This window comes from Oncorhynchus nerka, linkage group LG26 (assembly GCF_034236695.1).
Source record: "Oncorhynchus nerka isolate Pitt River linkage group LG26, Oner_Uvic_2.0, whole genome shotgun sequence".
NCBI classification, from domain to species: domain Eukaryota; kingdom Metazoa; phylum Chordata; class Actinopteri; order Salmoniformes; family Salmonidae; genus Oncorhynchus; species Oncorhynchus nerka.
Genome location: NC_088421.1, coordinates 50,741,068 through 50,870,233, shown reverse-complemented (window position 1 = coordinate 50,870,233; position 129,166 = coordinate 50,741,068). Strand labels below are relative to the sequence as shown.

Sequence of the window (129,166 nt, the reverse complement as noted above, 5' to 3'; positions counted from 1 at the left end):
TTTGATCTAAGAGGAAGCGAGCCGAGTGGATACCACATCTCGAACTGAGTTTTTTAAAGAAAAAGGTGAGCGAACCACACACAGATTTGAAGTCGAGTTTTTAATTATGCCTGTTACGTATACACTGAGCGTGAATTCCTTTGTAAGGAAGGCACCTTGGTGGCGTAAGCAGGGCCGAGTCAGAGGAGAGTAATCTGGGGTTTTGTGGACTCAAAGATACTCTGCACTGTCCGGTTGCCAGTGACCAAGAGCCCTCCTGACACTGAATTGATCACAGTGGGGATTTGGTGAGGTCGTCTGTTGGGGTGAGGAGCCAAAGGGGACTATGTGTTCTTGGTGAAACACGAAATTTGGTGAAGCCCTATTGGAAGAAGGACCTCATTCTGTGCGTCTGTGTGATTTGTCTAAGTGACCCTCAGATGTGGTGAATTCCAATTATTTTAAATGTGCTAGCCAGGTATGCCCTGGGTTACTCTGTGTGAGTATTTTGTTATGGGATCACTAGGTAATAGTTGTCGGACCGTTCTGTGTGAGCGGGGTAGGGTTGACTCAATGCACAAAACCTACTTTTGATCTGAAATCACAGATAAACCAAGTGAAAAGAGGTTGTTTATTTTTGCCTCCACATAAAACTGTTGTGTGCATGAATAAACATTTCTAGCACATTTTCTAGCACTTTTCAGTACTTTGAAGCACCTTTGGCAGTGATTACAAACCTTTTTCTGATGTTCTGTGTGGACGTCTGACCAGTTCTATGTGATCATCTGACCAATCCTGTGTGGGTGATCCTGAAAGTTCTGTGTGAACATCTGACCAATCCTGTGTGGATGATCCTTAAAGTTCTGTGTGAACATCTGACCAATCCTGTGTGGATGATCCTTAAAGTTCTGTGCGAACATCTGACCAATCCTGTGTGGATGATCCTTAAAGTTCTGTGTTCGAACATCTGACCAATCCTGTGTGGATGATCCTTAAAGTTCTGTGTGAGTACCTAAGATTTCTTAAGATTTATATGGATTCTGTGAATTATTAAAAATGATGATAAATTGTATGTGTGTATAATCAATTTACTAGAGAGTTGAGAAAGTAATGCTGAGAACGATTAGATACAATTTAAACCACCCATTCGTAGACGTACGTAGGTTTTGAGTTGATATCTTAAATGGATAATTGATGAAGTTTTTAAGCACTATTAAAATAATCTACAAAATCTGGGAAATTGAGCTCTAGAAACTGATTAGAGTGTGTCCACTTTTGGTTATCTTACCCTAACGATGTAACTATAAAACGCATATTGGATTATCTCCGTCTGGGTGAAACATGTTAAATTAAACTGCCCATAAGGTCTGAACATGTTATAATTTTTCTTCCCAGTATGAGAGAAATTGCGGGATTTATTGAATAACCTGTTTTCCATAAAGTTAAAGAGAATTCGAGGATGCTCGATGTAATTTATAATGTTGTACAAAGCCTAAAGTTTTCCATCAAACTAATTATCATTGAGTGATTAATGTGATGTAGTAAAGTAATTGAAATACGTTGCATAAGTAAACATAATCTACTTTTATTAAAAGGCGCAATATCTGCTTCCTAGTCATTAGTGTCGATTTTATTCTTTGATTGCTAATCTATTCATTTGGCATTTGAGAATCATAGCTGGAGTAACGTTTGTACTATTCAATTTGGGCTATTATTTTTCTGGGAATTGCTGATAGTGACGTGTCTTGATTTTACTTGTAAAGTGTGTTTATTTCTGGAGAATGTTAGTCATTTACATGCTTTGGTGGTTCAGTGGTAGGATTCTCGCCTGCCACGCGGGATGCCCGAGTTCCATTCCCAGTCATGGCGCTGGCTGAATTCAGAGTTTTTGATTGTAAATAATCTATTTGTATGTTTTGCCTGGAAAGTTATGGTCGCTAGTGTTTGTATAAGAGATAAATTTAATGTTTTCAATAGATTGTTTAGGTTAAATTGATAGACTAATTCAACTTAAAATAATAACGAAGTGAATTCTGATGCGAGACGATGTCTGTTCACTAAATGATCTGCTGGAATAATGTATTGAGAATTGGGTCGTATTTAAATTACTGTATCAATAGAGAAGACAGTTACCTAAGTTAAAGAAATTCTGAATAATAGCGGGGAGAGAATGGCAATGGAAAGTGGTTACCGAAGTGTTTTTCATTCTTATAGATTGACTGACGCATGTTATAATTTTGGCGCTGCGTGTTATTTTTAAAGAAATAGGATACATTCTCATAAGTGTGAAGAGCAAAGAGAAAGGAAGTTATAAAGTTGGGGTTTTTAATCTTACGATAGAGGTAAGGAAAAACGTTGAAATGAGAGGGTTATATTTTTACCCAACTGGGGGAAAAAGAGGAAGAGTTAGTTGCTATGTTGGCTACTAATTGTCAGGGAAAGTTGCTGGAGGCAGGTAGATTGTTGTAGAATAACGTAAATGTGCGTTATTAGTTTGAATATACAATAACCTTACTCTAATTGTTTTGACCGTTGTTCAGGTAATTTTTTTTCTGTATTTCTAGCAGCTGATTCGCTAGGTGGGCATCAGAGATTTGTGGCGTTTATATTTACTGTATTGTTCTGAGAATTGGGAGACTGGATGTCTGAATCATAAAACATCGTAAGGATAGATTCTGATGGTTATTGATTCTTGGTTTGATTGTTTAAGTAACACCAGTTAATTTGAGCAGGAAAGTTCATGTAGTCTAACGTTATAGCATGTTTCCATTATGTGGAACAATGTCAGGTCATTAAAGATGATTGCTGGATTGAATAGTACGCCAACCTGTTGACAGAAGACTAAATGGGTATGAATGTTGAAAAGCAAACTTGGGCCAAACTAGTAAACTAGTATGTTAACGTGGGGAGTATCATATATTTGAATTATAGTGTTGTTACCGCAATAGTCAAAACAATTTCATATGGTTTGGGTAATTAGCTAGGTTGAATTTTGTATTTGAGTCCCTTTATAATTTGCTTTTTAAAAAGAGGTTGGAATCAAGTATGATGCCTTGGCACTTAAAAATCAGATACCACCAGGAGCTTTTTAGTAGTAGTTGGTTTTTGAGGAACATGCAGACTGTGTTTTATTTTATTGAGATGTAAACATGAGTCTCTGAGCAATTTTGTCATCTGAACCATTATAGTAGTGAGTTCTTGTGTAGTCTGTTATTTGCATGAATTTATCACTGTATCATCTGCATACATTGGAACTTCAGACCCTGTACAGACTAAAGGAAGATCATTAATGGATGTGCTGAACAGTATTGACCTTTGGGGAATGAAAGCTTTGTGGATATGAATGGAAAAAAGTTTGTTTTGATTTTTACGCTGAGACAGCACCAACTTTTGAAAGATTTGTTAAAATCAGGATAGTTTTTACAAAATGTATATCAACAGGTTGAAATGATTATATTTCTGATTAAAGGGGTTTATTTGTTTATGGTTTGTTTTAGGAGTTGATTTAACTTAATTAAACATTGTATTCTGATGTGTTTGAGTAGGATTCTTTCTTCCGGGATGGATGGAAATTGAAGGAGACATGGGATTTACATTACTCTCATACGGAGAGATGTGTGTAAAACATGGGGGAGGATTCAGTTTTTTGAGGGTTTGAATTGAAGTTATACACCTTAAGTGATATGTGAATGAGTTTATTGTATTGTTGAGTGTATTGTATTGTTGTGTTTGTTTTGTTCTATTCCCGAGGGGTATAGGTCTAACTTTTTGATCCTTGGCTCTACGATGGAGTTGACAGTGAGATGGGGAGTATAAACCAATTTGAAAGAATAGTTTCAATAGAATGTTTTGATATTCTCTGTGAAATATGTTTAGATATGTGTGTTAAGAATAATTGGTAAAAGTAATAATTGATCATGTAGTTAATGAACTGAACTAAACTATTGTTCTGATCTGTTCTTTCGAGGTTATCATGAAAAGTGACATCAGACGGTATCTTAATGCATGGAAGAGATCATTGGACCGAATGGTGTGTGTTCCTCAAAACCCCCTCTAACTGGCTGAAGAAGAGTGACAAAGGCGTTGAAGGAGGCTTTCCAAACCACTTCTACCAAGAGAAAAGAACCAAGCCAGAAATTGGTGTACAGTTTCAGATCTAAGCTATCAACTGCTTTTCTTTCATGGTTCTCTCATACTGTGATGAGTCCACTTAGATTGATCATGGAGAAAGATCTGTTCTAACATTTTCTTATGATGCTGGTATATTGGTTGACGAATGGACAAGACATGAGTGGTAAAGATGAGACATTGAAATTGGGACATTATCATGGGCCGTCCACTTTGAACTGTAAAGCTATCTGAAGAAAAACGAAAGAGACGCCAGAAGATGCAGTGCCTGAGAGTGGGGGGTTGGTCAACTGTGCCATTAAATTGTTTATACTTTTGTGGTATCAGGTTGATTGAAGAGGTTGTCGTGGAAGAATCAGAATTTGTTGGTAACATATGTAAGATGTTTTATATTCAACAAATGTCTGTAAATGACTTCTCATCACATCAGAATGTTATTTTTGTATAATACTGTGGCGAGGTTGCAGTATCTGTTCTATGTCAAGACTAAGTTGCTTGGACCGCAGAGAGGGGAGAGGTCAAAGTATCATCATGTGTAAACATATCTCTTGGCTCCACGATGTCTGTGTGCCAGTCAGAGTGTCTCTGATCTTGTCAAGATAGGATTGGTTGTATTTAGAGTTGGTTGTATCTAAATGATAATTTGATATATGCCTGTTGATATGGAGGGTTGGTTTATGGTTCTGGGGTTTGAGTAAGGAGACAAAGCTGAACGATTTATTATGTCTATGCTGTCTGACTATGTGTGTTCTTTGCTATTAAAGGATCTCAGTTGCAATGTGAGGGGAGATTATTGAGAGACACTGAATTGATCTGAGAGTCACAGGGTGGTGATAGAGATCATATAATTAAAGATGGACTTTGATAACTAACTCTGACTTGTGTGTGGTTTGCTCTCATGATTTGGTAAATAGAGGAAATTTCCACGACAAAACACTCCTAACAACCAGACCACTAGGAGGTGTCCACATGGTCTGATAAACACTCCTAACAACCAGACCACTAGGAGATGTCCACATGGTCTGATAAACACTCCTAACAACCAGACCACTAGGAGATGTCCACATGGTCTGATTAACACTCCTAACAACCCCACCACTAGGAGGTGTCCACATGGTCTGATAAACACTCCTAACAACCAGACCACTAGGAGGTGTCCACATGGTCTGATAAACACTCCTAACAACCAGACCACTAGGAGATGTCCACATGGTCTGATAAACACTCCTAACAACCCCACCACTAGGAGGTATCCACATGGTCTGATAAACACTCCTAACAACCAGACCACTAGGAGGTGTCCACATGGTCTGATAAACACTCTAACAACCCCACCACTAGGAGGTGTCCACATGGTCTGATAAACACTCCTAACAACCAGACCACTAGGAGGTGTCCACATGGTCTGATAAACACTAACAACCAGACCACTAGGAGATGTCCACATGGTCTGATAAACACTCCTAACAACCCCACCACTAGGAGGTATCCACATGGTCTGGATAAACACTCCTAACAACCAGACCACTAGGAGGTGTCCACATGGTCTGATTAACACTCCTAACAACCCCACCACTAGGAGGTGTCCACATGGTCTGATAAACACTCCTAACAACCCCACCACTAGGAGGTGTCCACATGGTCCTAAAACACACCATTTGCTTCCTTTTTTATCACATTCTAATAATCAAACTGTTGGGGACAAATATGAACTGGTATAGTATGGTCAGATTGCTTGCGATTAGAGGGTTGGGCCAGTAACCGAAAGGTCACTGGTTCGAATACCCTAGCCGTCAAGGTGAAAATCTGTCTATGTGCCGTTAAGCAAGGCACTTAACCCTATTTTGCTCTAGTGGAACCGTACTACTATGGTTGACCCTGTAAAACAACACTTTTCACTGCATGTGACAATAAAACTTTACAATTCTTTCTCAATTACAACATTTAGTTTAACAATGTTGGTTATAAACCTTGTTGACATTCATCCAATGACACCTTGACTTGCATTACATTCTCACTGCAGAAAAACATCCTCATGTTATGGACCAACCAGAAATGTCACATATCTGTTTGACAGTAACCCTGGAGGAGGAATGTGTGAACTATCTTGTCATCTCTTTGGGTAACCACATTGGAACATTCTAGTCTTGAAGGACATGAACTGGAAGAACAGGTTTCAGCAAAGTATGGAGTCATTGTTTTCAGGAAGGTGTAACCATGATGATGGGAGGGACAGGAGGCAGACTAAGTGCAAGGGCAGCCACCTGAACTACTGTCCTACAGAGACAAACAGCATCTACACAAACAGCCACCTGAACTACTGTCCTACAGAGACAAACAGCCACCTGAACTACTGTCCTACAAAGACAAACAGCATCTACACAAACAGCCACCTGAACTACTGTCCTACAGAGACAAACAGCATCTACACAAACAGCCACCTGAACTACTGTCCTACAGAGACAAACAGCATCTACACAAACAGCCACCTGAACTACTGTCCTACAAAGACAAACAGCCACCTGAACTACTGTCCTACAAAGACAAACAGCCACCTGAACTACTGTCCTACAAAGACAAACAGCCACCTGAGCTACTGTCCTACAAAGACAAACAGCCACCCGAACTACTGTCCTACAAAGACAAACAGCCACCTGAACTACTGTCCTACAGAGACAAACAGCATCTACACAAACAGACACCTGAACTACTGTCCTACAAAGACAAACAGCATCTACACAAACAGCCACCTGAACTACTGTGCTACAAAGACAAAACAGCATCTACAAACAGCCACCTGAACTACTGTCCTACAGAGACAAACAGCCACCTGAACTACTGTCCTACAGAGACAAACAGCTACCTGAACTACTGTCCTACAAAGACAAACAGCATCTCCACAAACAGCCACCTAAACTACTGTCCTACAGAGGCAAACAGCATCTACACAAACAGCTACCTGAACTACTGTCCTACAAAGACAAAAGCCACCTGAACTACTGTCCTACAAAGACAAACAGCATCTCCACAAACAGCCACCTGAACTACTGTCCTACAGAGGCAAACAGCATCTACACAAACAGCCACCGGAACTACTGTCCTACAAAGACAAACAGCATCTACACAAACAGCCACCTGAACTACTGTCCTACAAAGACAAACAGCATCTACACAAACAGCCACCTACAGAGACAAACAGCCACCTGAACTACTGTCCTACAAAGACAAACAGCATCTCCACAAAAGCCACCTGCACTGTCCTACAGAGACAAACAGCCACCTGAACTACTGTCCTACAGAGACAAACAGCATCTACACAAACAGCCACCTAAACTACTGTCCTACAGAGACAAACAGCATCTACACAAACAGCCACCTGAACTACTGTCCTACAGAGACAAACAGCCACCTGAACTACTGTCCTACAGAGACAAACAGCCACCTGAACTACTGTCCTACAAAGACAAACAGCATCTACACAAACAGCCACCTGAACTAATGTCCTACAAAGACAAACAGCATCTACACAAACAGCCACCTGATCTACTGTCCTACAAAGACAAACAGCCACCTGAACTACTGTCCTACAAAGACAAACAGCATCTACACAAACAGCCACCTGAACTACTGTCCTACAAAGACAAACAGCCAACTGAACTACTGTCCTACAAAGACAAACAGCATCTACACAAACAGCCACCTGAACTACTGTCCTACAGAGACAAACAGCATCTACACAAACAGACACCTGAACTACTGTCCTACAGAGACAAACAGCATCTACACAAACAGCCACCTGAACTACTGTCCTACAAAGACAAACAGAATCTACACAAACAGCCACCTGAACTACTGTCCTACAAAGACAAACAGCCACCTGAACTACTGTCCTACAAAGACAAACAGCCACCTGAACTACTGTCCTACAAAGACAAACAGCCACCTGAGCTACTGTCCTACAAAGACAAACAGCCACCCGAACTACTGTCCTACAAAGACAAACAGCCACCTGAACTACTGTCCTACAGAGACAAACAGCATCTACACAAACAGACACCTGAACTACTGTCCTACAAAGACAAACAGCATCTACACAAACAGCCACCTGAACTACTGTGCTACAAAGACAAACAGCATCTACTCAAACAGCCACCTGAACTACTGTCCTACAGAGACAAACAGCCACCTGAACTACTGTCCTACAGAGACAAACAGCTACCTGAACTACTGTCCTACAAAGACAAACAGCATCTCCACAAACAGCCACCTAAACTACTGTCCTACAGAGGCAAACAGCATCTACACAAACAGCTACCTGAACTACTGTCCTACAAAGACAAACAGCCACCTGAACTACTGTCCTACAAAGACAAACAGCATCTCCACAAACAGCCACCTGAACTACTGTCCTACAGAGGCAAACAGCATCTACACAAACAGCCACGGAACTACTGTCCTACAAAGACAAACAGCATCTACACAAACAGCCACCTGAACTACTGTCCTACAAAGACAAACAGCATCTACACAAACAGCCACCTGAACTACTGTCCTACAGAGACAAACAGCCACCTGAACTACTGTCCTACAAAGACAAACAGCATCTCCACAAACAGCCACCTGAACTACTGTCCTACAGAGACAAACAGCCACCTGAACTACTGTCCTGCAGAGACAAACAGCATCTACACAAACAGCCACCTGAACTACTGTCCTACAGAGACAAACAGCATCTACAAACAGCCACCTGAACTACTGTCCTACAGAGACAAACAGCCACCTGAACTACTGTCCTACAGAGACAAACAGCCACCTGAACTACTGTCCTACAAAGACAACAGCCAGCATCTACACAAACAGCCACCTGAACTAATGTCCTACAAAGACAAACAGCATCTACACAAACAGCCACCTGAACTACTGTCCTACAGAGACAAACAGCATCTACACAAACAGGCACCTGAACTACTGTCCTACAGAGACAAACAGCATCTACACAAACAGCCACCTGAACTACTGTCCTAAAAAGACAAACAGCATCTACACAAACAGCCACCTGAACTACTGTCCTAAAAAGACAAACAGCATCTACACAAACAGCCACTTGAACTACTGTCCTACAAAGACAAACAGCATCTACACAAACAGGGAATCTGAGAAAAAATGGCTTTAAAGTTTGTTTTCTAGTCCATGCATATTAACCATGACCACTGATCTGAACTATGACCCCTAAGTACTGATACTACACTCTGCCTTGGTCTGACCTTAAACAGCTGTCTGGGTAACAAAGACAATCAGCATCTAGAAATCTAAATGTGTTGATCAAAGACATTTTATTGTTGTTTTTCTGTTTGATGGAAACACTTTGAGTTCTAACTACATTCCAACTGTATTTAATGGTGTTATGTAGTTGTGTTGTCATGTTGTATTGTAGTAACCCTCAACTGTATTTAATGGTGTTATGTAGTTGTGTTGTCATGTTGTATTGTAGTAACCCTCAACTCTATTTAATGGTGTTATGTAGTTGTGTTGTCATGTTGTATTGTAGTAACCCTCAACTGTATTTAATGGTGTTATGTAGTTGTGTTGTCATGTTGTATTGTAGTAACCCTCAACTGTATTTAATGGTGTTATGTAGTTGTGTTGTCATGTGGTATTGTAGTAACCGTCAACTGTATTTAATGGTGTTATGTAGTTGTGTTGTCATGTTGTATTGTAGTAACCCTCAACTGTATTTAATGGTGTTATGTAGTTGTGTTGTCATGTGGTATTGTAGTAACCCTCAACTGTATTTAATGGTGTTATGTAGTTGTGTTGTCATGTTGTATTGTAGTAACCCTCAACTGTATTTAATGGTGTTATGTAGTTGTGTTGTCATGTTGTGAATGTTGATTGGCCTAACCCTCAACATTTTCTGGTGATGGAGAGAGACACAGACAAGACACAGACACAGCAACAGTATAGGATATGATGGAGAGAGACACCAGCCAAGACACAGAGACAGCAACAGAATAGGATATGATGGAGAGAGACAACAGACAGGACACAGAGACAGCAACAGAATAGGATATGATGGAGAGAGACACCAGACAGGACACGGAGACAGCAACAGAATAGGATATGATGGAGAGAGACACCAGACAAGACACGGAGACAGCAACAGAGGAATAGGATGTGATGGAGAGAGACACCAGACAAGACACAGAGACAGCAACAGAGGAATAGGATGTGATGGAGAGAGACACCAGACAAGACACAGACACAGCAACAGAGGAATAGGATATGATGGAGAGAGACACCAGACAAGACACAGAGACAGCAACAGAGGAATAGGATATGATGGAGAGAGACACCAGACAAGACACAGACACAGCAACAGACGACACAGAGAAAGTGATGGAGAGAGACAGAAGAATAGATTTCCAGACAGTTGTAGAATGTTATATGCCAAGACACATTGTTAGAGCTATAAAGAGATAGGGGAGAGAACAGGCAGAACCTGATATGTAAATGAGCAGAGCAAATGAAGAACTCACTGTTGACGACCTGATGATCATTCAGACTCTGTTTCTATTGAGAGATATAGTAAGATGATATTGTCATGTGTATTAATATAGTTGATGATATTGTTATGTGTATTCATATAGTTGATGATATTGTTATGTGTATTCATATAGTTGATGATATTGTTGTGTGTATTCATATAGTTGATGATATTGTTATGTGTATTCATATAGTTGATGATATTGTTATGTGTATTCATATAGTTGATGATATTTATGGTGGACAATGTTATAATAGTCCTACTCTCCTTAAAATGTTTTTGATATAAATGAGATGCGTGGGGTGAATTTGTTCTGTGCCCATCTGTGTGCCCCAGGGTGATCACTCCTACACTATCTAGAATCTAAAAGGGTTCTTTGGCTGTCCTCATAGGAGAACACTTTGTAGAACCATTTTGGGTTCCATGAAGAACCCTTTCCACAGAGGGTTCTACATAGAAGCCAGGAGAATTCTACCTGGAACCCAAAGCGTCTCCTATGGGGACAGACGGAGGACCTGTTTGGAACCCTTTAGTCTAGAGTGTACTGTATCATAGGTCTATAGACCAGGGTGATCTCCTACTGTATCATAGGCCTATAGACCAGGGTGATCTCCTACTGTATCATAGGTCTATAGACCAGGGTGATCTCCTACTGGATCATAGGTCTATAGACCAGGGTGATCTCCTACTGTATCATAGGTCTATAGACCAGGGTGATCTCCTACTGTATCATAGGTCTATAGACTTGTCTTCTCAAAACAGGCTTAAAAAACAACAAGCAACAAACAAACATTTTCTCTTTCTAATCTACTGTTAACACTTTTTACTCAGGGAGGTATTTTGTGTGAAAGAGACAAATAAATATTGTGGAAAGACTAACAACAACTTACACTTCCTCAAAACAGGTTGTGTGTGTTCATTAGTGCCATTTAAAACTGTTGGCATACCAAGCACACCAACATAGAAATAGGACAACTAGAACACCCCCTAGTCATGCCTTGATCTACAACATCATAGAGAACCAAGGGCTCTCTGTGGTCAGGCGTGACAGCAACATTTAAAACTGTTGGCTGTGGAGTAAACTAATGAATACAACCCAGGTTGTAGCCTACGACTCGGCATGTTGATACCTGCCTGATGCTGAAACCTGAACGTAGCCTGAGGGGTAAACTATGATACTAGCTAGATATACTGGTTTTCTAAAGTTAGCCAGCTTCAGTTAACTTCACATTCCAGCTCAGGCCTCACCCATAAGAATATACACAACAGAAAATATATCAATGTCTTGACATGTTCTGGTTGTGAATTCAGGCTACAAGGTGAGAATCCTCAGGGATTATTGTAAAGTGGTGAGAATTAAATGTCAGGGTAATTATTGTAAAGTGTGTAGAGACATTAAATGTCTGGTGTAATGTTAGTATAGTGAAGTAAAACACTCCTAACAGTCTACTTCTACTGAGACAGGTTGGTGTCAGTTTAATCATACAACATGGAGCTGACTGGACGTGGTCAAGTCAAATTCAATATATCAACATTCAATATTTTATAGTTCTACATTTAACATTTCATATGATAATGTAATTGTATCATAGTTCCTCTACATTTCATATGATAATGTAATTATATCATAGTTCCTCTACATTTCATATGATAATGTAATTATATCATAGTTCCTCTACATTTCATATGATAATGTAATTGTATCATAGTTCCTCTATAGTGTAGTATTCCTCTACATTTCATATGATAATGTAATTATATCATAGTTCCTCTATAGTGTAGTGACCCTCTACATTTCATATGATAATGTAATTATATCATAGTTCCTCTATAGTGTAGTGACCCTCTACATTTCATATGATAATGTAATTGTATCATAGTTCCTCTATAGTGTAGTGACCCTCTACATTTCATATGATAATGTAATTATATCATAGTTCCTCTAGTCACTACATTTCATATGATAATGTAATTGTATCATAGTTCCTCTACATTTCATATGATAATGTAATTATATCATAGTTCCTCTACATTTCATATGATAATGTAATTGTATCATAGTTCCTCTATAGTGTAGTGACCCTCTACATTTCATATGATAATGTAATTGTACCATAGTTCCTCTATAGTGTAGTGATGGTGCTGAATTAGGTAGTCTGAGCATAGAGGTAAAGGCTATAACCACGGGGAAGAAACTGTTCAGATTGGGGTCTATAACATCCAATCACAGAGGTTTACAGCAGCTGACAGTTGCAACTTCATTGCTAATAACTCAAACTTCCTTTTTCAGATAAAGACCTCATCTCTGTACAGATGTAGGATCTGAATTTGATCACCCTGTTGCAGGAAAACTAAAACTTGTAGTGTATTTGATGTTTTAAAAGGCTTCTGAAGTTTGTCATTTCCACTTTCCACTTTAAAATGTTAATTATAATCCACATAATTGTTCTGCTGTAGTAAACTGTCTCAAATTAAGATCCTACATCTGTAGCAAAACACCTGTCTTTCATGTGTTCTCCTTTGACCATTTGACATCTTTTATTTACTATTGTTTAGGCTGGTTGAATGAGTTGTCTATGAAAGCTACTTCATCTGTAAGAAAACAGACGGCTGCACCAGTGACTGTAAGTTATGTGATTTCCTCATGTGAAATTAAAAGTATGTTTGTAGCCTACGCAGTTATAAAATGGCTGTTGAAACTGTGGCACATATTTTTCAGTACATTAGAAGTCAGATAAATGTGTTGAGACGTAGGAAAGATGGGCAAACTCTTGTTGGTCTTGGCTTTCTACACACTATTATAAGGTTAGTCGATGTCAGACATTCAATAGTCAGAGTAGGTTTGAGCTATGATCACTTATCATGCTGACAAACCTGATGGTCTCTGTGAACTGATCTGAACAGGTTTAGACTGGTCATCTATGAAATGTAGGTTATATACAGTACATTCTCTGTCCTGCTACTGGTAGGACTATAACATTATGTGAACTGACCTGAACAGATTTAGGCTGGTCATCTATGATATGTAGGCTATAGCCGTGTTATAGACCTTGATCTGCATATCACTAACAAACTGCTATTATACATTATAACCTAGTCTATTTTACATAATATAACATCTACATATCACTAACAAACCACTACAATACATTATAACCTAGTCTACTTTACATAATATAACATCTACATATCACTAACAAACCACTACTATACATTATAACCTAGTCTACTTTACATAATATAACATCTACATATCACTAACAACCCACTACTATACATTATAACCTAGTCTACTTTACATAATATAACATATCACTAACAACCCACTACTATACATTATAACCTCGTCTACTTTACATAATATAACATCTACACATCACTAATAACCCACTACTATACATTATAACCTAGTCTACTTTACATAATATAACATCTACATATCACTAACAACCCACTACTATACATTATAACCTAGTCTACTTTACATAATATAACATATCACTAACAACCCACTACTATACATTATAACCTAGTCTACTTTACATAATATAACATCTACACATCACTAATAACCCACTACTATACATTATAATCTAGTCTACTCTACATAATATAACATCTACATATCACTAACAACCCACTACTATACATTATAACCTAGTCTACTATACATAATATAACATCTACATATCACTAATAACCCACTACTATACATTATAACCTAGTCTACTCTACATAATATAAAATATCTTACTTGATGCATAAAACCTTTCTGAAAGGATCAATGATTTCCCCCTCAGATCAATCATGTCTGTTTTAGCCCTTCTGTCTACATTCTCAGATACATTTATAAAATAACAGATTGAAAGACAATAAATAGCCACTTTTAATGAATAAAAATAAGTGTGAGACATGGCCTTGTGTTGCTGTACTGTCTATAACTACCTTAACAGACAGTGACTTATTATTATTATTATTATTATTGTTGCTGTACTGTCTATAACTACCTTAACAAACAGTGACTTATTATTATTATTATTATTGTTGCTTTACTGTCTATAACTACCTTAACAAACAGTGACTTATTATTATTATTATTATTATTGTTGTTGTACTGTCTATAACTACCTTAACAAACAGTGACTTATTATTATTATTATTATTGTTGCTTTACTGTCTATAACTACCTTAACAAACAGTGACTTATTATTATTATTATTATTATTATTATTGTTGCTGTACTGTCTATAACTACCTTAACAAACAGTGACTTATTATTATTATTATTATTATTATTATTGTTGCTGTACTGTCTATAACTACCTTAACAAACAGTGACTTATTATTATTATTATTGTTGCTGTACTGTCTATAACTACCTTAACAAACAGTGACTTATTATTATTATTATTATTGTTGCTGTACTGTCTATAACTACCTTAACAAACAGTGACTTATTATTATTATTATTATTATTATTATTGTTGCTGTACTGTCTATAACTACCTTAACAAACAGTGACTTATTATTATTATTATTATTATTATTATTGTTGCTGTACTGTCTATAACTACCTTAACAAACAGTGACTTATTATTATTATTATTGTTGCTGTACTGTCTATAACTACCTTAACAAACAGTGACTTATTATTATTATTATTATTATTGTTGCTGTACTGTCTATAACTACCTTAACAAACAGTGACTTATTATTATTGTTGCTGTACTGTCTATAACTACCTTAACAAACAGTGACTTATTATTATTACAGACAGTTACCATGGAGATGAAATGTCACAACTACGTTTTCATGTGATGCATTAAATCATCTGATTGTTTCTATGTCTGTTAGTAAATGTTTTATAAGAGATAATTAATAAATGATAACAATTGACATTAAATAATTACTGTGTTAACCACAACCAACATGTTGGATCTCTGTTTAGTTGTCACTGTGTTAACCACAAATAACATGTTGGATCTCTGTTTAGGGGTCAGTGCTCTAAAATGAGTCTCTCTGGGGAGAGAAAGGAGGGGGGCCCTGCCTCTAAAATGAGTCTCTCTGGGGAGAGAGAGGAGGGGGGCCCTGCCTCTAAAATGAGTCTCTCTGGGGAGAGAGAGGAGGGGGACCCTGCCTCTAAAATGAGTCTCTCTGGGGAGAGAGAGGAGGGGGACCCTGTCTCTAAAATGAGTCTCTCTGGGGAGAGAGAGGAGGGGGGCCCTGCCTCTAAAATGAGTCTCTCTGGGGAGAGAGAGGAGGGGGGCCCTGCCTCTAAAATGAGTCTCTCTGGGGAGAGAGAGGAGGGGGGCCCTGCCTCTAAAATGAGTCTCTCTGGGGAAAATGACACCAAAGCTAAGAGGTGAGATGACAATTTTTGATATCATTATTGTGAGGTTATTTCCAAAATGTTCACATTTGTTTTTTAAAATCAGAAATGGTTGCTTCAATATTACTGTTCTCAGATTTTTATTAATAGATTATAGATTTTATATGTATATATATATATTTATTTTTTGCAAATGCTATAAATCCATTGTTTAGCTGGAACTCCTATCTTGTATATTTGACTGTATTATGAGCTTGGATAAGAGCATCTGCTAAATCAGGAGTTCTCAATCCGGGGTCTGTGGAGGTACTGCAGGGGTTCTCAATCCGGGGTCTGTGGAGGTACTGCAGGGGTTCTCAATCCGGGGTCTGTGGAGCTACTGCAGGGGTTCTCAATCCGGGGTCTGTGGAGGTACTGCAGGGGTTCTCAATCCGGGGTCTGTGGAGGTACTGCAGGGGTTCTCAATCCGGGGTCTGTGGAGGTACTGCAGGGGTTCTCAATCCGGGGTCTGGGGAGGTACTGCAGGGGTTCCGCGCCACCCTGACTGTACTCGATGCAATGTAAGACATTTGATAGAATTTTAACATGACAAAACCACTTTGCCTATTCTTAATTATTGCCTAATATAATGGAATGCATATTTTTTTAACCAATTGTGATCGTTGATACAAACATAATTTGCACATTATTACCGTTATATCAACACCCTCTTCACACCCGTTTAACAACTCTAAATAGCTTTGGCATAGTAGGCATCAAGTCCCTTGCCAATAATGTTATAAGCAGCATACTAGTTATCCTATCCTCTCTCGTTGATTGATGCTGGCAACATCTGCCCGGTTCTCCTCCCTTCACTAGATGGACTGTAACTTCCTTCACTAGATGGACTGTAACTTCCGTGTTCAACCCCTCCTCCCTTCACTAGATGGACTGTAACTTCCGTGTTTAACCCCTCCTCCCTTCACTAGATGGACTGTAACTTCCTTCACTAGATGGACTGTAACTTCCGTGTTCATCCCATCCTCCCTTCACTAGATGGACTGTAAACTTCCGTGTTCAACCCCTCCTCCCTTCACTAGATGGACTGTAACTTCCTTCACTAGATGGACTGTAACTTCCGTGTTCAACCCCTCCTCCCTTCACTAGATGGACTGTAAACTTCCGTGTTCAACCCCTTTGTGTCCATGGACCAAACTTTTTAATATTATTTTCGGGAGGGCCTCAAGTAGGCTGGACAAATCCCATTTTTAACATTTATTTCTGATAAAAAGTAGTTAATTGAATCTACAAAACAGGCCTTATTTTAGGTCATTCTTCTCCCTGCCAGCTCCTATTAGTTCTATTGAGCTCCGTGGAACCAACTCACCTTCTGAACGTTCTATTCCCAGCTTCGCTTATTGTGTCAATCACACCTGCCTACGTTTGGTGGGTTTATTACTAAGCTGATTACTGCTATTTCATGAGCGCCAACCCTGTATGCTGAAGTATACGTTGTGGTGACCCACAGTACTAAACGTTAAACATTTTCTGGTCATGGTTAACCATATTTATTTTCAAAAAAGGTGTACAACTAAACAAGACACATATCCCTGTCCTCTTTTTCAAGACGTGGCCGATTTAAAAAGCCAGAAGACATTTTTTATTACGAAATAACATAATACTTTTTTTGACCTCTTGTCGTTTCTTAATGGCTGCTGGGTAATTTGATATGCATCGAAATCTTAATTGAAGGCATCAAATTGAGTGAATGCTGCGCAGGTTCACTGAGTTGCAAACCAAATGGAAAGGTCTAGCTAGTTGATTTGTAGATCTGATGCAGTTGCTACCTCAGATTATGAGCCTAGCAGGTGTCGTGAATGAGTTATGTAGTACCTACAGAGGCCACAGGTAGGAGGAAAAGAGTTATAAACCAATACTGTTTCTTGCCTTAAAATCCCTGAACCTAACAATCAATCAAATGTATTTATAAAGCCCTTTTTACATCAGCATCTAACCTTACATATTACCTATTTTAGCATTAACCTTAACCCTAATTATTTTAGAAACTGTTTTAGTAATAATATTATGTTAGTACATACCATTATAGTACTAAATAGCATTTCAATTATTTTGTTAATCTGTCGTTTAATTTTTCAAATGTGGTTTGAACTGAGTGACCTAGTAACTTCTATGTGAAAGTCCAGCAATTGGCGTGTGATATGTGGGGCAGGTTTGGGACTGAACTAAGGAATTAACAAGACAAATACTCTTTATTTCTCAGCTGCTCACCAATGTCTGTACTTGAATTGTGAATGAAGTACTTTTAATTGCTAAATATTTCCTGTAGATGGCAACATAAGACCACGAAGCATCAGTTATAGGCTACAAGCAGCAATAGACCATGAAGCATCAGTTATAGGCTACAAGCAGCAATATGATGGACCATGAAGCATCAGTTATAGGCTAAAAGCAGCAATAGACCATGAAGCATCAGTTATAGGCTACAAGCAGCAATATGATGGACCATGAAGCATCAGTTATAGGCTACAAGCAGCAATAGACCACGAAGCATCAGTTATAGGCTACAAGCAGCAATATGATGGACCATGAAGCATCAGTTATAGTCTACAAGCAGCAATATGATGGACCATGAAGTATCAGTTATAGGCTACAAGCAGCAATATGATGGACCATGAAGCATCAGTTATAGTCTACAAGCAGCAATATGATGGACCATGAAGCATCAGTTATAGGCTACAAGCAGCAATATGATGGACCATGAAGCATCAGTTATAGGCTACAAGCAGCAATATGATTGACATAAAATAGCATCCAACCACAAACAGATATGTCCCATGATTTTCTAAAATGGTCACTCATTACTATAGTTAGCTATTTATCTCATAATAGGGCTGTGTTGCATCAACCTTAGTATACAACCTCAACCTCAACCTCAACCTTATAGTATATATATATAGTATATCAACCTCAACCTTATAGTATATATATATAGTATATCAACCTCAACCTTAGTATATAGTATATATATATATATATAGTATATCAACCTCAACCTTATAGTATATATATATAGTATATCAACCTCAACCTTATAGTATATATATATAGTATATCAACCTCAACCTTAGTATATAGTATATATATATATATATAGTATATCAACCTCAACCTTAGTATACAGTATATATATATATAGTATATCAACCTCAACCTCAACCTTAGTGTACTAATCACTAGTCAAAACCTCAACCTTAGTACTTAGTTACATGCAGTGTAAAATATTTTCTTACTTAATATCTCATATTGGGACTAAACAGCCTCGAAATAGAGAAGACAAAAGCCTCGGAATAGAGAAAAAGGAAAAAAGGTGCGTTTTCCACCAATAAAATAAAAATATCAGCCACAGTGAAAACCTTGTGAAGACTTACATAAAATCTTTGATCTCTGTCATTGCCAACAAAAGGTATATAACAAAGTATTGAGATAAACTTTTGTTATTGACTAAATACTTATTTTCCACCATAATTTGTAAATAAATTCATAAAAAATCCTACAATGTGATTTTCTGGATTTTTTTTCTCATTTTGTCTGTCATAGTTGAAGTGTACCTATCGTGAAAATTACAGGGCTCTCTCATCTTTTTAAGTGGGAGAACTTGCACAATTGGTGGCTGACTAAATACTTTTTGCCCCACTGTATAGTATAACAAACAATGCAACTGACATAAACCAAAATCACCATACATTTAGTTAATTATATATATATAATTGTTTATTTAGATGGGTGACATTATCTGCCAAAGTAACAGCCCTGTAGAAAAAGAAGAGCTCTCCAGCAGGTACCAAAACATTCAAAGGACATTTTGTCAAAAGTGAGGTTAAAAGTTTATCAATGTTCAAAGCAGAATTACTTTCCCATTGTTCCTCAACTGTAGTGTCTGATATACCATTGTTCCTCGACTGTAGTGTCTGACATACCATTTTCTAGCTCTGAGTCTCTACTTTTATCTTATGTGACATTTTCAAATTTTGCGACATGAGCCTCTACTTTTATTCAACCTGGGAAAAAAACAATTTCAAATGTTGCTAAATGAGACCGAATCGAGCCGGCTGAATTGATACCATCAAGTGATACATTGTAAACAAATACATGTCTGTCATTGAACAATCCAATGTAATGATTAGATAGTGAACAACAAAAGACAACAATTTCTTTCATAACTTCTTTAAACAATAAAAGCTCATTTACAAACATTTCTGAAAAGTGACATATAGCGTTTTGGAATGGAACTGTTGTTATGTTTCCCCATCTGAGCTCAGAGTAGATGAGAGATGTAATGTTTGTCTCTGTTGTGTTGAAGACCAATCAAGCAGGAGAGACCAGCCTCCCCTGTTCCCAGCTGTGTGTCCATGAAGAGTGACGGGTCTATGGTTCAACCTTTACAGTTTAGAGAGGGAGACTTTTCTACTGAACAAAGGTAAGAATAACTCATGGGTCAGTGAGTTAAACAACACTGTACTCCCTGGATGAGGAGATATAATCTCATGTTTTGTCCACAGAAACCAACAGAAGAGATCAGAGTCAGAGATTCTCAGTGGTCAGTCTTCCCAGAGTCATCAAACAGACCTGGCCTCCATATTCAGTGTATGTGGTCCTGTAATTTACATTTGTTTTTGTTTACCTCAAGTAAAGTTAATCTGTCAATCATTCATTAATGTGTTAATGAGAAAGCATTTATTCTCTTGCTTAACTTATTTACTTGATTTATTTCAGTTGCTTGAAGAGAAAATTATGACATTTGTGAAGAACGAGCTGAAGATGTTCAAGAGGATTCTTAGTCCAGAACTCCCAGAAGGCTTTGAGAGTCAGAAGCAGGATAAGGAAGTGGTGGATGCTGAAGATGAGCAGCAGGAGAGCAGTGCCAGAGAGGGGGCTCTGAAGATCACACTGCACATCCTGAGGAAAATGAACCAGAAGGAGCTTGCTGACACACTGGAGAAATGTAAGATCTGTCTGCCTCATGTTGAATGCTGTTTTATAACATTTAAAAGCTGTAGCTAAAGTACAGCTAAAGTAGCTGTGTAACTCAATGATATTGTAGCAGCCTTAACACAACACCTAGTGACCTCATCAAGTAGCAGCAGGGATGTGTTGTGGTAATTAATTTAGAGAGAGAGAACATTAATAATACCATCAATAATACCAATAATAATATAATCAGTCACACCAGTCTGTAATGATTATGAAAACATTTACACATTTTACAGTCAGTTAAGATAATAAATTATTATAATGTACAACTTTATAACAGTCCTACAATACTGTAGACATTAAAACAGACGTAATATTAATATCCTCTGTGTTATTTCTTCATTCAGATGAGCTTGCTGTGATTTGCCAACGTGAACTCAAATCTAATCTAAAGAAGAAGTTTCAATGTGTATTTGAGGGGATCGCTAAACAAGGAAACCCAACACTTCTCAATAAGATCTACACAGAGCTCTACATCACAGAGGGTGGAACAGGAGAGGTCAATAATGAACATGAGCTGAGACAGATTGAGACAACAACCAGGAAACAAGCAAGACCAGAGACTGCAATCAAATGTAACGACATCTTCAAACCCTTAACTGGACAAGACAAACGTATCAGAACTGTGCTGACAAAGGGAGTCGCTGGCATTGGAAAAACAGTCTCTGTGCAGAAGTTCATTCTGGACTGGGCTGAAGGAAAAGCAAATCAGGATGTCCAATTTGTATTTTCATTCCCTTTTAGGGAGCTGAATTTGATGAAAGAGGAGAAACACACTTTCATTGAACTTCTCAATCACTTCTCAATTGAAACCAAAACATCTAGAATCTCCATCTACAACAAGTACAAAGTTTTGTTCATCTTTGATGGTCTGGATGAGTGCCGACTGCCCCTAGACTTCCAGAAGAACAAGATCTGTTGTGACGTCACAGAGTCAACCTCAGTGGATGTTCTGCTGACAAATGTCATGAAGGGAAATCTGCTTCCCTCTGCTCTCATCTGGATAACTACCCGACCTGCAGCAGCCAATAAGATCCCTTCAGGATGTGTTGACCAGGTGACAGAGGTACGAGGGTTCAATGACCCACAGAAAGAAGAGTACTTCAGGAAGAGATTTAGTGATGAGGACCTGGCCAGCAGAATCATCTCACACATAAAGACATCAAGGAGCCTCCACATCATGTGCCACATTCCAGTCTTCTGTTGGATTTCTGCAACAGTCCTTGAACACATGCTGAAAAATAAGAGAGAAGAGATGCCCAAGACTCTGACTGAGATGTACACACACCTTGTGGTATTTCATACCAAACAGAAGAATGAAAAGTATCTTGGGAATGAAGAGACAGGTCCACACTGGAATAAAAAGAGCATTCTGTCACTGGGAAAACTGGCTTTTCAACAGCTTTTGAATGGCAATCTGATTTTCTATGAAGAAGACCTGAAAGATGCTGGCATTGATGTCAATGAAGCCTCAGTGTACTCAGGATTGTGCACACAGCTCTTTAAAGAGGAATGTGGGCTGTACCAGGACAAGGTGTACTGCTTTGTTCATCTGAGCATTCAGGAGTTTCTGGCTGCTGTATATGTGTTCCTCTCATTCATCAACAACAATGAGAATGTAATGGACAAACTGCAATCAACGTCCAGGAACTTTTCTGTGAGGATCAAACAAAGGCGTAAAGTTACTTTCTACAAGAGTGCTGTGGATAAAGCCTTACAAAGTGAGACGGGAAACCTGGACCTGTTCCTCCGCTTCCTTCTGGGCCTCTCACTGGAGTCCAATCAGAAGCACTTACGAGGTCTACTGACAAAGACAAGAAGCAGCTCACAGAGCCATGAAGAAACAGTCAAATACATCAAGGGGAAGATCAGGGAGAATCCCTCTCCAGAGAGGAGCATCAATCTGTTCCACTGTCTGAATGAACTGAATGACCATTCTCTAGTGGAGGAGATCCAAAGCTACCTGAGATCAGAAAGTCTCTCAAAACCCAACCTGTCACCTGCACAGTGGTCAGCTCTGGTCTTTGTGTTGCTGACTTCAGAAAAGGAGCTGGATGTGTTTGACCTGAAGAAATACTCCAGATCAGAGGAAGGTCTTCTGAGGCTGATGCCAGTGGTCAAAGCCTCCAGAGCTGTTCTGTGAGTACATAGAAGGACATTTAAGGAAGAAATATTCAGTAAGAGAAAAATATGTATTATAATATGTATATAATATTGTATTGAAAAACATACTGAATAAATGCATTGATTTTCACATTAGTATAACATTATGACCATACAATTCTAGGAAACGGAAGATGAATCTATATGTTGTTTGGGAAAATAAACAAATGCATCTGCCATTGTCCTTCTACACTACTGGTGTTAAATAAACAGTGTGTTTGTGAAGTCATGATGATCTCTTTGTCAGGCTGTCAGGCTGTAGAGTCACAGAGGAAGGCTGTGCTTCTCTGGTCTCAGCTCTGAGGTCAAACCCCTCACACCTGAGAGAGCTGGACCTGAGTAACAATGACCTGAAGGATTCAGGAGTGAAGCTGCTCTCTGATGGACTGGGGAATCCCCACTGTAAACTGGAGACTCTGAGGTCAGTATTATCAGATACAGATACTTTATGTATGTAGTTCTCCCATTTGAAAAAGTCGTAATTACTATTACACATTCACTTATAATGTATTAAAGTAGTCATACGTTTAGTATTTGGTCCCATATTCCATGCCTCCAGTGATTACATCAAGCTTGTGATTCTACTAACTTGTTGAATTAATTTGCAGTTTGTCTTGGTTGTATTTTGGATGTTTTTCCTGATAGAAACTAAATGCAGCGTGCTAATGGTGAGAGGTTAGCATGTTTTGTTGTAGCCTCTGTTATTGGTAATGTTGAGAGGTTAGCATGTTTTTTTGTAGCCTCTGTTATTGGTAATGGTGAGAGGTTAGCATGTTTTGTTGTAGCCTCTGTTATTGGTAATGGTGAGAGGTTAGCATGTTTTGTTGTAGCCTCTGTTATTGGTAATGGTGAGAGGTTAGCATGTTTTGTTGTAGCTTCTGGCGGGGGTAGGTGTGGAGCCGGAGACAGCAGGGGTCCGGCTAGATGGTCCAGCTCCTTTCAGTGGGGGCTCCCAATCAGAATCAGAGGGACTGGGACTGTGAAATAAAGACACAGAAACACAGATGAGGTTCAGACACACACAAGGCAAAGCCATGTGACCAACAAACATTTCATGCTTAGATAAACTACATTATTTATATATAGGAACACAAAGGCTAAGCCATGTCACCAACAATACACACATTTCATTACTGAATATATAAATATATATGTCAAATATTTCAAACAACTGCATGAGAAATACTTACCAATCGAGAATGGCATCTTCACCACGCAGAAACATGTACTCAAAGTTGCTATCCACACTTGACACACAATCTGATAGATCATCTGGAATTTCTGTATCACTGTCTCATTCAATCTCACAAATAATCTCTTGGAGATCCGTATACTTGGACTTTGCTTTTACAGAAAGAAGAAGATCTTCAAAGGTAATGGATTATTTTAGTGCTATTTCTGGCTTTTTGTGACGCTAATGTTTGGATGGAAAATGCTTGTAATACTTGTGTGTCGTCAGATTATCGTAAGATTGCTTTCGCTGAAAAGCATTTTAAAAATCTGACATGGTGATTGGATTAAGAGGAAGTTAAGCTTTTAAATGATGTTAGATACATGTATTTACAAGAAAGTTTAACATTACGATTTGTGCATTTAGTATCTTTGTGCTATGCTATTTCACCGGATGTTAGCCTAGGTGGGACGCTAGCGACCTGGCACGGGTATCCTGGAAGGACATTGACCTCATCCCGTCAGTTGAGGATGCCTGGTCATTCTTTAAAAGTAACTTCCTCACCATTTTAGATAAGCATGCTCCGTTCAAAAAATGCAGAACTAAGAACAGATACAGCCCTTGGTTCACTCCAGACCTGACTGCCCTCGACCAGCACAAAAACATCCGTGGCGGACTGCAATAGCATCGAATAGTCCCGTGATATGCAACTGTTCAGGAAGTCAGGAACCAATACACGCAGTCAGTCAGGAAAGCTAAGGCCAGCTTCTTCAGGCAGAAGTTTGCATCCTGTAGCTCCAACTCCAAAAAGTTCTGGGACACTGTGAAGTCCATGGAGAACAAAAGCACCTCCTCCCAGCTGCCCACTGCACTGAGGCTAGGTAACACGGTCTCCACCGATAAATCCATGATTATCAAAAACTTCAATAAGCATTTCTCAACGGCTGGCCATGCCTTCCGCCTGGCTACTCCAACCTCGGCCAACAGCTCCGCCCCCCCGCAGCTCCTCGCCCAAGCCTCTCCAGGTTCTCCTTTACCCAAATCCAGATAGCAGATGTTCTGAAAGAGCTGCAAAACCTGGACCCGTACAAATCAACTGGGCTTGACAATCTGGACCCTCTATTTCTGAAACTATCCGCCGCCATTGTCGCAACCCCTATTACCAGCCTGTTCAACCTCTCTTTCATATCGTCTGAGATCCCCAAGGATTGGAAAGCTGCCGCAGTCATACACCTCTTCAAGGGAGACACCCTGGAACCAAACTGTTACAGACCTATATCCATCCTGCCCTGCCTATCTAAGGTCTTGAAAGCCAAGTCAACAAACAGGTCACTGACCATCTCGAATCCACGTACCTTCTCCAGCTGTGCAATCTGGTTTCCGAGCCTGTCATGGGTGCACCTCAGCCACACTCAAGGTACTAAACGATATCATAACCGCCATCGATAAAAGACAGTACTGCCGTCTTCATCGACCTTGCCAAGGCTTTCAACTCTGTCAATCACCATATTCTTATCGGCAGACTCAGTAGCCTCGGTTTTTCGGATGACTGCCTTGCCTGGTTCACCAGTTACTTTGCAGACAGAGTTCAGTGTGTCAAATCGGAGGGCATGCTGTCCGGTCCTCTGGCAGTCTCTATGGGGTGCCACACGGTTCAATTCTCGGGCCGACTCTTTTCTCTGTATATATCAATTATGTTGCGCTTGCTGGGCGATTCCCTGATCCACCTCACGCAGACGACACCATTCTATATACTTTCGGCCCGTTATTGGACACTGTGCTATCTAACCTCCAAATGAGCTTCAATGCCATACAACACTCCTTCCGTGGCCTCCAACTGCTCTTAAACGCTAGTAAAACCAAATGCATGCTTTTCAACCGATCGCTGCCTGCACCCGCATGCCCGACTAGCATCACCACCTGGATGGTTCCGACCTTGAATATGTGGACATCTATAAGTACCTAGATGTCTGGCTAGACTGCAAACTCTCCTTCCAGACTCATATCAAACATCTCCAATCGAAAATCAAATCAAAGTCGGCTTTCTATTCCGCAGCAAAAGCCTCCCTTCACTCACGCCGCCAAGCTTACCCTAGTAAAACTGACTATCCTACCGATCCTCGACTTCGGCGATGTCATCTACAAAATGGCTTCCAACACTCTACTCAGCAAACTGGATGCAGTCTATCACAGTGCCATCCGTTTTGTCACTAAAGCACCTTATACCACCCACCACTGCGACTTGTATGCTCTAGTGGCTGGCCCTCGCTACATATTCGTCGCCAGACCCACTGGCTCAGGTCATCTACAAGTCCATGCTAGGTAAAGCTCCGCCTTATCTCAGTTCACTGGTCACGATGGCAACACCCATCCATAGCACGCGCTCCAGCAGGTGTATCTCACTGATCATCCCTAAAGCCAACACCTCATTTGGCGCCTTTCGTTACAGTACTCTGCTGCCTGTGACTGGAGCAATTGCAAAAAAATCGCTGAAGTTGGAGACTTTTTATCTCCTCACCAACTTCAAACATCAGCTATCTGAGCAGCTAACCAATCGCTGCAGCTGTACATAGTCTATTGGTAAAAGCCCACCCATTTTCACCTACCTCATCCCCATACTGTTTTTATTTATTTACTTTTCTGGTGTTTTGCACACCAATATCTCTACCTGTACATGACCATCTGATCATTTATCACTCCAGTGTTAATCTGCAAAATTTTAATTATTCGCCTACCTCCTCACGCCTTTCGCACACATTGTATATAGACTCTTTTTTTTCTACTGTGTTATTTACTTGTTAATTGTTTACTCCATGTGTAACTCTGTGTTGTCTGTTCACACTGCTATGCTTTATCTTGGCCAGATCGCAGTTGCAAATGAGAACTTGTTCTCAACTAGCCTACCTGGTTAAATAAAGGTGAAATAAAAAATTAAAAAATAAAAAGGTGGCAGTATCATGGGGGTGCTTTGGTGCAGGAGGGAATGGTGCACTTCACAAAATAGAAGGCATCATGAGGGAAGGAAAATTATATGGATATATTGAAGCAACATCTCAAGACATAAGTCAGGATGTTAAAGATTGGTCACAAATGGTTCTTCCAAATGGACAACATCCAAAGTTGTGGCAAAATGGCTTAAGGACAACAAAGTCAAGGTATTGGAGTGGCCATCACAAAGCCCTGACCTCAATCCTACAGAAAATTTGAGGGCAGAACTGAAAAAGCATGTGTGAGCAAGGAGACCTACAAACCTGACTCAGTTACACCAGCTCTGTCAGGAGGAATGGGCCAAAATTCACCCAACTTATTGTGAGTAGTTTGTGGAAGGCAACTTGAAACATTTGACTCAAGTTAAACAATTTAAAGGAAATGCTACCAAATACTAATTGAGTTTATGTAAACTTCTGACGCACTGGGAATGTGATGAAAGAAATAAAAGCTGAAAAAAATAATTCTCTCTACTATTATTCTGACATTTCACATTCTTAAAATAAGGTAGTGATTCTAACTGACCTAAGACAGGGAATTTGAACTAGGATTTAATGTCAGGAATTGTAAAAATTGAGTTTAAATGTATTTGGTTAAGGTGTATGTAAACTACCGACTTCAACTGTATGTATTAAAATACCCTCAAATAAAAGGTGACATTATAAACTGTCACCTCACATGAAACATTTGATCTGAAATCCAAAATTTTGCAGTATAGAGACACATTTAAAATGTTTGCTTCACTGTCTAAATAGATATGGTGTGGACTGTATACTCAATACAATCTAAATCTGATACCTCACTGTCAAAATAGATATGGTGTGGACTGTATACTCAATACAATCTAAATCTGATTCCTCACTGTCTAAATAGATATGGTGTGGACTGTTTACTCAATACAATCTAAATCTGATTCCTCACTGTCTAAATAGATATGGTGTGGACTGTATACTCAATACAATCTAAATCTGATACCTCACTGTCTAAATAGATATGGTGTGGACTGTATACTCAATACAATCTAAATCTGATACCTCACTGTCTAAATAGATATGGTGTGGACTGTATACTCAATACAATCTAAATCTGATACCTCACTGTCTGTCTTTTGACTGATATTGATTTTTAAACTGGTCTGGTCAGTCTACTATAATATTTGTACTATATATGTTTCTATCTGCAGGCAATATTTTGATCATGTGTAATTTTTAATGATGATACATTAATTTATAAATATATATGTAAGGTTTCAGGACACTGATGTATCTGAATATGTTGAAAAAATATACTGACAGTATTTTCACCTCCAAAGAATAGCATTGTGATTTTAATATGATTTGACTTTTTGTCAGGCTGTCAGGCTGTCTAGTCACAGAGGAAGGCTGTGATTCTCTGGTCTCAGCTCTGAGGTCAAACCCCTCACACCTGATAGAGCTGGATCTGAGTAACAATGACCTGAAGGATTCAGGAGTGAAGCTGCTCTCTGCTGGACTGGGGAATCCCCACTGTAAACTGGAGACTCTGAGGTCAGTATTCCTGTAGTTGGTCAACAAGTGATAACTGTTCACCAGATCCACATGTGTTTACCAGACACACATAGTCCACAGCATATGTGTTTGGACAGTGAAGCTTACAGTTTTACATGAGGTGCTTTCCTCCAGCATTTTGGATTTGAGATAGAATGTTTCATGTTAGGTGACAGTACAGAATGTCACATTTTATTTGAGGGTATTTTCATACATATCTGTGTTACTGTTAAGAAAGGAAAGCACTTTCTGTAGGTAGTTCACCAATTTGAAAAAGTTGTAAATATTCGGACAAGTTCACTTATAGTGTATTAATGTAGTGATGAGTTTAGTATTTGGTCCCATATTCCAAGCCTGCAGTGATTGTCAAGCTTGTGATTCTACTAACTTGTTGAATGTATTTCCAGTTTGTCTTGGTTGTGTTTTGGATGTTTTTCCTAATAGAAACTAAATGGTGAATAATGTCCTGTCATTTTGGAGTCACTTCACTTGTATTGTCAGTAAGAATAGAAGATGTTTCTGAACACTTCTACATTCATGTGGATACTACTATGATTATGATTAATAATTAATGAATCTTGAATGATGATGAATGAGAAAGTTACAGAGGCACAAAGATCAGACCCCTCTGTTATTGGTAATGGTGAGAGGTTAGCATGTTTTGTTGTAGCCTATGTTATTGGTAATGGTGAGAGGTTAGCATGTTTTGTTGTTGTCTCTGTTATTGATAATGGTGAGAGGATAGCATGTTTTGTTGTTGTCTCTGTTATTGGTAATGGTAAGAGGTTAGCATATTCTGTTGTAGCCTCTGTTATTGGTAATGGTGAGAGGTTAGCATGTTTTGTTGTAGCCTCTGTTTGGTAATGGTTAGAGGTTATTATGTTTTGTTGTAGCCTCTGTTATTGGTAATGGTGAGAGGTTAGCATGTTTTGTTGTATCCTCTGTTATTGGTAATTATGAGAGGTTAGCATGTTTTGTTGTAGCCTCTGTTATTGGTAATGGTGAGAAGTTGGCATGTTTTGTTGTAGCCTCTGTTATTGGTAATGGTGAGAGGTTAGCATGTTTTGTTGTAGCCTGTTATTGGTAATGGTGAGAGGTTAGCATGTTTTGTTGTAGTCTCTGTTATTGGTAATGGTGAGAGGTTAGCATGTTTTGTTGTAACCTCTGTTATTGGTAATGGTGAGAGGTTAGCATGTTTTGTTGTAGCTTCTGGAACTTTCTCACTCATTGTTTTTCATGATTCATTCATGATTTTTCTTAATCATGGCATCATCAGAATTTCATATTTAATCGTGAAACACATACAGTTGAAGTGGGAAGTGTACATACACTTAGGTTGGAGCCATCAAAACTAGTTTTTGAACCTCTCGACAAATTTCTTGTTAACATACTATGGTTTTGGCAAGTCGGTTAGGACATCTACTTCGTGCATGACACAAGTCATTTTTCAAACACTTTTTTACAGACAGATGATTTCATTTATAATTCACTGTATCACAATTCCAGTGGGTCAGAGGTTTACATACAGTAAATTGACTGTGCCTTTAGACAGCTTGGAAAATTCCAGAAAATCATGTCATAGCTTTAGAAGCATCTGATAGACTAATTGACATAATTTGGAAGTATTTCAAGGCCTACCTTCAAACTCAGTGCCTCTTTGCCTGACATCATGGGAAAATGAAAAGAAATCAGCCAAGACCTCGGAAAAAATATTGTAGACCTCCACAAGTCTGGTTCATCCTTGGGAGCAATTTCCAAATGCATGAAGGTACCACGTTCATCTGTTCAAACAATAGTACGCAAATATAAACACCATGGGACCACACAGCTGTCATACCACTCAGGAAGGAGACATGTTCTGTCTCTTAGAGATTATCTTACTTTGTGGCAAATAAATCCCAGAACAACAGCAAAGGACCTTGTGAAGATGCTCGAGGAAAAAGGTACAAAAGTATCTATTTCCACAGTAAAATGAGTCCTATATCAACATAAGCTGAAAGATTGTTCATCAAGCAATAAGCCACTGCTCCCAAACCGCCATAAAAAAAGCCAAACTACGGTTTGCAGCTGCGCATGGGGACAAAGATCATACTTTTGGAGAAATGTCCTCTGGTCAGATGAAAAAAATAACTGATTGGCCATAATGACCATCGTTATGTTTGGAGGAAAAAGGGGGAGGCTTGCAAGCCGAAGAACACCATCCCAACCGTGAACCCAGAGGTGGCAGTATCATGTTATGGGGGTGCTTTGCTGCAGGAGGGAATGGTGCACATCACAAAATAGAAGGCATCATGAGGGAAGGAAAATTATGTGGATATATTGAAGCAACATCTCAAGACATAAGTCAGGAAGTTAAAGATTGGTCACAAATGGTTCTTCCAAATGGACAACATCCAAAGTTGTGGCAAAATGGCTTAAGGACAACAAAGTCAATGTATTGGAGTGGCCATCACAAAGCCCTGACCTCAATCCTACAGAAAATTTGAGGGCAGAACTGAAAAAGCATGTGTGAGCAAGGAGACCTACAAACCTGACTCTGTTACACCAGCTCTGTCAGGAGGAATGGACCAAAATTCACCCAACTTATTGTGAGTAGTTTGTGGAAGGCTACTTGAAACATTTGACCCAAGTTAAACAATTTAAAGGCAATGCTACCAAATAATAATTGAGTATATGTAAACTTCTGACACACTGGGAATGTGATGAAAGAAATAAAAGCTGAAAAAAAGAATTCTCTCTACTATTATTCTGACATTTCACATTCTTAAAATAAGGTAGTGATCCTAACTGACCTAAGACAGGGAATTGTAACTTGGATTAAATGTCAGGATTTGTAAAAATTGAGTTTAAATGTATTTGGTTAAGGTGTATGTAAACTACCGACTTCAACTGTATGTACTAAATTACCCTCAAATAAAAGGTGACATTATAAACTGTCACCTCACATGAAACATTTGATCTGAAATCCAAAATGTTGGAGTATAGAGACACATTTAAAATGTTTGCTTCACTGTCAAAATAGATATGGTGTGGACAGTATACTCAACATGTAACGGTTTTCTGTATGTGAAGGAGAGTCAGACCAAAATGCGGCGTGGCTATTGCGATCCATGTTTAATGAAACAAAGTAAACACGAATCAAATACAAAACAATAAACGTGCCACGAAAACAGACCCAGCCTAATACTGGTGCAAAGTAACACAGAGACAGTAACAAGGACAATCACCTACAAAACCCAACACCAAACAGGCTACCTAAATATGGTTCCCAATCAGAGACAATGACGAACACCTGCCTCTGATTGAGGACCATATCAGGCCAAACATAGAACTAGACAAACTAGACATGTAACAGAATGCACACTCAGCTCACACCCTGACCAACCAAAACATAGAAACATACAAAGCAAACTATGGTCAGGGTGTGACACAATACAATCTAAATCTGATACCTCACTGTCTGTCTTTTGAGTGATACTGATTTTTAAACTGGTCTGGTCAGTCTACTCAAATATTTGTACTATACATGTTTCTATCTGCAGTCAATGCTTTGATCATGTGTCATTTTTAATGATGATACATTAATTTACAAATATATATGGCAGGTTTCAGGACACTGATGTATCTGAATATGTTGAAAAAATATACTGCCACTATTTTCACCACCAAAGAATAGCAGTGTGATTTTAATATGATTTGACTCTTTGCAGGCTGTCAGGCTGTCTAGTCACAGAGGAAGGCTGTGCTTCTCTGGTCTCAGCTCTGAGGTCAAACCCCTCACACCTGAGAGAGCTGGATCTGAGTAACAATGACCTGAAGGATTCAGGAGTGAAGCTGGTCTCTGCTGGACTGGGGAATCCCCACTGTAAACTGGAGACTCTGAGGTCAGGATTCCTGTAGTTGGTCAACAAGTGATAACTGTTCACCAGATCCACATGTGTTTACCAGACACACATAGTCCACACCATATGTGTTTGGACAGTGAAGCTTACAGTTTTACATGAGGTGCTTTGCTCCAGCATTTTGGATTTGAGATATAATGTTTCATGTTAGGTGACAGTACAGAATGTCACATTTTATTTGAGGGTATTTTCATACATATCTGTGTTACTGTTAAGAAAGGAAAGCACTTTCTGTAGGTAGTTCACCAATTTGAAAAAGTTGTAAATATTCAGACAAGTTCACTTATAGTGTATTAATGTAGTGATGAGTTTAGTATTTGGTCCCATATTCCATGCCTGCAGTGATTACATCAAGCTTGTGATTCTACTAACTTGTTGAATGTATTTCCAGTTTGTCTTGGTTGTGTTTTGGATGTTTTTCCTGATAGAAACTGAATGGTGAATAATGTCCTGTCATTTTGGAGTCACTTCACTTGTATTGTCAGTAAGAACAGAAGATGTTTCTGAACACTTCTACATTCATGTGGATACTACTATGATTATGATTAATAAGGAATGAATATTGAATATAAATTAATGAGAAAGTTACAGAGGCACAAAGATCAGACCCCCTCTGTTATTGGTAATGGTGAGAGGTTAGCATGTTTTGTTGTAGCCTCTGTTATTGGTAATGGTGAGAGGTTAGCATGTTTTGTTGTAGCCTCTGTTATTGGTAATGGTGAGAGGTTAGCATGTTTTGTTGTATCCTCTGTTATTGGTAATGGTGAGAGGTTAGCATGTTTTGTTGTAGCCTCTGTTATTGGTAATGGTGAGAGGTTAGTATGTTTTGTTGTATCCTCTTATTGGTAATCGTGAGAGGTTAGCATGTTTTGTTGTAGCCTCTGTTATTGGTAATGGTGAGAGGTTAGCATGTTTTGTTGTAGCCTCTGTTATTGGTAATGGTGAGAGGTTAGCATGTTTTGTTGTATCCTCTGTTATTGGTAATGGTGAGAGGTTAGCATGTTTTGTTGTAGCCTCTGTTATTGGTAATGGTGAGAGGTTAGCATGTTTTGTTGTAGCCTCTGTTATTGGTAATGGTGAGAGGTTAGCATGTTTTGTTGTAGCCTCTGTTATTGGTAATGGTGAGAGGTTAGCATGTTTTGTTGTAGCCTCTGTTATTGGTAATGGTGAGAGGTTAGTATGTTTTGTTGTATCCTCTTATTGGTAATCGTGAGAGGTTAGCATGTTTTGTTGTAGCCTCTGTTATTGGTAATGGTGAGAGGTTAGCATGTTTTGTTGTAGCCTCTGTTATTGGTAATGGTGAGAGGTTAGCATGTTTTGTTGTATCCTCTGTTATTGGTAATGGTGAGAGGTTAGCATGTTTTGTTGTAGCCTCTGTTATTGGTAATGGTGAGAGGTTAGCATGTTTTGTTGTATCCTCTGTTATTGGTAATGGTGAGAGGTTAGCATGTTTTGTTGTAGCCTCTGTTATTGGTAGTCGTAAGAGGTTAGCATGTTTTGTTGTAGCCTCTGTTATTGGTAATGGTGAGAGGTTAGCATGTTTTGCTGTAGCCTCTGTTATTGGTAATGGTGAGAGGTTAGCATGTTTTGTTGTAGCCTCTGTTATTGGTAATGGTGAGAGGTTAGCATGTTTTGTTGTAGCTTCTGTTATTGGTAATGGTGAGAGGTTAGCATGTTTTGTTGTATCCTCTGTTATTGGTAATGGTGAGAGGTTATCATGTTTTGTTGTAGCCTCTGTAATGATGCCAGAACTAATACAAAACATAAATGAAAAATGATGAGTCCAGGATTCATTTAGTTGCGTGTAGAAACATGTTATCTAGTCTCTTAGACATACGATTAATCCAGTCATGATCCACCATTCAGTAACTTTCGGACAAAACATAACCCATAACACAACCAAAACAGACTGCAAATGCAACCAAGGAGTTTGGGAACAAGTACAAAATGTTTGACAACTTTAATACAATTGGTCGGACTACTTTGACTTCTTCAAATGGGGGACTGGAAACACACAGTGCTTTCATTTACAATATTAGCTTCACTGTCAAAATAGATGTTGTTTGGACTGTGTGTTAAATTCATGTTTTAAGTATCCCTATATTTCTGTTACAACGATGATATCACTCTGTTATTAGTGCGCCTGGGAGTCACAGTGTTGATGGACCTGGCCTGAGTGTCATGGTAACCATGTGTTACGAATAACTATGAGTGGTGGGTGGAATCAGGCGCAGAGAGCAGGGTTCTGTCATTTATCAAATTTATTTCACCGGTGCAACCAAAATGATCACGCCAACACACAGGGCGTATATAAGTTGCCAGTCCAAAACAACAGGACAAAATAGACCAGAGAATAAAGATATGAAAACAAATCACACCATCAAACACAGAGTAACAATAAACAATTCCGCACAAATACCCAGCGGGCCTAGTGCCCTTAAATACCCTACAAACAAACCCTAATACAAAACAGGTGTACCCAATTACCCAATAACCCAAAACAAACGGAAAGGGAATCGATGGCAGCTAATAGGCCGGTGACGACGACCGCCGAGCCCCGCCCGAACAGGAAGAGGCACCCTCTTCAGCGAGGTTCGTGACACCATGTATTGGGTAAATACGGTTTAGTAAACGTTGTTCAACAGGATCATAGTCGTTGTGTCATTTTAATTTAACATTGGTAGCAGAGGATGGCTAATAACTACAATGTGCCACCTCGCTTCCACGAGAAGAGGTTGTATGAAAGTTGGAAAAATGAACTAATCTGGACACTGGTTACTAATCTGGACACTGGTTACTAATCTGGACACAGGTTACTAATCTGGACAAGAAAAAGTACTTGGGTGGTATTATCACTGGAAGGAAGAGCGAGAGATACAGCACTGGAAATATCCCTGGAGGATTTGAACAAGGATGACGGCATGGGAACTTTGATCAGAGATCACTGGATTCTGTGTTTCTTAAAGAAGAGAAAGGCCTACGAGGCATATACACACTTTGACAGTGTTACTACGAGGCATATACACACTTTGACAGTGTTACTACGAGGCATATTCACACTTTGACAGTGTTACTACGAGGCAAATTCACACTTTGACAGTGTTACTAGAGACATATTCACACATTGACAGTGTTACTAGAGGCATTTCGGTTGCAGTGAAGGACAACATAATTGATTTCAAACAGAGTTACAATAGGATGTGCAAGTACGACATGGTTCTCCTGGATGCAGTATTAGCTTTCAAGTTGCTAGATACTGTCTGTCTGGATGGTAGAGACATGGTTCTCCTGGATGCAGTGTTAGCTTTCTAGTTGCTAGATACTGTCTGTCTGTCTGGATGGTAGAGACATGGTTCTCCTGGATGGAGTGTTACCTTTCAAGTTGTTAGATACTGTCTGTCTGGATGGTAGAGACATGGTTCTCCTGGATGCAGTGTTACCTTTCAAGTTGCTAGATACGGTCTGTCTGGATGGTAGAGACATGGTTCTCCTGGATGCAGTGTTACCTTTCTAGTTGCTAGATACTGTCTGTCTGGATGGTAGAGACATGGTTCTCCTGGATGCAGTGTTACCTTTCAAGTTGTTAGATACTGTCTGTCTGGATGGTAGAGACATGGTTCTCCTGGATGGAGTGTTACCTTTCAAGTTGTTAGATACTGTCTGTCTGGATGGTAGAGACATGGTTCTCCTGGATGGAGTGTTACCTTTCAAGTTAATAGATACTGTCTGTCTGGATGGTAGAGACATGGTTCTCCTGGATGTAGTGTTAGCTTTCAAGTTGTTAGATACTGTCTGTCTGGATGGTAGAGACATGGTTCTCCTGGATGGAGTGTTACCTTTCAAGTTGTTAGATACTGTCTGTCTGGATGGTAGAGACATGGTTCTCCTGGATGGAGTGTTACCTTTCAAGTTAATAGATACTGTCTGTCTGGATGGTAGAGACATGGTTCTCCTGGATGTAATGTTAGCTTTCAAGTTGTTAGATACTGTCTGTCTGGATGGTAGAGACATGGTTCTCCTGGATGCAGTGTTAGCTTTCTAGTTGCTAGATACTGTCTGTCTGGATGGTAGAGACATGGTTCTCCTGGATGCAGTGTTAGTTTTCTAGTTGCTAGATACTGTCTGTCTGGATGGTAGAGACATGGTTCTCCTGGATGCAGTGTTAGCTTTCTAGTTGCTAGATACTGTCTGTCTGGATGGTAGAGACATGGTTCTCCTGGATGCAGTGTTAGTTTTCTAGTTGCTAGATACTGTCTGTCTGGATGGTAGAGACATGGTTCTCCTGGATGCAGTGTTAGCTTTCTAGTTGTTAGATACTGTCTGTCTGGATGGTAGAGACATGGTTCTCCTGGATGCAGTGTTAGCTTTCAAGTTGCTAGATACTGTCTGCCTGGATGGTAAGGGAGCAACAGTTGGCTTTGACTGTGCTGACTTTTGCGCCAATGAAGTTGACACTAAAAATATATTTTGGTGAAAAGACATCTGTCGCTCCAATGCAAGTGAGTGACGCAGCATATTACACTGATCAGCAGAGAAAAGGCACCAACACGTCACATTCTCAAGACAACCAGAAGAGGGCGCCAAAGACTGTAAACAAAATGTGTTATTTGTCAAAGCACCACTGGGTTAAAGACTCCTCATAAAAACAAACAGGTTAAACAAACAGAGGAAAATATAAACACAGAGATTGAGCAACATTACATCAAACAAATCTGCTTCTGATACTGAGATCTGTATAGTTGAATCCTTAGGGTCTGCTGTGGTTGATACTGAGATCTGTATAGTTGAATCCTTAGGGTCTGCTGTGGTTGATACTGAGATCTGTATAGTTGAATCCTTAGGGTCTGCTGTGGTCGATACTGAGATCTGTATAGTTGAATCCTTAGGGTCTGCTGTGGTTGATACTGAGATCTTTATAGTTGAATCCTTAGGGTCTGCTGTGGTTGATACTGAGATCTGTATAGTTGAATCCTTAGGGTCTGCTGTGGTTGATACTGAGATCTGTATAGTTGAATCCTTAGGGTCTGCTGTGGTTGATACTGAGATCTGTATAGTTGAATCCTTAGGGTCTGCTGTGGTTGATACTGAGATCTGTATAGTTGAATCCTTAGGGTCTGCTGTGGTTGATACTGAGATCTTTATAGTTGAATCCCTAGGAAATGTCTTGATAGCTGTGAACTAAATATGAAAGAAGTACAACATCTGATTGACACACCAAACAACAGAGCTTTCAAATGTGGAGATGGGAGAACCGTCCATTCTACCAAGAGAGTCAAGATACCAGCAAAAATTGGTCAGACTAAGTGTCACATTGGAACAGAGGTGGTCCCTACAGATATCCCCTTACTATTAAGCAAAGCTTCCCTCAAGAAGACAGGGGCTGTACTAGACATCAACATGACAAGGCAGTGATGTTTAAACAACCAGTGAACCTTGAACTTACTACCTCAGGCCACTATTGTGTTAACATTTTAGACAAAGACATTACATAGAGTCCATGTAAGAATTGTATTCTGATGGACACAGAGAACATGGAGATTCTGACATCACAGAGAACTGCTCCAAGTAGCAGGGTTACAGTTTTGAGGCTGGTAACATACACAGGGTGAACGAGCGATACGTCCTTGAAGTGTAGTTTCAGCACGACTCTCAATGTGAGAGGCGAGGTAGTCTGAGTGACCCCTCGAAGTGTAGTGTCTCATCGTTCCACTTTTAACCAACGTTTAGTTGGCTTCAAAGCCCTTTTGAGATCATCAAACAATGTTTGAGAGATGAGTGATATCGTCGCACCCGAATCAATTAGCGCATGACAAGTGATGCAGTCCTCCAGGACTGTTTCCAGCTATGGTTGTTTCGATTCGTGTTTAGTGAACATGTTCCCCACAAAGTGGAGTGGTTCTTCGCAACAACGTGATGTGTCAATTCTGTTCAAGGTGGAAGCAGATCGACTTTTCAGATTTTGAGTGGGCTTGGCTTTAACGAAGCGTTTGACCCTTTTTTTCGCAACCTTTGTATCAGAGTCTATAGACAAAGCCCTGGGGCTTGTTTCTTGATCAAGAGGGCCCTGGATAGGGTCTCGGATGAGAGCGGGAGAGATTTGAATTTTAACGTCCTTGCTATGGGTGTTAATTCCTGCGGACCTGGTGTCCGGTAATTCCCCGTCTAGTCCTTGTGACGATCTTTTACCCTTTTCTCAAATGTTTCTCGCTTTAGTTCTTCATGTAGTGGAACTTCTGGAGAACATTGGTCTCCAGATTTGATCATCCTTCAACCATTTCTTACCCTTGAGCTCTGACACTTTGTGTGGGTTGGGTGCAGGAACGTAGTGAACAGGTCGATTGTAGCGGTAGGCATGTTGATGGCGACGTACTTTACAGTTATTTCGACCGCAGAGGTTATTGGAATCATGGTTTCGTGGTAGAAACTGTTTTTGTGTGTCATCTCTCAACGCTCCAATACCTGATAACGCACCCTCTAACTGGAGTGAGTGCTCCTGGTCAAACTTCAAAACCGAGTGGTCAGGGCTCTTAGCGTTGCAAACTTTTGATTCCTCAAAAGCTGTGCTTGCAAGCTCTCTGAGTTGTAAGATAGGCAAGCCAACGTGGGCTGCATGGCCCAAGTAGGTAATGAAGGTGGGATACATGTTCGACAGGAACATTTGTTTAAATGGTAGCAGGTCTTCCATGCCTATTTCAGTGAGTAGGCCAAAGTAAACTGAATGAAGCCTATGATAGTAAGCTTGTGGGTGTTCGTTCCGAGCTTGTTTGACCGTGTTAGCCAGTGAGCTATCTTGTTTGCTAGTTGCAGAACCACTGAACTCTAATTTCAAAGCTGTGGCAAGTTTAGCGTAGTCATTTAGCCCGTGTTAATGTTGTAGGCAAATGAACCTGGTCACGAGTCTATTTGACGTTTGCTTCAACAGGTAAACCCTGTCAGAACCCGTAGCGTTCGGGTAGCCATCCAACGCGTCCTCTATGTCAGCTAGGAACGTCTCAGTATCGTTTGGCTGACCTGGAACGGGGTCAAAGGTGGGGAAATTCTTGACGAGTTTGTCAAGGTATTCCGCGTCAAGCGGGCGGAGAGGGTTGGCTTCATCCTGTGGAGAGATTGGGGCTGAAAGGCCAAGCTTTGGCTTTGCTGGCCAAGAGGCGCAATATTACTCAGTGCCGAGTCTGAAACCTATCGTCTTCACTCCTTTGAGTACCGGGCTCCGGTTGCTTGGATGGATAGTCACGCTGTGGAGCGTGACCATTCTGGACTTCCTCCAGATGGTACCTAAAGGTGGTATTTTGCTGCACTGCAGAGTCCTGAGTTTGGACACGTGAGTGTCGCACTTGCTCCTTTCGGTCTCAAACTTATCTGTCATGGTTTGATAGAGCTCTTCTGTACGGAGCGAGAGATTCAGTGAGGAGATTTCTTCCTCTTGCTTAGAAATCAATATTTCCATCTACATCACCTGAGTTCTCTCATCATTCATTTGGTCAGTGACTTCACTGAGTTCTGCTGATTTGAAATCCAACTCAGTCATTGTGTTCATCAATTGATTGTCTTTGGCCTGCAGAATATTGAGTAGAGTTCAACAAAACTTCCTGCATGTTATCAAATTGAGCTCTCCTGTTTGTAGATAACTCAACAGATTTATCTAGTTTGGAGTGGACTACCTCGTATTTAGTTTTTTCTAAATCGAGTTGTTCCTGGAAACAACGATTTTGTTGAAGAGTTTGTGCTCATTCATCATCATAAGTATTTGCACTGACTTTTAACTGTTCAGATTTCAATAGCAGTTCCTCGACTAGCAGAATGTTTTCATTTCCTGCTTTTGTCAATAGTTGCTCAGTTCTCTCCACCTGTCCCCTCATGTTAGCCATGTCTCTCCACCTGCCTCCTCATGTTAGCCATGTCTCTCCACCTGTCCCCTCATGTTAGCCATGTCTGGCACGTGCTTCAGCTGTGCACTGTGGTATTGGACCGATGCCACATTTTTATGGTGATACATCAGTGCAAAAGTGTGGAGACCCGTCACAAAGCCTGTGTTTGATGGTTGATTTTGGAGAGCGTTCGCAATTTCGGCTGTTTTTTCGCTAATGGCATAATTAGGGTTGGTATCGCTGCTGAGGTCAGAGATCAATCCTTTTATGGGTGGAGGTTCACTAATTAGCGGAGGAGTGGCGACCACCTCCTTTGATAGCTTGCACATTATTAGAAAAATGTAGAGGAAAAATGTTCCTAACTTTTTTCAAAGTTTGGGTTTGGAATTCATTGGAAGCTGCAAAGACAAGTTTAATCTATTTATAGATGTTGACAAACCATCAGTACTGTACCAGTAATGTGAAATTTGGACGTGAATGAATTTGCAGAAGCAAATTTAAATAATTAATCAATGCCAATGATTAATCCTACCTGGGTAGGCTATCGGGGTATTAAACTTTAATTAACCTGAGATGTTGCTTCATCTAGGTTAATATGAGAAGATTAAAAGTGTCTCATTTGATTGGAAGAACATTAAGTTATGTTCAAGAATTGAACTTATTAAATTGAATGAGACGATAATCCAATCAATGGAGATTGTATGGATTATCGTCTCATTCAATTTAATAAATTCAATTCTTGAACATAACTTAATGTTCTTCCAATCAAATGAGACACTTTTAATCTTCTCATATTAACCTAAGTGTAAACAGTAAATCAAATGTTGGGAATATTCAACACTGTGGCACTTCTCCCTAAGGCCGAAACCACATGGGATTCCCGCTGAGGCAGGGCTTCGGTCAGTACTGGATTACTGAATGGTTTTGCAAAAGCCAAATTTTACTGATTGATCAATTTAATGATAAATCAGACCTGTATAGGCTATTTGGGAATGAAGCTTTAATTAACCTGAGAAGTTGCTTCATCTAGGATAGTTTAGGTTAGTTTGGAAAAAGTTTACAATGTCTTCTTTAGAAACCCGGGCCGGGACTTCCATTCCGCAAGGAGGAGCAATTTCAACGTAGCACAAGAAAACAAAATGGTTATTTTCCTTTGTTAGCTTTAGAATGCAAGCTAAACCCTCCAAACAACGAAATGCACCTTGTCCTTGTGAGAGAGACAGAGATATATATCGCTGGACAAGCGTATATCTCCTGAATTTCAATCGGCTGGCTCTTTGTCCTTACTCAAGAAATTACTAATGACCGAACCTACCTGCGTCTGAAACACACCAGGCAGAAATAGCCCTGTGTTTGGCCAAACGCTCTATTTCTCAGATTTCTATTTCTCAGATTTCTATAATTAGCTTAATCAGAAATGTATTCGCTTACGTTACCCACTGACTACGTCAGAGAACAACACGGAGGTGGGGAATCTTCAGCACACACACAATAATGTTTGTCTTTAACACTCCAAAAATGTGTACAATAACTTGGTATATTATGTCATCTGTTTTTCAATCTTATACAGGCTGAATCAAAATGAAAGCCTGATTCTATTTTAGATTCCACGCACAGGAGCACCAATTATGTTGTGTCTTTAGCTATGCCGGATTAAGTGATATGACATGCTATTCTATAAAATAATTTCTCCATAATTAATGTCACCTGATTGAGCTAATCATGTAAATGTAATTAACTAGAGAGTCCGGCACCACAAAATAATATTTATAGAGCTTTTATCTTTCGAATAAACTCTTAAAGCCCTAGTAATATTTTATATCAATAGCAGTCAATATCAATCGTCATCTTAATTCAGCCTCATCTGAAAGTTGTAAATTCTTGGTTATCTGCACGAACCCTGGCTAACAATTTGAATCAGCAATACAAAATTGGGTTTAATTATTTATTTACTAAATATCGAACTAATCACACAGAATTACACATACACATAATTAAATCATAACTTGATTACAAATTACGTCATAAAGGAAAACGTCCCTAGCGGGCGGAACAGATATGACAGCTTGAAAAGGGGCTGGGTTTGAGTGAAGGAGCGGGAAGACTGAGGAACAAAGGCCGAAGCTGTGCTATCGTAAATACAGTATCTTATGCATTCTAAATTACCGCCCATTTGGAAAAGGAAAATGCAATAAATATTTACTCTGAGCTGTGCTTCGGTAGGTGATAGATGGAAGGCCGTGTTGCCCAACCGAGTCCTTTGAAGAATGTCTCTGGTGGTCAATTGAATACGTTGTAGTGACGTTGTTGTGTGATAGACGGGATACTCTGTCTGTATCCTTCCTAAACCTCATTTGCATCTGCTGTTGCTAACTCAACGGCTAGAAGGTATCACTTCTGTAGTGAATAAGAGTTCATACCATTCGAAACCAAAGCTCACGCTGATGTTGGCTTCGTTCTGTAGTTATTATCTGAACCATTCTGACATAGGACCGTCGTCCTCACATCTTCAGAACAGGAGGTTATATTGTCGTCAAGGGCTTATATAGGAAGGGAGAGGAGGGCGTGTTTGAAACGTTTTATAGCCCATGTCCTTTCACAGGGGCGGGCCACTGATTGAGCAGCCCTATTTTATGAAAACCCAAATCTCACATTTTAGAAGCTAAAATCACATTTAATCCCATCACGAATAATTTCATATTCAAACATGTAAATTGAACAACAATTCCATGTAAATCCGATAACTCTGATGTGTAGACTTTCCACTGTAGAGTTTATGTCATCTTATCATAGATGGGAATGTCTCAGATGACAACCGAACTGACATCATATTCATTAAGTACCACCACACATGTTCAATTGTTCGGATTACCAGAATATAGTTCATTTCCCCACACCTTCTGATGTTCCCAGAATCTATATGTTAACCAAGGTGTTTGTAAATATAACCTCAGTAGGGTAGAGAGAGGAAAAAGGGGGGAAGAGGTATTTATGACTGTCATTAACCAATCCCCCGGGCCAACGTCATGACAACAGACAACAACCACCCGAGCCACTGCCTGTTCACCCCGCTATCATCCAGAAGGCGAGGTCAGTACAGGTGCATCAAAGCTGGGACCGAGAGACTGAAAAACAGCTTCTATCTCAAGGCCATCAGACTGTTAAACAGCCACCACTAACATTGAGTGGCTGCTGCCAACACACTGACATTGACGCTGACCCAACTCCAGCCACTTTATTAATGGGAATTGATGGGAAATGATGTAAATATATCACTAGCCACTTTAAACATTGCTACCTTATATAATGTTACTTACCCTACATTATTCATCTCATATGCATACGTATATACTGTACTCTATATCATCGACTGCATCCTTATGTAATACATGTATCACTAGCCACTTTAACTATGCCACTTTGTTTACTTTGTCTACATACTCATCTCATATGTATATACTGTACTCGATACCATCTACTGTATGCTGCCCTGTACCATCACTCATTCATATATCCTTATGTACATATTCTTTATCCCCTTACACTGTGTATAAGACAGTAGTTTAGGAATTGTTAGTTAGATTACTTGTTGGTTATTACTGCATTGTCGGAACTAGAAGCACAAGCATTTCGCTACACTCGCACTAACATCTGCTAACCATGTGTATGTGACAAATAAAATGTGATTTGATTTGATGTGTTAAGACAGCATGGTTGTTCCAGTCTGAAAACTGGACAAACTGATAAATACATGGACAGAGAAAGTGGTATTCCACACACAGCAACCGTCATTGGAGGAGCAGGAAAAGCTCAAGGAAAACACCAGAACTGATCCAACTTGCAGTACTCTGAACCAGCTACACTTTCTGGTACAACAGGTTCAGCTGACCAGTCACTTATCAGATTTCAACCAATGAAAAATCACAGAACACAGAATGACATTCAAAATGATGATGTACTTGAAACAAAGGATGTGTCATTTGACTCTAAACTAGATGAGCTCAGTAATTGGAGGAAATATTGAGTGTTTGAGGAAGTCAAAGACATTGGCCAAAAATGTGTCTCAACAAAGTGGAACTGGAATAGTGCCAAAAGAATGTCTAGTGGCTAGAGGTTTAGAGGATCTGGCTGCTAAACAACTCCCAAACGACTCATCTAGTGGCTAGAGGTTTAGAGGAGCTGGCTGCTAAACAACTCCCAAACGACTCATCTAGTGGCTAGAGGTTTAGAGGAGCTGGCTGCTAAACAACTACCAAACGACTCATCTAGTGGCTAGAGGTTTTGAGGAGCTGTCTGCTAAACAACTCCCAAAAGACTCATCTAGTGGCTAGAGGTTTAGAGGAGCTGGCTGCTAAACAACTCCTGAAAGACTAATCTAGTGGCTAGAGGTTTAGAGGAGCTGGCTGCTAAACAACTCCCAAAAGACTCATCTAGTGGCTAGAGGTTTTGAGGAGCTGTCTGCTAAACAACTCCCAAACGACTCATCTAGTGGCTAGAGATTTAGATGAGCTGTCTGCTAAACAACTCCCAAACGACTCATCTAGTGGCTAGAGGTTTAGATGAGCTGTCTGCTAAACAACTCCCAAACGACTCATCTAGTGGCTAGAGGTTTAGATGAGCTGTCTGCTAAACAACTCCCAAACGACTCATCTAGTGGCTAGAGGTTTAGATGAGCTGTCTGCTAAACAACTCCCAAACGACTCATCTAGTGGCTAGAGGTTTAGATGAGCTGTCTGCTAAACAACTCCCAAACGACTCATCTAGTGGCTAGAGGTTTAGAGGAGCTGGCTGCTAAACAACTCCCAAAAGACTCATCTAGTGGCTAGAGGTTTAGATGAGCTGGCTGCTAAACAACTCCCAAATGACTCATCTAGTGGCTAGAGGTTTAGAGGAGCTGGCTGCTAAACAACTCATCTAGTGGCTAGAGGTTTAGAGGAGCTGGCTGCTAAACAACTCCCAAAAGAGTTGGCGCCTCAGAGTCTCTCAGATTGCTGCTGACAGTGATCTGCCAGAAACAATGGAAACTTAATTCCATATTCATCAAATCTGCATTTTTGCAGGGAACAGAGCATCAAGGGACATTCACATCTGACCTCCGCCTGAAGCTAAGGGTGAAGGAACACTGTGGAAACTAAAAAGGTGTGTGTCAGGCCTGGCAGGTGCATCACTCTACTGGTACAGCAAAGTCAAGGCAACAGTGCTGAGTACAGGTGGAGAAACGTCACAAGTGGATCCTGCAGTTTTCTATTGGCTTGACTGGAGTACTTACCTGTCATGTTGATGACTTCATCTGGGGTGGCTCACAGACCTTCGCTACAACTGTGATTCCACACTTCAAAGCTGTTTTCCTGGTTGGCCGTGAGGAGCATGATAATGTTTATGTTGGCATAGAGTTTATTACAGTTGATGGAACAATACTGATGCAACAGGAGAGATATATCAAGACTCTTCAACACATCCACATGGATTCTTCAAGAGCCGTACAAAGGAATTCCCCTCGGTGGAATTTAAACAGATCAGTTGAGGTCAAAGATAGGTCAAATTCTATGGGTTGCTAGACAGAGTAGACCTGATGTAATGTTTGATGTTTGCAACTTGGCATCTAACACAAAACACGCCAGTGTACAAACCATTCATGGAACAACAAAGTTGTTTGTAATCTGAAATCACAACAAGTGACTTTAAAGTTTCAGCATGTTGCAAAAGATGACTCTTTGAAACTAGTTGTCTTCAGTGCTTCGCTAGGGAACCTTACAGATGGAGGCACACAAGGTGGACGTCTAATCGTGTTAATGGGTGAAGGAGGAAGATTCTCACCTATCTGTTGGCGGTCAAAAAGGATCAGAAGGATTGTCCAAAGCACACTTGCTGGAGAAACACTTGCTCTTGCGGATGGAATTGACAATGCGATCTTTCTTGCAACTCTGTTCTCAGAGCTTTCCACTGGTGAGAAAAAACAGCACATTCTACCTGTAGTGTGTCACTGACAACTACTCATTAGTTGATGCTGTGAAGTCAACCAAGTCACAGAGAAAATACTTTGTCTTGAGATTAGCAGCATCAAGGAACTTATTCAAGTACAGAGAATCTAGTGGATTTTGTGGTCGACCACAAAGGAGCAGCTGGCTGACTGTCTGACTACAAAGGGAGCATCATGTCTTGTATTCCTAAAGACTCTCAGTAATGGAAAGTGGCAGACAAACACAAATATAAACTGAGTCACACAACCCATTTGTAATGAGGAACTTAAATAATACTTAGGAGATTGTTGAAGAAATTTAATTCCTAATCAAAATTAAACACTCTGTCAATTCATAAGGATTTGTATGACCCTTATTTTATAGGAATGGACAGAGCCCTGGTCTTAAAGTAAAGGACCAGTCTTTATTCAAGAGAGTACTGAGTTCATACACATTTTACCACAGGTTATAAACTGAAAATGACGTCAGCGTTTTCTAAATGTTCTGTCTCTTCTTGACACTGGTAGAAAGGCCCTATAGTTCTCAAGCCTTCCCTCCTCGCTTAGAGCCAGTGTAGTGTAGATAAGCATTCTAGACAGTGTGGAGATAGTCCGTCCCTGCCATCTGGAGATAGTTCATTCATTTGTACCAAGGAACAGACCGTCATTGTTCTAAACTCTTGACTACATTATATTCAATACTGGGAGCAAGAGAGAAAATTCATACATGTACAGTAACATAATAGTATTCGGATTAGTCAGCCCTGATTGAAATGTATACATAATGTATACATAATTAGTCATCATTGATAAAAATTCCCTTAACAGAGATTTCATTATTTAGTTGTTTTACTTGTCTTTAAAGAAACGTGGGAGATTGTTAAGTTCATGTTTTAAGTCTCCCTATATTTCTGTTACTACTGTGCTATTACTCTGTTATTAGTACGCCTGGGAGTATCACTGTTGATGAACCTGGCCTGAGGGGAATGGCTACCTTGCAGTGAGTTCATACGGTCACTGTTGATGGACCTGAGGGGAATGGCTACCTTGTAGTGAGTTCATACGGTCACTGTTGATGGACCTGAGGGGAATGGCTACCTTGTAGTGAGTTCATACGGTCACTGTTGATGGACCTGAGGGGAATGGCTACCTTGTAGTGAGTTCATACGGTCACTGTTGATGGACCTGAGGGGAATGGCTACCTTGCAGTGAGTTCATACGGTCACTGTTGATGGACCTGAGGGGAATGGCTACCTTGCAGTGAGTTCATACGGTCACTGTTGATGGACCTGAGGGGAATGGCTACCTTGCAGTGAGTTCATACGGTCACTGTTGATGGACCTGAGGGGAATGGCTACCTTGTAGTGAGTTCATACGGTCACTGTTGATGGACCTGGACTGAGGGGAATGGCTACCTTGTAGTGAGTTCATACGGTCACTGTTGATGGACCTGAGGGGAATGGCTACCTTGTAGTGAGTTCATAGGGTCACTGTTGTTGGACCTGGCCTGAGGGGAATGGCTACCTTGTAGTGAGTTCATACGGTCACTGTTGATGGACCTGAGAGGAATGGCTACCTTGTAGTGAGTTCATACGGTCACTGTTGATGGACCTGAGGGGAATGGCTACCTTGTAGTGAGTTCATACGGTCACTGTTGATGGACCTGGACTGAGGGGAAATGCTACCTTGTAGTGAGTTCATACGGTCACTGTTGATGGACCTGAGGGGAATGGCTACCTTGTAGTGAGTTCATACGGTCACTGTTGATGGACCTGGCCTGAGGGGAATGGCTACATTGTAGTGAGTTCATACGGTCACTGTTGATGGACCTGGCCTGAGGGGAATGGCTACCTTGTCGTGAGTTCATACGGTTTAGTAAACTTTGTTAAACTGGAACCTTGTCATTGTGTCATTTCCAGTTAACACTTGGTTCAGGGGATCTCCGTGTTTGAGAGTGTGAGCTGGAAGCAGACATTACACCATCCACCATTTTAATATTGGGCAAAACATAACCCAAAACACAACCTAAACATAACACAAAACAAACTGCAAATGCAATCAACAAGTTTATCTCCAAATACTAAACACTTTAATACACTGTAAGTGAATTAGTCAGAATACATTTCTTCTAATGGGGAGACTAGATACACAAAGGGCTTTTATTTTTCTAAACGTTGAAACAGATATGTATTAAAATACCCTCAAATAAAAGGTGACATTATATACTGTCACCTCATATGAAACATTTGATCTGAAATCTAAAATGTTGGAGTGCAGAGCCACATTTTAAAATGTTAGCTTCTCTGTCTAAATAGATATGGTGTGGACTGTATACTCAATACAATCTAAATCTGATACCTCACTGTCTGTCTTTTGACTGATACTGCTTTTTAAACTGGTCTGGTCAGTCTACTCACATATGTGTTAATTTGCATCTTTCTATCTTCAAGCAATACTTGGATAATTTGTAATTTCTAATAATTTCTAATTTGTAATTTCTAATAATTTCTCATTTCATTTCTAAGAATGACATATTCGTTCATTTATGAATAGATATGGCAGGTTTCAGGACACTGATGTATCTGAATATGTTAAAAAAAATAAACTGCCACTATTTTCACCACCAAATAATATCAGTGTGATTTAAATATGATTTGACTCTTTGCAGGCTGTCAGGCTGTCTAGTCACAGAGGAAGGCTGTGCTTCTCTGGTCTCTGCTCTGAGGTCAAACCCCTCACACCTGAGAGAGCTGGACCTGAGTAACAATGATTTGAAGGTTTCAGGAGTGAAGCTGCTCTCTGCTGGACTGGGGAATCCCCACTGTAAACTGGAGACTCTGAGGTCAGTATTCCTGTAGTTGGTCAACAAGTGATAACTGTTCACCAGATCCACATGTGTTTACCAGACACACATAGTCCACACCATATATAAATATGTGTGTTACTGTTTAAATATGAATAGTGAATAACGACGAATAACAAAATTATAGAGGCACAAAGATCAGAATAAATGCTAAACTCCTCTGTTATTGGTAATGGTGAGAGGTTAGCATGTTTTGTTGTAGGCTCTGTCATTGGTAATGGTGAGAGGTTAGCATGTTTTGTTGTAGCCTCTGTTATTGGTAATGGTGAGAGGTTAGCATGTTTTGTTGTATCCTCTCTTATTGGTAATGGTGAGAGTTTAGCATGTTTTGTTGTAGTCTCTGTTATTGGTAATGGTGAGAGGTTAGCATGTTTTGTTGTAGCATTTGTTATTGGTAATGGTGACAGGTTAGCATGTTTAGTTGTAGCCTCTGTTATTGGTAATGGTGACAGTTTAGCATGTTTAGTTGTAGTCTCTGTTATTGGTAATGGTGAGAGGTTAACATGTTTTGTTGTAGTCTCTGTTATTGGTAATTTTGAGAAGTTAGCACGTTTTGTTGTAGTCTCTGTTATTGGTAATGGTGAGAGGTTAGCATGTTTTGTTGTAGCCTCTGTTATTGGTAATGGTGAGAGGTTAGTATGTTTTGTTGTAGCCTCTGTTATTGGTAATGGTGAGAGGTTAGTATGTTGTGTTGTAGCCTCTGTTATTGGTAATGATAAGAGGTTAGCATGTTTTGTTGTATCCTCTGTTATTGGTAATGGTTAGAGGTTAGCATGTTTTGTTATAGCATTTGTTATTGGTAATGGTGACAGGTTAGCATGTTTAGTTGTAGTCTCTGTTATTGGTAATGTTGAGAAGTTAGCATGTTTTGTTGTAGTCTCTGTTATTGGTAATGGTGAGAGGTTAGCATGTTTTGTTGTAGCCTCTGTTATTGGTAATGGTGAGAGGTTAGTATGTTTTGTTGTAGCCTCTGTATTTGGTAATGATAAGGGGTTAGCATGTTTTCTTGTATCCTCTGTTGTTGGTAATGGTGAGAGGTTAGCATGTTTTGTTGTAGCCTCTGTAATTGGTAATGGTGAGAGGTTAGCATGTTTTGTTGTAGCCTCTGTTATTGGTAATGGTGTGAGGTTAGTATGTTTTGTTGTAGCCTCTGTTATTGGTAATGGTGAGAGGTTAGCATGTTTTGTTGTAGCCTCTGTAATTGGTAATGGTGTGAGGTTAGTATGTTTTGTTGTAGCCTATGTAATTGGTAATGGTGTGAGGTTAGTATGTTTTGTTGTAGCCTCTGTAATTGGTAATGGTGTGAGGTTAGTATGTTTTGTTGTAGCCTCTGTAATTGGTAATGGTGTGAGGTTAGTATGTTTTGTTGTAGCCTCTGTAATTGGTAATGGTGTGAGGTTAGTATGTTTTGTTGTAGCCTCTGTTATTGGTAATGGTGAGAGGTTAGCATGTTTTGTTGTAGTCTCTGTTATTGGTAATGATAAGAGGTTAGCATGTTTTGTTGTATCCTCTGTTATTGGTAATGGTGAGAGGTTAGCATGTTTTGTTATAGCATTTGTTATTGGTAATGGTGACAGGTTAGCATGTTTAGTTGTAGTCTCTGTTATTGGTAATGTTGAGAGGTTAGCATGTTTTGTTGTAGCCTCTGTTATTGGTAATGGTGTGAGGTTAGTATGTTTTGTTGTAGCCTCTGTTTTTGGTAATGGTGAGAGGTTAGTATGTTTTGTTGTAGCCTCTGTTATTGGTAATGGTGAGAGGTTAGCATTTTTTGTTGTAGCCTCTGTTACTGGTAATGGTGAGAGGTTAGCATGTTTTGTTGTAGCCTCTGTTATTGGTAATGGTGAGAGGTTAACATGTTTTGTTGTAGTCTCTGTTATTGGTAATGGTGAGAGGTTAGCATATTTTGTTGTAGACTCTGCTATTGGTAATGGTGAGAGGTTAGCATGTTTTGTTGTAGCCTCTGTTATTGGTAATGGTGAGAGGTTAGCATGTTTTGTTGTAGTCTCTCTCATTGGTAATGGTGAGAGGTTAGCATGTTTTGTTGTATCCTCTGTTATTGGTAATGGTGAGAGGTTAACATGTTTTGTTGTAGCCTCTGTTATTGGTAATGGTGAGAGGTTAGCATGTTTTGTTGTAGTCTCTGTTATTGGTAATGATAAGAGGTTAGCATGTTTTGTTGTATCCTCTGTTATTGGTAATGGTGAGAGGTTAGCATGTTTTGTTATAGCATTTGTTATTGGTAATGGTGACAGGTTAGCATGTTTAGTTGTAGTCTCTGTTATTGGTAATGTTGAGAGGTTAGCATGTTTTGTTGTAGCCTCTGTTATTGGTAATGGTGTGAGGTTAGTATGTTTTGTTGTAGCCTCTGTTTTTGGTAATGGTGAGAGGTTAGTATGTTTTGTTGTAGCCTCTGTTATTGGTAATGGTGAGAGGTTAGCATTTTTTGTTGTAGCCTCTGTTACTGGTAATGGTGAGAGGTTAGCATGTTTTGTTGTAGCCTCTGTTATTGGTAATGGTGAGAGGTTAACATGTTTTGTTGTAGTCTCTCTCATTGGTAATGGTGAGAGGTTAGCATGTTTTGTTGTATCCTCTGTTATTGGTAATGGTGAGAGGTTAACATGTTTTGTTGTAGCCTCTGTTATTGGTAATGGTGAGAGGCTGACTATTTTAATACACTATAAGTAAATTGGTCAGATTACTTATGTCTTCTTCTAATGGGGAGACTGGAAACATAAAGTGTTTTCATTTCTAAATGGTGAAACAGATATGTATTAAAATATCTTCAAATAAAAGGTGACATTATATACTGTCACCTCATATGAAACATTTGATCTGAAATCCAAAATGTTGGAGTATAGAGACACATTTTAAATGTTAGCTTCACTGTCAAAATAGATATGGTGTGGACTGTATACTCAATACAATCTAAATCTGATTCCTCACTGTCTAAATATATATGGTGTGGACTGTTTACTCAATACAATCTAAATCTGATTCCTCACTGTCTAAATAGATATGGTGTGGACTGTACACTCAATACAATCTAAATCTGATACCTCACTGTCTAAATAGATATGGTGTGGACTGTATACTCAATACAATCTAAATCTGACACCTCACTGTCTGTCTTTTGACTGATACTGATTTTTAAACTGGTCTGGTCAGTCTCCTCAAATATTTGTTAATATGCATTTTTCTATCTACAAGCAATATTTGGAAAATGTGTAATTTCTAGGATGTGCTTCTCTGGTCTCAGCTCTGAGGCTAAACCCAACACATTATTTGTGCACAGGTTACAGTGTAAGCAGGGAAAGCTGAGAGTAACATTTTAATACAACCTGTCTGTAATTGTATTTCTCTGTGTTTCAGACTCACTGGCTGTAAACTCACAGACACATCCTGTAAAGTGTTGGCCTCAGTTCTCAGTTCAAACCCCTCACACCTGAGAGAGCTGGATCTCAGTAACAATGACCTGAAGGATTCAGGAGTGAAGCTGCTCTCTGCTGGACTGGGGAATCCCCACTGTAAACTGGAGACTCTGAGGTCAGTATTCCTGTATTTGGTCAACAAGTGATAACTGTTCACCAGATCCACATGTGTTTACCAGGCATACCTGTGTTAGTGTTTAAATATGAATAGTGAATAACGACGAATAACAAAGTTATAGAGGCACAAAGATCAGAATAAATGCTACATCGGAGACTGTAACGTTCTGTGCTTCACGGAAACATGGCTCACTGGAGAGATGCTATCCGAGGCGGTGCACCCAACGGGTTTCTCCACGCATCGCGCCGACAGAAACAAACACCTTTCTGGTAAGAAGAGGGGCGGGGGCGTATGCCTTATGGCTAACGAGACATGGTGTGATGAAAGAAACATACAGGAACTCAAATCCTTCTGTTCACCTGATTTAGAATTCCTCACAATCAAATGTAGACCGCATTATCTACCAAGAGAATTCTCTTCGATTATAATCACAGCCGTATATATCCCCCCCCAAGCAGACACATCAATGGCTCTGAACGAACTTTATTTAACTCTTTGCAAACTGGAAACCATTTATCCGGAGGCTGCATTCATTGTAGCTGGGGATTTTAACAAGGTTAATCTGAAAACAAGACTCCCTAAATTTTATCAGCATATCGATTGCGCAACCAGGGGTGGAAAAACCTTGGATCATTGTTACTCTAACTTCCGCGATGCATATAAGGCCCTGCACCGTCCCCCTTTCGGAAAAGCTGACCACGACTCCATTTTGTTGATCCCTGCCTACAGACAGAAACTAAAACAAGAGGCTCCCACGCTGAGGTCTGTCCAACGCTGGTCCGACCAAGCTGACTCCACACTCCAAGACTGCTTCCATCACGTGGACTGGGATATGTTTCGTATTGCGTCAGATAACAACATTGATGAATACGCTGATTCGGTGTGCGAGTTCATTAGAACGTGTGTTGAAGATGTCGTTCCCATAGCAACGATTAAAACATTCCCTAACCAGAAACCGTGGATTGATGGCTGCATTTGCGTGAAACTGAAAGCGCGAACCACTGCTTTTAATCAGGGCAAGGTGTCTGGTAACATGACCGAATACAAACAGTGCAGCTATTCCCTCCGCAAGGCTATCAAACAAGCTAAGCGTCAGTACAGAGACAAAGTAGAATCTCAATTCAACGGCTCAGACACAAGAGGCATGAGGCACAAGAGGCATGTGTCAGGGTCTACAGTCAATCACGGACTACAGGAAGAAATCCAGCCCAGTCACGGACCAGGATGTCTTGCTCCCAGGCAGACTAAATCACTTTTTTGCCCGCTTTGAGGACAATACAGTGCCACTGACACGGCCTGCAACGAAAACATGCGGTCTCTCCTTCACTGCAGCCGAGGTGAGTAAGACATTTAAACGTGTTAACCCTCGCAAGGCTGCAGGCCCAGACGGGATCCCCAGCCGCGCCCTCAGAGCATGCGCAGACCAGCTGGCCGGTGTGTTTACGGACATATTCAATCAATCCCTATACCAGTCTGCTGTTCCCACATGCTTCAAGAGGGCAACCATTGTTCCTGTTCCCAAGAAAGCTAAGGTAACTGAGGTAAACGACTACCGCCCCGTAGCACTCACTTCCGTCATCATGAAGTGCTTTGAGAGACTAGTCAAGGACCATATCACCTCCACCCTACCTGACACCCTAGACCCACTCCAATTTGCTTACCGCCCAAATAGGTCCACAGACGATGCAATCTCAACCACACTGCACACTGCCCTAACCCATCTGGACAAGAGGAATACCTATGTGAGAATGCTGTTCATCGACTACAGCTCGGCATTCAACACCATAGTACCCTCCAAGCTCGTCATCAAGCTCGAGACCCTGGGTCTCGACCCCGCCCTGTGCAACTGGGTACTGGACTTCCTGACGGGCCGCCCCCAGGTGGTGAGGGTAGGCAACAACATCTCCTCCCCGCTGATCCTCAACACTGGGGCCCCACAAGGGTGCGTTCTGAGCCCTCTCCTGTACTCCCTGTTCACCCACGACTGCGTGGCCACGCACGCCTCCAACTCAATCATCAAGTTTGCAGACGACACAACAGTGGTAGGCTTGATTACCAACAATGACGAAACGGCCTACAGGGAGGAGGTGAAGGCCCTCGGAGTGTGGTGTCAGGAAAATAACCTCACACTCAACGTCAACAAAACTAAGGAGATGATTGTGGACTTCAGGAAACAGCAGAGGGAACACCCCCCTATCCACATCGATGGAACAGTAGTGGAGAGGGTAGCAAGTTTTAAGTTCCTCGGCATACACATCACAGACAAACTGAATTGGTCCACTCACACAGACAGCATCGTGAAGAAGGCGCAGCAGCGCCTCTTCAACCTCAGGAGGCTGAAGAAATTCGGCTTGTCACCAAAAGCACTCACAAACTTCTACAGATGCACAATCGAGAGCATCCTGGCGGGCTGTATCACGCCTGGTACGGCAACTGCTCCGCCCCCAACCGTAAGGCTCTCCAGAGGGTAGTGAGGTCTGCACAACGCATCACCGGGGGCAAACTACCTGCCCTCCAGGACACCTACACCACCCGATGTTACAGGAAGGCCATAAAGATCATCAAGGACATCAACCACCCGAGCCACTGCCTGTTCACCCCGCTATCATCCAGAAGGCGAGGTCAGTACAGGTGCATCAAAGCTGGGACCGAGTCAACTCCAGCCACTTTAATAATGGGAATTGAGGGGAAATTATGTAAATATATCACTAGCCACTTTAAACATTGCTACCTTATATAATGTTACTTACCCTACATTATTCATCTCATATGCATACGTATATACTGTACTCTATATCATCGACTGCATCCTTATGTAATACATGTATCACTAGCCACTTTAACTATGCCACTTTGTTTACATACTCATCTCATATGTATATACTGTACTCAATACCATCTACTGTATCTTGCCTATGCTGCTCTGTACCATCACTCATTCATATATCCTTATGTACATATTCTTTATCCCCTTACACTGTGTATAAGACAGTAGTTTAGGAATTGTTAGTTAGATTACTTGTTGGTTATTACTGCATTGTCGGAACTAGAAGCACAAGCATTTCGCTACACTCGCATTAACATCTGCTAACCATGTGTATGTGACAAATAAAATTTGATTGGATTTGATTTTGAAAACATATACTGCCACTATTTTCACCACCGAGGAATATCAGTGTGGTTTTAATATGATTTGACTCTTTGCAGGCTGTCACGCTGTCTAGTCACAGAGGAAGGCTGTGCTTCTCTGGTCTCAGCTCTGAGGTCAAACCCCTCACACCTGAGAGAGCTGGACCTGAGCTACAATCACCCAGGAGACTCAGGAGTCAGACTGCTCTCTGCTGGACTGGAGGATCCACACTGCAGACTGGAGAAACTCAAGTATGTAGAGGGTTTATATCAATGTTCATATCAGACATGTTGGACTCATCAGGCTGGTTAAGACAAATATTCTTGCCACCACTTGGACAAAGTTATATGCAGACTGTGTGAGAGTGACAACACACACTGGACACAAACACACGCACACAGGACACACACACACACACACACAATGGACACACACATACACACAGGACACACACAAACACACAGGACACACACACCCAGGACACACACATACACACATACAAAACATTCTGTCCAATGATTGACCCTGTGGGTGTGTCCAGTGTGTGTGTGTATGTGTGTGTCCAGTATTTGTGTGTGTTTGTGTGTTCAGGTGTATCCCTCAATGACTGTCTGTTCTTCTGCTTACCGCTACAGTGTGGAACATGATGGAGAGAACAGAATGAAACCTGGACTTAGAAAATGTGAGTTTTGACTACTGTGAAGAATATGACTAAGAATAAGTCTTAATTCAAGTTAAGTCAAAGACCACCATCATTACTGACTTGGTCATATTAAATATCAGCTGTAGAAGCAGAAATCAGGGACACCAACGTTTACACTGTTGCTTTGACAGTGTGTGTGTGTGTGTGTGTGTGTGTGTGTGTGTGTGTGTGTGTGTGTGTGTGTGTGTGTGTGTGTGTGTGTGTGTGTGTGTGTGTGTGTGTGTGTGTGTGTGTGTGTGTGTGTGTGTAATAAATGGGAATAAGTGTGTTTTATATTACCATACAGTATAACATATGATCATTCAACAAGTCTCAAGTTACCTTAACTTCTCCTTTTGATACCTAGAAACATCTACATTAAATGAATTAGTGAAAAGTGAGTTAACATTCTAATGTGAATGATGATGATTTCTAATATTGTGTCTGGCTTCATCCATCAGATGTCTGTGATCTCACACTGAACCCAAACACAGTAAACAGACACCTCTCTCTGTCTGAGGAGAACAGAAAGGTGACATGGAGGACAGAGGAGCAGCCGTATCCTGATCACCCAGATAGATTTGAGTACTGTAGACAGGTGCTGTGTAGAGAGGGTCTGACTGGGCTCTGTTACTGGGAGGTAGAGTGGAGTGGGGGGGCTGTTATAGGAGTGGCATATAAAGGAATCAACAGGAGAGGAGAGGTTAATGACTGTTGTCTTGGATACAATGACAAGTCCTGGAGTCTGTTCTGCTCTGACATCAGTTACTCTGCCTGGCACAATAATAATCACACTACCATAGACGTCCCCTCCTCCAGCTCCCACAGAGTAGGAGTGTATCTGGACTGGCCAGCCGGCACTCTGTCCTTCTATAGAGCCTCCTCTGACACACTGACCCACCTGATCACATTCACCTCCACGTTCACTGAGCCCCTCTATCCAGGGTTTAGGCTTTGGTGGGATGACTCCTCAGTGTCCCTGAAAATAATAACCTGACACACACACACTGGCCACACACCTGACTCACACACACACACACACACACACACACTGACGCAAACAAACACACACTGACACACACACACACTGACGCAAACAAACACACACTGACACACACACATGACATAAACACACACACACACAGGATACACACACACGCTGGACACACACACAGAACACACACACACACTGGTCACACACAGACACACACACTGGACACACACACACACACACACACACAAACTGGACACACAGACACACACACTGGACACACACACAGACACACACACTGGACACACACACACACACAAACTGGACACACAGACACACACACTGGACACACACACTCACACACTGGACACACACACTCACACACTGGACACACACACTCACACACTGGACACACACACAGTGGACACACACACACACACACCCTGGACACACACACACCTACTGGACACACACACCCAAAACAGCATGCAGTCTTTCCACTAGACTCCCATGACGTTATGAGTTGACGTTAATGTAACATTATACTGTTTTAGATGGATCCTCTGTTTAAACATTTAAACTCTTACAATAACACCGTTAAAATACCAATGTGATCATTTGTTCTATGTTTTTTAACAAATAACAAATTATACAATTATATATGGACATACGCTCCATAGTTGTGCATGTATACAAGGATATATTGTGCTTTTCATAATAAAACATAATTGAAAACAAGAAAAAGCATGTTAATTCAGAAAACAGTTTAAAGTTAAACCGGTCTTGGCCACGTGAGGACCATTTTGTGATAAACTGTATGTTGATGCTGATATGATGTAGAATAATCAGTTATGTTTCCATAAGATAACAACAATTCATATGTTTAATATAGGATGGAACAACAAACTGTAAAAGGGTGGTATAACCTTTGACCTCTATCATGGCTTCCCCTTGTGAAATGATCAGCCTCAGGGGAGGGCCATTTGGATAATGAATTTGTGGTCATTAGTGATACTGGTAAATTAATTATAATGGAGTTTATAGCTCTTGGACATAATTATAGTTTGAACCACAGAGGAGAAAGTGGAATTGAGGCAGGACAAATTATGAGGAGCGGGGGAATAAACTCTAGTGAGAAAGAGGAAGAGGTTCAGGATTCTGTTTTAAACATTGGCTGTGAAGGTTTCGAATTGGCTACTATTGATTTAGTAGATACAACAGGAACAGAAATCCTATTTATCATCGATAATAAATAGGGGAAGATATGGTACATTGAGGTTTGGACAGGACACAGTTTAAGCCAATAGGGCAGGATAATAATTAAAATTATTAATGAAAATAAATATGTTTCAGTTCTTATATTTATCATTGAGAATAAATAGAGGTGATAAATTACTGTAGATAAGATATCCCACACTATGCAACATATATTACATTATTGATGAGACTGATTTTAAGGTTAATTCATGTTATTGTTAGATTAAATACAGTGGATTCCCAACGGAGAGATTTCATTTGCACAGAAAAGAGATATGACATGGTTAGCATTCGTTTTGGCTTTATTTGACCATTAGAAGACTTTATTTAAATAAGTATTAAAGTTGACAGGGATATATGACATCTGTGGTGATTTAAGATTATTTATAGGTTGATTATGGTTATGTAAGGACTTTTGAGTTTGCCACCATAGATATGTTTTTTCTCAAATCCATGATTTTAGATAAAGCCAAACAGTGAGACGCTTAAAGAAGTTACAGGTCTGTGAGAGCCAGAAATCTTGCTTGTTTGTATGTGACCAAATACTTATTTTCCACCATAATTTGAAAATAAATTCATTAAAAATCCTACAATGTGATTTTCTGGATTTTTTTCCTAATTTTGTCTGTCATAGTTGAAGTGTACCTATGGTTAAAATTACAGGCCTCTCATCTTTTTAAGTGGGAGAACTTGCACAATTGGTGGCTGACTAAATACTTTTTTGCCCCACTGTAAATATTTAAGAACATATATAAGCAGCACAGATACCTCTTAAAATAGATAAGACACTTGACAGAGAATTGATACAGGATAGGATAGACATGAATGGACGCCCAAGGGAGCATTGGACATGTGGAGAATGAAAGGGGCGCTCCTATATGATAATGTCAGAACAGAAGGATCATTTACTAATCTTACCTAAATCATTGTTTAGAGCAGGCAAGGTTGTTACCTGGGCAGAGCCAGGTATCAAAGGGGGGATGGGTAAATTGTGAGTAAGTTGTGGTCTAGGATAGGAGGTGGCCTATTGGATAATAAACTAATAGGTGGCCTATTGGATAATAAACTAATAGGTGGCCTATTGGATAATAAACTAATAAAAAATAAAACAATTCTAGCTAACAAGTAGGCATAGAAGTTAAAGATATAATCAGATAGAACAAATGAGAAACTGTGTGTTAACCAAACCTGTATGTCCAAGATTTTATGCACTACAGGTGAATTACAGGAGAAGGTGATTCACTCAATCCAGTCCCCGAGGAGAATAGACAGGATGCAGCCCTGTTGGGAGGGGCCATACCAAGTACTCCTGGTGACAGCCTTCGCAGTGAGGATAGCTGAAAGAGCTAAATGGGTGCATATCACACATTGTAAGAGGGTAAGACATTGACACTGTCGAACAATCACAGGGGTAGGAGCAGAACCGTAACCAACAGGGTTCGGGGGTTAAACTCTCTACTGAAGATGCCCTTATACCTGACCTTTCCCCACTGTGAGCATTCATAGAAGTGTCATAGAAGTGAAAGTATGGCTTGGCCTCTGACTGATGATATGTTCTCTGGGAGAGGGTGGCCGTCCTGAGCTGTCTGATCGTGGGAGCCATATACCTGATAGACCATGAAACCGAGAAGGTCAAAGAGGGTAACTTGACTCATGTGCTAGACGAGGGGAATTTGATATTACCATAGCATCTCAAAAGGACACTAGAACTGAATAGTAAGGAAGGGAGGGTGAGATTGGGAAGGATGTCTCAGTGGAGTTCTATGTAGACCAAATGGGTTCCTTGGCAGTCTAGGACTATGAGCCATTATGGAAGATATCTGTGCAAGTCCCTGCGTAGCTCATGGAAACAGGTTATAGCTCACACCGAGAGAGACGGTTACATACATCTACATACCCAGTGTGGAAGAAGATGGAGTGTAGTGAAAGTAAGGGTTTCAGTTGATAACCTAGTGCCATTCCGGATAGAAGAAGGTAGAGCAGATGATTGCTCTATAGTCAGCCAGAATAAAGCAGAGTCTCCCTGACAAAGCAGATACTGAGTGTGGAGTTTTCCAGACTCAACTGAAACCCTTACTGGGTAGTTCAGACGAAAAAATCTCAAGGAGGTGATTGAGGTGGAAACTGGGTTATGGGGATTCTAACCTAATTTTAGAATGGATTTAGAATGGATTGACTATAAAGCCAGATCAGTAACGAAAGAAGAATGTTAGGCCTGCGCCACAGCAAACCTCAGTTGATAACCATTCCCTCTCCATTTGATGGAATTGATTCACCCAAGGGAATGGCCTGTATGGTAAAGCTGTTCATAAAGTGAGGGAAACCAGACAATGACAGTTGCATTATCTGTATCCCCATGTGCTCATCACATTCAGATTTCCCTCTTTCACAGCTACAGAAGGACATTATTATTGCATGGCTCGCTACATCACACAAGGATGGGACGTAGGGGAAGTAAGGACAATAGGACAGAGAATGTTACAACCGACAAGACAATGAGGGGGGGGGGGGGGTATGCCAGATGAGTTCAAAGCAAGACATCAGGATAAGAGTCATGTATTTTCTGCTGGTCCACTCTCAATAAGAATGGGGACTGGATTAATTATATTTATTATAATCAACAGCGCTTCATCAATTATACCAGAGATGCAATAAAAGGGTTAGCAGAACAGATCGAAGCGATCAGCCTAATGTCTTGGCAGAATAGAATCGCCTTGGACATATTAATGGCTGAAAAGGGTGGGGGGTGTATGAGGTTCGGAGCAGATTGTTGTAATTTCAACCCCGATGACACAGCTCCAGACAGATCAGTGACCAAGGCCTTGGCAGAGAACTCTGGGATAGATAATGCTCTAATAAATTGGTTTGGTAGTGTGTTTGGGAAATGAATAAACGTAATGATCACTGTGTTTTGGGTAACCTTCACCTATGTGACTGTGTTAGTTTTGTGTGAATGCTGTGGGAAAGGTTCTCATTTACAGGACTCTGGAGAAATCGATGACACAATGGTGAAGTACGAACCAATTCCAAGCTCTGACCAGTGGAATGATGAATACATGGCCCCAGATATAGTAGAATAATCTGGATCCTTTACATACGAGGAGCCTATGTTGGATGAGACCATTTTTGATGTTTAGGGAATTTAGATGTTTTTTTGTTTTAATGTTTAGACTGATGAGAAGAGTTATAATTCTGATGAAGGCCTAGAACAGTCATTGATGAGTAATTGAATGTGAATACATGTATTGTTTTGGTTTATTCTTGTATAACATTAATGTTTCCAGTGTTTGATATGTCAGTATGAATTGTTTGGTCATTAAGGTTGTTAGGAATTTTATGAATAATGACTAAACAATATTTACATTTAAAAATGACTATAATTAATTAAACTCTACCCTGTTTTACAATATCTGATTAATAATGTTAGTTCATAAGAAAGAGGTTATGTAGCAGGGACTCACCCACAAACAGGACCAAGCCTGACCTGCTGAGGAGTGACGGACTCCATCCTAGCTGGAGGGGTGCTCTCATCTTATCTACCAACATAGACAGTGCTCTAACTCCTCTAGCTCCACAATGAAATAGGGTGCAGGCCAGGCAGCAGGCTGTTAGCCAGCCTGCCAGCATAGTGGAGTCTGCCACTAGCACAGTCAGTGTAGTCAGCTCAGCTATCACCATTGAGACCGTGTCTGTGCCTCGACCTAGGTTGGGCAAAACTAAACATGGCGGTGTTCGCCTTAGCAATCTCACTAGGATAAAGACCACCTCCATTCCTGTCATTACTGAAAGAGATCATGATACCTCACATCTCAAAATAGGGCTACTTAATGTTAGATCCCTTACTTCAAAGGCAATTATAGTCAATGAACTAATCACTGATCATAATCTTGATGTGATTGGCCTGACTGAAATATGGCTTAAGCCTGATGAATTTACTGTTTTAAATGAGGCCTCACCTCCTGGCTACATTAGTGACCATATCCCCCGTGCATCCTGCAAAGGCGGAGGTGTTGCTAACATTTACGATAGCAAATTTCAATTTACAAAAAAAAAAATGACGTTTTCGTCTTTTGAGCTTCTAGTCATGAAATCTATGCAGCCTACTCAATCACTTTTTATAGCTACTGTTTACAGGCCTCCTGGGCCATATACAGCGTTTCTCACTGAGTTCCCTGAATTCCTATCGGACCTTGTAGTCATAGCAGATAATATTCTAATCTTTGGTGACTTTAATATTCACATGGAAAAGTCCACAGACCCACTCCAAAAGGCTTTCGGAGCCATCATCAACTCAGTGGGTTTTGTCCAACATGTCTCTGGACCCACTCACTGTCACAGTCATACGCTGGACCTAGTTTTGTCCCATGGAATAAATGTTGTGGATCTTAATGTTTTCCTCATAATCCTGGACTATCGGACCACCATTTTATTACGTTTGCAATTGCAACAAATAATCTGCTCAGACCCCAACCAAGGAACATCAAAAGTCGCTATAAATTCACAGACAACACAAAGATTCCTTGATGCCCTTCCAGACTCCCTCTGCCTACCCAAGGACGCCAGAGGACGAAAATCAGTTAACCACCTAACTGAGGATCTCAATTTAACCTTGCGCAATACCCTAGATGCAGTTGCACCCCTAAAAACTAAAAAAATTCTCATAAAAACTAGCTCCCTGGTACACAGAAAATACCCGAGCTCTGAAGCAAGCTTCCAGAAAATTGGAACGGAAATGGCGCCACACCAAACTGGAAGTCTTCCGACTAGCTTGGAAGGACGGTACCGTGCAGTACCGAAGAGCCCTTACTGCTGCTCGATCATCCTATTTTCTAACTTAATTGAGGAAAATAAGAACAATCCGAAATTCCTTTTGATACTATCGCAAAGCTAACTAAAAGCAGCATTCCCAAGAGAGGATGACTTTCACTTTAGCAGTGATAAATTCATGAACTTCTTTGAGGAAAAGATTATGATTATTAGAAAGCAAATTACGGACTCCTCTTTAAACCTGCGTATTCCTCCAAACCTCAGTTGTCCTGAGTCTGCACAACTCTGCCAGGACCTAGGATCAAGAGAGACGCTCAAGTGTTTTAGTACTATATCTCTTGACACAATGATGAAAATAATCATGGCCTCTAAACCTTCAAGCTGCATACTGGACCCTATTCCAACTAAACTACTGAAAGAGCTGCTTCCTGTGCTTGGCCTCCTATGTTGAACATAATAAACGGCTCTCTATCCACTGGATGTGTACCAAGCTCACTAAAAGTGGCAGTAATAAAGCTCTCTTGAAAAAGCCAAACCTTGACCCAGAAAATATAAAAAACTATCGGCCTATATCGAATCTTCCATTCCTCTCAAAAATTTTAGAGAAGGCTGTTGCGCAGCAACTCACTGCCTTCCTGAAGACAAACAATGTATACGAAATGCTTCAGTCTGGTTTTAGACCCCATCATAGCACTGAGACGGCACTTGTGAAGGTGGTAAATGACATTTTAATGGCATCGGACCGAGGCTCTGCATCTGTCCTCGTGCTCCTAGACCTTAGTGCTGCTTTTGATACCATCGATCACCACATTCTTTTGGAGAGATTGGAAACCCAAATTGGTCTACACGGACATGTTCTGGCCTGGTTTAGATATTATCTGTCGGAAAGATATCAGTTTGTCTCTGTGAATGGTTTGTCCTCTGACAAATCAACTGTAAATTTCGGTGTTCCTCAAGGCTCCGTTTTAGGACCACTATTGTTTTCACTATATATTTTACCTCTTGGGGATGTTATTCGAAAACATAATGTTAACTTTCACTGCTATGCGGATGACACACAGCTGTACATTTCAATGAAACATGGTGAAGCCCCAAAATTGCCCTCGCTAGAAGCATGTGTTTCAGACATAAGGAAGTGGATGGCTGCAAACTTTCTACTATTAAACTCGGACAAAACAGAGATGCTTGTTCTAGGTCCCAAGAAACAAAGAGATCTTCTGTTGAATCTGACAATTAATCTTAATGGTTGTACAGTCGTCTCAAATAAAACTGTGAAGGACCTCGGCGTTACTCTGGACCCTGAGCTCTCTTTTGAAGAACATATCAAGACCATTTGGAGGACAGCTTTTTTCCATCTACGTAACATTGCAAAAATCATAAACTTTCTGTCCAAAAATGATGCAGAAAAATTCATCCATGCTTTTGTCACTTATAGGTTAGACTACTGCAATGCTCTATTTTCCGGCTACCCGGATAAAGCACTAAATAAACTTCAGTTAGTGCTAAATACGGCTGCTAGAATCCTGACTAGAACCAAAAAATTTGATCATATTACTCCAGTGCTAGCCTCTCTACACTGGCTTCCTGTCAAAGCAAGGGCTGATTTCAAGGTTTTACTGCTAACCTACAAAGCATTACATGGGCTTGCTCCTACCTATCTCTCTGATTTGGTCCTGCCGTACATACCTACACGTACGCTACGGTCACATTACATACATTTACATTTAAGTCATTTAGCAGACGCTCTTATCCAGAGCGACTTACAAATTGGTGCATTCACCTTATGACCTCCAGTGGAACAGTAGTGCATCTAAATCTTTTCAGGGGGAGGGGGGGTGAGAGGGATTACTTTATCCTATCCTAGGTATTCCTTAAAGAGGTGGGGTTTCAGGTGTCTCCGGAAGGTGGTGATTGACTCCGCTGTCCTGGCGTCGTGAGGGAGTTTGTTCCACCATTGGGGGGCCAGAGCAGCGAACAGTTTTGACTGGGCTGAGCGGGAACTGTACTTCCTCAGTGGTAGGGAGGCGAGCAGGCCAGAGGTGGATGAACGCAGTGCCCTTGTTTGGGTGTAGGGCCTGATCAGAGCCTGGAGGTACTGAGGTGCCGTTCCCCTCACAGCTCCGTAGGCAAGCACCATGGTCTTGTAGCGGATGCGAGCTTCAACTGGAAGCCAGTGGAGGGAGCGGAGGAGCGGGGTGACGTGAGAGAACTTGGGAAGGTTGAACACCAGACGGGCTGCGGCGTTCTGGATGAGTTGTAGGGGTTTAATGGCACAGGCAGGGAGCCCAGCCAACAGCGAGTTGCAGTAATCCAGACGGGAGATGACAAGTGCCTGGATTAGGACCTGCGCCGCTTCCTGTGTGAGGCAGGGTCGTACTCTGCGGATGTTGTAGAGCATGAACCTACAGGAACGGGCCACCGCCTTGATGTTAGTTGAGAAAAATGACGCAGGCCTCCTAATTGTCCCTAGAATTTCTAAGCAAACAGCTGGAGGCAGGGCTTTCTCCTATAGAGCTCCATTTTTATGGAACGGTCTGCCTACCCATGTCAGAGACGCAAACTCGGTCTCAACCTTTAAGTCTTTACTGAAGACTCATCTCTTCAGTGGGTCATATGATTGAGTGTAGTCTGGCCCAGAAGTGGGAAGGTGAACGGAAAGGCTCTGGAGCAAAGAACCGCCCTTGCTGTCTCTGCCTGGCCGGTTCCCCTCTTTCCACTGGGATTCTCTGCCTCTAACCCTATTACAGGGGCTGAGTCACTGGCTTACTGGGGCTCTCTCATGCCGTCCCTGGAGGGGTGCATCACCTGAGTGGGTTGATTCACTGTTGTGGTCATCCTGTCTGGGTTGGCGCCCCTTAGGTAGTGCCGTGGCGGAGATCTTTGTGGGCTATACTCAGCCTTGTCTCAGGATGGTAAGTTGGTGGTTGAAGATATCCCTCTAGTGGTGTGGGGGCTATGCTTTGGCAAAGTGGGTGGGGTTATATCCTTCCTGTTTGGCCCTGTCCGGGGGTGTCCTCGGATGGGGCCACAGTGTCTCCTGAACCCTCCTGTCTCAGCCTCCAGTATTTATGCTGCAGTAGTTTATGTGTCGGGGGGCTGGGGCCAGTTTGTTATATCTGGAGTACTTCTCCTGTCCTATTCGGTGTCCTGTGTGAATCTAAGTGTGCGTTCTCTAATTCTCTCCTTCTCTCTTTCTTTCTTTCTCTCTCTCGGAGGACCTGAGCCCTAGGACCATGTCCCAGGACTACCTGACATGATGACTCCTTGCTGTCCCCAGTCCACCTGGCCATGCTGCTGTTCCAGTTTCAACTGACCTGAGCCCTAGGACCATGCCCCAGGACTACCTGACGTGATGACTCCTTGCTGTCCCCAGTCGACCTGGCCATGCTGCTGCTCCAGTTTCAACTGTTCTGCCTTATTATTATTCGACCATGCTGGTCATTTATGAACATTTGAACATCTTGGCCATGTTCTGTTATAATCTCCACCCGGCACAGCCAGAAGAGGACTGGCCACCCCACATAGCCTGGTTCCTCTCTAGGTTTCTTCCTAGGTTTTGGCCTTTCTAGGGAGTTTTTCCTAGCCACCGTGCTTCTACACCTGCATTGCTTGCTGTTTGGGGTTTTAGGCTGGGTTTCTGTACAGCACTTTGAGATATCAGCTGATGTACGAAGGGCTATATAAATACATTTGATTTGATTTGATTTTGATAAGGGGTAATTGGAAATGATAACCTTTGTGGAAGGAGGAATGTGTGTGGGTCTAAAGTAAGCAAAGAGGGTCATTAACCTATGTTTGAACCGACTCAGCTATAACTCTGTGGTGATTACATAAGACAGCGAGAGCCTCTCCAGGTTTTCCGTATCTGGAACTGTCTGCTAAGTGGAAATAAACTATGGTGAGACTTCAGGAGTTAATCCAGGTATAGTGTCTTCTCCTTTCCCCCTTCTGACGACCAGGTGGCGAATCGCATCTCTGCATGTCTGGCAGACATATCAGTGTGGATGACGGATCATCACCTCAAGCTGAACCTCGGCAAGACGGAGCTGCTCTTCCTCCCGGGGAAGGACTGCCCGTTCCATGATCTCGCCATCACGGTTGACAACTCCATTGTGTCCTCGTCCCAGAGCGCTAAGAACCTTGGCGTGATCCTGGACAACACCCTGTCGTTCTCAAATAACATCAAGGCGGTGGCCCGTTCCTGTAGGTTCATGCTCTACAACATCCGCAGAGTACGACCCTGCCTCACACAGGAAGCGGCGCAGGTCCTAATCCAGGCACTTGTCATCTCCCGTCTGGATTACTGCAACTCGCTGTTGGCTGGGCTCCCTGCCTGTGCCATTAAACCCCTACAACTCATCCAGAACGCCGCAGCCCGTCTGGTGTTCAACCTTCCCAAGTTCTCTCACGTCACCCTAGTTTAGTTTTATTTATGGTAGCTCACCTTACCTCAGGTCAACGCGGACCTGCTACAACTGTATATATTGGTCATAAAAAACCCTGTTGTCAAGCTCGTCGTGGGTGGAAGAAGAGGAGGACCAAAATGCAGCATGGTATATGTTCATGATGTAAATATTTAATGAATCAAACTGAACAGAAAATAATCACCCACAACTCAAGGGTGAAAACAGGCTACCTAAGTATGGTTCTCAATCAGGGACAACGATTGACAGCTGCCTCTGATTGAGAACCATTCCAGGCCAAACACAGAAATCCCAAATCATAGAAAAAAGAACATAGACTGCCCACCCCAACGCACGCCCTGACCATACTAAAACAAAGACAAAACAAAGGAACTGAGGTCAGAACGTGACACCTGTTTATCTGTTAGGAATAATGAAGCTCCTATTATTGATGAATTCTAAACATTTTTAGATCAAATCAAAGATATTTTAAATCCCCACAAATTCGAGAATAAAGACCATTTACCGTCATCTTGAAGACTGGGAAAAGCAATGTTCATTAGTTCATTCATTCCGTCACTGTCTCTGTCGGCCTTAGATATTATACCGGCCTGTTCTTTGAACCCCATTCAGGGGCCAGGTCTTTAATTTACAGGTCAACGACCCGCCCGTGCACGGTTTTCGGCATGCTACCTTCGGACGACAGGGACAGATTTTTGGAAATCCGCTCGAAGGACCAAATTGTAAAAGGAATTTAACATTTCCTATATGTGTTCATTAACCAATTCAATTAAAATCATTCTGTCTGTTTCTAAGAATTTGTAAGATCCTTATTTGCATAAAATAGACAGAGACCAGTCTACCAAAATTAGCCAAAAGTATTTATTCTCGAGAGCGCTGCTCATAGAACCCTGTACAACAGTTTATACATCAAATATGACGTCATAGGTTATAAAATGTATCTCCTACTCTCGACCAGGACAAAGCAGGTTCAAAAGTTAATTCCAACTTGCTAGCGCACATATATGACACACTACATTTACATTTTACATTTAAGTCATTTAGCAGACGCTCTTATCCAGAGCGACTTACAAATTGGTGCTTTCACCTTATGACATCCAGTGGAACAGCCACTTTACAATAGTGCATCTAGGTCTTTTAAGGGGGGGTGAGAAGGATTACTTTATCCTATCCTAGGTATTCCTTAAAGAGGTGGGGTTTCAGGTGTCTCCGGAAGGTGGTGATTGACTCCGCTGTCCTGGCGTCGTGAGGGAGTTTGTTCCACCATTGGGGGGCCAGAGCAGTGGTAGGGAGGCGAGCAGGCCAGAGGTGGATGAACGCAGTGCCCTTGTTTGGGTGTAGGGCCTGATCAGAGCCTGGAGGTACTGAGGTGCCGTTCCCCTCACAGCTCCGTAGGCAAGCACCATGGTCTTGTAGCGGATGCGAGCTTCAACTGGAAGCCAGTGGAGAGAGCGGAGGAGCGGGGTGACGTGAGAGAACTTGGGAAGGTTAAACACCAGACGGGCTGAGGCGTTCTGGATGAGTTGTAGGGGTTTAATGGCACAGGCAGGGAGCCCAGCCAACAGCGAGTTGCAGTAATCCAGACGGGAGATGACGAGTGCCTGGATTAGGACCTGCGCCGCTTCCTGTGTGAGGCAGGGTCGTACTCTGCGGATGTTGTAGAGCATGAACCTACAGGAACGGGCCACCGCCTTGATGTTAGTTGAGAACGACAGGGTGTTGTCCAGGATCACGCCAAGGTTCTTAGCGCTCTGGGAGGAGGACACAATGGAGTTGTCAACCGTGATGGCAAGATCATGGAACGGGCAGTCCTTCCCCGGGAGGAAGAGCAGCTCCGTCTTGCCGAGGTTCAGCTTGAGGTGGTGATCCGTCATCCACACTGATATGTCTGCCAGACATGCAGAGATGCGATTCACCACCTGGTCATCAGAAGGGGGAAAGGAGAAGATTAATTGTGTGTCGTCTGCATAGCAATGATAGGAGAGACCATGTGAGGTTATGACAGAGCCAAGTGACTTGGTGTATAGCGAGAATAGGAGAGGGCCTAGAACAGAGCCCTGGGGGACACCAGTGGTGAGAGCACGTGGTGTGGAGATGGATTCTCGCCACGCCACCTGGTAGGAGCGACCTGTCAGGTAGGACGCAATCCAAGCGTGGGCCGCGCCGGAGATGCCCAACTCGGAGAGGGTGGAGAGGAGGATCTGAAGGTTCACAGTATCGAAGGCAGCCGATAGGTCTAGAAGGATGAGAGCAGAGGAGAGAGAGTTAGCTTTAGCAGTGCGGAGCGCCTCCGTGATACAGAGAAGAGCAGTCTCAGTTGAATGACTAGTCTTGAAACCTGACTGATTTGGATCAAGAAGGTCATTCTGAGAGAGATAGCGGGAGAGCTGGCCAAGGACGGCTCGTTCAAGAGTTTTGGAGAGAAAAGAACGAAGGGATACTGGTCTGTAGTTGTTGACATCGGAGGGATCGAGTGTAGGTTTTTTCAGAAGGGGTGCAACTCTCGCTCTCTTGAAGACGGAAGGGACGTAGCCAGCGGTCAGGGATGAGTTGATAAGCGAGGTGAGGTAGGGAGAAGGTCTCCGGAATTGGTCTGGAGAAGAGAGGAGGGATAGGGTCAAGCGGGCAGGTTGTTGGGCGGCCGGCCGTCACAAGACGCGAGATTTCATCTGGAGAGAGAGGGAGAAAGAGGTCAGAGCACAGGGTAGGGCAGTGTGAGCAGAACCAGCGGTGTCGTTTGACTTAGCAAACGAGGATCGGATGTCGTCGACCTTCTTTTCAAAATGGTTGAAGTCATCTGCAGAGAGGGAGGAGGGGGGGGGGGAGGAGGATTCAGGAGGGAGGAGAAGGTTGCAAAGAGCTTCCTAGGGTTAGAGGCAGATGCTTGGAATTTAGAGTGGTAGAAAGTGGCTTTAGCAGCAGAGAGAGAAGAGGAAAATGTAGAGAGGAGGGAGGAAAGGATGTCAGGTCCGCAGGGAGGCGAGTTTTCCTACATTTCCGCTCGGCTGCCCGGAGCCCTGTTCTGTGAGCTCGCAATGAGTCGTCGAGCCACGGAGCGGGAGGGAGGACCGAGCCGGCCTGGAGGATAGGGGACATAGAGAGTCAAAGGATGCAGAAAGGGAGGAGAGGAGGGTTGAGGAGGCAGAATCAGGAGATAGGTTGGAGAAGGTTTGAGCAGAGGGAAGAGATGATAGGATGGAAGAGGAGAGAGTAGCGGGGGAGAGAGAGCGAAGTTTGGGACGGCGCGATACCATCCGAGTAGGGGCAGTGTGGGAGGTGTTGGATGAGAGCGAGAGGGAAAAGGATACAAGGTAGTGGTCGGAGACTTGGAGGGGAGTTGCAATGAGGTTAGTGGAAGAACAGCATCTAGTAAAGATGAGGTCGAGCGTATTTCCTGCCTTGTGAGTAGTGGGGGAAGGTGAGAGGGTGAGGTCAAAAGAGGAGAGGAGTGGAAAGAAGGAGGCAGAGAGGAATGAGTCAAAGGTAGACGTGGGGAGGTTAAAGTCGCCCAGAACTGTGAGAGGTGAGCCGTCCTCAGGAAAGGAGCTTATCAAGGCATCAAGCTCATTGATGAACTCTCCGAGGGAACCTGGAGAGGAACCTCAAATCCGAAATGCTGGAGCGCCAAATTTAAAACTGTAAGCTTCACTGTCCAAACACATATGGTGTGGACTATGTGTGTCTGGTTAACACATGTGGATCTGGTGAACAGTTATCACTTGTTTATCAACTACAGGAATACTGACCTCAGAGTCTCCAGTTTACAGTGGGGATTCCCTAGTCCAGCAGAGAGCATCTTCACTCCTGAATCCTTCAGGTCATTGTTACTCAGATCCAGCTCTCTCAGGTGTGAGGGGTTTGAACTGAGAACTGAGACCAACACTTTACAGGATGTGTCTCTGAGTATACAGTCAGAGAGTCTGCCAACACAGAAGACATACAATGACAGACAGGTTGTATTAAAATGTTACACTTAGCTTTCCCTGCTTACACTGTTAGTAGTGCACACATAATGGGTTGGGTTTGACCTCAGAGCCGAGACCAGAGAAGCACAGCCTTCCTCTGTGACTAGACAGCCTGACAGCCTGCAAAGAGTCAAATCATATTAAAACCACACTACTATTCTTTGGTGTTGAAAATAGTGGCAGTATATTATTTCTAAATATTCAGATACATCAGTGTCCTGAAACCTTCCATATCTATTCATAAACGTAAATGGATGTTTCATTATTAATAATGACAAATTATCCAAGTATTGCTTGTAGATAGAAAGATGCATTAGACAGTGAGGTATCAGATTTAGATTGTATTGAGTATACAGTCCACACCATATCTATTTAGACAGAGAGGTATCAGATTTAGATTGTATTGAGTATACAGTCCACACCATATCTATTTATACAGTGAGGTATCAGATTTAGATTGTATTGAGTATACAGTCCACACCATATCTATTTAGACAGTGAGGTATCAGATTTAGATTGTATTGAGTATACAGTCCACACCATATCTATTTAGACAGTGAGGTATCAGATTTAGATTGTATTGAGTATACAGTCCACACCATATCTATTTAGACAGTGAGGAATCAGATTTAGATTGTATTGAGTATACAGTCCACACCATATCTATTTAGACAGTGAAGGTAACATTTTAAATGTGTCTCTATTCTCCAACGGTTTGGATTTCCGATCAAATGTTCCATATGAAGTGACAGATGTAATGTCACCTTTTATTTATTTTTTCACCTTTTATTTTTAGTGGTTAGAGAGTTGGACTAGTAACCGAAAGATTGCAAGTTCAAATCCCGAGCTGACAAGTTACAAATCTGTCGTTCTGCCCCTGAACAGGCAGGCGGTCATTGAAAATAAGAATGTGTTCTTAACTGACTTGCCTAGTTAAATAAAAAAATATCTGTTTAGAAATTAAATCACTTTATGTATCTATTCCCCCCATTTGAATAAGTCATACGTATTCTGACCAATTCAATTATAGTGTATTAAAGAAGTCAAAGTTTAGTATTTGGTCAGATATTCCTTGAACGCAATGACAACATCAATCCTGTGACTGAAACTCGTTGGTTGCATTTGCAGTTTGTTTTGGTTGTGTTTGGGTTATATTTTGCCCAATATTGAAATGGTGGATGATGACTGGAGTCAAGAGAGTAGATAACATGTTTCTAAACAATAATAAATTAATCCTGATGATGTCATGATTAAGAAACATCATGAAAGAATCATGAATAATAATGAGTGAGAAAGTTACAGAGGCTAACCTAACATACTAACCTCTCACCATTACCAATAACAGAGGCTCCAACAAAACATACTAACCTCTCACCATTACCAATAACAGAGGCTCCAACAAAACATACTAACCTCTCACCATTACCAATAACAGAGGCTACAACAAAACATACTAACCTCTCACCATTACCAATAACAGAGGCTACAACAAAACATACTAACCTCTCACCATTACCAATAACAGAGGCTCCAACAAAACATACTAACCTCTCACCATTACCAATAACAGAGGCTACAACAAAACATGCTAACCTCTCACCATTACCAATAACAGAGGCTACAACACAACATGCTAACCTCTCACCATTACCAATAACAGACTACAACAAAACATGCTAACCTCTCACCATTACCAATAACAGAGTCTACAACAAAACATGCTAACCTCTCACCATTACCAATAACAGAGGCTACAACAAAACATACTAACCTCTCACCATTACCAATAACAGAGACTACAACAAAACATGCTAACCTCTCACCATTACCAATAACAGATGCTACAACAAAACATGCTAACCTCTCACCATTACCAATAACAGACTACAACAAAACATGCTAACCTCTCACCATTACCAATAACAGAGTCTACAACAAAACATGCTAACCGCTCACCATTACCAATAACAGAGACTACAACAAAACATGCTAACCTCTCACCATTACCAATAACAGACTACAACAAAACATGCTAACCTCTCACCATTACCAATAACAGAGACTACAACAAAACATACTAACCTCTCACCATTACCAATAACAGAGGCTACAACAAAACATGCTACTCTCTCACCATTACCAATAACAGACTACAACAAAACATGCTAACCTCTCACCATTACCAATAACAGAGGGTACAACAAAACATGCTAACCTCTCACCATTACCAATAACAGAGACTACAACAAAACATGCAAACCTCTCACCATTACCAATAAGAGGCTACAACAAAACATGCTAACCTCTCACCATTACCAATAACAGAGGCTACAACAAAACATGCTAACCTCTCACCATGACCAATAACAGAGACTACAACAAAACATGCTAACCTCTCACCATTACCAATAACAGAGGGGGTATGATGTTTGTACCTCTAACTTTCTCATTCATCATTATTCTCGATTCATTCCTGATTATTCATCATCATAGTAGCATCCACATGAATGTAGAAGTGTTCAGAAACATCTTCTATTCTTACTGACAATACAAGTGAAGTGACTCCAAAATGACAGGACATTATTCACCATTCAGTTTCTATTAGGAAAAACATCCCAAACACAACCAAGACAAACTGGAAATGAATTCAACAAGTTAGTAGAATCACAAGCTTGATGTAATCACTGCAGGCATGGAATATGGGACCAAATACTAAACGTATGACTACTTTAATACACTATAAGTGAATATAACCGAATAATTACGACTTTTCAAATGGGAGAACTACATACATAAAGTGCTTTCATATCTGATAATACTGACCTCAGAGTCTCCAGTTTACAGTGGGGATTCCCCAGTCCAGCAGAGAGCAGCTTCACTCCTGAATCCTTCAGGTCATTGTTACTCAGATCCAGCTCTCTCAGGTGTGAGGGGTTTGACTCCAGAGCTGAGACCAGAGAAGCACAGCCTTCCTCTGTGACTCCACAGCCTGACAGCCTGACAAAGAGATCATCATGACTTCACAAACACACTGTTCATTTAACACCAGTAGTGTAGAAGGACAATAGTAGATGCATTTAGTTTATTCTCCCAAACAACATATAGATTCATCTTCCGTCTCCTAGAATTGTATGGTCATATTGTTATACTAATGTGAACATCAATGAATTTATTCAATATGTTTTTCAATATAATATTATACACATATTATAATACATATTTTATAATGAATATCTGATTGGACTCCAGTGAGAGGCCCAGAAGGAAGCGGAGGAAAAGGTCCAGGTTTCCCGTCTCACTTTGTAAGGCTTTATCCACAGCACTCTTGTAGACAGTAACTTTACGCCTTTGTCTGATCCTCACAGAAAGGTTCCTGGACGTTGATTGCAGTTTGTCCATTAGATTCTCATTGTTGTTGATGAATGAGAGGAACACATATACAGCAGCCAGAAACTCCTGAATGCTCAGATGAACAAAGCAGTACACCTTGTCCTGGTACAGCCCACATTCCTCTTTAAAGAGCTGTGTGCACAATCCTGAGTACACTGAGGCTTCATTAACATCAATGCCAGCCTCTTTCAGGTCTTCTTCATAGAAAATCAGATTGCCCTTCACAAGCTGTTGAAAAGCCAGTTTTCCCAGTGACAGAATGATCTCTTTATTCCAGTGTGGACCTGTCTCTTCTTTCCCAAGATACTTTTCATTCTTCTGTTTGGTATGAAACACCACAAGGTGTGTGTACATCTCAGTCAGAGTCTTGGGCATCTCTTCTCTCTTATGTTTCAGCATGTGTTCAAGGACTGTTGCAGAAATCCAACAGAAGACTGGAATGTGGCACATGATGTGGAGGCTCCTTGATGTCTTTATGTGTGAGATGATTCTGCTGGCCAGGTCCTCATCACTGAATCTCTTCCTGAAGTACTCCTCCTTCTGTGGGTCATTGAACCCTCGTACCTCTGTCACCTGGTCAACACACCCTGAAGGGATCTTATTGGCTGCTGCAGGTCGGGTAGTTATCCAGAGGAGAGCAGAGGGGAGCAGATTTCCTTGATGAGATTTGTCAGCAGAACATCCACTGAGGTTGACTCTGTGACGTCCCAACAGATCTTGTTCTTCTGGAAGTCTAGGGGCAGTCGGCACTCATCCAGACCATCAAAGATGAACAGAACTTTGTACTTGTCGTAGATGGAGATTCTTGATTGTTTGGTTTCCATTGAGAAGTGATTAAGAAGTTCAATGAAAGTGTGTTTGTCCTCTTTCATCAAATTCAGCTCCCGAAAAGGAAATGAAAATACAAATTGACATCCTGATTTGCTTTTCCTTCAGCCCAGTCCAGAATGAACTTCTGCACAGAGACTGTTTTTCCAATGCCAGCGACTCCTTTGTCAGCACAGTTCTGATAGGTTTGTCTTGTCCAGTTAAGGGTTTGAAGATGTCGTTACATTTGATTGCAGTCTCTGGTCTTGCTTGTTTCCTGGTTGTTGTCTCAATCTGTCTCAGCTCATGTTCATTATTGACCTCTCCTGTTCCACCCTCTGTGATGTAGAGCTCTGTGTAGATCTTATTGAGAAGTGTTGGGTTTCCTTGTTTAGCGATCCCCTCAAATACACATTGAAACTTCTTCTTTAGATTAGATTTGAGTTCACGTTGGCAAATCACAGCAAGCTCATCTGAATCTAGAAATAACACAGAGGATATTAATATTACGTCTGTTTTAATGTCTACAGTATTGAAGGACTGTTATAAAGTTTTAAATTATAATAATGTATTATCTAAACTGACTGTATAAATGTGTAAATGTTTTCATAATGCATTACAGACTGGTGTGACTGATTATATTATTATTGGTATTATTGATGGTATTATTAATGTTCTCTCTCTAAATGAATCACCACAACACATCCCTGCTGCTACTTGATGAGGTCACTAGGTGTTGTGTTAAGGCTGCTACAATATCATTGAGTTACACAGCTACTTTAGCTGTACTTTAGCTACAGCTTTTAAATGTTATAAAACAGTATTCAACATGAGGCAGACAGATCTTACATTTCTCCAGTGTGTCAGCAAGCTCCTTCTGGTTCATTTTCCTCAGGATGTGCAGTGTGATCTTCAGAGCCCCCTCTCTGGCACTGCTCTCCTGCTTCTCATCTTCAGAATCCACCACTTCCTTATCCTGCTTCTGACTCTCAAAGCCTTCTGGGAGTTCTGGACTAAGAATCCTCTTGAACATCTTCAGCTCGTTCTTCACAAATGTCATCATTTTCTCTTCAAGCATCTGAAATAAATAAAGTAAATAAGTTAAGCAAGAGACTAAATGCTTTCTCATCAACACATTAATGAATGATTGACAGATCAACTTTACTTGAGGTAAACAAAAACAAATGTACATAACAGGACCACATACACTGAATATGGAGGCCAGGTCTGTTTGATGACTCTGGGAAGACTGACCACTGAGAATCTCTGACTCTGATCTCTCCTGTTGGTTTCTGTGGACAAAACATAAAACATATATCTCCCGTCAGGGTTTGTTTTTTTCGACAGAATAGAGTATTCTGTTAACTATTGTGTACTAATGATGGGCCTCTATGACATAAAAGTGACAGAGAAGATGTATGATGTCTTTAGGTGAAAGAGCATGAGTTCATGTTACCGTTGGAGAAATGGTTTTAGTTTTAGTTTAGTTTGGAGCCTTAACCTTTCTATGTATCTGTTGTTCGTCATGTTGAAAGGGGTGTATCTTGGCTATAAAAGACCTTTGTGCTTTTGATTTATCACTCTCAACGGATAATTATAAATGGTGAATCATTGACAAGTCAAGGCTATTGCTCGTATTATTAAAGATTTAGTTTAAGTGTAACTCTGACTTGTGTGATAAGTGTGTCTCTCCTCATTTGATAGTAAAGAAATTAACCACCACACTCCTCATCCAGGGAGTGCACACACACACACACACACACACACACACACACGCACACACACACACACGAGGGAATGTTGTTTTTGTTTAATATTGTTTTAGGACTATGAAAATGGATAAAAGGATGAGCCTATGGATTATGAAAACAACAACAATAAATGGGAAAATGGGAGAGGAGAAATGACTAGAGACGGTGTTGTTTAACTCACTGACCAGGACCCATGAGTTCTTCTTACCTTTGTTCAGTAGAAAAGTATCCCTCTCTAAAGGTTAGAGGAGGATCCATAGACCGGTCACTCTTCATGGACACACAGCTGGGAACAGGGGAGGCTGGTTTCTCCTGCTTGATTGGGCTTCAACACAACAGAGACAAACATTACATCTCTCATCTACTCTGAGCTCAGATGGGGAAACATAAGAGTTTCATTCCATAACGCTATATATCACTTTTCAGAAATGTTGGTAAATTAGCTTTTATTCTTTAAATAAATTGTGAAATATCTTGGTGTGTTTTTTCACTATCATGGCATTGGGTTGTTCAATGAAAGACATGCATTTGTTTAAAGTCTATCACTTGATGGTTTCATTTCAGAGAGACAAAGAATCATGTTTTTTCCCTCAAAATGCTATTTAAATGCCTCTCCCAAACGTGACCAACCGGCTGAATTATGTCTTATGTTGCAAAACATGAAATGGTGTTTTTTTTACATTGGATAAAATTAGAGATTAAATAAAACACTACAGTTGAGGAACAATGGGAACGTAATTCTGCTTTGAAAGGTAAATAAAAAAGTTATATATATATAAATATATATATGTAAGGGATCGGAGGACCAATATGCAGCGTGGCTCTTTTAATAAGAAATAGTACACATGAACAACTGAATACAAAAAACAATAAACGACCGAAACCCGAAACAGTACCGTGTGGCGAAAAACACAGACACGGAAACAAACACCCACAAACACACAGTGAAACCAAGGCTACCTAAGTATGATTCTCAATCAGAGACAACTAATGACACCTGCCTCTGATTTAGAACCATACTAGGCCGAAACATAGAAATCCCCAAATCATAGAAAAACAAACATAGACTGCCCACCCCATATATATGTACAGTCGGAAGTTGACATACCAAATACATTTAAACTCAGTTTTTTGCCATTTCTGACATTTAATCCCAGTAAAAAATTCCCTGTTTTAGGTCAGTTAAGATCACCACTTTATTTTAAGAATGTGAAATGTCAGAATAATGGTATAGACAATGATTTATTTCAGCTTTTATTTATTTCATCACATTCTCAGTGGGGCATAAGTTTACATACACTCAATTAGTATTTGGTAGCAGTGTCTTTAAATTGTTTAACTTGGGTCAAATGTTTCGGGTAGCCTTACACAAGCTTCCCACAATAAGTTGGGTGAATTTTGGCCCATTCCTCCTGACAGAGCTGGTGTAACCGAGTCAGGTTTGTAGGTCTCCTTGCACACGCTTTTTCAGTTCTATCCACATGTTTTCTGTAGGATTGAGGTCAGGGCTTTGTGATGGCCACTCCAATACCTTGACTTTTTGTCCTTAAGCCATTTTGCCACAACTTTGGAAGTATGCTTTGGGTAATTGTCCGTTTGGAAGACCCATTTGCCACCAAGCTTTAACTTCCTGACTGATGTTTAGAGATGTTGCTTCAATATATCCACATAATTTTCCTCCCTCATGATGCCATCTATTTTATGAAGTGCACCAGTCTGTCCTGCAGCAAAGCACCCCCACAACGTGATGCTGCCACCCCGTGCTTCAAAGTTGGGATGATGTTCTTCGGTTTGCAAGCATCCCCTTATTCCTCCAAACATAATGATGGTCATTATGGCCAAACAGTTCTATTTTTGTTTCATCAGACCAGAGGACATTTCTCCAAAAAGTATGATCTTTGTCCCCATGTGCAGTTGCAAACCGTAGTCTGGCTTTTTTATGGTGGTTTTGGAGCAGTAGCTTCTTCCTTGCTGAGCCTTTCAGGTTATGTTGAAATAGGACAAGTTTTACTGTGGATATTGATGCTATTGTACCTGTGTCCTCCAGCATCTTCACAAGGTCCTATGCTGTTGTTCTGGAATTGATTTGCACTTTTCGACATTCATCTCTAGGAGACAGAAGTCTCCTTCCTTATGGCGGCTGCATGGTCCCATGGTGTTTATACTTGTACTATTGTTTGTACAGATGAACGTGGTACCTTCAGGCATTTGGAAATGGCTCCCAAGGATGAACCAGACTTGTGGAGGTCCACAATTTGTTGGCTGATATCTGTAGATTTTCCATGATGTCAAGCAAAGAGGCACTGAGTTTAAAGGTAGGCCTTGAATTACATCCACAGGTACACCTGACTCAAATAATGTCAATTAGCTTATCAGATGCATCTAAAGCCATGACATAATTTTCTGGAATTTTCCAAGCTGTTTAAAGGTACAGTCAACTTAGTGTATGTAAACTTTTGACCCACTGCAATTGTGATACAGTGAATTATAAGTGAAATAATCTGTCTGTAAACGATTGTTGTGTATGTAAACTTCCGGAAGTCATTAAAACCCAATTGTTTACAGACAGATTATTTCACTTATAACTCACTGTATCACTCACTGTATCACAATTCCAAAATATAAAATCTTCTAGTTAATTTGATCACTTTTGGTGTCTGTCAGTTTCATTGTTTGTTATGCTATAAATGGTTATTTTATGTAAATTGATCAAATTAACTAGAAGATTTTATATTTTGAAATTCCGAGTAATTAATACTTTCGTAAGGAATTACACATTATTCAGTACTACTGCAGTTGCTCCATCCTTACCCATCTGTCTATCGCCTCCTTTGAATTCCATGCTGTCACAGTTACCAGCCCTTTCAAGCTTAACATCCTTATCATTTATCGCCCTCCAGGTTCCCTCGGAGAGTTCATCAATGAGCTTGATGCCTTGATAAGCTCCTTTCCTGAGGACGGCTCACCTCTCACAGTTCTGGGCGACTTTAACCTCCCTACGTCTACATTTGACTCATTCCTCTCTGCCTCCTTCTTTCCACTCCTCTCCTCTTTTGACCTCACCCTCTCACCTTCCCCCCCCTACTCACAAGGCAGGAAATACGCTCGACCTCATCTTTACTAGATGCTGTTCTTCCACTAACCTCATTGCAACTCCCCTCCAAGTCTCCGACCACTACCTTGTATCCTTTTCCCTCTCGCTCTCATCCAACACCTCCCACACTGCCCCTACTCGGATGGTATCGCGCCGTCCCAACCTTCGCTCTCTCTCCCCCGCTACTCTCTCCTCTTCCATCCTATCATCTCTTCCCTCTGCTCAAACCTTCTCCAACCTATCTCCTGATTCTGCCTCCTCAACCCTCCTCTCCTCCATTCTGCATCCTTTGACTCTCTATGTCCCCTATCCTCCAGGCCGGCTCGGTCCTCCCTCCCGCTCCGTGGCTCGACGACTCATTGCGAGCTCACAGAACAGGGCTCCGGGCAGCCGAGCGGAAATGGAGGAAAACTCACCTCCCTGCGGACCTGACATCCTTTCACTCCCTCCTCTCTACATTTTCCTCTTCTCTCTCTGCTGCTAAAGCCACTTTCTACCACTCTAAATTCCAAGCATCTGCCTCTAACCCTAGGAAGCTCTTTGCAACCTTCTCCTCCCTCCTGAATCCTCCTCCCCCCCCCCTCCCTCTCTGCAGATGACTTCGTCAACCATTTTGAAAAGAAGGTCGACGACATCCGATCCTCGTTTGCTAAGTCAAACGACACCGCTGGTTCTGCTCACACTGCCCTACCCTGTGCTCTGACCTCTTTCTCCCCTCTCTCTCCAGATGAAATCTCGCGTCTTGTGACGGCCGGCCGCCCAACAACCTGCCCGCTTGACCCTATCCCCTCCTCTCTTCTCCAGACCATTTCCGGTGACCTTCTCCCTTACCTCACCTCGCTCATCAACTCATCCCTGACCGCTGGCTACGTCCCTTCCGTCTTCAAGAGAGCGAGAGTTGCACCCCTTCTGAAAAAACCTACACTCGATCCCTCCGATGTCAACAACTACAGACCAGTATCCCTTCTTTCTTTTCTCTCCAAAACTCTTGAACGTGCCGTCCTTGGCCAGCTCTCCCGCTATCTCTCTCAGAATGACCTTCTTGATCCAAATCAGTCAGGTTTCAAGACTAGTCATTCAACTGAGACTGCTCTTCTCTGTATCACGGAGGCGCTCTGCACTGCTAAAGCTAACTCTCTCTCCTCTGCTCTCATCCTTCTAGACCTATCGGCTGCCTTCGATACTGTGAACCATCAGATCCTCCTCTCCACCGTCTCCGAGTTGGGCATCTCCGGCGCGGCCCATGCTTGGATTGCGTCCTACCTGACAGGTCGCTCCTACCAGGTGGCGTGGCGAGAATCTGTCTCCTCACCACGCGCTCTCACCACTGGTGTCCCCCAGGGCTCTGTTCTAGGCCCTCTCCTATTCTCGCTATACACCAAGTCACTTGGCTCGGTCATAACCTCACATGGTCTCTCCTATCATTGCTATGCAGATGACACACAATTAATCTTCTCCTTTCCCCCCTCTAATGACCAGGTGGCGAATCGCATCTCTGCATGTCTGGCAGACATATCAGTGTGGATGACGGATCACCACCTCAAGCTGAACCTCGGCAAGACGGAGCTGCTCTTCCTCCCGGGGAAGAACTGCCCGTTCCATGATCTCGCCATCACGGTTGACAACTCCATCGTGTCCTCCTCCCAGAGCGCTAAGAACCTTGGCGTGATCCTGGACAACACCCTGTCGTTCTCAACTAACATCAAGGCGGTGGCCCGTTCCTGTAGGTTCATGCTCTACAACATCCGCAGAGTACGACCCTGCCTCACACAGGAAGCGGCGCAGGTCCTAATCCAGGCACTTGTCATCTCCCGTCTGGATTACTGCAACTCGCTGTTGGCTGGGCTCCCTGCCTGTGCCATTAAACCCCTACAACTCATCCAGAACGCCGCAGCCCGTCTGGTGTTCAACCTTCCCAAGTTCTCTCACGTCACCCCGCTCCTCCCTCTCTCCACTGGCTTCCAGTTGAAGCTCGCATCCGCTACAAGACCATGGTGCTTGCCTACGGAGCTGTGAGGGGAACGGCACCTCAGTACCTCCAGGCTCTGATCAGGCCCTACACCCAAACAAGGGCACTGCGTTCATCCACCTCTGGCCTGCTCGCCTCCCTACCACTGAGGAAGTACAGTTCCCGCTCAGCCCAGTCAAAACTGTTCGCTGCTCTGGCCCCCAATGGTGGAACAAACTCCTCACGACGCCAGGACAGCGGAGTCAATCACCACCTTCCGGAGACACCTGAAACCCCACCTCTTTAAGGAATACCTAGGATAGGATAAAGTAATCCTTCTCACCCCCCTTAAAAGACTTAGATGCACTATTGTAAAGTGGCTGTTCCACTGGATGTCATAAGGTGAAAGCACCAATTTGTAAGTCGCTCTGGATAAGAGCGTCTGCTAAATGACTTAAATGTAAATGTAATAATTCCAATAGATGGCAGCATAAGACCACAAATGACATTTCAGAAGATTAGTTTAGTTTTCTCCCTGGATACACCACCACTCCCCTCACAGGAAAACTCCTGTGTGCTTCTTTCTGTCCCTTTCCACACTGCTAACACAAGAGGAAACACTGAAAAAGCATTTAACAGATTACTGTGAAGTAATATAATGATGATTCATGTTTATTATTTTTATGGGGGTTTTATGCTCATGTTTTGAAATTATACTTCATTGATATAACGATTATCAATAAGCCTAAACATTAATTAATAATAAACGTTTTTTCCAGGTACATTCATTGAGTTTGAGTTTGAGTTTATTTTTTTTTTACAGGGACAGTGCACATTAATCAACGTTTCAGTAAAAGTGCCGGTTTTAGCCAGCCGGCTAATTTTCAACCGCAGTCCCTGGGCAGGTTATTAAAAACAATTACAATATAGACAATAGCACCATAGAACAAACAAGACATAGCAACATAGGACAAGCAAGACATAGCATACAGACAGAGCAACATAGAACAAAAAGCAGCAAGACAAAATTCATAAAAGCAACAAAGTGTTTCCACACCTCACAAGCTACAGACAACAGACAACATGGAAAGCGGCAACACACAGCTAGGGACCATGTTCACAAATCTGATTGACCTTTAGCCAGGTCTTCAAGCATTTTGTGAAAGTGTGATATGTGGTGCAGTTATGTGTGTCTGATGGCAGTGTATTCCAGACATGGGAAGCTCTCACAGAGAATGCAGATTTACTAAAGGTGCTTTTCCTTAGGGGAACTATACAGTCACTTCTCATGGCAGACCTTGTGGATCTGCTGCCATATGTCTGGGTTTTCTGTTTAACAAAAATATTGAGTGGAGGGGGAGCCAGGCCATTAAGGATCTTGAATACAAGACATGCGTCGGTGTATTGCACAAGATTTTCCCAACTCAAGAGCTCATGCTTTCTAAGGATGTGACAATGATGATGGCTATTGGGCTTCCTATCAAGCACTTTGAGAGCCTGTTTGTAGACAGACTGAATAGGTTTTAATGTTGTACAGCAAGCTTGGGCCCAACTAGTCAAGCAGTATGTTAAGTGGGGGAGTATCATAGAATTGAAGTACAGTTTTGCTACCTCTGTAGTCAAACAATTTCGTATAAATCGGAAATTAGCTAGGTTGAATTTGGTTATTTGAATTACCTTTTTCACATGCTTTTTAAAAGAGAGGAGTTAGGAGTGTTTATCAGCCCATGTGGACACCTCCTAGTGGTGGGGTTGTTAGGGGTGTTTATCAGACCATGTGGACACCTCCTAGTGATGGGGTTGTTAGGAGTGTTTATCAGACCATGTGGACACCTCCTAGTGGTCTGGTTGTTAGGAGTGTTTATCAGACCATGTGGACACCTCCTAGTGGTCTGGTTGTTAGGAGTGTTTATCAGACCATGTGGACACCTCCTAGTGGTGGGGTTGTTAGGAGTGTTTATCAGACCATGTGGACACCTCCTAGTGGTGGGGTTGTTAGGAGTGTTTATCAGACCATGTGGACACCTCCTAGTGGTCAGGTTGTTAGGAGTGTTTATCAGACCATGTGGACATCTCCTAGTGGTGGGGTTGTTAGGAGTGTTTATCAGACCATGTGGACACCTCCTAGTGGTGGGGTTGTTAGGGGTGTTTATCAGACCATGTGGACACCTCCTAGTGCTGGGGTTGTTAGGAGTGTTTATCAGAACACGTGGACACCTCCTAGTGGTGGGGTTGTTAGGAGTGTTTATCAGACCATGTGGACACCTCCTAGTGGTGGGGTTGTTAGGAGTGTTTATCAGACCATGTGGACACCTCCTAGTGGTCAGGTTGTTAGGAGTGTTTATCAGACCATGTGGACATCTCCTAGTGGTGGGGTTGTTAGGAGTGTTTATCAGACCATGTGGACATCTCCTAGTGGTCTGGTTGTTAGGAGTGTTTATCAGACCATGTGGATACCTCCTAGTGGTGGGGTTGTTAGGAGTGTTTATCAGAGCATGTGGACACCTCCTAGTGGTCTGGTTGTTAGGAGTGTTTATCAGACCATGTAGACACCTCCTAGTGGTCTGGTTGTTAGGAGTGTTTATCAGACCATGTGGATACCTCCTAGTGGTGGGGTTGTTAGAAGTGTTTATCAGACCATGTGGACACCTCCTAGTGGTGGGTAGTTAGGAGTGTTTATCAGACCATGTGTTTATAGCCACTATGCTGCATCAGTTGATACAGGTGATCATGTAGATAGCTTATTGGTTATATGGTCCAATATGTTAATATGGACCATCCATACAGGTTGTATGGTCCACTATGTTAAACTCATTTAACATCTGATAATATGGACCATCTATACAGGTTGTATGGTCCACTATGTTAAACTCATTTAACATCTGATAATATGGACCATCCATACAGGTTGTTTGGTCCACTATGTTAAACTCATTTAGCATCTGATAATATACCATCCATACAGGTTGTATGGTCCAATATGTTGGTATCGTCAGACTGCTTGCGATCAGTAACCGAAAGGTCACTGGTTCGAATACCCGAGCCGTTAAGGTAAAAATCTGTCTGTGCCGTTAACCCATTTAATCCCACACTTTTCCCAGACATGAAAATATCCAAATCAAGTGTCATTAGTAACCCTTTGAAGTAATCAATCATCATTTTTTGACATTTTAAAGGAAAAGTAGCTGAAAAGTGTGTTTTATGGTCGGTCACAATTGTGACCGGTGGGATAATGTTACTGAATTAAAATTTTTCTCCTGTGCAGTTATCAAAGTTCTTATGTATCCCAACCAAGTTATTAACACATTTAAATCTCTGTCACTAGCAGTCCCCAGCCAAGTTATTAACACATTTAAAACTCTGTCACTAGCAGTCCCCAGCCCAGTTATTAACACATTTAAAACTCTGTCACTAGCAGTCCCCAGCCCAGTTATTAACACATTTAAAACTCTGTCACTAGCAGTCCCCAGCCCAGTTATTAACACATTTAAAACTCTGTCACTAGCAGTCCCCAGCCCAGTTATTAACACATTTAAAACTCTGTCACTAGCAGTCCCCAGCCCAGTTATTAACACATTTAAAACTCTCACTAGCAGTCCCCAGCCCAGTTAATAACACATTTAAAACTCTGTCACTAGCAGTCCCCAGCATTGCCACTAGAATGCCTCGTCACATTCTAGTTATTAACATCAAAAACCTTTTATACAACACAATATGAATGTTTTTTTTTTTACCTTTATTTTACTAGGCAAGTCAGTTAAGAACAAATCCTTTTTTTCAATGACTGCCTAGGAACAGTGGGTTAACTGCCTGTTAACACATTTAACCAACTCTGCCCCCATTGGGGCTGTATAGTATGTGTTCTGGAATCACAGCATTGGGGCTGTATACAATGTGTTCTGGAATCACAGCATTGGGGCTGTATACTATGTGTTCTGGAATCACAGCATTGGGGCTGTATACTATGTGTTCTGGAATCCATTGGGGCTGTATACTATGTGTTCTGGAAACACATTGGGGCTGTATACTATGTGTTCTGGAATCACAGCATTGGGGCTGTATACTATGTGTTCTGGAATCACAGCATTGGGGCTGTATTGGGGCTGTATACTATGTGTTCTGGAATCACAGCGGTGGCAGGTCTCTATGATCGTTTGAACACTCAATTTATTTTTGATCAAGCTTTGCCCTTCTGACTGGACCCCTATGGCTTGTAGAGGCCCTTGGCTCTTCTGACTGGACCCTCTGGTGAGTAGAGGCCCTTGGCTCTTCTGACTGGACCCTCTGGTGAACAGCTCTTCTGACTGGACCCTCTGGTGAAAACTTCTGACTGGACCACTGGTGAGTAGAGTCCCTTAGCTCTTCTGACTGGACCCTCTATTAAGGCCCTTGGCTCTTCTGACTGGACCCTCTGGTTAGAGGCCCTTAGCTCTTCTGACTGGACCCTCTGGTGAGTAGAGGCCCAGCTCTTCTGACTGGACCCTCTGGTGAGTAGAGGCCCTTAGCTCTTCTGACTGGACCCTCTGGTAGAGGCCCTTAACTCTTCTGACTGGACCCTCTGGTGAGTAGAGGCCCTTAACTCTTCTGACTGGACCCTCTGGTGAGTAGAGGCCCTTAACTCTTCTGACTGGACCCTCTGGTGAGTAGAGGCCCTTAGCTCTTCTGACTGGACCCTCTGGTGAGTAAGGCCCTTAGCTCTTCTGACTGGACCCTCTGGTGAGTAGAGGCCCTTAGCTCTTCTGACTGGACCCCATGGCAGAGGCCCTTAGCTCTTCTGACTGGACCCTCTGGTGAGTAGAGGCCCTTAACTCTTCTGACTGGACCCTCTGGTGAGTAAGGCCCTTAGCTCTTCTGACTGGACCCTCTGGTGAGTAGAGGCCCTTAGCTCTTCTGATTGGACTCTCTGGTGAGTAGAGGCCCTTGGCTCTTCTGACTGGACCCTCTGGTGAGTAGAGGCCCTTAGCTCTTCTGATTGGACCCTCTGGTGAGTAGAGGCCCTTGGCTCTTCTGACTGGAGACTCTGGTTAGAGGCCCTTAACTCTTCTGACTGGACCCTCTGGTGAGTAGAGGCCCTTAGCTCTTCTGATTGGACCCTCTGGCGAGTAGAGGCCGTTGGCTCTTCATTATCAACGGGGAGGGAGGGTCGTGGATGGGGAGGGTGGTGGATGGGGTAGGTCATCATCACTGATAACGTTGTTCCTGTCATGATCTGTTCGTGATAGGTTCAGCATATACATTCAACAGCCTGGCTGGCAAATGGCCTGTCCCCCTCATAGTCCATATCTGACCCACGCCATCACATTGAGGACAGCATCTTTCTCATTTTGAGGGATAACTGCAATGTTGCCTTGGTCAAGGTTCAACATATCCAGAACTTGACTCAAAGTCAAACTAAAAGAAAGAACAGAGTAGAAGAACAAGAACTATGTGTATCAGAATGTAGAACTATGTATGTGTATCAGTATGTGTATAACTATGTATGTGTATCAGTATGTGTAGAACTATGTATGTGTATCAGTATGTGTAGAACTATGTATGTGTATCAGTATGTGTATATCTATGTATGTGTATCTAGGTATGTGTATCAGTATGTGTATCAGTATGTGTATCAGTATGGAGAACTATGTATGTGTATCAGTATGTGTAGAACTATGTATGTGTATCAGTATGTGTAGAACTATGTATGTATCAGTATGTAGAACTATGTATGTGTATCTGTATAACTATGTATGTGTATCTAGAACTATGTATGTGTATCAGTATGTGTATCAGTATGTGTAGAACTATGTATGTGTATCTGTATAACTATGTATGTGTATCTGGATGTGTATCAGTATGTGTATCAGTATGTGTATCGGTATGTGTATCAGTATGTGTATCTGTAGAACTATGTATGTGTATCAGTATTGTAGAACTGTATGTGTATCAGTATGTGTATCAGTATGTGTAGAACTATGTATGTGTATCAGTATGTGTATCAGTATGTTTAGAACTATGTCTGTGTATCAGTATGTGTAGAACTATGTATGTGTATCAGTATGTGTAGAACTATGTATGTGTATCAGTATGTGTATCAATATGTGTATTACTATGTCTGTGTAGCTGTATGTGTAGAACTATGTCTGTGTATCAGTATGTGTATCAGTATGTGTATCAGTATGGTATAACTATGTATGTGTATCAGTATGTGTAGAACTATGTATGTGTATCAGTATGTGTATCAGTATGTGTAGAACTATGTATGTGTATCAGTATGTGTAGAACTATGTATGTGTATCAGTATGTGTAGAACTATGTATGTGTATCAGTATGTGTATAACTATGTATGTGTATCAGTATGTGTATCAGTATGTATAGAACTATGTATGTGTATCAGTATGTGTATAACTATGTATGTGTATCAGTATGTGTATCAGTATGTATAGAACTATGTATGTGTATCAGTATGTGTATAACTATGTATGTGTATCAGTATGTATAGAACTATGTATGTGTATCAGTATGTGTAGAACTATGTATGTGTATCAGTATGTATAGAACTATGTATGTGTATCAGTATGTGTAGAACTATGTATGTGTATCAGTATGTATAGAACTATGTATGTGTATCAGTATGTGTAGAACTCTGTATCAGTATGTGTAGAACTATGTATGTGTATCAGTATGTGTGAACTATGTATGTGTATCAGTATGTATAGAACTATGTATGTGTATCAGTATGTGTAGACCCTATGTATGTGTAGAACTATGTATGTGTATCAGTATGTGTAGAACTATGTATGTGTATCCTGTAGAACTATGTCTGTATGTATGTGTATCAGTATGTGTAGAACTATGTATGTGTATCCGGTATGTGTATCAGTATGTGTATCTGTATGTGTAGAACTATGTATGTGTATCAGTATGTGTAGAACTATGTATGTGTATCAGTATGTGTATAACTATGTATGTGTATCAGTCTGTATCAGTATGTGACTATGTATGTGTATCAGTAGTATCAGTATGTTTAGAACTATGTCTGTGTATCAGTATGTGTATAACTATGTCTGTGTGACTGGATAACTATGTCTGTGATGTGTAGAACTATGTATGTGTATCCCTATGTGTATTACTATGTCTGTGTTCTGTATGTGTAGAACTATGTCTGTATATCAGTATGTGTATCAGTATGTGTATAACTGTATGTGTATCAGTATGTGTAGAACTATGTATGTGTATCAGTTGTATCAGTATGTGTAGAACTATGTATGTGTATCAGTACCTATGTATGTGTATCAGTATGTGTAGAACTATGTATGTGTATCAGTATGTGTATAACTATGTATGTGTATCAGTATGTGTATCTGGTATGTATGTGTATCAGTATTTGTATCAGTATGTATGAACTATGTATGTGTATCAGTATGTGTATAACTATGTATGTGTATCAGTATGTATAGAACTATGTATGTGTATCAGTATGTGTATAACTATGTATGTGTATCAGTATGTATAGAACTATGTATGTGTATCTAGAACTATGTACGTGTATCAGTATGTGTAGAACTATGTATGTGTATCAGTATGTGTAGAACTATGTATGTGTATCAGTATGTATAGAACTATGTATGTGTATCAGTATGTGTAGAGCTATGTATGTGTATCAGTATGTGTAGAACTATGTATGTGTATCAGTATGTGTAGAACTATGTATGTGTATCACTGGTATCAGTATGTGTAGAACTATGTATGTGTATCAGTATGTGTAGAACTATGTATGTGTATCAGTATGTGTATAACTATGACTGTGTATCAGTATGTGTAGAACTATGTATGTGTATCAGTATGTGTATAACTATGTATGTGTATCAGTATGTGTATCAGTATGTGTACTATGTATGTGTATCAGTATGTGTATCAGTATGTTTAGAACTATGTCTGTGTATCAGTATGTGTATAACTATGTATGTGTATCAGTATGTGTATAACTATGTATGTGTATCAGTATGTGTAGAACTATGTATGTGTATCAGTATGTGTATCAGTATTACTATGTATGTAGCTGTACTGGAACTATGTCTGGTGTATCAGTATGTGTATCAGTTGTGTATAACTATCTATGTGTATCTGGAACTATGTATGGTGTATGTGTATCAGAGTAGAACTATGTATGTGTATCAGTATGTGTAGAACTATGTCTGTGTGAGTAGAACTATGTATGTGTATCAGTATGTGTAGAACTATGTATGTGTATCAGTATGTGTAGAACTATGTATGTGTATCAGTATGTGTATCAATATGTGTATTACTATGTCTGTGTAGCTGTATGTGTAGAACTATGTCTGTGTATCAGTATGTGTATCAGTATGTGTATCAGTATGTGTATAACTATGTATGTGTATCAGTATGTGTAGAACTATGTATGTGTATCAGTATGTGTATCAGTATGTGTAGAACTATGTATGTGTATCAGTATGTGTAGAACTATGTATGTGTATCAGTATGTGTAGAACTATGTCTGTATCAGTATGTGTATAACTGGTGTATCAGTATGTGTATCAGTATGTATAGAACTATGTATGTGTATCAGTATGTGTATAACTATGTATGTGTATCAGTCTGGTGAGTAGTATAGAACTATGTATGTGTATCAGTATGTGTATAACTATGTATGTGTATCTCTATGTATGTGTATCAGTATGTGTAGAACTATGTATGTGTATCAGTATGTATAGAACTATGTATGTGTATCAGTATGTGTAGAACTATGTATGTGTATCAGTATGTATAGAACTATGTATGTGTATCAGTATGTAGAACTATGTACGTGTATCAGTATGTGTAGAACTATGTATGTGTATCAGTATGTGTAGAACTATGTATGTGTATCAGTATGTATGAACTATGTATGTGTATCAGTATGTGTGCTATGTATGTGTATCAGTATGTGTAGAACTATGTATGTGTATCAGTATGTGTAGAACTATGTATGTGTATCAGTATGTGTAGAACTCTGTATGTGTATCAGTATGTGTAGAACTATGTATGTGTATCAGTATGTGTATCGGTATGTGTATCAGTATGTGTATCTGTATGTGTAGAACTATGTATGTGTATCAGTATGTGTAGAACTATGTATGTGTATCAGTATGTGTATAACTATGTATGTGTATCAGTATGTGTATCAGTATGTGTAGAACTATGTATGTGTATCAGTATGTGTATCAGTATGTTTAGAACTATGTCTGTGTATCAGTATGTGTATAACTGTATGTGTATCAGTATGTGTATAACTATGTATGTGTATCAGTATGTGTAGAACTATGTATGTGTATCAGTATGTGTATCAATATGTGTATTACTATGTCTGTGTAGCTATAGAACTATGTGTATATCAGTATGTGTATCAGTATGTGTATAACTATGTATGTGTATCAGTATGTGTAGAACTATGTATGTGTATGTATGTGTATCAGTATGTGTAGAACTATGTATGTGTATCAGTATGTGTAGAACTATGTATGTGTATCAGTATGTGTAGAACTATGTATGTGTATCAGTATGTGTATAACTATGTATGTGTATCAGTATGTGTATCAGTATGTATGTGTATCAGTATTTGTATCAGTATGTATAGAACTATGTATGTGTATCAGTATGTGTATAACTATGTATGTGTATCAGTATGTATAGAACTATGTATGTGTATCAGTATGTGTATAACTATGTATGTGTATCAGTATGTATAGAACTATGTATGTGTATCAGTATGTGTAGAACTATGTACTGTATCAGTATGTGTAGAACTATGTATGTGTATCAGTATGTGTAGAACTATGTATGTGTATCAGTATGTATAGAACTATGTATGTGTATCAGTATAGAGCTATGTATGTGTATCAGTATGTGTAGAACTATGTATGTGTATCAGTATGTGTAGAACTATGTATGTGTATCAGTATGTGTATCAGTATATGTAGAACTATGTATGTGTATCAGTATGTGTAGAACTATGTATGTGTATCAGTATGTGTATAACTATGTGTATCAGTATGTGTAGAACTATGTATGTGTATCAGTATGTGTATAACTATGTATGTGTATCAGTATGTGTATCAGTATGTGTAGAACTATGTATGTGTATCAGTATGTATCAGTATGTTTAGAACTATGTCTGTGTATCAGTATGTGTATAACTATGTATGTGTATCAGTATGTGTATAACTATGTATGTGTATCAGTATGTGTAGAACTATGTATGTGTATCAGTATGTGTATCAATATGTGTATTACTATGTCTGTGTAGCTGTATGTGTAGAACTATGTCTGTGTATCAGTATGTGTATCAGTATGTGTATCAGTATGTGTATAACTATGTATGTGTATCAGTATGTGTAGAACTATGTATGTGTATCAGTATGTGTATCAGTATGTGTAGAACTATGTATGTGTATCAGTATGTGTAGAACTATGTATGTGTATCAGTATGTGTAGAACTATGTATGTGTATCAGTATGTGTATAACTATGTATGTGTATCAGTATGTGTAGAACTATGTATGTGTATCAGTATGTGTATCAGTATGTGTAGAACTATGTATGTGTATCAGTATGTGTATAACTATGTATGTGTATCAGTATGTGTAGAACTATGTATGTGTATCAGTATGTGTATCAGTATGTGTATCGGTATGTGTATCAGTATGTGTATCAGTATGTGTAGAACTATGTATGTGTATCAGTATGTGTAGAACTATGTATGTGTATCAGTATGTGTATCAGTATGTGTAGAACTATGTATGTGTATCAGTATGTGTATCAGTATGTTTAGAACTATGTCTGTGTATCAGTATGTGTAGAACTATGTATGTGTATCAGTATGTGTAGAACTATGTATGTGTATCAGTATGTGTATCAATATGTGTAACTATGTCTGTGTAGCTGTATGTGTAGAACTATGTCTGTGTATCAGTATGTGTATCAGTATGTGTATCAGTATGTGTATAACTATGTATGTGTATCAGTATGTGTAGAACTATGTATGTGTATCAGTATGTGTAGAACTATGTATGTGTATCAGTATGTGTAGAACTATGTATGTGTATCAGTATGTGTAGAACTATGTATGTGTATCAGTATGTGTATAACTATGTATGTGTATCAGTATGTGTATCAGTATGTATAGAACTATGTATGTGTATCAGTATGTGTATAACTATGTATGTGTATCAGTATGTGTATCAGTATGTATAGAACTATGTATGTGTATCAGTATGTGTATAACTATGTATGTGTATCAGTATGTATAGAACTATGTATGTGTATCAGTATGTGTAGAACTATGTATGTGTATCAGTATGTGTAGAACTATGTATGTGTATCAGTATGTGTAGAACTATGTATGTGTATCAGTATGTATAGAACTATGTATGTGTATCAGTATGTGTAGACTATGTATGTGTATCAGTATGTGTAGAACTATGTATGTGTATCAGTATGTGTAGAACTATGTATGTGTATCAGTATGTGTAGAACTATGTATGTGTATCAGTATGTGTATGTATGTGTAGAACAGTATGTGTATCAGTATGTGTATCGGTATGTGTATCAGTATGTGTATCTGTATGTGTAGAACTATGTATGTGTATCAGTATGTGTAGAACTATGTATGTGTATCAGTATGTGTATAACTATGTATGTGTATCATGTGTATCAGTATGTGTAGAACTATGTATGTGTATCAGTATGTGTATCAGTATGTTTAGAACTATGTCTGTGTATCAGTATGTGTATAACTATGTATGTGTATCAGTATGTGTATAACTATGTATGTGTATCAGTATGTGTAGAACTATGTATGTGTATCAGTATGTGTATATAACTATGTCTGTGTATGTATGTGTAGAACTATGTCTGTGTATCAGTATGTGTATCAGTATGTGTATCAGTATGTGTATAACTATGTATGTGTATCAGTATGTGTAGAACTATGTATGTGTATCAGTATGTGTATCAGTATGTGTAGAACTATGTATGTGTATCTATGTATGTATGTGTATCAGTATGTGTAGAACTATGTATGTGTATCAGTATGTGTATAACTATGTATGTGTATCAGTATGTGTAATGTATGTGTATCAGTATGTATAGAACTATGTATGTGTATCAGTATGTGTATAACTATGTATGTGTATCAGTATGTATAGAACTATGTATGTGTATCAGTATGTGTATAACTATGTATGTGTATCAGTATGTGTAGAACTATGTATGTGTATCAGTATGTGTAGAACTATGTATGTGTATCAGTATGTGTAGAACTATGTATGTGTATCAGTATGTGTAGAACTATGTATGTGTATCAGTATGTATAGAACTATGTATGTGTATCAGTATGTGTAGACTATGTATGTGTATCAGTATGTGTAGAACTATGTATGTGTATCAGTATGTGTATCAGTATGTGTAGAACTATGTATGTGTATCAGTATGTGTATAGAACTATGTATGTGTATCAGTATGTGTATAACTATGTATGTGTATCAGTATGTGTAGAACTATGTATGTGTATCAGTATGTGTATAACTATGTATGTGTATCAGTATGTGTATCAGTATGTGTAGAACTATGTATCAGTATGTGTATCAGTATGTTTAGAACTATGTCTGTGTATCAGTATGTGTATAACTATGTATGTGTATCAGTATGTGTATAACTATGTATGTGTATCAGTATGTAGAACTATGTATGTGTATCAGTATGTGTATCAATATGTGTATTACTATGTCTGTGTAGCTGTATGTGTAGAACTATGTATGTGTATCAGTATGTGTATCAGTATGTGTATAACTATGTATGTGTATCAGTATGTGTAGAACTATGTATGTGTATGTATGTGTATCAGTATGTGTAGAACTATGTATGTGTATCAGTATGTGTAGAACTATGTATGTGTATCAGTATGTGTAGAACTATGTATGTGTATGTATGTGTATCATGTATGTGTATCAGTATGTGTAGAACTATGTATGTGTATCAGTATGTATGTATGTGTAGAACTATGTATGTGTATCAGTATGTGTATAACATGTATGTGTATCAGTATGTGTAGAACTATGTATGTGTATCAGTATGTGTATCAACTATGTATGTGTATCAGTATGTGTATCAGTATGTGTAGAACTATGTATGTGTATCAGTATGTGTAGAACTATGTATGTGTATCAGTATGTGTATCAGTATGTGTAGAACTATGTATGTGTATCAGTATGTGTATCAGTATGTTTAGAACTATGTATGTGTATCAGTATGTGTAGAACTATGTATGTGTATCAGTATGTGTAGAACTATGTATGTGTATCAGTATGTGTATTAACTATGTATGTGTATCATGTATGTGTATCAGTATGTGTATCAGTATGTGTATCAGTATGTGTATAACTATGTATGTGTATCAGTATGTGTAGAACTATGTATGTGTATCAGAACTATGTGTATCAGTATGTGTAGAACTATGTATGTGTATCAGTATGTGTAGAACTATGTATGTGTATCAGTATGTGTATAACTATGTATGTGTATCAGTATGTGTATCAGTATGTATAGAACTATGTATGTGTATCAGTATGTGTATAACTATGTATGTGTATCAGTATGTGTATGTATGTATAGAACTATGTATGTGTATCAGTATGTGTATAACTATGTATGTGTATCAGTATGTGTAGAACTATGTATGTGTATCAGTATGTGTAGAACTATGTATGTGTATCAGTATGTGTAGAACTATGTATGTGTATCAGTATGTGTAGAACTATGTATGTGTATGTGTATAGAACAGTATGTGTATGTGTAACTATGTATGTGTATGTGTAGAACTATGTATGTGTATCAGTATGTGTAGAACTATGTATGTGTATCAGTATGTGTAGAACTATGTATGTGTATCAGTATGTATCAGTATGTGAACTATGTATGTGTATCAGTATGTGTAGAACTATGTGTATATGTGTATCTGTATGTGTAGAACTATGTATGTGTATCAGTATGTGTAGAACTATGTATGTGTATCAGTATGTGTATAACTATGTATGTGTATCAGTATGTGTATCAGTATGTGTAGAACTATGTATGTGTATCAGTATGTGTATCAGTATGTAGAACTATGTATGTGTATCAGTATGTGTATAACTATGTATGTGTATCAGTATGTATAACTATGTATGTGTATCAGTATGTGTAGAATATGTATGTGTATCAGTATGTGTATCAGTATGTGTATACTATGTCTGTGTAGCTGTATGTGTAGAACTATGTAGAACTATGTATGTGTATCAGTATGTGTATAACTATGTATGTGTATCAGTATGTGTAGAACTATGTATGTGTATCAGTATGTATCAGTATGTGTAGAACTATGTATGTGTATCAGTATGTGTAGAACTATGTATGTGTATCAGTATGTGTAGAACTATGTATGTGTATCAGTATGTGTATAACTATGTATGTGTATCAGTATGTGTATCACTATGTATGTGTATCAGTATTTGTATCAGTATGTATAGAACTATGTATGTGTATCAGTATGTGTATAACTATGTATGTGTATCAGTATGTATAGAACTATGTATGTGTATCAGTATGTGTATAACTATGTATGTGTATCATGTATGTGTATCAGTATGTGTAGAACTATGTATGTGTATCAGTATGTGTAGAACTATGTATGTGTATCAGTATGTGTAGAACTATGTATGTATCAGTATGTATAGAACTATGTATGTGTATCAGTATGTGTAGAACTATGTATGTGTATCAGTATGTGTAGAACTATGTATGTGTATCAGTATGTGTAGAACTATGTATGTGTATCAGTATGTGTATCAGTATATGTAGAACTATGTATGTGTATCAGTATGTGTAGAACTATGTATGTGTATCAGTATGTGTATAACTATGTATGTGTATCAGTATGTGTAGAACTATGTATGTGTATCAGTATGTGTATAACTATGTATGTGTATCAGTATGTGTATCAGTATGTGTAGAACTATGTATGTGTATCAGTATGTGTTTAGAACTATGTATGTGTATCAGTATGTGTATAACTATGTATGTGTATCAGTATGTGTATAACTATGTATGTGTATCAGTATGTGTAGAACTATGTATGTGTATCAGTATGTGTATCAGTATGTGTAGAACTATGTATGTGTATCAGTATGTGTATCAGTATGTGTATAACTATGTATGTGTATCAGTATGTGTAGAACTATGTATGTGTATCAGTATGTGTATCAGTATGTGTAGAACTATGTATGTGTAGAACTATGTATGTGTATCAGTATGTGTAGAACTATGTATGTGTATCAGTATGTGTATAACTATGTATGTGTATCAGTATGTGTATGTATGTGTATCAGTATGTGTATCAGTATGTATAGAACTATGTATGTGTATCAGTATGTGTATAACTATGTATGTGTATCAGTATGTATAGAACTATGTATGTGTATCAGTATGTGTATAACTATGTATGTGTATCAGTATGTAGAACTATGTAACTATGTATGTGTATCAGTATGTGTAGAACTATGTATGTGTATCAGTATGTGTAGAACTATGTATGTGTATCAGTATGTATAGAACTATGTATGTGTATCAGTATGTGTAGAGCTATGTATGTGTATCAGTATGTGTAGAACTATGTATGTGTATCAGTATGTGTAGAACTATGTATGTGTATCAGTATGTGTATCAGTATATGTAGAACTATGTATGTGTATCAGTATGTGTATCAGTATGTGTAGAACTATGTCTGTGTATCAGTATGTGTAGAACTATGTATGTGTATCAGTATGTGTATCAGTATGTTTAGAACTATGTCTGTGTATCAGTATGTGTATAACTATGTATGTGTATCAGTATGTATGTCTATCAGTATGTGTAGAACTATGTATGTGTATCAGTATGTGTATCAGTATGTATGTATATCAGTATGTGTAGAACTATGTATGTGTATCAGTATGTGTATCAGTATGTGTAGAACTATGTCTGTGTATCAGTATGTGTATAACTATGTATGTGTATCAGTATGTGTATCAGTATGTGTAGAACTATGTATGTGTATCAGTATGTGTATAACTATGTATGTGTATCAGTATGTGTATCAGTATGTATAGAACTATGTATGTGTATCAGTATGTGTATAACTATGTATGTGTATCAGTATGTGTATCAGTATGTATAGAACTATGTATGTGTATCAGTATGTGTATAACTATGTATGTGTATCAGTATGTATAGAACTATGTATGTGTATCAGTATGTATAGAACTATGTGTGTATCAGTATGTGTAGAACTATGTATGTGTATCAGTATGTGTAGAACTATGTATGTATCAGTATGTATAGAACTATGTATGTGTATCAGTATGTGTAGACTATGTATGTGTATCAGTATGTGTAGAACTATGTATGTGTATCAGTATGTGTAGAACTATGTATGTGTATCAGTATGTGTAGAACTATGTATGTGTATCAGTATGTGTATCAGTATGTGTAGAACTATGTATGTATGTGTATCAGTATGTGTATCAGTATGTATGTGTAGAACTATGTATGTGTATCAGTATGTGTAGAACTATGTATGTGTATCAGTATGTGTATAACTATGTATGTGTATCAGTATGTGTATCAGTATGTGTAGAACTATGTATGTGTATCAGTATCAGTATGTTTAGAACTATGTCTGTGTATCAGTATGTGTATAACTATGTATGTGTATCAGTATGTGTATAACTATGTATGTGTATCAGTATGTGTAGAACTATGTATGTGTATCAGTATGTGTATGTGTATTACTATGTCTGTGTAGCTGTAGAACTATGTCTGTATATCAGTATGTGTATCAGTATGTGTATCAGTATGTGTATAACTATGTATGTGTATCAGTATGTGTAGAACTATGTATGTGTATCAGTATGTGTAGAACTATGTATGTGTATCAGTATGTGTAGAACTATGTATGTGTATCAGTATAGAACTATGTATGTGTATCAGTATGTGTATAACTATGTATGTGTATCAGTATGTGTATCAGTATGTGTAGTAACTATGTATGTGTATCAGTATGTGTATAACTATGTATGTGTATCAGTATGTATAGAACTATGTATGTGTATCAGTATGTGTATAACTATGTATGTGTATCAGTATGTATAGAACTATGTATGTGTATCAGTATGTGTAGAACTATGTATGTGTATCAGTATAGAACTATGTATGTGTATCAGTATGTGTAGAACTATGTATGTGTATCAGTATGTATAGAACTATGTATGTGTATCAGTATGTGTATGTATGTGTATCAGTATGTGTATCAGTATATGTAGAACTATGTATGTGTATCAGTATGTGTAGAACTATGTATGTGTATCAGTATGTGTATAACTATGTATGTGTATGTAGAACTATGTATGTGTATCAGTATGTGTATAACTATGTATGTGTATCAGTATGTGTATCAGTATGTGTAGAACTATGTATGTGTATCAGTATGTGTATCAGTATGTTTAGAACTATGTCTGTGTATCAGTATGTGTATAACTATGTATGTGTATCAGTATGTGTATAACTATGTATGTGTATCAGTATGTGTAGAACTATGTATGTGTATCAGTATGTGTATCAATATGTGTATTACTATGTCTGTGTAGCTGTATGTGTAGAACTATGTATCAGTATGTGTATCAGTATGTATCAGTATGTGTATAACTATGTATGTGTATCAGTATGTGTAGAACTATGTATGTGTATCAGTATGTGTATCAGTATGTGTAGAACTATGTATGTGTATCAGTATGTGTAGAACTATGTATGTGTATCAGTATGTGTAGAACTATGTATGTGTATCAGTATGTGTATAACTATGTATGTGTATCAGTATGTGTATCAGTATGTATGTGTATCAGTATTTGTATCAGTATGTATAGAACTATGTATGTGTATCAGTATGTGTATAACTATGTATGTGTATCAGTATGTATAGAACTATGTATGTGTATCAGTATGTGTATAACTATGTATGTGTATCAGTATGTATAGAACTATGTATGTGTATCAGTATGTGTAGAACTATGTACGTGTATCAGTATGTGTAGAACTATGTATGTGTATCAGTATGTGTAGAACTATGTATGTGTATCAGTATGTATAGAACTATGTATGTGTATCAGTATGTGTATCAGTATGTGTAGAACTATGTATGTGTATCAGTATGTGTAGAACTATGTATGTGTATCAGTATGTGTATCAGTATATGTAGAACTATGTATGTGTATCAGTATGTGTATCAGTATGTGTAGAACTATGTCTGTGTATCAGTATGTGTAGAACTATGTATGTGTATCAGTATGTGTATCAGTATGTTTAGAACTATGTCTGTGTATCAGTATGTGTATAACTATGTATGTGTATCAGTATGTATGTCTATCAGTATGTGTAGAACTATGTATGTGTATCAGTATGTGTATCAGTATGTGTATAACTATGTATGTGTATCAGTATGTATGTATATCAGTATGTGTAGAACTATGTATGTGTATCAGTATGTGTATCAGTATGTGTAGAACTATGTCTGTGTATCAGTATGTGTATAACTATGTATGTGTATCAGTATGTGTATCAGTATGTGTAGAACTATGTATGTGTATCAGTATGTGTATAACTATGTATGTGTATCAGTATGTGTATCAGTATGTATAGAACTATGTATGTGTATCAGTATGTGTATAACTATGTATGTGTATCAGTATGTGTAGAACTATGTATGTGTATCAGTATGTGTATAACTATGTATGTGTATCAGTATGTGTAGAACTATGTATGTGTATCAGTATGTATAGAACTATGTATGTGTATCAGTATGTGTGTATGTGTATCAGTATGTGTAGAACTATGTATGTGTATCAGTATGTGTAGAACTATGTATGTGTCAGTATCAGTATGTGTAGAACTATGTATGTGTATCAGTATGTGTATAACTATGTATGTGTATCAGTATGTGTAGAACTATGTATGTGTATCAGTATGTGTATCAGTATGTGTATCAGTAACTATGTATGTGTATCAGTATGTTTAGAACTATGTCTGTGTATCAGTATGTGTAGAACTATGTATGTGTATCAGTATGTATGTGTAGAACTATGTATGTGTATCAGTATGTGTATGTATAACTATGTGTATCAGTATGTGTATCAGTATGTGTAGAACTATGTATGTGTATCAGTATGTGTATCAGTATGTGTAGAACTATGTATGTGTATCAGTATGTGTATAACTATGTATGTGTATCAGTATGTGTATCAGTATGTGTAGAACTATGTATGTGTATCAGTATGTGTATAACTATGTATGTGTATCAGTATGTGTATGTATGTATAGAACTATGTATGTGTATCAGTATGTGTAGAACTATGTATGTGTATCAGTATGTGTAGAACTATGTATGTGTATCATGTATGTGTATCAGTATGTGTAGAACTATGTATGTGTATCAGTATGTGTAGAACTATGTATGTGTATCAGTATGTGTAGCTATGTATGTGTATCAGTATGTGTAGAACTATGTATGTGTATCAGTATGTGTAGAACTATGTATGTGTATCAGTATGTGTATATGTAGAACTATGTATGTGTATCAGTATGTGTATAACTATGTATGTGTATCAGTATGTGTAGAACTATGTATGTGTATCAGTATGTGTATCGGTATGTGTATCAGTATGTGTATCAGTATGTGTAGAACTATGTATGTGTATCAGTATGTGTAGAACTATGTATGTGTATCAGTATGTGTATCAGTATGTGTAGAACTATGTATGTGTATCAGTATGTGTATCAGTATGTTTAGAACTATGTCTGTGTATCAGTATGTGTATAACTATGTATGTGTATCAGTATGTGTATAACTATGTATGTGTATCAGTATGTGTAGAACTATGTATGTGTATCAGTATGTGTATGTCTGTGTAGCTGTATGTGTAGAACTATGTCTGTGTATCAGTATGTGTATCAGTATGTGTATAACTATGTATGTGTATCAGTATGTGTAGAACTATGTATGTGTATCAGTATGTGTATCAGTATGTGTAGAACTATGTATGTGTATCAGTATGTGTAGAACTATGTATGTGTATCAGTATGTGTAGAACTATGTATGTGTATCAGTATGTGTATAACTATGTATGTGTATCAGTATGTGTATCAGTATGTATAGAACTATGTATGTGTATCAGTATGTGTATAACTATGTATGTGTATCAGTATTTGTATCAGTATGTGTATCAGTATGTATAGAACTATGTATGTGTATCAGTATGTGTAGAACTATGTATGTGTATCAGTATGTGTATCAGTATGTGTAGAACTATGTATGTGTATCAGTATGTGTCAGTATGTATCAGTATGTATAGAACTATGTATGTGTATCAGTATGTGTAGAACTATGTATGTGTATCAGTATGTGTAGAACTATGTATGTGTATCAGTATGTGTAGAACTATGTATGTGTATCAGTATCAGTATATGTAGAACTATGTATGTGTATCAGTATGTGTATCAGTATGTGTAGAACTATGTATGTGTATCAGTATGTGTATCAGTATGTTTAGAACTATGTCTGTGTATCAGTATGTGTATAACTATGTATGTGTATCAGTATGTGTAGAACTATGTATGTGTATCAGTATGTATATCAGTATGTGTAGAACTATGTATGTGTATCAGTATGTGTATCAGTATGTGTAGAACTATGTCTGTGTATCAGTATTTGTATAACTATGTATGTGTATCAGTAGTATCAGTGTAGAACTATGTATGTGTATCAGTATGTGTAGATATGTAGTATCAGTGTGTATAACTATGTATGTGTATCAGTATGTGTATAACTATGTATGTGTATCAGTATGTGTATAACTATGTATGTGTATCAGTATGTGTAGAACTATGTATCAGTGTATAACTATGTATGTATCAGTATGTGTATAACTATGTATGTGTATCAGTGTATCAGTATGTGTAGAACTATGTATGTGTATCAGTATGTGTAGAATGTATGTATAGTGTGTATCAGTATGTGTATCAGTATGTGTATAACTATGTATGTGTATAACTATGTATGTGTATCAGTATGTGTAGAACTATGTGTATCAGTATGTGTATAACTATGTATGTGTATCAGTATGTATCAGTATGTGTATCAGTATGTGTAGAACTATGTATGTGTATCAGTATGTGTAGAACTAATGTATAGTATGTATGTGTATCAGTATGTGTAGAACTATGTCTGTGTATCAGTATGTATAGAACTATGTATGTGTATCAGTATGTGTAGAACTATGTATGTGTATCAGTATGTGTAGAGCTATGTATGTGTATCAGTATGTGCTAAATGACTTAAATGTAAATGTAAATGTAAATGTAGAACTATGTGTATCAGTATGTGTATCAGTATGTTTAGAACTATGTATGTGTATCAGTATGTGTAGAACTATGTGTATCAGTATGTGTATAACTATGTATGTGTATCAGTATGTGTATCAGTATGTGTATCAGTATGTGTAGAACTATGTATGTGTATCAGTATGTGTAGAACTATGTATGTATAGAACTATGTATGTGTATCAGTATGTGTATAACTATGTATGTGTATCAGTATGTGTATAACTATGTATGTGTATCAGTATGTGTCAGTATGTGTATAACTATGCATGTGTATCAGTATGTGTAGAACTATGTATGTGTATCAGTATGTGTAGAACTATGTATGTGTATCAGTATGTGTAGAACTATGTATGTGTATCAGTATGTGTATCAGTATGTGTAGAACTATGTATGTGTATCAGTATGTGTAGAACTATGTATGTGTATCATGTGTAGAACTATATGTGTATCAGTATGTGTATAACTATGTATGTGTATCAGTATGTGTATCAGTATGTGTAGAACTATGTATGTGTATCAGTATGTGTATCAGTATGTGTATCAGTATGTGTAGAACTATGTATGTGTATCAGTATGTGTAGAACTATGTATGTGTATCAGTATGTGTAGAACTATGTATGTGTATCAGTATGTGTAGAACTATGTATGTGTATCAGTATGTGTAGAACTATGTATGTGTATCAGTATGTGTATAACTATGTATGTGTATCAGTATGTGTATAACTATGTATGTGTATCAGTATGTGTATCAGTATGTGTATAACTATGCATGTGTATCAGTATGTGTAGAACTATGTATGTGTATCAGTATGTGTAGAACTATGTATGTGTATCAGTATGTGTAGAACTATGTATGTGTATCAGTATGTGTATCAGTATGTGTAGAACTATGTATGTGTATCAGTATGTGTAGAACTATGTATGTGTATCAGTATGTGTAGAACTATATATGTGTATCAGTATGTGTATAACTATGTATGTGTATCAGTATGTGTAGAACTATGTATGTGTATCAGTATGTGTATCAGTATGTGTATCAGTATGTGTAGAACTATGTATGTGTATCAGTATGTGTAGAACTATGTATGTGTATCAGTATGTGTAGAACTATGTATGTGTATCAGTATGTGTAGAACTATGTATGTGTATCAGTATGTGTAGAACTATGTATGTGTATCAGTATGTGTAGAACTATGTATGTGTATCAGTATGTGTATAACTATGTATGTGTATCAGTATGTGTATAACTATGTATATGTATCAGTATGTGTATCAGTATGTGTAGAACTATGTATGTGTATCAGTATGTGTATCAGTATGTGTATCAGTATGTGTAGAACTATGTATGTGTATCAGTATGTGTATCAGTGTGTGTATAACTATGTATGTGTATCAGTATGTGTTTAACTATGTATGTGTATCAGTATGTGTATAACTATGTATGTGTATCAGTATGTGTAGAACTATGTATGTGTATCAGTATGTGTAGAACTATGTATGTGTATCAGTATGTGTATCAGTGTGTGTATAACTATGTATGTGTATCAGTATGTGTATAACTATGTATGTATGTATGTGTATCAGTATGTGTAGAACTATGTATGTGTATCAGTATGTGTATCAGTATGTGTAGAACTATGTATGTGTATCAGTATGTGTATCAGTATGTGTAGAACTATGTCTGTGTATCAGTATGTGTAGAACTATGTATGTGTATCAGTATGTGTATCAGTATGTGTAGAACTATGTATGTGTATCAGTATGTGTAGAACTATGTATGTGTATCAGTATGTGTATCAGTGTGTGTATAACTAGATGTGTACAGTATGTGTATAACTATGTATGAGTATCAGTATGTGTATCAGTATGTGTAGAACTATGTATGTGTATCAGTATGTGTATCAGTATGTGTAGAACTATGTATGTGTATCAGTATGTGTATCAGTATGTGTAGAACTATGTCTGTGTATCAGTATGTGTAGAACTATGTATGTGTATCAGTATGTGTATCAGTATGTGTAGAACTATGTCTGTTTATCAGTATGTGTAGAACTATGTATGTGTATCAGTATGTGTATCATTTACATTTACATTTAAGTCATTTAGCAGACGCTCTTATCCAGAGCGACTTACAAATTGGTGCATTCACCTTATGACATCCAGTGGAGCAGCCACTTTACAATAGTGCATCTAAATCTTTTAAGGGGGGGTGAGAAGGATTACTTTATCCTATCCTAGGTATTCCTTAAAGAGGTGGGGTTTCAGGTGTCTCCGGAAGGTGGTGATTGACTCCGCTGTCCTGGCGTCGTGAGGGAGTTTGTTCCACCATTGGGGGGCCAGAGCAGCGAACAGTTTTGACTGGGCTGAGCGGGAACTGTACTTCCTCAGTGGTAGGGAGGCGAGCAGGCCAGAGGTGGATGAACGCAGTGCCCTTGTTTGGGTGTAGGGCCTGATCAGAGCCTGGAGGTACTGAGGTGCCGTTCCCCTCACAGCTCCGTAGGCAAGCACCATGGTCTTGTAGCGGATGCGAGCTTCAACTGGAAGCCAGTGGAGAGAGCGGAGGAGCGGGGTGACGTGAGAGAACTTGGGAAGGTTGAACACCAGACGGGCTGCGGCGTTCTGGATGAGTTGTAGGGGTTTAATGGCACAGGCAGGGAGCCCAGCCAACAGCGAGTTGCAGTAATCCAGACGGGAGATGACAAGTGCCTGGATTAGGACCTGCGCCGCTTCCTGTGTGAGGCAGGGTCGTACTCTGCGGATGTTGTAGAGTATGAACCTACAGGAACGGGCCACCGCCTTGATGTTAGTTGAGAACGACAGGGTGTTGTCCAGGATCACGCCAAGGTTCTTAGCGCTCTGGGAGGAGGACACGATGGAGTTGTCAACCGTGATGGCGAGATCATGGAACGGGCAGTTCTTCCCCGGGAGGAAGAGCAGCTCCGTCTTGCCGAGGTTCAGCTTGAGGTGGTGATCCGTCATCCACACTGATATGTCTGCCAGACATGCAGAGATGCGATTCGCCACCTGGTCATTAGAGGGGGGAAAGGAGAAGATTAATTGTGTGTCGTCTGCATAGCAATGATAGGAGAGACCATGTGAGGTTATGACCGAGCCAAGTGACTTGGTGTATAGCGAGAATAGGAGAGTGCCTAGAACAGAGCCCTGGGGGACACCAGTGGTGAGAGCGCGTGGTGAGGAGACAGATTCTCGCCACGCCACCTGGTAGGAGCGACCTGTCAGGTAGGACGCAATCCAAGCATGGGCCGCGCCGGAGATGCCCAACTCGGAGAGGGTGGAGAGGAGGATCTGATGGTTCACAGTATCGAAGGCAGCCGATAGGTCTAGAAGGATGAGAGCAGAGGAGAGAGAGTTAGCTTTAGCAGTGCGGAGCGCCTCCGTGATACAGAGAAGAGCAGTCTCAGTTGAATGACTAGTCTTGAAACCTGACTGATTTGGATCAAGAAGGTCATTCTGAGAGAGATAGCGGGAGAGCTGGCCAAGGACGGCACGTTCAAGAGTTTTGGAGAGAAAAGAAAGAAGGGATACTGGTCTGTAGTTGTTGACATCGGAGGGATCGAGTGTAGGTTTTTTCAGAAGGGGTGCAACTCTCGCTCTCTTGAAGACGGAAGGGACGTAGCCAGCGGTCAGGGATGAGTTGATGAGCGAGGTGAGGTAAGGGAGAAGGTCACCGGAAATGGTCTGGAGAAGAGAGGAGGGGATAGGGTCAAGCGGGCAGGTTGTTGGGCGGCCGGCCGTCACAAGACGCGAGATTTCATCTGGAGAGAGAGGGGAGAAAGAGGTCAGAGCACAGGGTAGGGCAGTGTGAGCAGAACCAGCGGTGTCGTTTGACTTAGCAAACGAGGATCGGATGTCGTCGACCTTCTTTTCAAAATGGTTGACGAAGTCATCTGCAGAGAGGGAGGAGGGGGGGGAGGTGGAGGAGGATTCAGGAGGGAGGAGAAGGTTGCAAAGAGCTTCCTAGGGTTAGAGGCAGATGCTTGGAATTTAGAGTGGTAGAAAGTGGCTTTAGCAGCAGAGAGAGAAGAGGAAAATGTAGAGAGGAGGGAGTGAAAGGATGTCAGGTCCGCAGGGAGGTGAGTTTTCCTCCATTTCCGCTCGGCTGCCCGGAGCCCTGTTCTGTGAGCTCGCAATGAGTCGTCGAGCCACGGAGCGGGAGGGGAGGAGTCAAAGGATGCAGAAAGGGAGGAGAGGAGGGTTGAGGAGGCAGAATCAGGAGATAGGTTGGAGAAGGTTTGAGCAGAGGGAAGAGATGATAGGATGGAAGAGGAGAGAGTAGCGGGGGAGAGAGAGCGAAGGTTGGGACGGCGCGATACCATCCGAGTAGGGGCAGTGTGGGAGGTGTTGGATGAGAGCGAGAGGGAAAAGGATACAAGGTAGTGGTCGGAGACTTGGAGGGGAGTTGCAATGAGGTTAGTGGAAGAACAGCATCTAGTAAAGATGAGGTCGAGCGTATTTCCTGCCTTGTGATTAGGGGGGGGAAGGTGAGAGGGTGAGGTCAAAAGAGGAGAGGAGTGGAAAGAAGGAGGCAGAGAGGAATGAGTCAAAGGTAGACGTGGGGAGGTTAAAGTCGCCCAGAACTGTGAGAGGTGAGCCGTCCTCAGGAAAGGAGCTTATCAAGGCATCAAGCTCATTGATGAACTCTCCGAGGGAACCTGGAGGGCGATAAATGATAAGGATGTTAAGCTTGAAAGGGCTGGTAACTGTGACAGCATGGAATTCAAAGGAGGCGATAGACAGATGGGTAAGGGGAGAAAGAGAGAATGACCACTTGGGAGAGATGAGGATCCCGGTGCCACCACCCCGCTGACCAGAAGCTCTCGGGGTGTGCGAGAACACGTGGGCGGACGAAGAGAGAGCAGTAGGAGTAGCAGTGTTATCTGTGGTGATCCATGTTTCCGTCAGTGCCAAGAAGTTGAGGGACTGGAGGGAGGCATAGGCTGAGATGAACTCTGCCTTGTTGGCCGCAGATCGGCAGTTCCAGAGGCTACCGGAGACCTGGAACTCCACGTGGGTCGTGCGCGCTGGGACCACCAGATTAGGGTGGCCGCGGCCACGCGGTGTGGAGCGTTTGTATGGTCTGTGCAGAGAGGAGAGAACAGGGATAGACAGACACATAGTTGACAGGCTACAGAAGAGGCTACGCTAATGCAAAGGAGATTGGAATGACAAGTGGACTACACGTCTCGAATGTTCAGAAAGTTGAGCTTACGTAGCAAGAATCTTATTGACTAAAATGATTAAAAATGATACGTGTATCAGTATGTGTAGAACTATGTATGTGTATCAGTATGTGTAGAACTATGTATGTGTATCAGTATGTGTAGAACTATGTATGTGTATCAGTATGTGTAGAACTATGTATGTGTATCAGTATGTGTAGAGCTATGTATGTGTATCAGTATGTGTAGAACTATGTATGTGTATGTATGTATCAGAACTATGTATGTGTATATATGTGTATCAGTATGTATGTGTATCAGTATGTGTAGAACTATGTATGTGTATCAGTATGTGTATCAGTATGTGTAGAACTATGTATGTGTATCAGTATGTGTAGAACTATGTATGTGTATCAGTATGTGTATCACTATATATGTGTATCAGTATGTATGTGTATCAGTATGTGTAGAACTATGTATGTGTATCAGTATGTGTAGAACTATGTATGTGTATCAGTATGTGTTTACCTAGATGTACTGTGTTCTCACCGGTCTCTATTGTTGCCGTCAACATGTTTACTCATTCTATGACCACACTGAACAAAGTCGGGTAATTTCAAATGCATATATCAATACTAGACACCTTAAAGATGATGTGAACCAAAGAGCTTTGTCCTTTCTGAATGTTAACATACTTTACTAACCTTTAGTTTGGGAGCTTTGATGCAGCCATCCTCTTCTCATGGTGCAACCAGGAAGTAAACAGCTCTGGTCACGTGACAATTTACACTAAAAATGTGACAATTTACACTAAACATGTGAAACTGCACATCTTCATTGAGACCCTTTTTTTCAATAATTGCTGGAAATGCATTGATACGTCATTCAGTAACATTTATAGAGCCTTATAACTGGAAATACATTGATATGTCATTCAGTAACATTTATAGAGCCTTATAACTGGAAATGCATTGATACGTCATTCAGTAACATTTATAGAGCCTTATAACTGGAAATACATGGATACGTCATTCAGTAACATTTATAGAGCCTTATAACTGGAAATGCATTGACTGACATAACTGACATACTTTTTCTATCAAGTGTTGTAACTGACTAAATCAACATGTCAGAAACTCTACCAAGTGTTGTAACTGACTAAATCAACATGTCAGAAACTAAATCAACTCAGAAACTCTAGCAAGTGTTGTAACTGACTAAATCAACATGTCAGACTAAATCAACATGTCAGAAACTCTCAGAAACCAAGTGTTGTAACTGACTAAATCAACATGTCAGAAACTCTACCAAGTGTTCAAACTGACTCAACTCTTTTGGGCCTCCCGAGTGGACCAGTGGTCTAAGGCACAGCATTGCAGTGCTAACTTTGCCACGAGAGATTCAGGGTTTGAGTCCAGGCTCTGTCTCAGCCGGCCGTGACCGGGAGACGCATGGGGCGGCGCACAAATGGCCCAGCGTTGTCCGGGTTACGGGAGGGTTTGGCCAGCTGGGATGTCCGCACTAGCGACTCCTGTGGTCGTGGTCGGCCGGTGTACGGTGTTTCCTCTGACACATTGGTGCGGCTGGCTTCTGGGCATTGTGTCAAGAAGCAGTGCAGCTTGGTTGGGTTGTGTTTCGGAGGACGCACGGCTCTCAACCTTCGCCTCTCCAGAGTCTGTACGGGCGTTGCAGTGATGAGACAAGACTGTAACAACCAATTGGACAATTACCATGAAATTAGAAAAAAAATTACCTCGAACACTGAGAGAAAACAAAAACAATAATAATAAAAAGCTTTAAAAACTATTATGGAGCCTCAACCTCATATCCTGTTTACTGTTGTTATCCACAGCCTGCCAGGCTCAGACATAATATCACCTTTGAAATGCAGATGGAAATATTATAGCCGATTATAATATTAACTGAAGTCTGGACACTGACTGTAGGTCTCACCTCATGAAGCGTATTATAATAGTAACTGAAGTCTGGACACTGACTGTAGGTATCATGTAGCCTATTATAATATTAACTGAAGTCTGGACACTGACTGTAGGTATCATGTAGCCTATTAGCAGAGAGAGCAGACAGCAGAGTGAAATAGAACAGTGAGGGCAGAGAGAGAGCAGAGAGAGAGAGAGCAGAGAACAGAGAGAAGAGAGCAGAGAACAGAGAGCAGAGGGAGAAAGAGAGAGAGAGAGCAGAGCAGAGAGCAGAGAGTGCAGAGAACAGAGAAAAGAGAGCAGAGAGAGCAGAGAGAGTGAGAGAGCAGAGAACAGAGAGAAGAGAGCAGAGAGGGCAGAGGGAGAGAGAAAGCAGAGAACAGGGGGAGAGAGAGAGCAGAGAACAGAGAGAAGAGAGCAGAGAGAGCGGAAAGACAGGGAGCATAGAGAGAGAGAGCGAGCAGAGAGCAGGCTGAGAGAGAGAGAGAGAGCAGAGAGCAAAGAGAGAGAGCAAAGAGCGAAGAGAGAGAGCAGAAAGCAAAGAGAGAGAGCAGAGAGCAGAGAGAGAGCAGCGAAAAGAGAGAGCAGCAGAGCAGAGAGCAGAGAGAGCAAAGGGAGAGAGGGAGCAGAGAACAGAGAGAGCGCAGATAAAGCAGAGAGAGAGCAGAGAGCAGAGAGGGCAGAGAGAGCAGAGAAAAGAGAGAGAGAAAGAGCAGAGAGTGAGCAGAGAAAAGAAAGAACAGCAGAGCAGAGAGAGAGCAGAGAGCAGAGAACAGAGAGAGAGCAGAGAACAGAGAGAGAGCAGGCTGAGAGAGCAGAGCGAGAGCAGAGAGCAGAGAGCGAGAGAGCAGAGAGAGGACAGAAAGAGCAGAGAGAGCAGAGAGAGCGAGCAGAAAGAGAGCAGAGAAGAGAGAGCAGAGGGAGAGAGCAGAGAGAGGCGAGCACAGAGAGAGAGGGCAGAGCAGAGAACAGAGAGCAAAGCAGAGAGAGCAGAGAACAGAGAGAAAAGAGAGCAGAGAACAGAGGGAGAGAGATTCCAGAGAGAGAGCGAGCAGAGAGCAGGCTGAGAAAGCAAAGTGAGAGAGCAGAGAGAGAGAGAGCAGAGAAAAGAGAGAGCAGCAGAGCAGAGAGCAGAGAGTGAGAGAGAGGGCAGAGAGCAGCAGAGAGAACTCTGTTGCTATAGTGACCCTGCATTACAACACTCTGTTGCTATAGCGACCCTGCATCACAACACTCTGTTGCTATAGTGACCCTGCATTACACCACTCTGTTGCTATAGCGACCCTGCATCACAACACTCTGTTGCTATAGTAACCCTGCATTACAACACTCTGTTGCTATAGTAACCCTGCATTACAACACTCTGTTGCTATAGTAACCCTGCATTACAACACTCTGTTGCTATAGTAACCCTGCATCACAACACTCTGTTGCTATAGTAACCCTGCATTACAACACCCTGCATCACAACACTCTGTTGCTATAGTAACCCTGCATTACAACACTCTGTTGCTATAGTAACCCTGCATTACAACACTCTGTTGTACTAATTGTACAATTTGTTTAATTCTATTCCACATATTTAATTGTTTTGTATTTCATTTCATATTTGTTTCATGTTTCAACCAGTCGCAGGTTAACATCAACCTGACAGAGGAAACGTAAAATCAATAAACAAACTGTTTTCACAATTAACAAGCTTTTCTTGTTTCAAGTATGTTTTATTATGAAAAGTACAATATATCCTTGTATACTTGTACAACTATGGAGCGTATGTCCAGATATAATTGTATATAATTGTACAATTTGTTATTCAACATAAAAGACAACACATTGGTATTTTAACAGTGTTATTGTAAGAGTTTAAATACATTGGAAGAGAGGTCGTGGGTCAAGGTTCTCACAACTATAGGAAGATGCGCAGTGTGTGTGTGTGTGTGTGTGTGTGTGTCCAGTGTGTGTCTGTGTGTGTCCTCTGTGTGTGTGTGTGTGTGTGTGTGTGTGTGTGTCCAGTGTGTGTGTGTGTGTGTGTGTCCAGTGTGTGTCCAGTGTGTGTGTGTGTGTGTGTCCGTGTCCAACGTGTGTGTGTATGTGTGTGTTTGTGTGTCCAGTGTGTGTCCAGTGTGTGTGTGTGTGTGTGTGTGTGTCCAGTGTGTGTGTCTGTGGCAGTGTGTGTCTGTGTGTGTCCAGTGTGTGTGTGTGTGTGTCCAGTGTGTGTGTGTGTGTGTGTCCAGTGTGTGTGTGTGTGTGTGTGTCCAGTGTGTGTGTGTGTCCAGTGTGTAGTGTGTGTGTGTGTGTGTAGTGTGTGTGTGTGTGTGTTTGTCCAGTGTGTGTGTGTGTTTGTCCAGTGTGTGTGTGTGTGTGTGTGTGTGTGTGTATCCAGTGTGTGTGTCAAGTGTGTGTGTGTTCGTGTACAGTGTGTGTATGTGTCCAGTGTGTGTGTCCGTGTGTGTGTGTGTGTCCAGTGTGTGTGTGTGTGTGTGTGTGTATGTCCAGTGTGTGTGTGTGTGTCCAGTGTGTGTGTGTGTGTGTGTCCAGTGTGTGTGTGTGTGTGTCCAGTGTGTGAGTGTGTGTCCAGTGTGTGTGTGTGTGTGTCCAGTGTGTGTGAGTGTGTGTCCAGTGTGTGTGTGTGTGTGTCCAGTGTGTGTGAGTGTTTGTCCAGTGTGTGTGTGTGTGTGTCCAGTGTGTGAGTGTGTGTCCAGTGTGTGTGTGTGTGTGTCCAGTGTGTGAGTGTGTGTCCAGTGTGTGTGTGTGTCCAGTGTGTGAGTGTGTGTCCAGTGTGTGTGTGTGTGTCCAGTGTGTGTGTGTGTGTCCAGTGTGTGTGTGTGTGTGTCCAGTGTGTGTGAGTGTGTGTCCAGTGTGTGAGTGTTTGTCCAGTGTGTGTGTGTGTGTGTCCAGTGTGTGTGTGTGTGTGTCCAGTGTGTGTGTGTGTGTGTCCAGTGTGTGTGTGTGTCCAGTGTGTGTGTGTCCAGTGTGTGAGTGTGTGTCCAGTGTGTGTGTGTGTGTGTCCAGTGTGTGTGAGTGTGTGTCCAGTGTGTGTGAGTGTGTGTCCAGTGTGTGTGAGTGTTTGTCCAGTGTGTGTGTGTGTGTGTGTGTGTGTGTCCAGTGTGTGTGTGTGTGTCCAGTGTGTGTGTGTGTGTCCAGTGTGTGTGTGTGTGTCCAGTGTGTGTGTGTGTGTCCAGTGTGTGTGTGTGTGTGTCCAGTGTGTGTGTGTCCAGTGTGTGTGTGTGTGTCCAGTGTGTGTGTGTGTGTGTGTCCAGTGTGTGTGTGTGTGTCCAGTGGTGTGTGTGTGTCCAGTGTGTGTGTGTGTCCAGTGTGTGTGTGTGTGTCCAGTGTGTGTGTGTGTGTCCAGTGTGTGTGTGTCCAGTGTGTGTGTGTCCAGTGTGTGTGTGTGTGTCCAGTGTGTGTGTGTCCAGTGTGTGTGTGTCCAGTGTGTGTGTGTGTGTCCAGTGTGTGTGTGTCCAGTGTGTGTGTGTGTGTCCAGTGTGTGTGTGTCCAGTGTGTGTGTGTGTGTCCAGTGTGTGTGTGTCCAGTGTGTGTGTGTGTGTCATGTTATTTTAGGGACACTGAGGAGTCAACACCATAAACCCAAAACCCTGGAAAGAGGGGCTCAGTGAATGTGGAGGTGAATGTGATCAGGTGGGTCAGTGTGTCAGAGGAGGCTCTATAGAAGGACAGAGTGCCGGCTGGCCAGTCCAGATACACTCCTACTCTGTGGGAGATGGAGGAGGGGACGTCTATGGTAGTGAGATTATTATTGTGCCTGGCAGAGTAACTGTTGTCAGAGCAGATCAGAGTCCAGGACTTGTTATTGAATCCAAGACAACAGTCCTAACCTCTTCCTCTCCTGTTGATTCCTTTATATGTCACTCCTATAACAGCCTCTCCACTCCACTCTACCTCCCAGTAACAGCGCCCAGTCAGACCCTCTCTACACAGCACCTGTCTACAGTCCTCAAATCTCTCAGGGTGATCAGGATACGGCTGCTTCTCTCTCCTCCATGTCACCTTTCTGTTCCCCTCAGACAGAGAGAGTTGTCTGTTTACTGTGTTTAGGTCCAGTGTGAGATCACAGACATCTGATGGATGAAACCAGACACAATATTAGAAATCATCATCATTCACATTAGAATGTTAACTCACTTTTCACTAATTCATTTAATGTAGATGTTTCTAGGTATCAAAAGGAGAAGTTAAGGTAACTTGATACTTGTTGAATGATCATATGTTATACTGTATGGTAATATAAAACACACTTATTCCCATTAATCACACACACACACACACACACACACACACACACACACACACACACACACACACACACAGACACACACACACACACACACACACACACACACACACACACACACACACACGACACACAGGACACACACACACAGGACAAACACACACTCTGGACACACACACACACACACACACACACACACACACACACACGTCAAAGCAACTCTTTGTAAACTTTGGTGTCCCTGATTTCTAATTCTGTGGAACTACAGCTGATATTTAATATGACCAAGTCAGTAATGATGTTGGTCTTTGACTTTGACTTAACTTGAATTAAGACTTATTCTTAGTCATATTCTTCACAGCAGTCAACACTCACATTTTCTAAGTCCAGGTTTCATTCTGTTCTCTCCACCATGTTCCACACTGTAGCGGTATGCAGAAAGAACAGACAGTCATTGAGGGATACACCTGAACACACAAACACACACACACAAACACTGGACACACACACACACACACACAAACACTGGACACACACACACACACTGTCAAGCGTTGGCAAGAATGTTTGTGTGTGTGTGACCAGTGTGTGTGTGTGTGGTTCCAGTATGTGTGTGTGTGTGTCCAGTGTGTGTGTGTGTGTGTCCAGTGTGTGTGTGTGTGTGTGTGTGTCCAGTGTTTGTGTGTCCAGTGTGTGTATTTGTGTCCAGTGCGCGTGTGTGTGTATATGTCCAGTGTGTGTTTCACATTGGACAGACACACACACACACACGGTCAGCATATAACTTTGTCCAAGTGGTGGTCAGAATGTTTGTCTTAACCAGCCTGATAAGTCCAACATGTCTGATATGAACATTGACATAAACCCTCTACATACTTGAGTTTCTCCAGTCTGCAGTGTGGATCCTCCAGTCCAGCAGAGAGCAGTCTGACTCCTGAGTCTCCTGGGTGATTGTAGCTCAGGTCCAGCTCTCTCAGGTGTGAGGGGTTTGACCTCAGAGCTGAGACCAGAGAAGCACAGCCTTCCTCTGTGACTAGACAGCCTGACAGCCTGCAAAGAGTCAAATCATATTAAATCACACTGATATTCTTTGGTGGTGAAAATAGTGGCAGTATATTTTTTCAACATATTCAGATATATCAGTGTCCTGAAACCTTCCATATATATTCATAAAATAGTGTATCATCATAAAAAATGACAAATGATCAAAGTATTGCCTGCAGATAGAAACATGTATAGTACAAATATTATAGTAGACTGACCAGACCAGTTTAAAAAGCAGTATCAGTCAGAAGACAGACAGTGAGGAATCAGATTTAGCAAAGCACCACATTTAAAACTGTAAGCTTCACTGTCCAAACACATATGGTGTGGACTATGTGTGTCTGGTAAACACATGTGGATCTGCTGAACAGTTATCACTTGTTGACCAACTACAGGAATACTGACCTCAGAGTCTCCAGTTTACAGTGGGGATTCCCCAGTCCAGCAGAGAGCAGCTTCACTCCTGAATCCTTCAGGTCATTGTTACTCAGGTCCAGCTCTCTCAGGTGTGAGGGGTTTGAACTGAGAACTGAGGCCAACACTTCACAGGATGTGTCTGTGAGTTTACAGCCAGTGAGTCTGCCAACACAGAAGAAATACAATGACAGACAGGATGTATTAAAATATTGAGCTTAGCTTTAGATCTGCTTACACTGTAACCTGTGCACAAATAACGTGTTGGGTTTAGCCTCAGACCAGAGAGGCACAGCCTAGAAATGACACATTTTCCAAGTATTGCTTGTAGATAGAAAGATGCATATTAACAAATATGTGAGTAGACTGACCAGACCAGTTTAAAAATCAGTATCAGTCAAAAGACAGACAGTGAGGTATCAGATTTAGATTGTATTGAGTATACAGTCCACACCATATCTATTTTGACAGTGAAGCTGACATTTTAAATTGTGTTTTGCCCAATAATAAAATGGTGGATGATGAGTGGAGTAACTTTTCTGTCTAAGAGAGTAGATAACATGTTTCTAAACAATAATAAATTAATCCTGATGATGTCATGATTAAGAAAAATCATGAAAGAATCATGAATAATAATGAGTGAGAAAGTTACAGAGGCTACAACAAAACATGCTAACCTCTCACCATTACCAATAACAGAGGCTACAACAAAACATGCTAACCTCTCACCATTACCAATAACAGAGACTACAACAAAACATGCTAACCTCTCACCATTACCAATAACAGAGACAACAAAACATGCTAACCTCTCACCATTACCAATAACAGAGGCTACAACAAAACATGCTAACCTCTCACCATTACCAATAACAGAGGCTACAACAAAACATACTAACCTCTCACCATTACCAATAACAGAGGCTACAACAAAACATGCTAACCTCTCACCATTACCAATAACAGAGGCTACAACAAAACATGCTAACCTCTCACCATTACTAATAACAGAGACTACAACAAAACATACTAACCTCTCACCATTACCAATAACAGAGGCTACAACAAATCATACTAACCTCTCACCATTACCAATAACAGAGGCTACAACAAAACATGCTAACCTCTCACCATTTACCAATAACAGAGGCTACAACAAAACATGCTAACCTCACCATTACCAATAACAGAGGCTGACAACAAAAACAAACCTCTCACCATTACCAATAACAGAGGCTACAACAAAACATGCTAACCTCTCACCATTACCAATAACAGAGGCTACAACAAAACATGCTAACCTCTCACCATTACCAATAACAGAGGCTACAACAAAACATACTAACCTCTCACCATTACCAATAACAGAGGCTACAACAAAACATGCTAACCTCTCACCATTACCAATAACAGAGGCTACAACAAAACATGCTAACCTCTCACCATTACCAATAACAGAGCCTACAACAAAACATACTAACCTCTCACCATTACCAATAACAGAGGCTACAACAAAACATGCTAACCTCTCACCATTACCAATAACAGAGGCTACAACAAAACATGCTAACCTCTCACCATTACCAATAACGGAGGCTACAACAAAACATGCTAACCTCTCACCATGACCAATAACAGAGGCTACAACAAAACATGCTAACCTCTCACCATTACCAGTAACAGAGGCTACAACAAAGCATGCTAACCTCTCACCATTACCAATAACAGAGGCTACAACAAAACATGCTAACCTCTCACCATTACCAATAACAGAGGCTACAACAAAACATGCTAACCTCTCACCATTACCAATAACAGAGGCTACAACAAAACATGCTAACCTCTCACTATTACCAATAACAGAGGCTACAACACAACATGCTAACCTCTCACCATTACCAATAACAGAGACTACAACAAAACATGCTAACCTCTCACCATTACCAATAACAGAGGATACAACAAAACATGCTAACCTCTCACCATTACCAATAACAGAGGCTACAACAAACGTGCTAACATCTCACCAATACCAATAACAGAGGATACAACAAACATGCTAACCTCTCACCATTACCAATAACAGGGGAGATTAGCATTTATACTGATATTTGTGCTCTATAACTTTGTTATTCATCATTATTCACTATTCATATCTAAATAAAATATATGTATGAATTCCCTCAAATAAAAGGTGACATTCTGTACTGTCTCCTAATATGAAACATTGTATCTCCAATCCAAAATGCTGGAGCAAAGCACCACATTTAAAACTGTAAGCTTCACTGTCCAAACACATATGGTGTGGACTGTGTGTGTCTGGTAAACACATGTGGATCTGGTGAACAGTTATCACTTGTTGACCAACTACAGGAATACTGACCTCAGAGTCTCCAGTTTACAGTGGGGATTCCCCAGTCCAGCAGAGAGCAGCTTCACTCCTGAATCCTTCAGGTCATTGTTACTCAGATCCAGCTCTCTCAGGTGTGAGGGGTTTGAACTGAGAACTGAGGCCAACACTTTACAGGATGTGTCTGTGAGTTTACAGACAGTGAGTCTGCCAACACAGAAGAAATACAATGACAGACAGGTTATATTAAAATATTTCACTTAGCTTTCCCTGCTTACACTGTAAATAAATGTGGCTCTATACTCCAGCATTTTGGATTTCAGATCAAATGTTTCATATGAGGTGACAGTTTATAATGTCACCTTTTATTTGAGGATATTTTAATACATATCTGTTTCACTGTTTAGAAAAATTAAATTAATTTAATGTATCTAGTCCCCCCTTTTGAAGAAGTCATAACTATTCTGACACTTAAAGTGATTAGACAAAAGTTTATCTGGTCCCATATTCCTCGAACACAATGAGACATCAAACCTGTGACGCCTTGACTGAGAAAGATCATGAATGAATCATGAATAATAATGAGTGAGAAAGTTAAAGAGGCTACAACAAAACATGCTAACCTCTCACCATTACCAATAACAGAGACTACAACAAAACATGTTAACCTCTCACCATTACCAATAACAGAGGATACAACAAAACATGTTAACCTCTCACCATTACCAATAACAGAGGCTACAACAAAACATACTAACCTCTCACCATTACCAATAACAGAGGCTACAACAAAACATGCTAACCTCTCACCATTACCAATAACAGAGGCTACAACAAAACATACTAACCTCTCACCATTACCAATAACAGAGGCTACAACAAAACATGCTAACCTCTCACCATTACCAATAACAGAGGCTACAACAAAACATGTTAACCTCTCACCATTACCAATAACAGAGGCTACAACAAAACATGCTAACCTCTCACCATTACCAATAACAGAGGCTACAACAAAACATGTTAACCTCTCACCATTACCAATAACAGAGGCTACAACAAAACATACTAACCTCTCACCATTACCAATAACAGAGGCTACAACAAAACATGCTAACCTCTCACCATTACCAATAACAGAGGCTACAACAAAACATGCTAACCTCTCACCATTACCAATAACAGAGGCTACAACAAAACATGCTAACCTCTCACCATTACCAATAACAGAGGCTTCAACAAAACATGCTAACCTCTCACCATTACCAATAACAGAGGCTACAACAAAACATGCTAACCTCTCACCATTACCAATAACAGACTACAACAAAACATGCTAACCTCTCACCATTACCAATAACAGAGACTACAACAAAACATACTAACCTCTCACCATTACCAATAACAGAGGCTACAACAAAACATGCTAACCTCTCACCATTACCAATAACAGACACTACAACAAAACATGCTAACCTCTCACCATGACCAATAACAGAGACTACAACAAAACATGCTAAACTCTCAACATTAACCAATAACAGAGGCTACAACAAAACATGCTAACCTCTCACCATGACCAATAACAGAGACTACAACAAAACATGCTAACCTCTCACCATTACCAATAACAGACACTACAACAAAACATGCTAACCTCTCACCATGACCAATAACAGAGACTACAACAAAACATGCTAACCTCTCACCATTACCAATAACAGAGGCTACAACAAAACATACTAACCTCTCACCATTACCAATACCAGAGGGGGTATGATGTTTGTACCTCTAACTTTCTCATTCATCATCATTCACGATTAATTCATAATTATGGTAGCATCCACATGAATGTAGAAGTGTTCAGAAACATCTTCTATTCTTACTGACAATACAAGTGAAGTGACTCCAAAATGACAGGACATTATTCACCATTCAGTTTCTATTAGGAAAAACATCCCAAACACAACCAAGACAAACTGCAAATTAATTCAACAAGTTCGTAGAATCACAAGCTTGATGTAATCACTGCAGGCATGGAATATGGGACCAAATACTAAACGTATGACTACTTTAATACACTATAAGTGAATATAACCGAATAATTACGACTTTTCAAATGGGAGAACTACATACATAAAGTGCTTTCATATCTGATAATACTGACCTCAGAGTCTCCAGTTTACAGTGGGGATTCCCCAGTCCAGCAGAGCAGCTTCACTCCCTGAATCCTTCAGGTCATTGTTACTCAGATCCAGCTCTCTCAGGTGTGAGGGGTTTGACTCCAGAGCTGAGACCAGAGAAGCACAGCCTTTCTCTGTGACTCCACAGCCTGACAGCCTGACAAAGAGATCATCATGACTTCACAAACACACTGTTAATTTAACACCAGTAGTGTATAAGGACAATGGTAGATGCATTTGGTTTATTCTCTCAAACAACATAAAGATTCATCTTCCGTCTCCTAGAATTGTATGGTCATATTGTTATACTAATGTGAAAATCAATGAATTTATTCAATATGTTTTTCAATATAATATTATATACATATTATAATACATATTTTTCTCTAACTGAATATTTCTTCCTGATGATTAGTTCTTAAATGTCATTTTATTTACTCACAGAACAGCTCTGGAGGCTTTGACCACTGGCAGCAGCCTCAGAAGACCTTCCTCTGATCTGGAGTATTTCTTCAGGTCAAACACATCCAGCTCCTTTTCTGAAGTCAGCAACACAAAGACCAGAGCTGACCACTGTGCAGGTGACAGTTTGGCTCGAGAGAGACTTCCAGATCTCAGGAAGCTTTGAATCTCCTCCACTAGAGAATGGTCATTCAGTTCATTCAGACAGTGGAACAGATTGATGCTCCTCTCTGGAGAGGGATTCTCCCTGATCTTCTCCTTGATGTACATGACTGTCTCTTCATGGCTCTGTGAGCTGCTTCTTGTCTTTGTCAGTAGACCTCGTAAGTGCTTCTGATTGGACTCCAGTGAGAGGCCCAGAAGGAAGCGGAGGAAAAGGTCCAGGTTTCCCGTCTCACTTTGTAAGGCTTTATCCACAGCACTCTTGTAGACAGTAACTTTACGCCTTTGTTTGATCCTCACAGAAAAGTTCCTGGACTTTGTTTGCAGTTTGTCCATTAGATTCTCATTGTTGTTGATGAATGAGAGGAACACATATACAGCAGCCAGAAACTCCTGAATGCTCAGATGAACGAAGCAGTACACCTTGTCCTGGTACAGCCCACATTCCTCTTTAAAGAGCTGTGTGCACAATCCTGAGTACACTGAGGCTTCATTGACATCAATTCCAGCCTCTTTCAGGTCTTCTTCATAGAAAATCAGATTGCCATTCACAAGCTGTTGAAAAGCCAGTTTTCCCAGTGACAGAATGCTCTCTTTATTCCAGTGTGGACCTGTCTCTTCTTTCCCAAGATACTTTTCATCCTTCTGTTTGGTATGAAACACCACAAGGTGTGTGTACATCTCAGTCAGAGTCTTGGGCATCTCTTCTCTCTTATGTTTCAGCATGTGCTCAAGGACTGTTGCAGAAATCCAACAGAAGACTGGAATGTGGCACATGATGTGGAGGCTCCTTGATGTCTTTATGTGTGAGATGATTCTGCTGGCCAGGTCCTCATCACTGAATCTCTTCCTGAAGTACTCCTCCTTCTCTGGGTCATTGAACCCTCGTACCTCTGTCACCTGGTCAACACACCCTGAAGGGATCTTATTGGCTGCTGCAGGTCGGGTAGTTATCCAGAGGAGAGCAGAGGGAAGCAGATTTCCCTTGATGAGATTTGTCAGCAGAACATCCACTGACGTTGACTCTGTGACGTCCCAACAGATCTTGTTCTTCTGGAAGTCTAGGGGCAGTCGGCACTCATCCAGACCATCAAAGATGAACAGAACTTTGTACTTGTTGTAGATGGAGATTCTTGATTGTTTGGTTTCCATTGAGAAGTGATTAAGAAGTTCAATGAAAGTGTGTTTGTCCCCTTTCATCAAATTCAGCTCCCGAAAAGGGAATGAAAATACAAATTGGACATCCTGATTTGCTTTTCCTTCAGCCCAATCCAGAATGAACTTCTGCACAGAGACTGTTTTTCCAATGCCAGCGACTCCCTTTGTCAGCACAGTTCTGATAGGTTTGTCTTGTCCAGTTAAGGGTTTGAAGATGTCGTTACATTTGATTGCAGTCTCTGGTCTTGCTTGTTTCCTGGTTGTTGTCTCAATCTGTTTCAGCTCATGTTCATTATTGACCTCTCCTGTTCCACCCTCTGTGATGTAGAGCTCTGTGTAGATCTTATTGAGAAGTGTTGGGTTTCCTTGTTTAGCGATCCCCTCAAATACACATTGAAACTTCTTCTTTAGATTAGATTTGAGTTCACGTTGGCAAATCACAGCAAGCTCATCTGAATGAAGAAATAACACAGAGGATATGTATGATTTTTATAGTTAAATTATAAATTATAATTGTTTATTCTCTCTTGTCTACAGTATTGTAGGAATGTTATAAAGTTGTACATTATAATAATTTAGTCTCTTAACTGACTGTATAAATGTGTAAATGTTTTCATAATGCATTACAGACTGGTGTGACTGATTATATTATTATTGGTATTATTGATGGTATTATTAATGTTCTCTCTCTAAATGAATCACCACAACACATCCCTGCTGCTACTTGATGAGGTCACTAGGTGTTGTGGTAAGGCTGCTACAATATCATTGAGTTACACAGCTACTTTAGCTGTACTTTAGCTACAGCTTTTAAATGTTATAAAACATCATTCAACATGAGGCAGACAGATCTTACATTTCTCCAGTGTGTCAGCAAGCTCCTTCTGGTTCATTTTCCTCAGGATGTGCAGTGTGATCTTCAGAGCCCCCTCTCTGGCACTGCTCTCCTGCTTCTCATCTTCAGCATCCACCACTTCCTTATCCTGCTTCTGACTCTCAAAGCCTTCTGGGAGTTCTGGACTAAGAATCCTCTTGAACATCTTCAGCTCGTTCTTCACAAATGTCATAATATTCTGTTCAAGCAACTGAAATAAATAAAGTAAATAAGTTAAGCAAGAGAATAAATGCTTTCTCATCAACACATTAATGAATGTTTGACAGATCAACTTGAGGTAAACAAAAACAAATGTACATAACAGGACCACATACACTGAATATGGAGGCCAGGTCTGTTTGATGACTCTGGGAAGACTGACCACTGAGAATCTCTGACTCTGATCTCTCCTGTTGGTTTCTGTGGACAAAACATGAGATTACATCTCCTCATCCAGGGAGTACACGTAAACACACACACACACACGCACACACACACACACACACACAGGGAGGGAATGTTAGTTGACCATGACCCATGAGTTCTTCTTACCTTTGTTCAGTATAAAAGTCTCCCTCTCTAAAGGTTAGAGGTTGATCCATAGACTGGTCACTCTTCATGGACACACAGCTGGGAACAGGGGAGGCTGGTCTCTCCTGCTTGATTGGGCTTCAACACAACAGAGACAAACATTACATCTCTCATCTACTCTGAGCTCAGATGGGGAAACATGAGAAGAGTTTCACAAATAGAACTGACTTCCAGACGCTCGTTGGCGTGCGCGAGCAGTGTGTCATTTTTAATAACGAAATTAATTTGCGACGCGAGCGTTGTAGTCAGTCTGTCAGCCCCGCTAAAAGGCTCTGCCTTCTCCGGGGGATGTTGAGGTAAATTTACTGTAGTGACCTGACTAGATCATAAATGAACAATTGTCCAGACAGAGGCTTCAGTTTGCGAATTGACGGTTTATTAAACCAACTTTACACAGGCTACTGTTTGGGCCGTAGCACACGCCAAATAGATGACAGATAACCCACAAGCCAATCGTGACCTTCTCTTGTGAAGCCCAGACGTAAGAGGGAGAACAAAGGCTGAACCTGGTCTTAACTTCCAATGCTCCACCCCCCTGCCCAACCCCCCTCCACGCCACTCCGCCAACCACCAGGATGCCCGGCATCAGAACATTCCAGGCATTCCCGTGATTGGCAGATAGCAGGTTGATTGACATGTCGGACCCCGAACACCGGGTACTGGTCAGTACAACACAACCACCTCCTAGCCTAGCACATAACACACAGCTGTCTGTGCGGGTCGCTACACAGCCCCCCACCACAAAGTCCTCGTCCTCGAGGGAACAAACAAAGTCTCTGAAGCGACCCGGAGGTCTCCTTTGCCTGCGTGGCCGTGATGGTCGCAGAGTGCCCCTCTGGGAACCAGGGGATGAAGGCAGGGATATGGGGGACAAGGAAGCGGGAACGGGTAATACAGTCCGTGGTTCTGGGGAACCACGCGGTGGACACAGGGGGGAGACAGGGGAGTGAGCTGTCTGAGCCTTGTCTGCGGCACCTGAGGGTGGGTGCCTGGAGAATGTCATTGCCAGAGAGGGGAATTGTGGGGTTCCTGGGGTTTGGGGAGAAGAGGCCCCTCTGTATGGGGGCTAACCTGTCCCGGTGCAGTGCCACCTTTCTCCCCCTGGGAGGAAGCTGCACCCGGTACACAACCTCCCCTACCCTCTCCAGGACACTGCAGGGTCCCACCCAGTGACTGTCCAACTTGGGGCATCTGCCTTTTTCTTAGGGGCTGTAGACCCAGACCAGCTCCCCAGCCACAAAGTGCCTTCCCGGGTGTGCACGTCATAGTTCCCTTTCTGCCTCACACTTGCATTCACCAGCTGCTCTCTGGCGAAGGTGTGGGCTGTCTCCAGGCGGTCCTGGAGTCTCCGGGCATACTCCGGCCCCGGAGGAACATGAGGGCTATCCAGGGGCCGACCAACGCCATCTCCGCAGGGGTGCGGATCTCTCTCCCCAGCATGAGGAGGGCAGGCGTGCAGGAGGTGGAGTCTTGGACAGCGGAGCGGCATGCCATGAGGACCATAGGCAGGTGCTTGTCCCAGTCACGCTGGTGTTTGAAGAGACGATGGCCAGCTGCTGTCCAAGCGTTTGTTGAAGCGCTCCACAAGGCCATCACTTTGAGGATGGAGAGGAGTAGTGCGGGTCTTGTGCATACCCAGCCTCTCACACATGGTGACGAACACACGGGACTCAAAGTTTCTGCCTTGGTCGCTGTGGATGGACTCTGCAGCTCCAAACCTGCTGAACATCCCCGCTGTCAGGGCGTCGCCGACGATGGTCTCTGCCTCCTGGTCAGGCAGAGCATAGGCCTCGGGCCATTTTGTGAAATAGTCCATGGCCGTGAGCACCAGCGGTTTCCACTGTCTGTGGTGGAGAACGGCCCAACTACATCCACTCCCACCCTCTCCATGGGAGCCCCCACTGGGAACTGTTGGAGCTGAGCATGAGAGCGGCCTGGGGGGCCCTTTCTCGCTGTGCAGTTGTCACAGCGGCGACAAAAGTCCTCCACATCCCTCTTGTGCTGCCCCCAGTAGAAGCCCTGACGGAGACGGCGCAGTGTTTTTGTGACCCCAAAGTGTCCAGTCCCCACCCCCCCATGAGTACTCTGGAGCACAGCCTCCCGCAATGCTTTTGGGACCACCACCTGCCACCTCTCCTCTCCCGTAGCTGACTCCTTCCATGCCCGCTGTAGCACGCCATCAGCCAGCCGCAGTCTCTCAAACTTCGACCCCAACCCTTTGGTCGCGAGTGAGAGCGCTGTCACCTCTTCCCATGGTGGCCTCACCTGCGCCTCTACCCACTGTAGCACTGGCTGTAGGTCTGTGTCCCGTCCCTGCTGCTGCCGCCATTCAGCCACGTCGACAGTCTGCAGCTCACAGCAGACAGGCCCGCTCGCCCGACACACTGTGGCACAGACACCCTCCCTCTGCCCGCAGCTCTCTCTCCCGTCCCTCTCTCCGTTCACAGTGGCGGCAGCCGTCTGCAGTACAGGGCCGATGGGACATGGCGTCGGCGTTGGAGTGGCGTGCCCCTGCCCTGTGCACCACCGTGAAGTCACATACGGCTGGCTCCTCCAACCAGCGTGCCACCTGCCCCTCTGGCTCTCTGAAAGACATGAGCCACTGGAGAGCAGAGTGGTCAGTCCTTACAGTAAGGGCAGACCACCCAGGTAGTACTTGAAGTGTTTGACGGAAGCCACAACAGCCAAGAGCTCCCGCCGGGTGACACAGTAGCGGCGCTCATGTTTGTCAAATGTTTTGCTGAAGTACGCCACCACTCTCTCCCCCTCTGGCCCCACCTGGGCCAGCACCCCACCCATGCCCACATTGCTCGCGTCTGTGTCCAGGATAAAGGGCAAGGTGAGGTCAGGGGGGCGAGCACGGGGGGCCTCGATCAGTGCACGTTTGAGGGTGTTGAACGCCTCCTCACACTCCACTGTCCAAGTGAAAGCCTTGTCCTTCGGCAGCAGGCGGTTCAGTGGAGCAGCAACGCTTGAGAAGCCCCGTATAAACCTCCTGTGGTACGAGGCCAGGCCCAGGAAGCTCTTCAGCTGACGCTGGTGGGGGGGGGTGGGCCAGTCTCTGACAGCCCCTACCTTGTCCTCCATGGTGCTGATCCCCTCCTTCCCCACTCGGTGGCCCAAGAAGGACACCTCTCTCCTCATGAAGTGGCACTTCTCGGGTGGAGTTCAGACCTGCGGCAGCCACCCTCTCCAGCACACGCCGTAGCGCCCCAGGGCTGACTGGAAGGAGCTGCCATGGGCCAGGATGTCATCGAGGTATACCAGACACTGCTGTCGGGGGATGCCATCCAGCACCCTGTCCATCAAACGCTCAAAAGTAGCTGGAGCGTTGCACAGGCCAAAGCACAGGACCTTGAACTGCCAGTGTCCTCTGTTAGTGGAGAACGCAGTTTTGGCTCTGGCCTCTGGGGAGAGGGGCACCTGCCAGTAGCCGCTGCGGAGGTCTAGTGAGGAGAACCAGGAGGACCCCTAACCAGGTCCAGCGACTCATCGATACGTGGTATGGGGTATGAGTCCTTCCTGGTTACCTCATTCAGCCGCCTGTAGTCCGCACAGAACCTCAGCTTGCCCCCTTCTTCGGAACCATGACGACTGGCGCCGCCCAGGGGCTGTCTGAGGCTCAATGAAGTCTGCCCGCTGCATCTCCAACACAGCCTTGTCTGCCGCCTCCTGGCGTGCCAGCGGGATACGGCGGGGACGCATCTTGATGGGTCGAGCATCACCTGTGTCGATCTCATGCTGCACCAGATGGGTCTGACCCACCTCTTCCTCACTCAACGCAAAGCTGTCTCTGAATTCAAACAGCAACTGCCACAACCGTTCCTGCTGCTCGGGGTCAAGACCAACACAGTTCCTCCCCATATCTCCC

General features: G+C 40.9%; 1 protein-coding gene and 2 pseudogenes across 1 annotated transcript; 1 reads left to right on the top strand and 2 right to left on the bottom strand.

The window, feature by feature from the left end:
• The first annotated feature begins 20,326 nt into the window (after window positions 1–20,326).
• Window positions 20,327–57,811, top strand: LOC135564816 (NACHT, LRR and PYD domains-containing protein 12-like). The gene is made up of 11 exons (XM_065010886.1): window positions 20,327–20,457; window positions 20,540–20,624; window positions 20,754–20,982; window positions 21,359–23,150; window positions 23,422–23,595; window positions 28,686–28,859; window positions 32,570–32,743; window positions 49,257–49,430; window positions 56,205–56,378; window positions 56,763–56,809; window positions 57,271–57,811. Exons 1-11 carry the CDS (start codon window positions 20,390–20,392, stop codon window positions 57,804–57,806), a joined length of 3,627 nt encoding a protein of 1,208 aa, XP_064866958.1. The 5' UTR covers window positions 20,327–20,389; the 3' UTR covers window positions 57,807–57,811.
• A 17,609-nt stretch (window positions 57,812–75,420) lies between these two features.
• On the bottom strand, window positions 75,421–78,906 carry LOC135564912 (NLR family CARD domain-containing protein 3-like; annotated as a pseudogene).
• A 34,599-nt stretch (window positions 78,907–113,505) lies between these two features.
• LOC135564815 (NACHT, LRR and PYD domains-containing protein 12-like) lies at window positions 113,506–125,371 on the bottom strand (annotated as a pseudogene).
• Between the last annotated feature and the right edge of the window lie 3,795 nt (window positions 125,372–129,166).

Excerpts from the sequence above, each read along its gene's own strand:
- LOC135564816 (XM_065010886.1), top strand. The coding sequence starts at position 20,390 with ATGAAGAGTGACGGGTCTATGGTTCAACCTTTACAGTTTAGAGAGGGA. Across the intron at positions 20,625-20,753 it reads ACCTGGCCTCCATATTCAGT|TTGCTTGAAGAGAAAATTAT; the intron begins GTATGTGGTCCT and ends GATTTATTTCAG. Across the intron at positions 56,810-57,270 it reads GAAACCTGGACTTAGAAAAT|ATGTCTGTGATCTCACACTG; the intron begins GTGAGTTTTGAC and ends TTCATCCATCAG.